General features: G+C 36.6%; 4 protein-coding genes across 8 annotated transcripts in view; 2 read left to right on the forward strand and 2 right to left on the reverse strand.

The window, feature by feature from the left end:
* Positions 1-23,638, reverse strand: part of LOC140141894 (colorectal mutant cancer protein-like) — a 532,683-nt gene extending 509,045 nt beyond the window's left edge. For both annotated transcript variants that reach the window (XM_072163768.1, XM_072163767.1), the window contains exon 1: positions 23,227-23,638. In XM_072163768.1, the coding sequence (XP_072019869.1) occupies positions 23,227-23,495 (269 nt within the window). In that variant the 5' untranslated portion in view covers positions 23,496-23,638. The remainder of the gene's footprint in view (positions 1-23,226) is intronic.
* Positions 23,639-38,775: 15,137 nt separating this feature from the next.
* LOC140141911 (uncharacterized) lies at positions 38,776-99,625 on the forward strand. Of its 4 annotated transcripts, XM_072163791.1 has the most exons (6): positions 38,776-38,964; positions 45,591-45,726; positions 56,672-56,815; positions 62,512-62,691; positions 87,444-87,626; positions 97,761-99,625. In XM_072163791.1, the coding sequence occupies exon 6, from the start codon at positions 98,003-98,005 to the stop codon at positions 99,227-99,229; it is 1,227 nt and encodes a 408-aa protein (XP_072019892.1). In that variant the 5' UTR covers positions 38,776-38,964; positions 45,591-45,726; positions 56,672-56,815; positions 62,512-62,691; positions 87,444-87,626; positions 97,761-98,002; the 3' UTR covers positions 99,230-99,625. The 4 variants fall into 4 exon arrangements, with proteins under 4 accessions (XP_072019892.1, XP_072019889.1, XP_072019891.1 ...); XM_072163788.1 differs by lacking the exon at positions 97,761-99,625 and having other exon boundaries at positions 87,444-89,786; XM_072163790.1 differs by lacking the exons at positions 87,444-87,626; positions 97,761-99,625 and adding an exon at positions 62,795-65,424.
* An 11,742-nt stretch (positions 99,626-111,367) lies between these two features.
* LOC140142359 (juxtaposed with another zinc finger protein 1-like) lies at positions 111,368-125,427 on the reverse strand. Its single transcript, XM_072164327.1, is given in 7 exon segments — positions 111,368-116,112; positions 116,115-116,307; positions 116,687-116,907; positions 120,152-120,261; positions 121,394-121,466; positions 124,098-124,193; positions 125,415-125,427. Coding segments are annotated over 7 exon segments (987 nt in total). The 3' UTR covers positions 111,368-115,831.
* Positions 125,214-133,586, forward strand: LOC140141914 (ATP synthase F(0) complex subunit C2, mitochondrial-like). Its single transcript, XM_072163794.1, is given in 6 exon segments — positions 125,214-125,225; positions 125,446-125,532; positions 128,508-128,581; positions 130,155-130,239; positions 131,729-131,884; positions 131,886-133,586. Coding segments are annotated over 5 exon segments (474 nt in total). The 5' UTR covers positions 125,214-125,225; positions 125,446-125,487; the 3' UTR covers positions 132,000-133,586.
* Positions 133,587-144,179: the final 10,593 nt, after the last annotated feature.

Raw genomic sequence — 144,179 nt, forward strand, 5'->3', positions numbered from 1 at the left:
TGTTCATACTAACATTACAGTTAAGTGTAAACATTGATAAATTATGAAAATTTTACATTATCCTAAATATTGTGAATCATATAGAACATTAATATACATATTTGCCGACAAAGAAATAAAAAAAACCTATTTTACGGGCTGATGGACTTTTCAAGTAGGGTTGGTCGCTAAGGATTTTTTTTCTTTAGGCTAAAATGACCCTATAAATAATATCATCAAAAGCTTGAAAATTTGGCGAAAAATTGATGATTTATTTTGCAAACATCTTTTGAAATGTTCTGATTTTGGCTCCAAAATGGCTGAATTTACATGATTTTAGCAAAAGGTAAAAAAATAAACCCCAAAACGCAAAATCTGGGTCGGTCACCAACGAAATGTCCACCACGCAATGAGCATTTTCACAGCCAAGCTTGTAAAAACCAGGCTGAGATTTCAGCTTTAAAAGCATCACAGCATCGCATCGTGCTGCGATGTGGAGTCTGAATCAGACTTAATAAGAGTTAATTGGGTGACTATGGCTGCAAACCCTAATAGGTAACACCCTATCACAGCATCGCATCGTGCTGCGATGTGAAGTCTGAATCAGACTTAATAAGAGTTAATTGGGTAACTATGGCTGCAAACCCTAATAGGTAAACCCTATCACAGCATCGCATCGTGCTGCGATGTGAAGTCTGAATCAGACTTAATAAGAGTTAATTGGGTAACTATGGCTGCAAACCCTAATAGGTAAACCCTATCACAGCATCGCATCGTGCTGCGATGTGAAGTCTGAATCAGACTTAAAGGGGGGTAACCCTATTGGTTTTGGATATGGATTGTCTTTAAAATTACATAATAATATCAAATATCGCCTCCTTTATGCTGCTTTGTGAAAAAGCGAGAGCATTTTCAGCGTAAATGTGAATAAATAGCCAAATTTGCAATCCAATACCTTGGTATACGTGAATTGCATTCTGGGCAGGCAATGACGAATGCTGACATGCTGTACAATGCCCGGCCCGTATTGAACGGAAAATGTTTTTTTTTCATACCGTTTCAGAAAAAAAGGAAACAAAATATATTTCCCCTTGCAATATGTACATTTCAAATGAATATAAAAAAAGTTTGGGTAAAATGGAGAGGAAAAAAAACTTCCGAGACCGGGTTTTGAACCGGGTACCTCTCGGAGTAAAAAACAAACGCAGCTAGTCAATTGAGCTATTCAGCACACCACGCTTACTCTAGCAGTTTTAATAACTATATACGGCAAACCGTCTCCTCAGCAGTTAGTGTGGTTCGCTTTTTTCACAGAATGTGTATGACGCGAAACCAAAGTAGCTGTTGCGGTGACTGATATTTCGTTCATAATTCCCTCCCAGAATTCCAAAGTATTTACCATTGTTTACAAACTGGTATACCTGTAAAAGCGATGTGATTCATGATTTCTCCGAAATACATCGACTTGGGCGTCAAATTTCAGGATAGTAATGAGAAAAATAGTATCTATTATGTGATACCAAAACCTCATCAACAATGAAAAAAATCGGGGATGATGCTGTCGATCGGGTTACGGACCTTTAATAAGAGTTAATTGGGTAACTATGGCTGCAAACCCTAATAGGTAAACCCTATCACAGCATCGCATCGTGCTGCAATGTGAAGTCTGAATCAGACTTAATAAGAGTTAATTGGGTAACTATGGCTGCAAACCCTAATAGGTAAACCCTATCACAGCATCGCATCGTGCTGCGATGTGAAGTCTGAATCAGACTTAATAAGAGTTAATTGGGTAACTATGGCTGCAAACCCTAATAGGTAAACCCTATCACAGCATCGCATCGTGCTGCGATGTGAAGTCTGAATCAGACTTAATAAGAGTTAATTGGGTAACTATGGCTGCAAACCCTAATAGGTAAACCCTATCACAGCATCGCATCGTGCTGCGATGTGAAGTCTGAATCAGACTTAATAAGAGTTAATTGGGTAACTATGGCTGCAAACCCTAATAGGTAAACCCTATCACAGCATCGCATCGTGCTGCGATGTGAAGTCTGAATCAGACTTAATAAGAGTTAATTGGGTAACTATGGCTGCAAACCCTAATAGGTAAACCCTATCACAGCATCGCATCGTGCTGCGATGTGAAGTCTGAATCAGACTTAATAAGAGTTAATTGGGTGACTATGGCTGCAAACCCTAATAGGTAACCCTGGTTTCATGATCACTTGCAATAAAAGTATAAAGCCCTCTGCAAATAGATGTGGCCATCATTCTTCCTGTGGTCAAAATAATATCATTAAAATCCACATAATGGTAAAAATTTATTACAACTTATGATCTTTAATATTCAGCAAATTATTTTGTCCATGATATCCTTAATATCTGTGCTTTGGCCCAAGTGACTTTATATTAAACATTGTACATGATATAGGTCTATAAATGGTGCACTGCCATTGGAGTTTATTGCATAGAATAAAAGTGATTATTTCTCTTGATGCTGAGGCCAGACAGAAAGAGCAAATACTATTTTCTGTAAAAAAAAAGTTTAAATAACTGGGTTAGATTTCCTTGGTATTCCTGTTTGTCTTTAGCTTTGTTCCTGTTTCTTTGTTTTTACTTGTTCCAATTATTACTTCATATTTTAATGTTTTTGATTTTGTTCTTTCAAAATTCGAATAGTTCACTTAAAGAATGAATTAATGAATGAATGAATGAATGAATGATAAACAAATAAATATATAAATTATAAATAAATAAATAAATACATAAATAAATTAATTAATGTTTCTGTTTGTCTGTTTTTTGCTTGTTCCAGTTATTGCTTCATATTTTAATGCTTTATTTTGTTCTTTCTTACAAATTGGAATGGATCACCTAAAGAATGACTGACTGACTGACTGAATGAATGAATATATGAATTATGAATATATGAATAAAATAAATAAATTAATTAATTAATATTAATTAAATTAAATCATATTTAATTTAATTAATTAATATTAATTAAATTAAATTAAATTAAATTAAATTAAATTAAATTAAATTAAATTAAATTAAATTAAATTAAATTAAATTAAATTAAATTAAATTAAATTAGTAAATTTAACAAAAAGATGTTCAAGTTATACTTAATTTCAATTTGATTTCTTTTGATAAACTAGACATACCCAACATACTGGAAGTGTGAAATATATAAACTGTGACAAAAATGGTGTTCCTGATCTAGTCTGTGATAGTCCAACACTACACAAAATTTATTCTAAAATAAAATCACAAACCATACTGCACAAAAAACAAACAGACCCAGAAACATGCACTCTACATAAGACACACCTATAAGTTTAAGGTAAAGTGGGAAAAAAACGTTGTCACCTAGACCATATAGCATCATTCAGACTACCAATGAAGGGGAAACACAAAATTCTTAACCCTTCTCCACTTGTACATTTATTGATATTGTGGATCTTTTGGATTGTTCCTGCGGTTTCTTTCATGTCCCATAGGAGTACACATAGGAAAGGAGGAAATTTGTCCTCCCTTGTAGGACTAGTCTGTGACTGAGTGTACACACAGTGTTTGTACCATCACACCCTGTGTCACCAAATTCAAATCATTTATTCCCCTAGAATCATGCATCACCAATTCATCCTAACTTTTCTAAATATTTAACCACTTTTCTCCCTAAGGAAATGATGATATTCCAAGATGAAAAATTCTAAATTTGTGGTGAAAAAATGAAAGCAAGAGAAATTGGGATCCCTGACTGACAAACCCAAAGGGGTTTGAATGATGATTTTATATATCATTCAAAGCCTAATCATCACTATTTCTGGTATGATGTCGGTGGCGGATTGACAAAGACTTCGCCCAGGGCTATGTTGTATGAACCATATTGCGATAAACGGTCTGAATCATTCAACGATTTTACTATTAAAACTCAAATGAAGGTCTTTTCTTGCAACCGATATCCCATATTAGGTACCCGGGGGAAACCAAAGAATATACAATTCACCATATTTGCATATGTGACAAAAACAGTGGGTAAAAATGGGCGTTTTGGGGAACCCCAGCATGTAACACCCATTGCACACATACGGGAGTTGAAAATGGTAGTTTTTATACAAGAAATTAGTGTTCGAATCATGATCACGTTTATCTTGTACACAGTATGTTTTCTTTTAAAAATTGAGTCCTAAACAATTGAAAATATTCCTTTATAAATGGTGAGAGTGCAAAATTCTTGTTTAGCAGTGTTCTTTTGGTGGTTAGGTGAAACTTGTTTAGGTATTAAAGGGGTGTACCGCAGGGTTCGAATTCAGTCAATTTTTTTGCATCGCAGTTTGTGCTATGCAAAACACATGTTTGCATAGCAGTATAGCACTTTTAGCTATGCATTTTGGAAAAGTGCATAGCAGTTGATGGAAATTGCATCGCATTTTGCGATGTGATACCGTCGAATTCGATCGCTGGTGTACCGTGTATTGTATGAAATTCTTTGGTCATGCATACATGTAATGTCCCCTATCATATGTGACTGTGAGTATCACCGCATCCCAGATCCAATAATTCGGAATATATCTCTTAGTATCACACCGGGTATCACATATTAATCTTTCCTACAATTAAAATGTGCTAGGTAGGTGCGAAAAATGTCTTAATTAATTGCAATACTTGAGGGCTAGATTCATTAAGAATTCATTGATAATTACACTGCGGTGTGCCAGGGATAGGTGGTCAGCTATCTCATGGTGACTCACTTAATCACTATTCCGCAAGATTGGGAATTTTTTTAACACAAAAATTCGACACTTGCACTAGATTGGTTATTTTTACACTAAAATTCAACACCTCCATGTATTTAAGGGTGTTTAAAATGGTAACTTTCGAATCAACATAAGTTGGGTTCACATTGTTGGACAATGGACATACCACCTGGTAGAATTTAGTCAGCGCAACTTGCTAGGAGTAAAGCCCGATCCTGACTCCACTTCGCACCGCGATGCGATGCTTTTTAAATTTCACAGCATCTCGCGATGAAACTAAAATGTACATTTTAATTTCATCGCGCGATGATGCGATGTTTTAAAAACATGTAGGGTCTGCATCTCCTTTTAAGGTCATTCTACCGACCTTGATTTCCCAGCAGCCAATCAGAAACATGCACGGCTGCGATATCGCAGCGCGATGCGAAAAAGTTGAACATTGTTCAACTTTTTCGCGGACCAAAATTTCCACCGCGCGATGAGAATTTTCACCGCTGAGCTCATAAAACCTGGCTCAGATTACAGATTTTATAGCATCGCAGCATCGCATCGCGCTGCGATGTGGAGTCAGGATCGGGCTTTAGTGCTAGGTGCAGCCAGGAGTAGTGGCAGCGTGAACGATGGTTAGCGTAGTAAGTTCCGCCAGACGTATGTCCGACGATTTACTCCTGACAAAAGTCAGGATTAGCAAGCTAGGTGTAATCTCTGCTAGCCGCTAAGAAATTACATTTAGCACGGTTGAAAAAGGTCATGGAAACACCGGAAGTGGTAGCCGTTGTTTACAACGACCAGAAGTGAACACTTGGTGGAACTTGTTGGTGTAGTGCTAGGAGTAGGCTAGGTGTGAACGAGTAGTGGTAGGAATAGGGAAAATATCTGTGGAATTTTTGTCGCTGTTAGCGAAAGCATATGTCGGGTGTAACTCAAAATGTTATCACAAAGTTCTATAATATGATTCCATTTTGGATGTGTTATACTTGGCAATGGCAATGGCATTGGCATAGTGCATTTTGCATAATGATAACAAAATAGCTGAAAGACCCAAGTTGAAAATGGTCCAAAATTGAGTGGCAAATACACACACATTCATGTACAGCACACCTATTACTCAATCTCAACTGAGACAATGTCAATACATTTTTGTCTGATACATCTCTATAATGCATAAATTTGAATTTCAGATTTCATGAAACATCGCTCTTAGCACTATGGAAAGAATTTGGTATCATCATGATCTATGAAAGAAGCAACTTTCTCTAATGAGATACGTAAAAATGTATGTTTTCCTGATGCGTCATCGCATCACTTGCAAAAATTTGAATTTCAGGTTGAGGACCAATATGACCCTCTATGCTAACTGGGCTACGTAGGATAGAACTTGAACTTTGAAATAATCAATGTTTTGAAGGATGCACCAGTAATTTGAAATTCAAATTTAAAGAAACTGGATAAATATGTTAAATACATTGGTGTCAAAATTATCTGGGCTCTGGAAAGAATCACAAAATCACTAAAGAGTTAAATAAACACACTCCCCATAAGAAATTCAGAATTGCTTTTTCCATCGATGCGTCACCGATTATAAATTTGAAATTCAGGTAAATAGATCCTTTCAGCTAAATTTCAGGTGAAAATTACCCTAAATGCTGAATAATTATTAATTGGTGTCAAAATGACTTACTTTATCTAATTTTCACCAATTTTGCACACATTTTCTGGTTAATTAACTGGTAGTAGTCAGATGGTAAAGTGCTTTACCTCCTTTCTCTTTGTGATGTCAGCATTATAAACAGGGAAGGGGGAGATTGCACCACACCAATAGTTGGAAATAGCACAAATGGGGCTCTCTGTACCATATGGTCATTTTCACGGTAAAGGGTGTAACTTTGGATTTTTAACATTTTGATCCGTAGTTTTCTAATAAAGCCACAGAATTCCATGATTTTTGGCCACATAAGTCATCTAGTTAGCAGCTACCTTGGGTAGCATAATCATCTTCGGGAGTTACTGCGTTCAGTTTTAGCAGGCTTAAATGTACCTAATATTGCCATTTTGAAAAACTGTAAAAAACAGTAACATTTTTGTAAAACCCTGTGTTTTCTTCAGTTAGTTCATGGATAATTTTTCTTATCCTGAAAGTACGGTCATATGTTCAGTAAACACTGCCACATTAGATTTAATTGTGAACAGCCCTGTATTTTTGAGAACCGGACTTGATATTTGTCGTTTCGAGGCTTCATTTTCCGTTAACAATTGTTAACAAACTTTGTGGGTATAGCTTTGGTTCATAATTCTTGGTTATTTCTTCACTTCTTCTTGATTCATAACAGTTGATATCTTAACTTGAAATGGGTAACAAAAATTAGTTGATTTGCAAGCTTTTAAAATTTTTTATAAAATCTTGACTTCAAAGAGCCGATTTTCCGTTAACTTTTTTGAAGCCTCCGAAACAAACTGTTCAGCAAGCTTGGGCAAATATAAATAAAAGAGCTCATCCAATCTATTTATCAAAATGTAGCAAAGTAGATCCTCAAGTCACTTGTTTTTAAATCATGGAGATATATATCACCGTTTGAAAATGGGACCCAATACAAACTTTCCGTTAACAATTGAAGCCTCCGAAACAAATGAAGCCTCCGAAACAACAGTAAACTTAATTATCATCTATGCATATCTAAATTGGTATGTTCCATATTGATATCTGCATTGTAATTGTTGCATGATATGTGCAGAATGTCATAAATTAAAAAAAAAATTGATATTATGGTTAATGCTTGAAAAATATACTGATATCCAAGAAAGCCTGTTTCGGAGGCTTCACATGCAAATAACACCATACTTAACAAATGGGTGAAAAAATTATCATGTTATAAATCTGCAATATCTGCCGCATAGAATCATTGATTCAATACACACAAGAAAATAACAGCTTAGATGATCCCAACAGTGTTGTTTTCAAAAAAACTACTTCTGCCATGTTTAACCATTGTAAACATGAAGCCTCGAAACAAAAAAAAAATGACTTGCTGTGATAATTTAATTTTTGTCACAACTGAAATTCAATACTTAGAAGCAAAGCATGAAAATTGGTAATTGTGATATTTTTTACCTATTTTTTCATGTCAACTTGTAGTAGTTAGCCAAATATTTTACTTTTATGATCACCTGTGTTGTTAACTGAAGCCTCCGAAACACAAATCGCTTGAATTGCCAATTCTAAAAAATAACTCCAATTTCTGTGAAACTTGGCTGGGAGGTTCCTTTCATCAAGTAGTATTTGTACATGAAGTTAGACATTTAAATTATTTTAGGAACCCAATTAAAACTTAAAAAATATGTTTAAGGTTGGGAAATTTCCATTGCAAATGACCCTTGATGTTAAAAATTTTCAAAATTGCAATTACAAACATAGCAAAACATGGTATAAAATTTAACTTATATCTGTTGACTTACTTTGGAATGGGATTTCACATGTATTCCAGCTTTCATGTCATAATTTTCTGAGCTTATGTAAAATACATTTCTTCTTAGATTTTAACCAAAATGTTATGGAAATGTCAAATTTTTTATCAGAAATCAAAAGGTTTAAGCCTTGAAACACTATTTTACTGGAATTTAAGTTGCTTCTATGCATGATTACAGTAAACAGAAACATATTTAAGTGGTTTGAAATTTTGACCCTAAAAATCAAAAGTTACACCCTTTACCGTGAAAATGACCATATCTAAATTGTACAGACATTGTTGTTCTACATTTTGTAATGTCCCAATGGCTTTATTAATTATTTTAATTCAGGTTGTACCTACTCCCCATTCCAGAAAAATACAGCATTTATTTTTTTGGATTAAACATAGCTCAACCCTAATCATTCATTTAGTACAAACTGTAGATAATAGTAAAAGTTCACTTTTTTACTAATTTCTTGAAAAAAAGAGCCAAAAACATGTATTTTCTGCATGTTTTCTGAAATCAAGTCATAAAAAGCAAAGACTTGAAACAAGTCTAAGCATTTAAAATCTTGAGTATATGCCGCAATTATGGTCTAATTTGTGGTCTTTTTTGTGTTACTTTAATTAAATGATTGGTCATAAGAAGTACACATGCCTTTTCCAAAAACTAGAATGCATAAATTGAAATTAGATTTTGTACGAGTCTTTAGACTTGATTGTCACAGCATGTGAAAAACACCCTAAAAAGGCATGTTTTTTGGCCCAATTTAACTTTCATTGCCAGTTAGAACTAAATGAATTAGGATTGAGCTGTGTTTTATAAGGCAGAAGTTGATAATATTATTTTTTAATCTCAAAAAATTAGTGCTGTATCTTTCTGGAATGGGGGGAGTAAAGCTTGGTTCACCGTGGCATATCAAATGGGGTGGGGGGACTCCCCCAGGTCAGCGAACAAAATTGATGGAAATTTGCTAAGTGTACCTTCCTTTGGCCTGTTTCAGCCCACAATACTAACTAACCTCTTTTGACCCATTATAGCATTAAACTTCCACATGGATTCATGCCAGTAAAGTAAATGTTGCCCAGTATGCAACTGTTCATGGAGTTGCCATACAGGGTATTTGCAGCACCACCACTCCACCTCCTATGAGTTTTGTAGTAAACAGGGAGCTGGTATAGAAAGTACATCGAAACAAGATGACAGCCTTTACACTAGGATCCACAACATGCTCATCTATCAATGCACAGTTCTTTAACCCCAATACATTTTGTACATTCATTGAATGACCTTTGAAACTTTGGGTACAAAAACTCATACTCTGCAACTTGAGGTCAATTTGTGCACTATGATTGTTTAATTGAGGTTATTGGACTATGCCATTTGGATGAGGCCATTGTGGTCCATAGTGTTAGCAGGATCTTTATCAAATGCCAATGGAGTGAAACAATTATACCAGTACCTAAAGCAATGCACGCTTGCACGTGCCACGCCCTATTGTGCACAGCTGGGAAGAAAACAAAGCTAAAACTAACTATGCCACCACAAAATGAGACATAATTGACTTTTTTCATCATTTTTTTCCACTGGATGAGTCAATGTTTCCATCATTAAGTAATTCGTAAATTGAGCGGGATCTAGACCAGGCAATGGCCTCATCCCAATGGCATAGTTCAATAACCTCAATTAAACAATCTTAGTGCAAAATTTGACCTCAAGTTGCAGAGTATGAGATTTAGTACCCACATTTTCAAAGGTCATTCAATGAATCTACAAATGTATTGGGGATAAAGAACTGTGTCCCTGATAGATGAGCATGTTGTGGATCCTAGTGAGGGAATAGAATGTACTTTTTTGGTGGAAAGATGGTTGGATCATTTGGATGAAAAATTCCAATGCTTTGTTAAAATAATCTTCCTTCTGATTCATTGAATGCATGTCTGATGGGTTGATAATAAAATCTTAAGCGATAAAAAAATATTTGCAGATGGTATTTGATGAAAAAGCAGACAAAATTATCCCATAGCTCTACTTAGCATTGCATTTTCATTATTAATGGCTACCGAACACTCTTTTTTGACAACCAGTTACACATGGTGATCTGTTCATCAAAGATTTATCAGTCACAGAAATTGGTATAAATTCATGAAACCATGTACAAAATGTGCAATATTGATTGTAGAGTTCAAAGTACTTTTGCTGCCATTTAGTCATCATTTTAAGAGGTAGGCCTATATATATATATATATGTAGGAGTTCTGCAAGGGAACAACCAAAAAGGTCAATGATGTCCATGCATTATTAAACTAGTTTTATTAGGAAGGGAGGGGCTCAAAATGTTGATGTTTCTCCTCACATATCATTACATTTATACAATATACTTTGAGAAATGACTGTTAAATTTAAAAAATATTAATTTTTAATCATTTGCCATAAAATGTGTGAAGGGCCTGAAGGATGTCATCAATCTTTTGGGTTGTTCCCTAATGTGACAGCTATATACATATTTATTGCAATTTGATCTGAAAATTTCAATATCAGAGCAATGAAAGAATAGCTCTCTGAGTGTCAATGTCAGGGTGCCTTTGCAGGTGGCATGTTTTTATCAACTTCAGTACGAAATCCGAAATCCGTAGAACCATCCATGTAGTCAAGGTAAAAAGTTGTGTCAAAAAACACTTTTTAAGATGTCATAAAGTCTGAAAATACTAAAATGTGTTCAAATAGTACCAGTTCTTAAAATAGCCCTTGACATTTCTGTTAGAAAATCATCAAAACATGCCGACTTTTTATCGCCTGGACTACCGAGGAGGCGAGCCTCGTGCAAGGCATTACTTCTCCTCTAGAGCCAATTAGCAACCAATATCCCTGGAATGTGGCCATTTTGCAACACTTTGGTCTTGGTTTTCACCTACTGGTTGCAAAAATCTTCAGGGGGTCGCTGCGTTTTGTAACATAATCACACAAATTTCGTTCAAATTGCCTTGGTGTATATTTTAGTCATTTTGCAAGAATTTTGTATGAAAGACAAACTGTAACACACATTTATTATCATCCATGATATGTTTAGCACAAAATGAGTCATTCTTTTGACAGATTTTTGTCTAAAATTATAATTGTATTGAATTTGAACAACACTGAAGCCCAAATTATACTGCCAATGCTAAGTTATTATTTTCTTTAACTGTCTATAGTTAATGCATTGTGAATACAAAATTTATTTGAACAAGATCAGCTTTTCAAATTTATATTCAAGGAAAAGCTAACAAGAATGAAACTAGATACCCACTGTGCTTTGAATGGTACATTTTGTATGAACTAAATAATTATTATGTTTAAAGGGTGACTGTGAAACTTCTAAGGTTTAAAAGTTATTTTTGATCCCTAACATTGAGGCCACAAGTTCATATTTGACCATTTGAACTGCAACACCTCCCATACTCTATGGTCTCTCACAGTGTTCACTGCACACATGAACAATTTTAAAAAAAATTTCTTTTTCCAACATGATCACACAAAAATATACTTCTGTAATGAAAATTAAATAATCTTTTCAAACCAAGTAATCATCCAGACCCAGAAAAGAAACTACATGTTTGTATGCACATTTATACAATACATCATCATACAATGTAGGCCCTACATTTGGTAAAATAATGTAACACAGCATGGAAGGTTTCAATTCACTAAAAGTCAAATAGATAATGGTTCAAAATGGTAAGGACATTTTTGGGACACCCTGTACCTATACATATAAATGAAGTTATAGACCAATGCCTGTGGTTAGACTTAATTTTTACTAAAAATAGTCTAGATCCATGCCATTTTGGATGGTTAAAAGCCACAAAAAACAATTCTTAGGTTTTTTATTTTCATTCACTACACATCATTTGACAGTGAAATTTTGCCTGTGGCTAACCAAATAGACCCTATGAGTACTCTAACATTCACTAGCTGGCAGTGACTTACTTTTTGTTGGTTTATTTACATTGCTTTAACACACTTCACAGGTTGTGAATATCAGTAACAACTTTGCCCCCTGAAGGTTATTGTTGTGTGAAAATGCAAAAAGGCTGCAAGTGCAATGGCTGCACGACCCACACGTTCATGTTGTTTTATAATAGCTGTGCTCACATTGTCGGACATAAGTTGCTAGGAGTAACGGTAGGTGCTGCAAGGAGTAGTGACAGTGTGAACGATGGTCAGCGTAAGTTCCGCCAGACGTACGTCCGACAATTTACTCCTCAGTGACAGAAGTCAGGAGTAGCGAGCTCCTGGGGGCCACTTGTATTTCAAGGTGGACACCATGCTCAGGTACAAAAACAAGTAAAAAGGGTTGTTTTTCACACCAATATCTGTGTTTTTCAGCATGGGGCAAGCACATTGCTGTAGGCCTACCTGTTTAGGGTGTCAAAAATGCCAAAAATCAGGAAAAAGGGTATACTTTTCCAAGCAAAAAAGTTTAATGGCAAAATAAAAAAGGGTGAAATAGGCTATGTTTGGCTTCTATCAGAACACATCGTAGAGTAAAACATTAAGAAACATCAAACTACTTGAATTAAACAAGAACCTGAACATGCATTTTTACTTTCTTAGTGACATTAAAAAAATGGCAAAATGCTTGTTTGGGGTATGTTTTGCATGCGCTGAGTAATACTCGCTTAGGGTGCGTTTTGAGAGTCTTGAGAGTTTTGAGAGTTTTGTGAACCCTGCTACGCCTGGCCCGGGCGCCTGGCACCTGATGTAATTTTGACCGTTTTTTTGGTTGGAACTAAGAAATTACATATTGTGTTATTGAAGAATGCCCGGAAGAATGTCACAGAAACACCAGTAGTGGTAGCCGATTTTTATGTCACCCCGAAGTGAATGCTTGGTGGTACTGGTTGGTATAGTCCTATTAGAGTTTAAGCTGTTGGATTTATTAACAAGGATCCAGCACTTTTATATTCAATTGAGGTATAAATATCAGACAGCAGCTATTACATTCACACAAGGCCACTGAATTACATAGGACTTGACCTTAGAAGTAAAGGTCAGGTACACTTACAGAACTCTATTTCAGACCTCATTAGGCTGGTATGCCTACAATCAACAGGATCTATGCTGTGAATATACATTGTGAAACAAAGCCTGATTGGTTTTACCACTTTTGTCAAAATATCATGCAATTCTATTTCAAATGTAGAATCAAAATAAATTTGCTTCCAACACATTTTACAGATTTGTAATACAATCTCCCGTTTTTTGAATATGGCTATTATTTTTTGAGATGTTTATATATTTGTACAGGAGGGTTTAGGCCCAGTAAATTTTAAAAAAACTTTCAGCTTATAATCTTTACGCTATAAAAAGGATAAAAACATCTAAATAGAGCAATTTAGGGCATTTTTTCAATAAAAACTAAAAAGCCCCTCTTCCTCCTCCTTTTCCAAAACCTGGACGAGAAACATGTTTAATTTTTTACTTTGCCTTATTTGTTCCATACATTTTGTACCTCAATTTTCAAGAGATGTTTATAAATTGACATGTATTTCAATGAATTAAATTACTTTTCTTGGGTGCTTAATTTTTCCATACCAAAAATTATCAAGTTTATATACCCCTGATTTAGCGGCAGGTTCGTTTTGCATACCTGCATACTGCATATTTTTAGAGTTTCTTAGTGGCGAGTATATAAAATATATTAAAGCTACTTTATTTGGAGAGCATGTTTTGGAGATGTTGGTACGAGCTTTGTGGTGGTGTTGTGCATGGAGAGGGTGGATGGGTGTGCACTTCCGTTTAATTTGTTGATATTTTTCATTTTGTTAGGTTAATGAGTGTGTTTTACTTCGTTAAAATAACTTGAAAATAAAAACACCCCAAGATAATGTAGTAGATGCACTCACTGTCACCTTAACAGTTTTACTGGACTTCCCCAAGGCTACATAATTATCCAAACAGACTTTAAACACTATCCATACATTGTGTATGGTTTATCCAGTACCATTTCCTATTTTTATTAATAAAAATGTATCATTGCAAACAAGCAATGTATTGTATCATTTGTTATCAACCTATAAAAAATTAAACAGGAACTAACTATACTGATGAGTCCCTTTAGAATTGAATAACAAAAAGGGGTCACCAAATGTTTACTATTTATGAATTACATGGCGCCATTGTAGGCTGAAAAAAATCAACGTTTTGGTTCTCGTACTCTCCCTCTGAGATTTGTGAGATTTGTCAGCTTTTTTTAATTTTTTAATTATTTTGGAATGCTTTAGGCCTGCTTTAGGAAGGCTTCGTACATTTTTTTGCAGTACTTTAAGGGATTTATCCCTCATAATCTCGTATTTTGAAAAAGAAAAGAAAAGGGGCCTGCTTATGCTCCTTTCTGTAGGAAAAGACTGAAACTACTAACAATGCAAATTTTACATTGAAGTAAAAACAAAAACCCTACCTCATTTATAGTTCATGAACACTCATTCATATACAAAAATTACCATACCACGTTCCTGTGTTCCCTATTAATAGGCCTATGATACTAACTTTTCCTCTGGTTAATTATACCCCTCTCCCCCTTTACCCCTTCACCAAATGTTAGGGCTCAGGTTTACTGCTAGATTTTGAATACAAACTATATTTCGAATAAATCTGGATTTCATAGTATGTCCCATCATTCAGTGTGACATTCCACCTTATACCTGTACCAGGGTAAAAAGCATAGATAGGCATTATGGGATATGATATCACTAATCTACATAAACAATGCGTATTTTGTTGTATATTTGCCAAGGAGGCAAGGACAGACATGTGCTAAATAAAATAGTTTATGTTAAGGTGATGCTGACTGAATCATTTTAGACTGATCATATACAGACACCCAGAAAATTAATTCACACTCATGACACAGAGCATTGTACAGTCATCCAATCTAATTAGCATCTCTCACAAATTTTGAGATGTCTGCCCAAGGATCAAACAAAAGTGTTTATATCATGTGTTTATATTTTGTTTACGATATATGCCCAATCATGCAACATTTGATGCTTACAACTCGCCACAAAGAAACTCTAAAAATATGCAGTATGCAGGTATGCAAAACGAACCTGCCGCTGATTTAGTATATTGAGCACTTTTTTGTAAAAGAGGCTTTGCAATAATTACGAGCCCTGGGGAGGGTAAAATTGGGGGACAAGAATTTTTTTGGTCAGCTGAAAGGGGTGAGGGGGGAACAATTTTTTGGCCAGCCAAGAGGAAAGGACAAGTGACTTTTGACCCACATTCATTTTTGCGCCTTAAAATAAAACCTTCTAAAAAAAGGTTTAGGAAAACAGCTTAAATATGCTAATTTATCTGCTCGCTGTGCTCTCAATATATATCTAGACCATTTAAGTTTGCAAATGGGATCCTAAAAAGCTTTGAGACTTTATAAACTCAACCGTCCTTCCCCCTAATAATGCATCGTCACATACTGAATACATTACACTTCTGACTTGCATTGACTCTTCACTTTTACTCTACTACTATTTGAAGATGTCGTTTAGTAGCAGTGACATGAATTGAATTTGTATCTGATGCCCTTTACCATGTTTACCCACTAAACAAACTTACTCATTGATATACAATGTACATGCATGTACACAGAGTTTTATCTACAACTTTATTTATGTGGGAAACAGCATTTTGGAAGATGTTCAAGGCAGTCCCCCCTATGCTGGGAAAAGGTGAGATGAGGTAGGGTGCAACAAAAATATGGGGAGCTCAGTGTTTACTCTCTCTTCACGCGGGTGTCGACTGCAGATTCAAAAAAAAAATTTAAATTCAAAAATTTCAGAAATGTAAATTTTCATTACCATATTTGGAATCAGCATGTAAAATGCATTAAAATGAGTACAAACAAACCTAATATTGATTCAGTAGATAGCTCTTAATATTTTGAGAAAATATTTCAAAACTTGACATTTTTCCATTGAAGCGCATGGATAGCACGTAGAGCATTAAAGACCCATTCAGTGATCCAAGAGAAGTGTAAAAAAAAATTATTATTTATAAATGGCATAAAAGTGAAGGATAAGTCATTCAAATTGTCATTCGGTATTTTTGAAATGAAAAATTTGGCAAAAAAATGAAGATAACAGCATTATATTGATGAAGTTGAAACTCAATTAAATTACACATACATTATACTGTCAGTATATAAATTACAGATTCATGTAAATGCCTTATTTTGTCTTATTTTGTCTTTTAGTACACAGCTTTCAGCTGAACCACTAGCAGGCTATGTTAGCACATAATGACAATGACAAAGGTACCAAAATTCGAATTTTGATGACTTTTATGATCATCTGGATGAGCAAATCACTGAATGGGCCTTTATTGCTCTGCGTGCTAGCCATAGGCTTCAACATAAAAAGTTTTGAGATATTTTCTCAAAATATCAAGAGCTATCGTAAAAAACTCTGAACCAATGCTGTAATTTGTAGGCTATACTCATTAATATAATAAGGTTTGAAAAAGTGAATTTATGAATCTTTTAAAAACTTCCAATTGCTTAAGTGGATAATGGGACTTGTTTTGGTCAAGGATTTGGTTAGCCATGCATGCATCTTTAAGGGTCCTTAAGAGAAGCCAAATCTTCCTGGCAAAGTTTCTTGTCATTCATAATGCTTCTGGGGTGCTGGTTGCTTAGATACAGTATTTTCATCAGCTTTCCAGCATCTTCATTGGTTTTACTCTCTTTGCTTTGGTATCATTTGGTTTTTGTCTGTCACACCGGAAGGATGGTTTTTTGTGTTCTCTGGTGTATTTTCACACAATGATATGTTCAGGGGTTTACTTTACAAACTAAGTACTGCAGTTGTGGGTCTACTACAAGTATATATTGCTTCAATGTTTGACGACTATTGGCTCTGCTTTAGTAATCTTTTAGAGTATAAAGGAGACACAGCACAACTTTGCATGGTGGAAGATGTTTTGAATGGGCAAGTACTTTTTAATTCGATTAATATAATTATGAGTAGATTCAATAATTAGATTCAATACTGATTATAAATGAAGCAAATTGTCTAGTTTCGTAGAGGCCCAAGATCTCTTACAATTGTCGAAGTTAAGTGTTTATTGTTGATGGCAAATATGCTCGGTCATCTTGAGCATCCTGTTTATCCGATAGGCTTATTTAGTGTCATACAATCACCCTGGACAAGTATATATATACCTTCAACAAGCCTTGAAATAAGCAGCTCCTGGTCCTTGCAAAATTCACATGTACCAGGAGCAATTTTCTAAATCAAATTGCTCCTGGTTCCAGTTTTTAACTGGATGCAGTAGTGCTGGTATGCTGTATTGTATATGCAGAAAAAGATTTACTATTTGAAAATTGCTCCTGCTTCTTCAGAAAATGCTCCTGGTTCTTGTGAAATCCCAGTGAACCAGGAGCAATGTTCAAAAAGAAATTGCTCCTGGTTCCAGTCCGCTTATTTCAAGGCTTGACCTTCAACAGTATCGATGTAGAAGTAAAAAATGTAAAAATTGATAAGCAATAAGGTATGCGTTTTTGAACTTGTTTGAGCATGAAAAAAAAACCCAACCCAAAACAACTAGATAGTCTAGTGGATATATCCTACTACCCCCGGGCCCACTACACCCATCCAATGTGTGTCATCAGCCCGTCAGATTCGGCCCTCAGACTGTAGTAACCCATGGATTCGATCCATGTAATATCCCACTGGTGTTGCTGCTCTTTGCTGTCTGTTTTTTGTGTTTTGTTTCAGAACTGGTATGAGCTGGATGTATACTAACATTGATTTAGACGTTGACTTTTGTGGACATCAGGAGTGTTGGGAATTAAAACCATCGGTTCTGAAGTGACAAACATTTATAAGCATCAGCTAGACTTCCCTACAAGGTTGAGTAGCTGCAGAGAGAGACTCCTGCAGCCCGCTTCTGTGTGACTGTGAGAACATTAGACAAATTGCACATTACAGGTTTTCTTCAATGCATTGGTTGCAAATAGCAAATACGCATAAGGATGATTCAGGCAAAAAATGATCATGCTAATTGCTAATATTGCATTATCAATAGCAAACAAATTTGATAAATGGCCATACAGCATTACAGACATCAAGTGTAGATCATCATGTGTAAACGAAACTGTCAACTTTGGTACCAATGTGATGGGAGCATGCTATGTGTGGGGAGGTGGAACTTTGTGATTGACATTTGCGATCATGAACTTTATTTTGATGTTAATAGAGCAAAAACTACTCTTCGAATGTGCCATTACAGTAAATGCTGTGATTGGCATTGCCATCTTAAACTTTATGTTGATGTTAACAGCGCAAAAAACTACTCGTCCAAGATGCTTCTTACAAGAGGAGGAAATTCCATAGGAAATGAAACGAAACAAAATATGGGGGTGGAGACCATTACAGACAATGACACAAAATTGCTTGTATCAAAGTTTGTGTCTCTTTGTCCCATTATCTGTCTATGAGCAATGCATCTTTCATGCCTATTTCAAATATGTTCATGAAAATTTACAATTGAATACCTGAAGGGCCCAACTCCATCAAAACTGTTATTGAGATATTAACAAAAAACTTAATCATGGGAAAAGTTTTATACACAGAATGTTTTCATCTTCAGGGGACCTTTAATACATGGACATACAGTATTACATACATTCGAAACCATATATGTCTCCATGGCAACGGTACAGGTCTTAATACAAGCTGGAGTTGGGCCCTTCTTCCACTAATATACTGCAAGTGCCAGTTCCGTAAGCAGATTTGTTATAAATAGCTACAGAAATTTGAAAATTGTCCATTAATTGCATAAGTAGAAGCATGTAATATGTTAGCAAGACAGTTTATTGTTGTGAAAAGCAGATTTCATGGATGAACAAAATTCCTCTTTAACCCAATATTAAGACTATTTAGAAAGTGGATTTTGGCTTATCTTTCACACACAAGGAAGAACAGTCTGCTGGCAATAAAATGGTGGGTCTAACTCACTTTGGTAAAAAATTGGAGTTGGGCCCTTCTTCCACTCAGGCATTCAATTCTGAAATTTTTGACTAGGTCCGTCAGGCCCGTAAAACAGGATCGGTTTTTGGCACCTGAGACTTTTGTCTTTCTGATTTCTCTCTTCTGTGTGCTTTTTAAAGTCAACAGATGACACTGAGTGGTATGGATACTACTTGAAGAAGACTTATCTAGAAACGATGAATCAGTCTTCATCAACACTCTGGACAGACATTGATCTGCTTTGTCATAATTGACCATTACCATACTACCAGTGTTCCATTTCTCATTGCTTGGATTTTACCCCGGTATTTTACAAATCAGTTACAATTGTATCAATTTCATTCTGTAGTCTGGTAGTTTATAATTTAAATGACAGTATCATGCACTGCATCTCATTCAGTTGTAATAATCTTAACAGTTACTGACTAAAAGAACAAAATTTAAGCTTACCAAAATATTTATGCTATAGAAGTGGACACTTGATCACGTTGCCTGAGGGGACACTACTACTATGCTTGAATGACTCAAATTATATGCGGTTTGGCATACTCGCATGCCTCCATTCAAAAACCTCCAGTTCAGTGGTTTTGTACACAGACATATTGCCTATTAAATGTGACTTATAATTGTTTTTTAGTTAAATGTTTCACTTTTCTCACTTTCTCACCTAGAATATTTGGTAAGTACTTGATTGGCAGAAAACTTGATGAATGGATACAAATTTATCCAACAGTTGTTCAAACATAATACGGGTGGTATATGCCACATTGGAGATATAATGAAAGACAGAGATAAAAAGACTAGTTCGCATCTGAAATTCTGACAACTGACAGAAAATTCCGTACTGCACAGGTCGGCAACCAATCACGGTGCGCCTTTGCCCTGATGTCAGACGTGAACCATTTTTTTTATCTATGTCTTTCATTATACATTAGGGCCTATACATTTTAATTCATACTATCTAAAGGAAACATACATTGTTTAATATCATGTATTTCCAGCCTAAGATCCATAATGCACAAAACAAGTTAGACCTGGTCTAACATTACTCCCTATTCCAGAAAAATACAACACTAAATTTTTTTGGATTAAAAAAATATTATCCTGTTTTGCCAAATGAAACATAGCTAAATCCTTATCCTTTAGTTAGTTATAACTGGCAATGAAAGTCACGTTTTAATGTATTTGCTATTTGAGGGAAAATGGTCCAAAAACATGCAATTTCACATGTTTTTTTACAATTGTATTCACAAAATTGTAAGACTTGGCACAAGTCTAAGCATTCAAAATCTTGAGTACAGGGTAGCTCATAATTTAAAATATTATTTTTGCTAATTGGTTATGAAAAAGATTGAAAAATGTGTTTTCCAAAAATTAGAATGCATATAACTTGAAATTGGTCTTTTGTTCAAGTCATTGGGTTTGATTGTCACAGAATACAAAAAAGGTTGAAAAACGCCCTAATAAATGCATGTTTTTTGCCCATATTTCCAAAAATTGGCCAAATATTAAAATTTTACATTCATTGCCAGTTAGGACTAATTAAAAGATTAGGATTTAGCTATGTTTTATTTGGCAAAACGTGATTAATATTTTATATTTAGTTCTGTATTTTTCTGGAATGGGGAGTAGACCTGGTCTGACTAAAGAGGTTAGGGAGGGATCGTATATTTTTTTTTTTTCCTCCTTTACATCCTACTCCTAGCAAAGTCCAAAAGTAAAACTGCAATCATCTAATATTAAAAGCTACATGATTGTATTACTAATCTCCATAGTTTATAGACCAGGTCTAGGGCTAGACAATTTAGCAGTTCAGAAGCCCAAAAGTTTCCATAATTCCAGGGTTCAGACTATCTTTAAATCATCATGAGGTGTATGACGAATGTATTCAGTGATTCAGAAGAATGTGAAAATGATGTTGTTTGATCAAAGTAATCTAAATAACTCCACATTCATATTCATACATGGTTTGCCATGTGTTTAAACTAGGAAAAATCAACAAGCATAAGCACACATGTATACATTTGTAATGTACTAATCCCACTTTTTAAAAAGCCGTTTCTTTCACCAGAGTGTTAAGATATATGTTACATGCACATTAATGAAAAAAACATTGTATGTGATGTGTAAAGCGTTCTACACAAATCTCATGAATAAATCATGATCGTGTCAGAAAAGTGCAGTGACATTACTGCTCTCCAAATTCCACCACAGATTCTCTGCTACATTTATTTTTGTATTTTTCGCTTTCCAAGCTGCTACCATGAACAACGGAGGTATATTCCTTTTGTGTATACATGCCAATGTAAGGAAACTTAGACAACAGTGCAAAATTGGCAAAATGCAAAAAATAAATTTTGTGAAAATCTCCATGGTGGTTCAGTATTTGTAAATAAGGGACAGTTCACAAACACTTGTTAGGAGGGCCTGATGCAAAAAGGGGACACTTTACAGTTTTGATCCTCGTAAGGGGGAAGGGACCTTGAAAAAAATGACCACAAATTTTCCCAGAAAATTGAGTTTATATGATTTGCTAAGGAGTTGACCCATAATTTTCATGTCAAAAAGGGGTGCCCTATGTTCGAGATCTGATGGGGGGAGCAAAAAAAAAAAAAATGTTATGACGATTTTTTTTTTGCATCAGGTCCCTAACATTAAGTGTTTGTGAATGGTCGCTAAATTGCCAAAAAAATGCTCCCTTTGCTAGTTCTCAAAGGCAAAATGTAGTACTTATCTACAGTACAGTCAGGCCCATAGCTGCGGGTGGGGGGGGGGGGGAGGGTTAAAGGGGGCAGGGGGGCGACACACCCATAAATCTGTAAAAGATAGCAAATTAGGCCAAAAATGTCAAAGATTTTATAAATACATGTATACCGTACCCCAAAAGACGAACATTCTGTGAAATTTGATAACGGATCCAAAATCAATTGCAGGGGGATATTAAAGATCTACTTTTGGCCAGAATGAAGATTTCTCTTGATAGGGTCTGCATTTTAGAAAATCTGCACACCAACCCCCCGAAAAAATAGCACATTTTGAGATTTGGTCTTCTCTGAAAGCAAAAGACAACAGGGCTCGATTTTAGAGACACAGATGGGTTTTGTATGGGGTTTCAATTTTGTGTACTGTAGTACACAAGGTGTAACATACCCCAGGATGGTGAATTATTAGGAGTGCAAACGTTATTTGACATGCCATAAAGGGGGCAAACATTTTTTTGGCAGGTTGAAAGGGGGGGGGGGACTTTTTTTACATTAAAAAAGGGGAAAGCAATTTTGGCACACATGTTTGGGTCATCATTTCTATATTAAGCCTTAAAAAGATGCAGTGTATGCAAAATTCACTGCTCACTGCACTCGCAATATATGATAAGAGAGTTTAAGGTAAAGCCAAGAATTTTACAAATGCTAAATTCCGCTTTTCTCCGCCTTGTAATTTTAGCACATTTCTGACATATTGATCGGGTATCATGGCTGCAATGGGAGATAGGACAGGCGTTGTACGGTAAATCTATGACGGATTTGACTTTATTTTGATGAATTTTGAAGATCCATTTCATTTAGTAATAGTATTTTATTTATTTATTTTCAATTCTTTTTCTAGGTCATTTTTGCTTACTTTTTTATATTTTTTCTCAGAAATACGTTTTCCGCTTTACCTCTGAATTCCGCGATTTTCGTGGAATTTCCACAACGCGGAGAATTCTTGGCTTTAGTTTAAGGTATAAATTTGGGTGCATAGCAGGCCCTAGGGCTAGGCTAAAATCCAAAGTGCATACTGTGTACGTACATATAGGGGAAAGTATTTTGGCACATCAAAAGGGGTGGTAAAGGTTTTTCGGCATATAAAAAGGGGAGCAAAGATATTTTGGCATTGCCAAAGGTGCAGGTGGAGGGCAAGCAAGTTTTGGTTGACCATTTTAAGCATTCACCCCCCCCCCTATTGCACAGCCCTTGGCTTTACAAATGTAGTAGTAGACTTAGTGTCAAATCTCATCAATTTGAATTACTAATGACACTTCTTACCTATCAATATATCCATCGCCGTCAGTATCACAAGACTGAAAAAGTCGCCTCATCTTCTCCTCTTCTGAAGCACTATTGGAATCACTTCCATCTCCTTGAGACCCACATACACTGCTACAACTTTCATCACTACTATCATCCACAACATGTCTACTACGGGCAGATGGAGGTATGCTGGCATGGTGAAATTGCCCGGCTCTATCCTGCCTATAATTCCCGTTTAATTCCGGCTGCCTGTAGCTTTTATTACCGTTTGAAACGTGTGCCATCCTCACAATTTAGTTCATCAAACGTCTCCTGACCCACAAGTGTGATTTAAGTTCCTAATATTATCCAGAATCGGTAGAATTTAGATCAGAATTCCAGAGCTAAAGTTGCATGCAATACACTGTCTCTGCACATCGGCATGAGTTTTGAAGTCTGCTAATGTTGACAGGTCAAAGGTTAAAAATGTTAGCGGTCGCATTATGCTAAAGGGGTGATTACTCATTTGTTGTCGGATTAAAATATATTTTCAACAATTGAAAACTGCCATGAACTCAATAATCTGATAAAAGTTGCATCTAAATTTTTCTGATATTGATCTTTTCACGTTACGTAAAATATATTAGCTTCATAACAGAAGATATTTTAAGTAAATTGATAAAGCACCCTCCCTTAACTATTGACGATTCCATATGAACAAAGCCAACTTTTTTACTTTATCAAAGAGGGCGGAATTCCATTTGCTGAATCAAAGCAGGCCAGCATGCAGGCCAGCAGGCCAAGCAGTTTGAACCGGGAGTCTGAATCAAAGCATGATTCATACCAGCCATATGATCAGGGAAGTGCACTTCCCTGATGTGATCAAGCGGCCCTGGAATTGGGCCGGAATAAATCAGGCCTGAATCAAACCATGGAAGTAATCGATCTATGGGTAAGTGGGGCAAATTGGTCCACCTAATGTCCCATTTTGCCCCACCAGATTTTACTCGGCTATAATCATGATAATACTAACACCCGACAACTTGCGACAAGTGATGATCACTACAAAACAAAATGTACATCATCAAGAGTCTATAGACTTACGTTTCACAAAAAATGGTGCTCGTCGGTCTCCGGCTTCATTATTTTATTTTAAGGGATCTAAAATGAGCGTTTATTGCGTTTCGCCAGTATTTTTGTGGGACATGAGAGCACCTCAGACCTATCGAATTGCATTCTGAATACGAAGCATGTCTTTCTGATATCAAATAATTTTCATTTTTGAAAATCACGATATAATTCAAATTTTATGACAAATTATAAAAATTTGATATTTTTCAAATTTTTGATATATAACAGTCCTCGAAGTAAATTATTTAAATCTAATGATATATTCTTAAAAGGTATGTAGCAGGGAGGAAAAGCCGACGGTCAATTGAAAATTTTGACCTTTCATATTGAAGATATGGATTTTTTTCCCAAAAACACCTCATTTTTTTTTGGTGTTATGGGAAAAAATCCATATCTTCAATACGAAAGGTCAAAATTTTCAATTGATCGTCGGCTTTTCATCCCACCTACATACACTTTAAGTATAAATCATCAGATTTATAAAATTGCGAATTTCAAAAATCAAAATTATTTGATATCAGAATGACATTCTTCGTATTCAGAATGCAATTCGATATGTCTGATGTGCTCTAATGTCCCAAAATAAATACTGTCCAAACGTTCATACCCCAGCCCTTAAGGCGTCCCATTTTACCCCACTTGAAACTTTTGCTGTAGTCCTAAAGCAGCCAGGGTAAAATGGGACGCCATTGATCAGTACTATGGGATTATTTTGTTGGGGGAAGTTGGGACACAGTAAATCAATGGCGTCCCATTTTACCCCAATTTGGCACATTTAACCTTTCTTATAATTTTCAAAGAAAAAAGTAACAATTTTTGTCTTAATTAATTGAAAAGGTGGCTTAGAAGTTATTTTTTAATTTGAGAAACACTAATCCGGGCCATTAATTCAGATATTTAGCCTCAAGTCGTGACCTCAGCTTAGACATGAAAACAAAATGGAATATTTATTTTGATGTGTAAAAGCTTTCGGCCCTCAGAAGTTCCTGTTTTAATGAGGAATGGTACTTTTAATTGGTTGGAAATATAAATAGACAATATATAAAAGTTCTTTTGTTGCAAAAATGGGCAAAATGTGACTATTTTAAGGTATGCCTATAAAAGTATATCCGAAATCACTGTCCGAAATTACCCGTGTCCCAATTTACCCCAGTCTACCCTACTCTTACTTCCATGATCAAACAGGGTTTGAAGTAAATCAAAGATCACTCTGACTCAGGTTATGAGTTGATCCGATAAATCAGGCCCGATGAAGAATTTGCTAGATGTGTAAACATTAATTTTAAGAAAGGCTCCTTTGAAATGAGTGATGAAAAGTTAACTAGAGTCAACAGACGCTGAATACAAGCCGCAATTTGACCCTATAACTTGACCCCTGGGTTACGGATGGGGTCAACTGCTCTTACATTGTGCTTAGGATGTCATAAGAAATATTCCTGGTCAATTTCAGCTTAATCGGAACTTATACATGGATTTTGATTTTTTAAAATTTTTTATTGACCTTTTGACCCCTTAATGACCTTTGACCTCAATGAAAAAAAACCTTATGTACACCGACAAAATGCATTGTTCCAATTTGAATTAAAAAATTCTAACATGTTTAGTTCTTGAGATAAAAATTCTTGAAGTTATTCAGCTAAAAACAGAAAGTGGCCCCTTAATGACCTTTGACCCCCAAAATAAAAATACCATGCATACATCAGGGAACACTTATTCATGTATGTTGGTTATATTATTCTGGTCTGTTTACATTTTGAGATAAAATTTTTTGAACATTTTTGATAATTTTGGTTTATGACCGGAAGTAACCCCTTAATGACCTTTGACCCCCAAACTGTAGGCATCCTAAAGACCCTGGCTAGTAGCGATGCATGTGTGCTAATGGCGACTCTCTGCTATGTAATTTGTAAAGACAGTGATCTTTTGAATATTTTTTAGACTTTGACCGGAAATGACCCCTTAATGACCTTTGACCCTTATCTGAGCACACCCTATAGACACCGACTAAAGTCGAGTCACATGATATAACCATGTCCTCATCGCATGAAATTTGTGGAAGGAGTAGCATTTTTGTGAAATCACATTTTTGACCATTATAGCTAGGTCAAAGGTCACAGCAAGGTCAAAGTCAAATGGAAGGTTTGGCCTAGCCCAGTGGTCTTTTGGGTCAAGTTTGGTTGAAATCTGTCAATCCCTTGCGAAGCTAGATGCAGTTGATTGCGGTTGCCAGAGGAAAGAAGAAAGAACTAGAGTCAATAGATTCTGAGTACAAGCCGCCGCAGTTGACCTTTGACCCCTAAACTTTGACCTTTTGGGTCATAAATATTATTATATTTTTAACATGTTTAGAATGTTGTAAGAATAATTCCTGTTGAATTTGAGCTCGATTGGACCAATTTCGAAATTTGACCTTTAACCCCTATAACTTGACCCTTGGGTCAGGGATGGGGTCAACTGCTCTTGCATTGTGCTTAGGATGTCATAAGAAAGATTCCTGGTGAATTTCAGCTTAATCGGAACTTATACATGGATTTTGATTTTTTTAAATTTTTGATTGACCTTTTGACCCCCTTAATGACCTTTGACCTCAATGAAAAAAAATTCTAATATGTTTATTTGTTGAGATAAAAATTCTTGAAGTTATTTAGCTAAAAACAGAAAGTGACCCCTTAATGACATTTGACCCCCAAAATAAAAATACCATGCATACATCAGGTAACAGTGATTCATGTATGATGGTTATATTACTCTGGTCTGTTTACATTTTGAGATAAATTTTTTTTGAATATTTCGGTTTTTGACCGGAAGTAACCCCTTAATGACCTTTGACCCCAAAACTGTAGGCATCCTAAAGACCCTGGCTAGTAGCGATGCATGTGTGCTAAAGGCGACTCTCTGCTATATAATTTGTAAAGACAGTGATTTGTTGAATATTTTTAGCTTTCAGACCGGAAATGACCCCCTTAATGACCTTTGACCTCAATTCTTTTTAGCAAGTTGTAAGCACTGCCACATGTTGATTCATATGCATGAGTCACATGATCATTGCATGTAATTTGTGGAAGGAGTAGCATTTTTTGTGAAATCACATTTTTGACCATTATAGCTAGGTCAAAGGTCACAGCAAGGTCAAAGTCAAATGGAAGGTTTGGCCTAGCCCAGTTGTGTTTTGGGTGACGTTTGGTTGAAATCTGTCAATCTCTTGCGGAGCTAGATGCAGTTGATTGGTTGCCAGAAGAAAGAAAGAAGAAGAAAGAAAGAAGAAAGAAAGAATTGGAAGAAGACAGAACAAGCCGACTTTCTGTCGTCGGCTTGTAAAGAAGAATTGAGAAGAGACAGAACAAGCCGACATCCGTCGTCGGCTTGTAATTACCTAGCCGGGACACCGGCTAGGTCTTGAAATGCTACCGGATCTTTCTTTCTTCTGGCAACAAATTTCAAAATGCTTCTTCCCTTACATGTTACATCCTACAATGACGTCACTTGCACATATGCATCGTCTATATCCAGTGTCTATAGGGTGTTCACAGATTTGGGGTCAAAGGTCATTAAGGGTCATTTCCGGTATAAAACCAAATATCTTCAAAATGCTTCTTCTTCCACAAATTACATGTGATGGTGACATGCTTAGATCATGTGACTTGACTTTGGTCGGTGTCTATAGGGTGTTCACAGATAAGGGGTCAAAGGTCATTAAGGGGGTCATTTCCGGTTTTAAGCTAAATAACTTTAAGAATTTTTATCTCCATAATTAAGCATAGTAGATTTTTTAATTTAAACTGTAACAATGCATTTTCTCGGTGTATATGAGGTTTTTTTATATTGGGGTCAAAGGTCATTAAGGAGGTCAAAACGTAAATTTGCAAAAAAATATTTAAAATTACGGAAAAGTAGCTGTATCTCAGCCTATGGAAGACGGATAAAGCCCCTACATGCTACAGTGATACACCATTAATGGTGTGAGATGTCCATAATAGCCGGTCAAAGGTCAAACTTTAAGTTAAGACTGGCATTTCCGGCCCCGGCTAGGTCCAGATCTGTAACCAGATCTAGTTTAGATTTTTTTTCTTTCTCCTTTTAAATTTGTATTTTTTTTTTTATTATCCAAGGTCTTTTTTCCGATGGTGCTGCCCGATCATGGGCACGTTCTGTGCTCAGGCATATAAACAGTATGGACTGTGGCCAGTGACGGTGGAAGCATATTTGTGCCGGTTTTACTGGGATGCGTGAAATATTTCAATGACAGAATAATGAAGTTTCGGTATCTGATCATGGTCAGTGCGCCAGAAGCGCACAAATTGGTCAATTTTATCCCATTTTGGCCCACAACATAATGTTTTGGGGCTAAAAAGGAAGATCCACAGGGCAATTATTGCTTTAAATTTTATTCCATCGTGATTTTTTTTGGAGGGGGAGGGTGTCCCTGATCAAAATAATTTGGGTGGGGGGAGAGGCGTGCCCCGCTTCCGACGCCTATGGTAGAATCGATCTACTGTTTTTAGTGCTCAGTACAAACTTGACCATACGGGGACGTGCCACAAATCATGGGTTTCGGCCTCAGGGTTGAATATTATGATCCCTTTTTCTAGGTCACTTTTGGTATATGGATTGGTCCTTTTTTCAAAATTGTCTTTTTTTTCGGTAAATAGCCAAATTTTCCTTCCAAAATATTTGAAATTTCGTCAAATTCTGGGGGAAAATTTGTAAAAACTAAGATAATTTGGGTAAAATTCGGCCGAAAATTTTGATTTTTTTGGTATATCGATGGATCCAAATTTCTCAGTGAAAAATTGGTATATCGATGGGTCCACTTGCAAATTCTCAGCGGCGCACCCTTACCGAAACCAAACTTGAGCTTAAAGCCACGATCTTATAATAGCCTATGAAATTGGTTAATTTTTTTCAAACCTGATTTTTTTTGCATATTTGTAATGTTTACACATGTCACAACGTGCACCTAAATTGAATCAGCCAAATTTGATGTGTTTGTAGGTAAACAGACCAAAGTTTGACATAAAGTCATAATTCAAGAAATTATGACTTTATGTCCTCCCATAGAACTACGTGTTAAATGCCCTAAATAACAATCAGTGTTTTTTTTTTCACTTTACCTCGTTATTTCAGCTCAAAATGGACAGAAACCATTCCCGATAATTATTATTAGTATTATTTCAGCATTTTAAGTATATAATGACAAATTTAAAATTTGAAGGAAATCGTGCATTATAAAAGCCTTTAAATGTCTTCATTGAACTTTCAGAGGCGTAAGGTCGGGATCGGGTAACTTCCCCACGTCGCGTGGGCCCGGCTCGATATAGTGACCAAAAGCTGTAGGCCTAATGTCCATCTTCCTTTAGCTCGGTTTTAGACCGTTGTCTTAAGGGGGTACTACACCCCTGGCCAATTTTGTGCCTATGTTTTTGCATTTTTCTCAAAAATTATAGTGTATTGGTGACAAGTAAGATATGAATACAATTTTTCATAGCACTAGATATATCTTTAAAAATGGAAATCACTAATAAATGCGCAATTGATACAAGCTTTGATATGTCCAATACTGAAATGCATTGCATTCGGACATCTTTATTATTGTGTTTAGCTGCCAGAAATTCTAAATGGCACAAAGGTAGGTTTGGTAAAAAATATGCATTACCTCCGAATACATGTTAAAAGCTGTGTCATTTCCACAAAGTGAGAGAATAGTAAACAATAGTTAAGCAATAGGTGCAGGGTAATACACTCTTTATTTCTACCAAGTTTCAATAGCCTGCGTTTAAATATTTCTGAGATGTCAACAATAAAAGCAAGTATTCGTAGGTAAATTTCGGTAACTGAATGTTACCTACGAATACAATTTGACATCATGACAGTATTGTGAAACACCGCAATTCATGCCAATGCCCATATTGGTACATAACGAAGGCCTGTATGTTTGCTATCAAATCATATGTCAATGAAAGTTGCGAATTCAAATACATACCCACCATGCAAAAGTGAATACGGCTTAATTGTTGAAAAATATGTACTGAAATAGACGACGGTCTGCTCATTTGAAAGAAAAATCAGATTAAAAGAAGATTAGAAGGGGATAAATACTTGGATTTGTCAACTGTCATGTGTGCTTCATTTTAAATGTTTACCGACCTTCTGGTTTCTGAGTAATTTGTGTCCATATTGATTTATTCGAAGGTAACTTTTGACGTTTTCGCTAAGGTTACCTACGAATACCATGGAAAAAACGACTGTTCTCATTGTCTCATGATCTAGACAACACAGTGATGGACCCTGGTATAAAGCTAATTGTAGTTGCCCTCAAACGAAAGGCCACAAGACGTAACTGACTCCAAGATGGACTTCTGCAAGTCTGCAATAACGGTTTTAAGCGATTTGTGTGCAATTAAGCAAATTAAAGTCACTTTAGTGCCTTTGTTTCTTACTTCAATCCTCTTTCAACCGCTGTGAACCGACATTATTAATACATGATAGGGTCTAAAGTATCAATAAACGCACATAAAGAAAATAATACATTCAAAGTGCTTTATAAAATGAAGTTTTGATTGCGATATCCACCAAAAGTCTAATTCTTACCTATACAAATACTGAAATGTTACTTACGAATACAACATAATACATGACATGTGTAATGAAGTGAATTAATAAATGGAAATTAATTGTCAAAAACTTTAAGCGGTACCCCAGGACACTATTATTACCCATATACGGATTCATTCAACAATTATTTATTATGTAAAATTGCTGATTAACTACTTGTATATCAAAATGAAGTGGTCAAAATCTTGCTAAAAGCATCAAAAAATGTTGATCTAAGGTAATAGCATTTATTCCTTTGGACGTACCATCTGAAAGAGATCTAAAAACTACCATTTTATTAATTCATTACCATAATAGCAAAATTTAAACCTCTAAACTCAATATAGATATTGTTAAATCGCTCATGTTACCTACGAATACCGGGTTTCTTCACCTTTTCATTGTATAAAGCGTTAGGTGTATGCGTATAATTCCTAATATTCTTGAAAACATATATCCTACTCGTTCTTATACAATGTGTAAATTGATTCATACTCATTTGATAAATAAAATACAGAAACTGACCTAAACTTCATTTTCAAAAATAAACTAGCATAAATTGACTAAGATCATATTGATCGCGTTATAAAAATAAAACAAATATTTTCTGGTTGAGCTAGCATTTTCCTGACACCCTGTGGTCTACATTACACGGAAAAAGCGTTAATGGGAATATTCCATTTACTCCTGGCTCTATGGGGGAGTTCGTGGCCATCTCTGTTGTACTCAGTCAACCATGATTTTATTGTTGTACAAGTCAAGGGCTTTCAGAAAAACTTGGGTGATCGATCTGAATTTGCCTAACTTTTTCTGTAGAGGGCGCTTTTCAAATATATTTGTAATTTGGCCGCCCCACATTTGTGATGGCCGCCCCACATTTTTCAACCTTGCTACGGCCCTGTTTATTCATATGTTTTCAGGGTCAAGGAACCCGAAAATAACTAATAGAATAGACTTAGAATATGAATAACTTTTCTATTGAGGGCGCTTTTTCAAAATGGTCGCCAAATTGACTACTTTTGACTTTATCTCAGCTCTAGAGGTCATAGAGACCGGACGTTGGTGTCTAAACATACGTTTTCAGGGTCAAGGACCCCCCCAAACAAAACCCTACTAGTATAGACTAATAGAATATGATTAACTTTTCTATTTAGGGCGCTTTTCAAAATGGCCGCCAAATTGACTACTTTTGACTTTATCTTAGCGTTAGAGGTTCATAGACCTGACGTTGGTATCTAAACATATGTTTTTAGGGTCAAGGAACCCAAACAATACTACTATATTAGACTTGGACGCGTTCAAGAGAGAGATGATGAAGTTCATTGAAAAGAGAGGGTCACCGTTCTCTGCAGAGTGCCTCACAGAGCTCCACAACTTCGTCACCAAGCAGGTGATGACATCAGTAATCAGAAATGATGTACTAAATGTGTCTGAAAAAGGGAAGAACAAATATCAGGCTTTCCACAGTGAAAGGATAATCAAAAAATCTGTAAAACTAAGAGACACTATTCACAGAGGGAATCTCAAAACAATGGCCTCAATCAAAGACAAACCCAAGAGAACAGTCCAGAAAGTCATCGTAGTCGTGAATATGACTGACAAATCCATCGAAGTAGCTAGAGATAGAGGTCTTGGCACTGATGATCTTCTAACATATGATGTCGGACCTTCCCCATTGCTGTTTGGCGATGACGGTTTAATGACCAAACCAGAAAAGAGCCAACTTGTTCGGGAATTAGAGGAAACTCTCAAGCCTGATGACTATTGCTACCGGCATAAAGATGATTCAGCCTTCCGGAATGATGTCATGGCAGCAATCCGCAGAGTGCCTCTATCAGGACTTACAAGTTTCCCTGATCTGCTCTCAAAGTTTGCAGAAACAACCTCTCTATCATCACCATGACAGATGCGATTACATCTTTGACATTTACCATGACGACCCATCAGTGAAAGATACAGAGAGGTTGAGGAGATGCAGCACAACTCCAGTGGTACTGAGCTCAATTGAGCTATCTCCCGGAGCTATCTACACCAATTCCAAAGGACATGTCAACGTTCTGGCCGTCAAGTCAAAATAATCTGCTGCTTGAAACACTAGTGTATGCATTCTTGCGTGATATGTCTGCTGGAAATGCATAAAGAGCCAACTGTTCTTAGCCAGCTATGCATTGACAGTGACAAATGGAAGTGCATAAAGATCCATAATGGAACAGAATATAACATGCAGCACCTGCAGTCTCAAGTTGAAGAGACATATCTCCTTATACCCATGCTGCGCATGTCCTAGAATGTGTCCGAGCTGGTCACAAAACATGCGTTGTTATATCCAACGATACTGATGTAACAGTTGCCCTGTTGTTTTATATGGTTACCTTTCTTCACGAGGGTCTTCAGGAACTGTGGGTATAAGAGCAGGGAGAGGCAACACTACGGTACCCGTTTTGTCCCTCTCCACATTCTGTATGCAAGATTGGGCCCTCAGATGTGCACAGTGCTTCCTGCGCTACATAGCCTCACAGGATGTGACATCACCAGTAAAATAGGCACAAAGAAAGCAGCCCTCAAGGCCAAACATGTGGTTCACTTGCAAGGATTTGGCGCAACAACTTCACTAGGTCCTTCTTCTATCCAGCAGGCAGAACAGTACTTGGTGCAAGTCATAGATGCTGGAAACAAGTCCAGCAATTTTCTGCAACTCAGAGCACATCAGTTTCGCTTCTCAAAGTCAGCTTTACACCAGAGTCTGCCACCAAATACATCTAAAGGTTTGGAACCTCATATCTACCGTGCATTCTTCAATGCATATGCCACCATGCATGTTCTAGATAGGCAACTCAACGTCCAAACAGCGGATCTAGATCCACAAGACTATGGTTTTCTACATAAGAATGGAAACCTTCTTCCTTCGACATCATGGAGAACATTGGAGCCATGTTGGAGTGTGATGTGTCATTGCGGCAAAAGTGCTTGTGTAACTTGTCCTTGCCGTGCAGCAATGGTAAAATGCAGTGTATTCTGCAAGTGTCAAAAGACAGATAGCTGTAGAAATCTCCACAACTGACCCGATAGACAATATATATGAACATCATTCCGGGCTATTATTGAAGATAATCAAGTTCCTTACAAATCAAATGGTAAATTGGTACGGTTTTCGTTCAATCACAACCTATGTTTAACTGCCTAATGCCTAATAATAACCGTTTTGGAGGCTCCTGAGAAACTCTGTCGACCAGATGAAACTGTCAGGTTAATAGCCATGTGAGCTTAGGTCTGATTTGAATAGTATTATATACCATATAAAATGCATTTTAAGCATGGACAAAACCATGTAGATGTTAAACTTAACATGCTTAATGAATACAACTGTAAGATATTCTTAATGCTCCCATTGGATACCTTACAAACAAACGTATAGCCACCAAAACTATGACTCTTTGCTTATAAATAACTAAGTTATAAATAACAATGTTAATTTTTGGCGGCCATTTTGAAATTCAAGATGGCTGCCTCAAAGGAGGTACCAGTGACTAAACAACTAGTCTTATTGGATTCCTTGGTAGTAAAAACATAAGTATAGACACCAAAATTGTGTCTCTACGCCCTCCAGAAACTGAGATATTGTCAAAAGTAATAATTTTGGCGGCCATTTTGAAAAACGCCCTCTATAGAAAAAGTTATGCAAATTCAGATCAATCACCCAAGTTTTTCTGAAAGCCCTTGACTTGTACAACAATAAAATCATGGTTGCCGTTGACTGAGTACAACAGAGATGGCCACGAACTCCCCAATAGAGCCTAGAGTAATTTGTTTTAGGTTGATTAGTATTGCGATAGTGAAAGCATCCTAGTGGTATTCGTAGGTAACATTAGGTTTTGATATCACATTTACTATCACACGTCCTGGATTTATTTTTCAAGATTAGTAATGGCACTTTTGGTTCCTATAAGGCCAATATGTCATCAATCAATGGGCAAAAGGAAAAAAATTGTGGAGACATTTTTATTTCGGACTTTTATTTCTGGCCCGTGGACACTTTTGGTTGGATTCGACCATAGGGGTAAGGACTACAACTACTGCACTGAAAATTTTATTTCAGCACACAACAGTTGTGCATGGAGTTAAAGTCAAAATTGAGGGAAAACCAATATTTGATCAATAATTCAATAACTGCTTGTCTTGAGTCACTGAAATTCCAGTGTAGTAAATTACTAAATAACTTTTGTTACCAGTGTGTTATTAGTTTTTGAGAAAAATGTATATATAGTCACAAATTTATCATCTTAATTTTGATTTATTTGTACTTGACCCAACTAAAACAGCAATTTTACGTGCATGCGCTTCGCTTGTTATTGTGGGGGTAGGGGAGGGAGCTGGAAGGGGCAGAGTGTCCCCTAAAAAATGACAGAGAAAAGTCCCGGAGAAAAGTGCCTCTGTGAAAATAAAATCAGGAAAGGCAAAAGAACAGAAAAGAGGAAAGGAGCTCGTTTCCATCCCAGGGCACTCCAATCATGGACAGTGTAAAATACCAATTAGGCCTAGGCCTACTACTATTTTCCCGCGTAACGCGAACATTGTCCCAATGGAGTCCCTTTTTTTTAAACTCGAAGAATACATGCACAAACTCTTTAAAACAACCCTGACAAGTATTTCCACCGACATAGGACATACCAGGTCAAGATGATGCAGACGGTGCCCCCGACCCCTCCTCCCCCTCCTGACCGAGAACGCTGGCTTTACGCAATTGTTTTTTCGTACATGATATTTGTACTTTTTTAATCAACTGATTTTACAAATAATGATATAAGTAGGGCCGGATTTACCATTGGGCCAGATGGGCCCGGGCCCCCAAAATTGACCTGTGCATAGTCCATTTTAGCCCGAAAACACCATGTTTTGAACCAAAACATGGTAATATTGCAAACATTTACCGCGCTTCGCGCGTACCCATTCCATACCAAAATTCACCTTCATCTTGGTCTAAAATTGAATTTTTCGCGAGCAAACATCCTAGTAAAATCGAAACAAAATATGCTCGTCACCCTCTAAAGCAAAACAGGCCCCCTAGGGGGGCCTATATAAAAAAATCATGAATAACTTGAAGGAAACTGATATACTTACGTCACTCAGCTATTAGACATCTTATGCCAATAAATAGCCTATTCAATTTAATCATGTTGTAAGAAAAATTGTATAGGCTTACCGTATTATATTTGACTTTGGAAATTTAAAAATATTATACTAATTATCACTCACAGTCACCACTCACCAGTAATCCTAGCAGTGCCATTTATTATTTAAGATATTATAAAATTATATAGATAGGAAGGATCATGAATATTTTTTTTTATCTTTCTGTATTTTGTTTTATTAAGAAAATAAGTCAACAATAATCAATTGAATCATAGACAAAATCACCCCATCCCATCCCCAAATTGCTTCTGCATGGGAGGAGTAGCCACATTCAAGAAGTATAACCTAACTCCTGAGAAATGCAGCTGTTAATGAAAAAGGAAACCCTAGATAGGATAATAGGCGTTTAATTCACAATTCATCATTTTCTTTACAATTCTCCCCTTTTTCCTGTCACCCTGGGTGAAAATTAGTCAATTGTGAACGATTTTTTTTTTCAACAACACCTTCCGTCTACCGACGGCCTTAGTGTACCGACGGCCATGACGAGGGGGGGACCGGCCCCTGCCCCCCCCTGCCCCCCCACTGGCTACGCCACTGAATACATGCACATACAGAAACACTATAGTCAAGTCACAATCAATATGACATAAAATAATGAATAATATTTTTTATTTGGTGCATGTATAGCCAAATAATGCTTGAACTTTTGCTGTAGAACTTTTAACACACATCATCACTCACACTACAGAAAGAAATATAAATTTTAGTGTACTTGTTTTGGATGAGTGGCATTTTTTAAAATGTGTTAAAATAATTTGATAAGAACTTATGAAAATCTGTTTAAAAAGCACGGACAACTACTATTTCTAAAAATTAATATCGGGTATAGTATAGGCCTAAAGATTTGCCAAACCAGTATTTGACAAGGTATTTCCTTTATTTCAATGTTTACAAGTATTTCCCTGTAATTCCCTGTATTAGAGATGCCACTTTTCTTTCTTTTTTTTCTGAATTCCTTCATTTAACGTAAACATTTCCGCACTTTAAATTATCATCAGCCCATTTTGCTACTTTTTATCCAAAGTTATACATGACATCAGGCTCTTTTTGGGGCGCCCTCTACGGAGGCGGCCCACAATATAGGCACGAGTTTGTGAGAAGCTTCTAATTTCACTCTTACTAGATTTACTCCGCAATTGTTTTGCTAAAATTATGCCCTTGCTCAGAAATAAAACCACAATATGCTTGGATTTTATTTTATTATTGTTTTCTGTTATGCACAGGATAAAATGGTGTGCGTATATTCTTTGTTAAAAAGACAAAATTAATGGATTTGTAAAAACACCAAATAAATCGAGACCTTTGACCTTTGTAACCACTTTGACCTTTGTAACCAGTTTACCGCCTCTTAGAACCCGATAGACGGTGACCAACACTATGGACTACAATAGCCTAATCTGAATGGCATAGTCCAATAACCTCAAATAAACAATCATAGTGCAAAATTTGACCTAACTTGCAGAGTATGAGTTTTTGTACCCAAAGTTTCAAAGTCAGGCATCTTATCAAGATCAAGATAGTGATAGTGACATAACAATTAACATGCTTATCTTACCAAGGTCTTATCTATCTGCATGGGGTAATTGGAAATTATGGTGTAGCCTATTTGTTTTAAGGATGAAGCAACTGGCTCCTTTTGCATGGAAATTAGAACAAATTACTATACAAGCTGTATCAAAAAGTTTGGTACCCAACAGTTTTGATAGTAATTGAAAAGCCTGGTTCTTCCAAATGCAATATCGGGTCCCCCTTAAAATGATAAAATGATCAGACCATAAATCTTTTGTGACTGTTTATGACATTAATCAACAAATTATGCGGATCCTAGATGTGTCGAGGCGAGGATGTTATGTTTATGAACAAAACGTTACGTTTGTATTTGCAACATTGTTAATCATTGCTACGTGTATGTTAACAAATGAAAGTTCTGTAATTTTTTTTATTCTTCAATGCTAAGTTAGTAAGTATTTTTTTGGATATCATCAAATTGTAAATCTCTAGTCAGATTTTCAGTGTGTTAACAACTATGTATCAAAGATGTTACGTTCATGTACAAAACATTAACGTTCTTATCTTGTAAACATTGTATACCCATATAGCTACTTTTGTGAAGAATGCATGTTCTGTAATTGTTTTTTATCCTTCATCTCTATTAGATTTTCAGTGTATTAGCAAAGTAGATGATGTAGGCTATATGTATCACAGACGTTATGATGTATATGTATCACAGACGTTATACATTCATAAAAACTTTTCTTTTGGTCAACATAGATATTTTGCCAGGGGGAGCTTACTTATTTGCGTCTTCTATACTATCCATCATATACCCCCCCTGCATAACGAAATTCAACAATATTCAATATCTAAAGCAATATCATCACTACAATATGCCCCAAAATTGAACTCCCCCACCCCACATAATCGCAAATTGACACGACAGCTTCATTCCAATTCAATTTATTTCATCCAAAACGGTCCTGTGATACACCTTCCCCAATCAAACACATTTCTCTTGCATTTGATCATCTTCTACTCTTCCCTAGAAAAAATCATTATGATACCAAATCCCCGGGACCAAATCTAAACACCATGCCATGGAATTCACCATATCACGTCCAAGCTCACATTGGGCGCCCCATTCCTTTTTTAAAGGAATTTTTATTCTACAAAGTTTCATCTGGTTTCATTCATTTCCTTCGGCTCTGGTGCTCCTTTACAAGAAGGAACTTTGTTATACATCGCGATGTCGACGACGTGCCGATAAAATTTGAGACGGTTTCCATCAATCAACACTAGCGGTTGCACGGTTGTTTAACTTGTTTTAAATGATGTACAAAATAACTGCTTCCAGTACCTGAGGTAAGAGGTGAAAAGGCCGCATGATAAGAGTAAGACTGAGGATAAACATGATTGATATTAGCTAGAAAAGCTTACCGATACCGTTCAGTACACGATCATGTCAGAAATTAATTTTGTTCTGGGTCTGATTATTCGGACTACGTTCACTTCAGCCCGGCGTTCAGCATGTTCATTGTGTGTTCACTAAACAGAATAAACACAAATAAAAATAGCTTTCCATTTAGTACGTGCAAAATGAAGGGTCGCGTTTTAGGCCGTAACTTTCTCATGTAAGTCGAGTTGGGGCTGTGCAACAATTATGAGCCCCGCCAAGTGGGTAAAATCGCTTGCTCCCCTCTCGGCCTGCCAAAAATCGCTTGCCCCCACTCTCTCGTCTCGGCCCGCCAAATCTTTGCCCCTCCTCTTAGTACATGTAGTTCACCACGTAAACTTGTATGGTTCAAAATTCGGACCGCTCGCCATTAAGTTTACTGCTTTCTGTGTTTTGAAATTTGTTGACGTTTTAGTGATCCCCGATTTCCGGTTGATTATTTAATTTAGCTGTGAGCCTGTGTCACATCATGTGCATGACGCTAGTGTAGTGGGTACCAGCCAAACTTCAGAAAAAAAAATCACGATCGCCGATAACGATGTGATATGGGACTATGTTCAGAACATCATACTAATTCACTTTCCCAATGGACTACCAAAACATGCCACCTTCGATGTACAGCTGTAATTTTCTCCCAAATATGTTTCACTTACCATTTCATGTTTGCTCAAGCTTGACCAGCACATGGTGAAGAATTTATAGAATCCATTTTCAACATGTATGTTCCTTCAAAATGACAATTTCATGTCAATATTCCCAGCAGCAGCTTCCTAAATGTCCAACTTTCATGAATTGATCAGAGATGTTATCATAGCATGTTCTGACCTTTATGACAATGTGCTTGGCCAAGCCTCCCAATTGCCATATCAACTACCAACCACACTCATTGGGAGATGGCTTCTTCCCAAATGCAGGATAGGATGTTTTTTCCCATCTCATTCCTTGCACTGGCTGACCTATTCTTCAATACTATCTAGTGCAGAGAATAAGAACTATGCCTCAATATGATGATAATATGCACACATGTTCCAGATAATGATGCAATATTGCACACATCATTGCACATGCATGGCATGCTATGTCTTGAAATACCCTCCACTCAAGCATGCAAGCATTAACCAATGAGGAGTTAACATGTTGGCAATTTAGAAAGGGTTGCCATTTCATGCCTTTCTGCACACATTGGGGTGCTATGGATTAAATGCTCTGTGGACACACAGTGACTTTTTATTGCTTGCACTGCCTTGGGCTGTATTGAGGTGTAATAATTGGAAATCATGATTTGGGGTTATGTTTTGGAGTATATACTAGTGCTGGTATCGGCAAGCATTTTCATTGTCGACAATCGACAAAATTAAAAAGCCGACGTCGACAACTGTCGACAATCAGACCTAATTAATAACCCCTCAAATCGTCCCACAAACCTGGCAAATTTTGCGACGTTCCGGGTGCAAAATTCGGCAACCTACATGACGGCACCACACGCTGCGGGAATACCATGAAAGCGATACGAACTGGCAATGAATGATTGACCCATTTTTAGAAAAGCAGGCAAGAGTTGTGAAAGTTATTACATTTTAATGAGATAAATATGTTAGATTTTGAGCTGAAATATAAAAAAGATACCAAACATGATCCGCAAATCTGATGATTTCCCGTCCCTTCATTCGCCTTTTTTCAGTTGCTAAATGTAAACATCATAAAGAAGTGCCGAATCACAAATTACCGATATTAATCCGCTTCATCGTGCAACTTGGTCTGAACTCCGCCCCATCTATAACAAATTACCGAGTTGCAAAACTTTTCGTGATAAAAACTCGAACGGTGGTGATGCAACTGCAAATTTCACTTTTGCAAATCTAATCATTCACCGAGTTACGCTGCATATTCACCTCATTTTTTTCAATCTTAGTGATTAAAGTCTAAAAATGAGCAAAAATACCTTTAAAAAATATCCAGGGACCTCAAAATAGTGAGCATTAGTTACTGTGTCCGCCTTACAACTACAGCGCGTCAAACAACATATCTTGCGTCTTCGGCGTATCAACACGCCACGTCAAACAAAAAAAGCGTATCATTTAGTTCGCGTCATCTCGCGACATCGCGTATCAACACGCTGCCTCTAAAGCAAATAATAAACACACAGATAAACACGGGAAAATCAAAGTTAGTGAGGAGAGTGCATGGTGCCATGGGTTGGCGATATTATTTAACGATCCGTGATGCATGGGTGACCATCAAACTTTGCGAACATGGCAAAAATACAAATTAATAGCCGTTATAATTTTTTTGAGCATTGCACCTACTTATACTGATGACATAAAAATTGTACATCTTATATTTCACTTTCACAATTTTTTAACAGTGGAAAGAACGGGAGGGTAGGGGATCGACAACACGGGGGAGGGTAACAAAGAAGAAGCGCTTAAATGAAACAACTGATCAATCGGTAACTAATTAGGGAGTTGGTAAAATTGTTCACAATAAAAACTCGGAGGGTGGTGATGCATTTGTAAAAGTGCATTTATTTACGAACCGCGAAAGACGGGTGACCGCTAGTTTCCCCAAATATGGAGAGCATGTGTATTATTCCGAGCACGTGACTGCTTTGTGAGTTGGAAAATAGAAAATACTTTTGTATGCTCGGAGGAGGCTTAACAGTTCGTTACAATAAAGAAGTCAAGTTTATTATTAACAATACCTGGTCTATAGTTTATTATTAACAATACCTGGTGTCGGAGTCCCTTGGTCAAAAAAATCCATCAAAGTATGTTTGATGCCATGGTTTATTGGTTAGCCATCAAACTATTTCCGCCTATGTATTCACGCAGTGTCAATTATAGCCCGGGGCTTACCCTTCAACACACACCGCGTGGCTAAGCGCTTCCTCTTGTCTCGTCGCTGAATATTCATAACTCAACTGTACATTCACAATTAAACCCTGTACAAAGTATGTATATCGATGTCATCGTGATTCGTCTTGACCTTTTAGTGTAATGAATATTAATTATAGCTTTACAATGTACATTCACAATTGAACGCTGTGCACGTACGTGTCTGTGACCCATGATGTCATTGTCATTGTGATGTCAGATTTTGTGTGAAAGGTCAAATCGCAAATAAACAGCGTCTGTGATTGGCTCATATTTTAGCAATTTCACATAAATACCCAATCGGTGTGCTTGTTTCAATAAATATAATGACGTCATCAGTTGATCATCAGGGACTTTCCCTGTTTGCCAATGTTGCGTGACAGCGAAAATAGCGACTGCTGAGTGAAAGAATTGGATGCTACCAGCGTGTGCGATAGATCGAAAAAGTCAGGATGAAAACGCTAAAGAAACACAGCGAGAACGTCAGGGAAATTGACAAAAGATGTAAAATTGATGTAAAGAATAAGAGATCCCGAAAATAGCTTGGTAAATTTTTGTTAGGATGTTAAACTTTTCGAGCTTTCTTAGCCAAAGTTTTTGTTTACTTTTTGTCGATACATGCAAAGCCATTGTCGACAATCGGCAAAAGTGCTTTTGTCGACAATATTGTCGACAAAGCCTTGTCGATACCAGCACTAGTATATACATTGAACATATACAGCTGAAATTTGACTATGGATATTTAAACTTTCTTGAACAAAGTGAGTACAAATTGGGGATCATATTTTTCAGACATGGAATAAGGACTTTTAATGCAAGTTGAAAGTGGTAGGTATACAGGAATTTTTATTACTGGTGTAGTTATCATGTTTTGAAATATACACTCTTTGACAGCTCTCTCCGTGCCTGTTTGAATGCCTGGTAATACCATGTACCCATACACTAGGTATGGGTACATGAGACCAGGTATAATATGGGACTTACATAGGATTACACAGAGATATTTCTTGCCAAAATTTGACCATTTCTAGGTAGCTTGGCCCTACTTTGTCTGCGTTATGAAAAAGGACAGTCTTAAGTAAGTAAATGTGCAACGCTTTTGATGTTTTGGGAGACGGGAGGGATCATAACACAAAAATGACGGAGCCTATTCTTGACTGTGTAATATTCCTTCACCACATTGCCGTATGGCAATAACCTTATACGATGGACAGTTAGTATCAGTTTGTGAATGAGGACACCGTATAAGTTCCTTGTACTATCCTCTTAGTACACATGCCAAATTTTTGGGATCCCAATTTGCAAACCTTATGGTCTATACGTCCGAATAATCAGTCTCAGGAGTCAGAACAACATATTAATTTCTGACATCTATGTGTTCTGGCATGTCTGGGTCTGAACTGTTTCCATTCGAAATCTTGGATGGCAAATTGGACAAAAGAAGCACATGGTGGTCCTACTTCACAGTTTTTTAATCCCTATTCTAGCGAGTCCAGCGAAAACAGGATTTTCCCATTTGTATCTGACCGTGTGTAAAAATACCTTCAAAGATCATTTGTTTTGAAAGCTTTCCAAAGTCTCTAAATTCAAAATAAGAAAATCTTGAAAGAAAAAACTTGTACCTTTACATCTATATTCCTATTTCGTTTGAAAAATGACGTTTAGGTAGTCTAATAGAGCATGCATCATACTACATCATAGCGTACTTTGAGACATCGAAATCTTTATGTGATGGTGGCCATTTTGAAAATTCGGGAAGGGCGAAATACTATGCACTACTTTTCTATTCAAATCACCATGACTTCATTAATTAAATGAATATTCATATAATTTAAGACGTCAAGAAGTGACCATTGTCTTTCTTTTTTAATTATCTTTACAATAATACCAAATTTGGGGGTGTTCAATATTGAATTCCATTTTCCACCGGACTCGCTACCTATTCATGTTGCGTGAATCACTTTACTGTGGACCATCCTTCAGATACTTGAGTGTTTGGTACCTCTCTGTTTGTAAACAGACGAGGAGGTGGAAACTGAATAGGAAAGTCAGAGTAATAGTACGGCAATATAGCGCAGTGAGCAGGAAAATTTGCATATTTTAAAGCATTTCCGTACTGTTATGTCGGTATCATTAATCAATATTTTTATCATAAAAATTGACACACACAACTCACGATTGTTTTTAACATTTATTTCTCTTGTTTTAACAATTTTTGTCACGTCATACAAAAATGTCAATTTCCGTGTTGTTTTTCCGATTCCATGATTTTTTTTTGTTTTTCGCAAAAAAGAAAACCTCGGACACGAGTATAAGCCCTAACACAAGACCACGGGTGTAGACTAGTCTTTGAGCTGGTAACCTTGTTAGTACTCTAAACCATTAAGCAGGCTTTGAATTTTAAGGTGAGCGAGTGCAACGCTCGCGGATGGCTCACCTTAAGTTGTTCATCCGAGTGTGATTTATAGCTCACCTTGTAAAATCTGCCAGAGCCTTAGCTTCTTCATAAGTGCGGTTTATAGCACACCTGATTGCTCACCTTAACATTTCAAGGAGTGCTATTAATTGCACGCCTAGTATTTTCAAAACTCAATGCCTGATTAAGGACAACAGCTTATGCACATCTACCTCCAACTGCATATACAATTAAGTCGCTGGTAAAGGGACATGGTTGTCAAGCGTTAAGCCTGCAAGGCCACTAAGACTAGGTTGAATTTGCATTTAAAGGCCCATAGGGTTGACCAGGCAAACTGTTCAAGGACAACCATCTATGGGGCAACCCACCACATATATGAGGGATTAAGAAAATGATTACAAGAGTTAACCATGTCTGCACATTATTGACAAGCCACAAGGTTACTGCACATTCTTAGTCAGTAGGAGTGGTCTATTACAAAGACACATAATCTGATAGGACTATCGCATGATTTTGGGTGTCGTCTATCAGGCTGTAGACGACCCCACGTCATCATGAATGTTGTTAACGCGTAACACGCTCATAGAGGTGTGCGTATGTATCGCATAATTCGCATTGTATGCGAACACGCAGTGCGGAATACTCGCATGCGCTAGCAGTACGCGCAACAAAAGATGTGAAGTTGTAAACAAGTTTCGTTTCTTTTTAGAAAAAGGGGAGTTTTTATGATGGTAGCTTAATTTTTGCTTTAAAAATAGTGATGATAGTATAAAATGTTGATGATATTAGTGGTTTAAAAAAATTCTACTCAATAGGGAAATTATATTTCTCTATGCTTCAATTCTAAAAATGAAAAGTTGACATTCAAAATGTCTCAATAAGATCACTCTTACCATCTATGCTCTGACACTTTCTGTTTGACTGTGTAGGCCATACATCAATTTTGTTTATCTTGAGAGTGAGATGTCCTTGCATGTTTGCATGTGTCCTCAAATATGTTACCCAATTAAGTAGGCTTAATATGTTTTCCAGATATTTAGAGCGGCCTTTAAGAAATACGGCTAGCGTTAAGACTCTGGCTTTGAGAGCGGGCTAGGCTTAGTAGCCTCAAGGCCACCTTAAGACTAAGGCTTACTAAGACTCCTGTCAAGAAACTCGCCCTATGAAGCAATATATTTTTTTCTGAAATTCTGGACTAAGCATCTATAAAGTTCTACAAACATTAATTTATGTTGTTTAATTTCAGATATTTGGATCCAGAGACTCACTGATTGTCAGCAGTTGGAAATTATTGATGTGGAACCAGTACTAAGACAGAAGCCATTGAGGATCGTTGTCTTGTATAGCTTGCTACTCCAGCTTCTCTAGAATCGACTTCCATGGTGGGTTTTGGGTTCACACAGTAACTCAATGAACCACATCTCTCTGAATGTTTTTTGCATTCTTTCTACCATAAAATAAATTTCACTTTGTTGCAAACAGCAAGAGAAGCAATGAAACTGTTGAAACCCTTTTCTTGCTCATTATGCAGACTCAAGTATTGTTCTTTGGACAAATTAAAAACTCATGTTAACAGACATTGGATTAAGTATGTGCAAGCTCATAGATGCAAACAGGGTGTGTTTTGTCGGAAATATTTTGCTCTTATGATCAAATGTGTTCCCCACTTCAGATCTCGGACCAAAAAGAAAGCCAACCAGTGTGAATATTGTCAGAAATGTTTTATGCACAGCGGTAGTCTGAAAAAACACATTAGAACTCACACCAAAGAGAAACGCTTTCAGTGTGGAATTTGTCAGAAATGGTTTGCTTACAGGAATAACCTTGCATACCACAAGAGAACGCACACCAAAGAAAAATCCTATCAGTGTAAATATTGTCAGAAATGTTTTATACAAAGTAATAATCTAAAAATACACATCAGGATTCACACCAAAGAGAAATCCTTTCAGTGTGAATATTGTCAGAAATGTTTTACATATAGTGGTAATCTGAAAACACACATTAGAACTCACACCAAAGAGAAACCCTTTCAGTGTGAATATTGTCAGAAATGTTTTACACATAGTGGTAATCTGAAAAAACACATTAGAACTCACACCAAAGAGAAACCCTTTCAGTGTGAATATTGTCAGAAATGTTTTACACATAGTAGTGATCTTAAAAAACACATTAAAACTCACACCAAAGAGAAACCCTTTCAGTGTGAATATTGTCAGAAATGTTTTACACAGAGTGGTGGTCTTAAAAGACACATTAGAACTCACACCAAAGAGAAACCCTTTCAGTGTGAATATTGTCAGAAATGTTTTACAGAAAATCATAGTCTAAAAGCACACATTAGGATTTCCCACACCAAAGAGAAACCCTTTCAGTGTGAATATTGTCAGATATGTTTTACACAAAATGGTACTCTAAAAACACACATTAAAACTCATACCAAAGAGCAACTACCCTTTCAGTGTGAGTATTGTCAGAAATGTTTTACACATAGTGGTGATCTTAAAAGACACATTAGAACTCACACCAAAGAGAAACCCTTTCAGTGTGAATATTGTCAGAAATGTTTTACACATAGTAGTGATCTTAAAAGACACATTAGAACTCACACCAAAGAGAAACCCTTTCAGTGTGAGTATTGTCAGAAATATTTTACACAGAGTGGTGATCTTAAAAGACACATTAGAACTCACACCAAAGAGAAACCCTTTCAGTGTGAATATTGTCAGAAATGTTTTACACAAAATGGTAGTTTAAAAACACACATTAAAACTCACACCAAAGAGCAATCAGTGTGAGTAGTGTCAGAAATTGTTTGCACAGAAAGGTGACCTCAACCAGCACATCAAATGTGACACCAAAGAGAAACCTTTTCAGTGTGAGTATTGTCAGAAATGTTCTATTTATAGGCAAACACTCGCAACACATCAGAACTCACACCAATGAGAAACCTTTTCAATGTTCATATTGTCAAATATATTTTAAAAGTAGTGGCAATCTGAAATCGCACTCTAGAATTCAGACCAAATTGAAACCCTTTCAGTGCAAGTATTGTCAGAAATGTTTTGCACGAAATGATACTCTAATAACACACATTAGGATTCACACCAAAGAGAAAGCCTCTCAATGTGAATATTGTCTTAAATGCTTTATACTTAAACCCTTACAACACATCAGAACTCACAATGAAGAGGAGCCTTATAACATGACAGAATTAAGGCAGTGATTTGTGGTAGGCGATATAAATGTGTCCAGATAACATCAGACTGTATAAAATACAGACAGGATTCAAATGTGACACGATCTGGTCCATAGAGGCCAAAGGCGGCAAATTTAAAATTGAGATTAAGGCAAAAATATCGAGTAAAAAACCCTATTAAATACATAAGAAAATAGAAATAAAAAACTTTATGCAAGACATTTGGTGTTTTCAGTATATGTGACTGTCCACGGCGAATGAGCCGTAAATTCCTCCCCAGTCAATTTTGTTTTATTTCGTTAAAAAATAAATATCATAAACTTAAAAATGGTATATCATTTGACTTCAAACGATATCCAGCAGCGGGGTTATGGTTTGATAGACTTTGCTCCTTCAACAAAATTATAGCTTTTTACGTTTTTACATGTGTCTCTTTTTCCATATTGCTGGCAATAATATCAAACAGTCATAATTGGTGGTCATTTCAAATCATCCCCAAGTCAACGAGGTTTAAGAAAGTTCTCTCATTGTTAATTGTTGGTTATGCATACCTGTACAAAATACAATGCCTGGTAACCCACCACTTGAACAGGATTAAGCAAAAGCAAACAAAGACCAGAGCTATTAAAAGTTATGTAGCCATCTAAGGTAAAGCTTATTATCCACTTCAACAATAGGATTATTGATTAGTTTTTGACTATCAAAATGAGACGGATATCGGGCCAGCTTAAGTTACCGATGAATATAACCTTCGTACACATTTTACACCGTAACTCAGAATACAATTTAGGGTATTTACGGCTCATTTGTGCTGCTGGGTCACATATAATACTAGCCTTATATTTGTTTTTTAAAGGTAATAATTTTAGTAACTCAATTTTCAAAAGTACGTCCTTTGGCCTCCATGGACCAGATTGTGTCGCAAATCATACCTTTTCTATCTGCCAATTATTTTGTTTTTTAAAACACAAAATAAATGTTGAAAAGCAATATTGTAACATTTTCATGAAGAATAGATTTCATCTTTCCACTAGGGGACATGTATCTCCAGGCGTAGAAAAAATGTGGAAAGTGGGAAGCTCCTTCCCAGGAAATTTGGAGGTTTGGTGGGAAATACATAAGAATTTGGAGGGAGATTTGTCTTTTTGAAGGGAAATTTATCATCTTCCAGGGAAATTTTCCAGCCCTGCGTATCTCCTGTAACCTTTTGGAATAATTTGTTTTGGGTCCATGTGTTAGGGAGGTAGTTTATACGTTCAACGCAAGATAAGAGGTGGTAAAATAATTTTAACCTACGATATGGGGGGGGGGGGATGGGGCAAAAAAAGGTGACATTTGTATATTCATAATTCATGACCCACCCCTTCTGAAGAAAATTACATTGCAACAAGCATGTAAAAATCAGAACTTTTAAAACATTGATAGCGCCTTCTCAAATATGGCTTGAAAATGTTTAGTTAAGTTGGAAGAAGGGGATATCATGCACCCTTGGGAATCAATCTCTAGATCAGAAAAATGTGTAGAAAATGATGAGCTATGTTAAGAAGTTGCTAAGATATCCAAAACCATAGTATAGTTTGATCTATCTGCAGCATACCGTTCTTGAGCAAAAAGGGTTACAATGGGGGGAGAGGGTCATTTGTTTCTGACACAAGGGCCAAAAACTAATCTCAAATTGTTCATTGTTTTTTTGGCCTTTTTGGCCCACACAAATATGTGGGACTTATGTTATCATCCAAATGGTTGTCATGCCTGACTGCCTTCCTGCCTGGTTGTTTGATTGTATGGCTGGCTGGCTGTAGGGGCGGAAGCAAATTCATTAATCCACTGTGCAGCTCCATACTTAATATTATTGATATACGGTATTCTTGTAATTTTAAGCTATTAGGAAAATTCAAAGAGAAGCCACTTTCCATGGCAATGGCCATATACACCCATTTGTGGACATCTTTCATACTCTGAGGGGGTGGGGGATGCAGCCTCCACTGAATGTTACTGGCTCAAGGAAGCTAAATGGATAATAGGTTAAGAAACCATGCGACAAGCATAGTTTAATTTGAATGAAAATGGCATCCTACTATTTGCGATTAGTCCCAAGTTTTGTTTTAATCAAAGCATGAAATTCACACGAGGGGGAGGGGGTGCAATAAGCTATATTCTGGGGAAATCGGTCAAGAATTGGCCTCTAAATCTGTAAAAAACAGAAAAAGATTGGGTATGAGGTTGACTCGCAAAATCACGCCAATGTCAAATCTCGCAGTTATTAGGCAAATCCAAACAAATGTGTTTTTGGTGTGCGCCACACGTGTATCTACGCAAGTGATTCCGCGCATGTGCATGTGCTAGGAAACACACAGGGGAGCCAATAGGCCGACTTGCGTGCCAGAGGCCAGTGAACGGATTATACGGAATTTCCCGGGGTTTTGGCCAACGTCAAGTCTTATACCAGTCCTGCCCAACACCCGGCTCCCCCGGGACACATTTTGAGTCACATGAGGTCAAGTCCCGGACCATCCCCGGGTCCCCAGGGGCCGGGGTTGCATTTGATATGTGCATAAACAGAATAAACACAAATAAAAATAGCTTTCCATTTAGTACATGCAAAATGAAGGGTCATGTTTTAGGCCGTAACTTTCTCATGTAAGTCAAGTTGGGGCTGTGCAACAATTATGAGCCCCGCCAAGTGGGTAAAATCGCTTGCTCCCCTCTCGGCCTGCCAAAATCGCTTGCCCCCCTCTCGTCTCGGCCGCCAAAGAATCTTTGCCCCTCCTCTTAGTCTTAGCATGCTTAGAACACATGCCAAATTTTTGGGATCCCAATTTGCAAACCTTATGGTCTAGATACGCTGCGAGCGCAGTTAGTCCGAATAATCAGTCCCAGAACAACATATTAATTTCTGATATCTATGATCGTGTTCTTCTGGGTCTGAACTATTTCCATGCGAAATCTTGGATGGCAAATTGGACAAAAGAAGCACATGGTGGTCCTACTTCACAGTTTTTTAATCCCCTATTCATGTTGCATGAATCACTTTATTGTGGGCCATCCTCCAGATACTTGAGTGTTTGGGCAAGCGGAACAGTTTTGACAGGCCCTTTGCTCTGGTACCTCTCTGTTTGTAAACAGAAGAGGAGATCGAAATTGTCCTCCTCACCAAATAGGAAAGTCAGAGTAATAGTACGGCAATATAGCGCATTGCAGTGAGCAGGAAAATTTGCATATTTTAAAGCATTTCCATACTGTTTTCATAGCGTTTTATTTAAATGGTGGCCCATGAATGTGTGCCAAAAATCGCTCACCCCCTCTCAGCTGGCCAAAAATTGCTTGCCCCCTCTTTCGCTGGCCAAAAATGTCTTCACCCCAATATTACCCTCCCCTTACCTCTTCGGGAAACATGTTTGAAATGGAAATGCTTCTTCCTTATTATTTCAGGCTTATGAGTATTATCATACTGCGTACAGAGTAGATGAGTGTATTTTTGAAGTACAGTCATCAGTAACGGGATGATCGACTTGATCGTGCTTTTTTCGAATATCCTGTGCCGTGACGTTCTTTAACGCTTTAACACTGCATTAATGAGAGAAATACATGCATGTACACAGGACCTACACACCCATCAAATGTGTGTCATCGGCGATGGCCCTCAGACACACACACATACAGGCATAGAGTTCTGCAGTAGGATATTTTATTTTGTTGAACTTTTTGCTGTTTACTTCCATGACAGAAGTAAATTCTATCTTCTGACAACTCAAATACAAAGGATAACAGTTGGCAATCTTGATGTTATACAATCAAGTTTCACTAAGGGCAAATTTCCCGACGCGTGGCATAGCAGTTGGCTAGTCTAGCCACAAGGCTTCATAAAACTGAAAACATGTTTCCAGGCATTGAGTTTTGAAAATACTAGGCATGCAATTAATAGCACTCCTTGAAATGTTAAGGTGAGCAATCAGGTGTGCTATAAACCGCACTTGTGAAGAAGCTAAGGCTCTGGCAGATTTTACAAGGTGAGCTATAAAGCACACTCGGATGAACAACTTAAGGTGAGCCATCCGCGAGCGTTGCACTCGCTCACCTTAAAATTCAAAGCCTGTGTTTCCCGAAGTACGGCTAGTCGGCTACCATAGCCTCGAGGCTTTGTTAGGCTGTGGGCCAGGCTTCGGTAAAATTTGCGTTTCTCGAAATCAGTCTTTTGTAGCCATAGTCTACGCAAGCCTGTTTAGGTCAGGCTTACAGCAGCTTTTATTGGCCCTGCCTCAGAGCAGGTCTTAGGTCGTAAGCCAAGGTCTATTCCAATCAGTCGATACATGTAGCATGATGGTTGTCAATTTATTTTATTAACTGCATATACAATTAAGTCACTGGTAAAAGGGACATGGTTGTCAAGCGTTAAGCCTGCAAGGCCACTAAGACTAGGTTGAATTTGCATTTAAAGGCCCATAGGGTTGACCAGGCAAACTGTTCAAGGACAACCATCTATGGGGCAACCCACCACATATATGAGGGATTAAGAAAATGATTACAAGAGTTAAAATGTCTGCACATTATTGACAAGCCACAAGGTTATTGCACATTCTTAGTCAGTGGGAGTGGTCTATTACAAAGACACATAATCTGATTGGAATATCGCATGATTTTGGGTGTCGTCTAGCAGGCTGTAGACCACCCCACATCATCATGAATGTTGTTAACGCGTAACACGCTCATAGAGGTGCATGTAAGTATCGCGTTGTATGCGTAGACGCAGTGCGGAATACTCGAACGAGCTAGCAGTAGGCGCAACAAAAGATGTGAAGTTGTAAACAAGTTTCGTTCATTTTTGAAAAAGGGGAGTTTTTATGATGGTAACTTGATTTTTGCTTTAAAAATAGTTTACACTGATTAAAATAATATTTAACTGACTAAGAATGAGAATAAACGATAGGAATGTTTATTTTGCCTATCCTCTATCGTAATACTCAAAATATTGGACCTGCCTGTCATCTATCACACGGTAGAGGATAGGCAAAATAAAAGTTCCAACCGTTTACTCTCTGACTAGTGCACAGTAACAGATTTAGATTCTCTGTTCAATGGGTCTCTGCTATAGTATGAATTTTATCTAGAGTTCTAAATGATCAAAATATGATGATACATGTAGTATAAAATGTTGATGATATCAGTGGTTTAAAAAAGAATTCTACTCAATAGGGAAATTATATATTTCTCTATGCTTCAGTTCTAAAAATGAAAAGTTGACATTCAAAATGTCTCAATAAGATAACTCTTACCATCTACATGTATGCTCTGACACTTTCTGTTTGACTGTATAGGCCATACATCAATTTTGTTTATCTTGAGAGTGAGATGTCCTTGCATGTGTCCTCAAATAGTATGTTACCCAATTAAGTAGGCTTAAAATATAATCAAGTCAGTTTTCACCTCTTACCACTGAATTTTACACAGCTCCCAACTTAATATGTTTTCCAGATATTTAGAGTGGCCTTTAAGAAATACGGCTAAAGTTAAGACTCACCCTGGCTGAAATTTGATACACTTTTGATACACCACTTTTGATACGTATGAAAAATGTATGAAATAAAAGGCTTTGAATTGGAACCCTCATTTCATACACTTTTATGTATCAAAACTGTATCAAATTAACATTGCATACACATTTTATACATATCAAAAGTGTATCAAATGCCAAGATAATGTATCAAAAAGTATCAAATGAAATGTATCCTTTCATTTCATACATATTTGATACATAATTATATCAAAAGTGTATCAAATAAGTAACTGTATCAAATCAGGGTTCCAATTTAAACTGTATCAAATTAGCGTTCACATTTTTATCCTTTCATTTCATACACATTTCATACATAATTTATATCAAAAGTGTATCGAATATGTTACTGTATCAAATGAGGGTTCCAATTTAAACTGTATCAAATTTATGTTCAAATTTTTATCCTTTCATTTCATACATATTTCAAACATAATCATATCAAAAATGTATGAAATATGTAACTGTATCAAATCAGCGTTCCAATTTAAACTGTATCAAATTAGCGTTCAAATTTTATCCTTTCATTTCATACACATTTCATACATAATTATATCAAAAGTGTATGAAATATGTAACTGTATCAAATCAGGGTTCCAATTTAAACTGTATCAAATTAGCGTTGACATTTTTATCCTTTCATTTCATACACATTTCATACATAATTTATATCAAAAGTGTATCGAATATGTTACTGTATCAAATGAGGGTTCCAATTTAAACTATATCAAATTTGCGTTCAAATTTTTATCCTTTCATTTCATATATCAAATGCCAAGATAATGTATCAAAAAAGTATCAAATGAAATGTATCCTTTCATTTCATACATATTTGATACATAATTATATCAAAAGTGTATCAAATAAGTAACTGTATCAAATCAGGGTTCCAATTTAAACTGTATCAAATTAGCGTTCAAATTTTTATCCTTTCATTTCATACACATTTCATACATAATTTATATCAAAAGTGTATCGAATATGTTACTGTATCAAATGAGGGTTCCAATTTAAACTGTATCAAATTTATGTTCAAATTTTTATCCTTTCATTTCATACATATTTCAAACATAATTATATCAAAAATGTATGAAATATGTAACTGTATCAAATCAGCGTTCCAATTTAAACTGTATCAAATTAGCGTTCAAATTTTATCCTTTCATTTCATACACATTTCATACATAATTATATCAAAAGTGTATGAAATATGTAACTGTATATCAAATCAGGGTTCCAATTTAAACTGTATCAAATTAGCGTTGAAATTTTTATCCTTTCATTTCATACACATTTCATACATAATTTATATCAAAAGTGTATCGAATATGTTACTGTATCAAATCAGGGTTCCAATTTAAACTGTATCAAATTAGCGTTCAAATTTTTATCCTTTCATTTCATACACATTTCATACATAATTTATATCAAAAGTGTATCGAATATGTTACTGTATCAAATGAGGGTTCCAATTTAAACTGTATCAAATTAGCGTTGAAATTTTTATCCTTTCATTTCATACACATTTCATACATAATTATATCAAAAGTGTATGAAATATGTAACTGTATCAAATCAGCGTTCTAATTTAAACTGTATCAAATTAGCGTTCAAATTTTATCCTTTCATTTCATACACATTTCATACATAATTATATCAAAAGTGTATGAAATATGTAACTGTATCAAATCAGGGTTCCAATTTAAACTGTATCAAATTAGCGTTGAAATTTTTATCCTTTCATTTCATACATAATTTATATCAAAAGTGTATCGAATATGTTACTGTATCAAATCAGCGTTCCAATTTAAACTGTGTCAAATTAGCGTTGAAATTTTGATCCTTTCATTTCATACACATTTCATACATAATTATATCAAAAGTGTATCAAATATGTCACTGTATCAAATCAGCGTTCCAATTCTAATGCTGGCCAGCTGGACCGCCCTATTTTTGATACATGCCATTTGATACACCTTTGATATAGTTTTTTGATACAGTTTTTTATACACTTTTGATAGTTTTTTGATACACTTTTGATAGTTTTTTGATACACTTTTGATACAGTTTTTTATACACTTTTGATACAGTTTTGATACACTTTTGATACAGTTTTTTATACACTTTTGATACAGTTTTTCAAATTTCAAAATTGGTCCAATCAAGCTCAAATTCAACAAAGAATTATCCGTACATGATCTAAACATATTTGCAAACATTAATGACCCCAAAGTGAAGGGGTCAAAGGTCAAATTTTGAAATTAGTCTAATCAAGCTCAAATTCAACACTGCCCTCTACTACTAATGCTGACCTCTAGCACTTTCCCCCATTACGGAGCAGCTCAATGCACTTTCCCCTATCAACGTTCAAAATTACAACGCAATAGGATAAATGTGTGAGAAAGTCTTGCAAAAAAGAAGCAAAACGCAACCAAAATGGAACATACATACATCAGAAGGCCTGCTTGGAATGCAGTGCTTGTCACTGAAGTTGTTACCCTCAATAAAGAGACAAAAAGGCTACCAATAACATCTACTATACAGGCATGTGCTATATTCATGCTTAATACATATACATTGAGGCCCTATATATAATATATAGTAAGCTTACCTTATCAGAACAAAGTCAGATATTTCCTCTTTAATCACAGTCCCTGATTACAACTACATTGTAACCTAATGTGCAGTCTACAAGCATGTTTGTATTGTCATCATGATAAATAAAACACCATAATTTGCTCTAAAATACAGTACATTTCCAAATGCAAATCCTGGTGTTAACTGCATACATGCCACATGGGCAAATTTGAAAATGATGAGTCATTATCTAGACATGTGATCAGTTATTGATACAGTTTTGATACACTACAAAAGGTCAGTTTATGAAAGCCCAATTTGATACACTTTTGATATACCTCTAGCCACCCAAAATAAACTAAGTCCAATTTAATACGCTTTTGATACACTAAAAAACAGGCAAAGTCCAATTTGATACACTTTTGATATACCTCTAGACACCAAAAATTAACTAAGTTCAATTTGATACACTTTACATACACTAAAAAACAGGCAAAGTCCAATTTGATACACTTTTGATATACATCTAGCACCAAAAAGTTCACTTTGATACACTTTACATACACTGAAAAACTGCAAAGTTCAATTTGATACACTTTTGATACACCACAAGCATGGCCAAAATTAACTAAGTTCAAATTTGATACACTTTTGATACATTTTTGATACAGTTAGGTGGTATTTGATACAGTTTTGATACCTTATATTTTCAGTTGATACATTTTCAATACACCCTTTGTATATCAAAACTGTATTAAATTGCTGTTTGATACAGTTTTAATACACTTTGATACACTTTTGATACACTTCTTGCTGTATAGAATTTCTGCTAGGGCAGGCTTTGAGAGCGTGCTAGGCTTAGTAGCCTCAAGGCCACCTTAAGACTAAGGCTTACTAAGACTCCTGTCAAGAAACTTGCCCTATGAAGCAATATAATTTTTTGTTGTTGAAATTCTGGACTAAGCATCTACAAACATTAATTTATGTTGTTTAATTTCAGATATTTGGATCCAGAGACTCAGTGATTGTCAGCAGTTGGAAATTATTGATGTGGAACCAGTAGTCCAGTACTAAGACAGAAGCCATTGAGGATTGTTGTCTTGTATAGCTTGCTACTCCAGCTTCTCTAGAATCGACTTCCATGGTGGGTTTTGGGTTCACACAGTAACTCAATGAACCAGATCTCTCTGAATGTTTTTTGCATTCTTTCTACCTTAAATAAATTTCACTTTGTTGCAAACAGCAAGAGAAGCAATGAAACTGTTGAAACCCCTTTCTTGCTCAGTATGCAGACTCAAGTATTGCTCTTTGGACAAATTAAAAACTCATGTTAACAGACATTGGATTAAGTATGTGCAAGCTCATAGATGCAAACAGGGTGTGTTTTGTCGGAAATGTTTTGCTCTTATGATCAAATGTGTTTCCCACTTCAGATCTCGGACCAAAAAGAAAGCCAACCAGTGCGAATATTGTCAGAAATGTTTTATGCACAGTGGTAGTCTGAAAACACACATTAGAACTCACACCAAAGAGAAACGTTTTCAGTGTGGAATTTGTCAGAAATGGTTTGCTTACAGGAGTGACCTTGCATACCACAAGAGAACTCACAACAAAGACAAATCCTTTCAGTGTAAATATTGTCAGAAATGTTTTACACAAAATGGTAATCTAAAAATACACATTAGGATTCACACCAAAGAGAAACCCTTTCAGTGTGAATATTGTCAGAAATGTTTTACACATAGTGGTAATCTGAAAAAACACATTAGAACTCACACCAAAGAGAAGCCCTTTCAGTGTGAATATTGTCAGAAATGTTTTACACAAAATGGTACTCTAAAAATGCACATTAAAACTCACACCAAAGAGCAACTACCCTATCAGTGTGAGTATTGTCAGAAATGTTTTGCACAGAATGGTGGTCTTAAAAGACACATTAGAACTCACACCAAAGAGAAACCCTTTCAGTGTGAATTTTGTCAGAAATGTTTTACACATAGTGGTAATCTTAAAAGACACATTAGAACTCACACCAAAGAGAAACCCTTTCAGTGTGAATATTGTCAGATATGTTTTACACAAAATGGTACTCTAAAAACACACATTAAAACTCATACCAAAGAACAACTACCCTATCAGTGTGAGTATTGTCAGAAATGTTTTGCACAGAATGATGGTCTTAAAAAACACATTAGAACTCACACCAAAGAGAACCCCTTTCAGTGTGAATATTGTCAGAAATGTTTTACACATAGTGGTGATCTTAAAAGACACATTAGAACTCACACCAAAGAGAAACCCTTTCAGTGTGAATATTGTCAGAAATGTTTTACACAAAATGGTAGTTTAAAAACACACATTAGAACTCACACCAAAGAGAAACCCTTTCAGTGTGAATATTGTCAGAAATGTTTTACACAAAATGGTAGTTTAAAAACGCACATTAAAACTCACACCAAAGAGCAATCAGTGTGAGTATTGTCAGAAATGGTTTGCACAGAAAGGTAACCTCACCAGCACATCAGAACTCACACCAATGAGAAACCTTTTCAGTGGAATATTGTCAGAAATGTTTTACTTATAGGCAAACCCTCGCAACACATCAGAACTCACACAAATGAGAAACCTTTTCAGTGTGAGTATTGTCAAATATAATTTACAAGTAGTGGCAATCTGAAATCACTAGAATTCACACCAAATAGAAACCCTTTCAGTGCAAGTATTGTCAGAAATGTTTTGCACGAAATGATAGTCTAATAACAGACATTAGGATTCACACCAAAGAGAAACCCTCTCAATGTGAATATTGTCATGTTTCACACTTACCCTTACCACATATCAGAACTCACAACGAAGAGGAGCCTTATAACGTGACAGAATTAAGGCAGTGATTTGTGGTAGGTGATATAAATATGTCCAGATAACATCAGACTGTATAAAATACAGACAGGATTCAAATGTGACATGATCTGGTCCATGGAGGCCAAAGACGGCAAATTTGAAATTGAGATTAAGGCAAAAATATCGAGTAAAAAAAACACCCTATTAAATACATAAGAAAATGGAAATAAAAAACTTAATAAACTATGAAAGACATTTGGTGTTTTCAGTATATAATATTAGCCTTATATTTGTTTTTCAAAGGTAATAATTTTAGTAACTCAATTTTCAAAAGTACGTCCTTTGGCCGCCATGGACCAGATCGTGTCACAAATCATGCCTTTTATATCTGCCAATTATTTTGTTTTTTAAAACACAAAATAAATGTTGAAAAGCAATATTGTAACATTTTCATGAAGAATAGATTTCATCTTTCCAACTAGGGAACATGTATCTCCTGTAAATGTTTTGGATTACATGTAATATGTTTTGGGTCCATGTGTTTGGAAGGTAGTTTATATGTTCAACCCAAGATAAGAAGTAGTAAAATAATTTCAACCTACGAAAGGGGGGGGGGGGGGGGTCAAAAAAAGGTGACATCTGTCACTGTCACATATTAGTAATTCATGACCCACCTCTTCTGAAGAAAATTACATTACAAGCATGTAAAAATCAGACTTTTTAAAAACATTGATGGTGTCCTTCTCAGATGTTATAATATGGCATTAAATCGTTTAGTTTAGTTTAGTTTGAAGAAGGCGATATCATGCACCCTTGGAAATCAATTTCTACTTGACATCTCTAGACCAGAAAAAATGTGTAGAAAATGATGAGCTGTGTTAAAAAATTGCTCCGATTTTGTCCAAAACCATGCCAAAGTATTCTGGTCATACCGATTCAGAAAAGGTATAGTTTGACCTATCTGCAGCATACCGTTCTTGAGTTAGAAGCAAAAAGGTCACAAGGGGGTGGTCAGTTTTTGGATGATACAAGGGCCAAAAACTAATCTCAAATTGTTCACTGTTTTTTGCCCTTTTTGTCCACCACAAATATGTGCTGCTTACAATGTATGTTATTATCCAAATGGTTGCCTGTCTACTTGTTTGATTGTATGGCAGGCTCTACTGGCGAGAGCAAATTCATTAATCCACTGTGCAGCTCCAACACAATATCCGATCATTTTTTTTTTTGGTATGGACCGTATGGTGATAGGATATGTTGCCCAGATGTACAGTATAGTTTTGTGTCATGTTATTTGCATATTTGTGAATACTTATGAGCTTATTTGCATATTTTCTGATTATCTTCTGATATTCTAGAAGAAACTGAACTAAACACATCAAAAGAAATAAGTCCCCCTCTGGACATGTCGTCATAACATTGTAAGGTTTCGTTTTGTACCAATTAAACTAACTTTGAAATAATTATATGACTGTTTACTAAGTGCTGTGTGAAAATGAGAGATTTCCATGACTTCAGGGCTGAAATTGAAGGCAAAAACTGCCCTTTTCAAAGGTCACAAAGTAGGCCTATGCTTGTCACAAAAGTTGATTCATGGCCTGTTACTAATGGAAAACCCCATGTGTTTGAGTGCAGTTTAAAATCCTCACCATCGATTCTTGATCATTCAGCCATGCAAATCCCCTTGGTGCAGAGTTCAGCATAGTGAGTTGTAAGATGGCCAGTTCCATTCCTTGTCCCAATACGCCTTGCTGTTAACAAGCATACGCCTACTTTGTGACTTTTGGAAAGGGCAGTTTTTGTCTTCAATTTGGGTTCATTCAGCCATGAAGTCATGGACATCTTTCATTTTCACAAAACACTTAGTAAACAATCATATAATTATTTCTAAATAAGTTTTATTGGTACAAAGTTTTACTTTACGATGTTATGACGACATTTTCAGAGGGGGACTTATTTCTTTTGATGTGTTTACTTGTTCAGGGTACTTTTTCAAATTTTTGGTAATTACGATTCCAAAAAGGGTACATTTTTTAATTTTTACGAGCCAAAAATCTTGTTTGGGGGTAAATTCTATATTAAATTCCCTTATTAAGGGGTAAATTTGCTGGTAGGATAAAATTCGTTGGGGGGGGGGGGGGAGGTGTTTCAAAAAAATTATACATACTCCTTATTCTAGAATAATACTGGGATTCATTATTATTAAATGCATGTTTTTGGTCCTCTTTTCAAAAAAATTATTGCATGAAATTTTAACTTTCATTTCCAGTTAGGTCAAACAAACTGATATAAGATTGAGCTGTATTTCATATGGCAAAACAATAATATATTTGCAGGCACAACTTCTAATTTGGTCCTGGATTTGGTCTTATAGCACAAATTTACAGATGGCTCTATCATACCCTGAATGTTTGCACAGTGCTTTCATGTTTTATTTGAATGAAAAACGATAACACTATGTGAATGTTAATTATTATGCTTGATACACTTAATTTCACCAGAATACATTCAAAACTAGAGTCAATAGAATCTGGGTACACAGCGAATAGCTATCTGGCAACCATATTTTGACCTTTTGACCCCAAAGTAAACATTGACCTTTGTGGTCATAAATATTTTTAACATGTTTACAATGTCGTAAGAATCGTTCCTGTTGAATTTGAGCTCGATTGGGCCTATTTTAAACTTTTTTTTGCAAATGTGACGATTTGACCTCCTTAATGACCTTTGGCCCCAATATAAGAAAAACCTTTATACACCGAGAAAATGCACTGTTACAGTTTAGATAAAAAAAATCTACTATGCTTAGTTATGGAGAGTTTTTTAGCTTCAAACCGGAAATGACGTATAAATGACCTTTGACCAAAAAAATAAAAATACCGTGTATACATCGAGTAACACTAATGCATATATGAAGTTTATGTCACTCTGGTCTGGTTACCTTTTGAGATAAAAAAAAAAGAACATATTTGATGATTTTTGGGTTTTGACTGGAAGCGACCCCTTAATGACCTTTGACCCCGAAACTGTAGACACCCCAAAGACCCTGGTTGGTAGCAATGCATGTGTGCTAATGACAATACTCTGCTATGTAATTTGTAAAAACAGTGATTTTTTGAATATTTTTAGCTTTCAGACCGGAAATGATCCCCTTAATGACCTTTAACCCCTTATTTGTGAACACCCTATAGACACCGACCAGAGTCAAGTCACATGACCTAAGCATGTCACCATCACATGTTATTTGTGGAAGAAGATACATTTTTGCCATTGTGAGCAGGTCAGAGGTCAAATGGAGTTCAATGTCATGTCACATGTGTGGACATGGTCAGTAGTGTTTGTGACCAAGTATGGTCAAAATTGGTCAAAGCATAACAGAGCTAGGGCGAAACGTGGCAAGTCATGCAAAATGTCACGAGTTGCCAGAAGAAACAAAGAATTGGCAAAAGACAGTACACAGCGAATTTGCAAATTCGCTGTGTAAGAATCAGCAGTAAAGTAGGTAATTTGGCACCAACCAGATCTGATGTGGTGTCTTAATTCAAAACAATAAGTTTTGTTTTATTTTTTGTTATATCTGCATGTTGTACCTGATACACATGTAAAGAGGGGGGGCAAGTAATTTTTGGGAAGCCGAGAGGGTGTAAAAAAAAATCTAAAAGGTGTAGGAAAACAATACGGAATTGCTAAAATATGCAAATTTTCCTGCTCGCTGCACTCACAACATGTATCTAGACCATTTGCAAATTGGGGTCCCAAAAATTTGGCATGTGCAAAGGGGGGGAGGGACAACCGGGGCAAAGATTTTTTGGCAGGCCAAGAGTTGGGGGGGTGATTTTGGTGGGCCGAGAGGGAGGCTCATAATTATTGCACAGCCCCTAATACGCTCCCCATCTGTAACAAAAGCATTCAGGGCAAGATAAGATACTGTTAAGGGCATATACATGTATAGGAGAAATGTAACATATCCCTCCCTTTTTGTTTCTGTATATATTTCAGATATTTACTCTACTGCTATATCTGCAATTGGAGACTTCAGAAAAGTACTGAGGAAAAATAGAACCAAGACTAAGACGGAAGCCAGTGAGGATTGTGATCTTGGGCTTGCTGCTCCAACAAACTAGATCTTCCAAAATCGACTTGCATGGCAGTGTTGAGATGCATATACAGTAACTTGATGTACGTCAATAAATATTGTTGCATTTATCTAAAGTTGCATTTGTAATACATGCATGGCAATGAAACTTTTGAAGTTGAAACCATTTTCTTGTACATTTTGCAGAATTGAGCATTATTCTTTGGACAAATTGAAAACCCACATCAATAGACATCTGATTAAATATGAGCAGGCTTGTCGATGCAAATGTGAGTCTTGTCAGAAAAGATTGTCCAAAAATGGTAAGCTGCAAGGGCTTTTAAATAACCATATTCAACTATGGTACCGGCATGAAAACTGTGTGAACATCAAAGAAAACCCCTATCAGTGTGTGTACTGCCAGAAATGTTTTGCTCTTAAAAGTACCCTTGTGTATCACATCAGTATTCACAAAGAGAAGCCTTACCAATGTGAATATTGTCAGAAGTGTTTTTGTCACAAGTCTATTCTTACAAATCACACCAGAACTCACACCGGAGAGAAGCCCTTTGAGTGTGAGTACTGTAATAAATGTTTCACACATAGTGGTAATCTTGAATTACACATCAGAACTCACACTAAAGAGAAACCCTTTCAGTGTGAGTACTGTTGTAAATGGTTTGCACAGAATGGCTATCTTAAAATACACATCAGAACTCACACCAAAGAGAAACCTTATCAGTGTGAATATTGTCATAAGTGCTTTAGTGACAAGTCTGTTCTTACAAGACACAAAAGAACTCACACTAAGGAGTGTGAGTACTGTCAGAAATGTTTTAAAGACAGAAGGGACCTTCTGTGCCACATCAGAATTCACTCCAAAGAGAAACCGTATAAGTGTGAATATTGTCAGAAGAGTTTTAGTCAAAAGTCTAATCTTACAGAACACATCAGAACTCACACTGGAGAGAAACCCTTTCAGTGTGAGTACTGTCATAAATGTTTTACACGGAGTGGTACTCTGACAAGACACATCAGAACTCACACCAAACATTATCAGTGTGAATATTGCCAAAAGTGTTTTAGTGTCAAGTCTGTTCTTACACAACACATCAAAACTCACATCAAAGTGAAATCCTTTACGTGTGAGTACTGTCATAAATGTTTTACACAGAGGGATCATCTTCAATCACATATCAGAACTCACACCAAAGAGAAACCCTTTCAGTGTGAGTACTGTCATAAATGTTTTGCACATAGTGGTAACCTTAAAAAACATATCAGAACTCACACCAAAGAGAAACCTTATAGGTGTGAATATTGTCAGAAGTGTTTTAGTGCCAGGTCTGTTCTTACAAGGCACATCAATACTCACACAAAAGAGAAATCCTTTATCTGCTCGTACTGTCATAAATGTTTTACACAGAGTGATGGTCTTAAAATACATATCAGAACTCACACTAAAGAGAAACCCTTTCAGTGTGAGTACTGTCACAAATGGTTTGCACGGAGTGGTCATCTTAAAATACATATCAGAACTCACACCAAAGAGAAACCTTATCAGTGTGATTATTGTCAGAAGTGTTTTAGTGACAAGTCAAGTCTTAGATACCACATCAGAAGTCACACCAAATAGAAACCGTATCGATGTCAATATTGTCAGAAATATTTCACAAAGAAATATGTTCTCAAAGATCTTGTCAGAATTCATTCAGAGAGAGAAATGTTCCCTTTAGTGTGAGTACTGTTACGAGTCGTAGTTGACTCAAGGCCAAAATCACCTTTTACCCGAACTCACACGAATGCACAACACAAATACACTGTTTGATTAAGCTAACAAAATCTATGTCTTTAATGATTGGTATAATATATGACAACAAATGCACATACACAATAATCAAATATAACCACTCTTTATCTATTTAGTACTTAGCGAGCATTCTTCTTCTTGGTGATCATAAAGTTCTTGCAATGTTCTGGATGACTGATGTAATATATCCTTATTCACTTGTACTGCGAAAATCAGCGAAGTCCAGTGTACGCTTGAGTTTATAAATATCCTTGCGTATGAAATCCTCGCACAAAAATGGCATTGCTTTCTCCAAACCGTTATCTCCTTGCGCTGCTTTCTCCAAACTTGGTGCTATTTCCACCTTTAACACAATATCTTCAGGATGCAGGACTGCGATGCAGTTGTCCCCGCTTATTTTAACAGCTGTGTTGTATCAAAAACCATAGATCATCATATTTGGATAATCTATGCATGAACCAGATTTCAGCGAGTCGACAGAAGAATTTATATTCCTTTCTTGGATGAAATATGTTCTTTGACGTATTCTAGATCTTCTCCGACAACACTGGCAGGTAGTAGTGCATTGACTACTTAAATTAATTCTGGTTCGCAATTTCCTTTCTTTGAAGGAATTGGACTGTAAGCATATTAGCTAGCTAGCCCAGATCAACACTACAAACTGTCACAATAATTGTGTTTACATTTTCTTATATATCAAGCAGTGGGCAATCCCAAATATTAATAGCCAAATGTGATCTTGGAAACTCCCAAGCCTTAATTATAACATTAACCTTTCACATGACATAATTTCCTGAGGGGAATCCCGTGATGTCATCTTCACTTTTCAACCTCAGGGGGTTTTCCAAATATTCCAAATTAGATATGAATCATTCAACTTGTTTTGCTCAATTTGAGAGGGGAATTCCCCCAAAATGTCATCACTCATGTAACTTTGTAAACAAAGATAAATCATCAAACTAAATTACCCAGGGCACATCACAGTACTGTCAGGAAGTCCTTTCTACTAGTGATTTAAACATTAGGGGCTGTGCAATAATTATGAGCCGGGGGGGGGTAAATTTTCCGAATGGCTCGCCAAAAATCGCTTGCCCCCCCCCTCTCGGCCCGCCAAAAATCTCTTGCCCCCCCCTCTCGGCTCACCAAAAAATCTTTGCCCCCCCCCCTTTGAACATGCCAAATTTTGGGATCCCAATTTGCAAACCTTAAATGGTCTAGATGTATGTTGCAAGCGCAGCGAGCCGGAAAATTTGCATATTTAAGCGTTTCCGTACTGTTTTCCTAAGCCTTTTTAGAGTGTTTGATTAAAAAGGCGCCGCATGAATGTGTGGCAAAAATCGCTTGCCCCCCTCACAGCTTGCCAAAAATTGCTTGCCTACCCCTTTCGGCTCGCCAAAAATTTCTTGCCCCTCCCCCCAATTTTACCCTCCCCCAGGGCTCATAATTATTGCACATCCCCTTAAAGCCAGAACATGCATCAAATGAGGAACCTCATCGGATAAATTTTAGAAAATGATTTGCCACCTTAAACATTCAATTCTTTCAAATTGGACTTTATTTTGTCCACTATATATTTCAAACTTCAAATAATTTTACTTTGTGTAGCAAATATGATTTTGAATTTCCAATTCATTATCCAAATAAATACAATGTTTTAGGACAGACTTGTTGCAGTCTAAAAAGTTTTTTTATTGAATTATCAGTATTGTAACATGGTAGACTTGGAACAAATCTTAATTTATTTTTATTCTAAGAAAAAAACATAGATTCTAAAAGTAAGCATTAAAATGAGCAGAAATTTGCATAAATTTGGATTGGTAATGATTAGTAATATTAAATCCTACAAGTGTATCACAGATGGCAGATATCAAAAATTGTTTAAATGATTTTAATTAGCATTTTTATAGAGAAAAACTGGCATCATTTTCAGTGATGTGCTTCTTATGTTAATTTCCTGAATACGATATCTGGCGATTTGCACGATGGTCGAATTCAGCACCTTTGAAGAGCTAGCGTTTGAACTTGAAAATCAGTGTACTGTGAAAGCCGAATAGATTTCATGATGGAATTTGAATGTCTGTGATACTAGTGATGTGAGTAATTATGATTGTGTGTTTGTGGGGGGGGGTATAGACCTGTATGTTAAGCTTATAGATTTCATGCACGGGAAAATGCAATGCTGTTGATAATGCACTTGTCACTAGAAACCCTGACCCTGTGATACTAGTGATGTGAGTAATTATGATTGTGTGTGTGTGCTGAGGGGGGGGGGTACATAGGCCTGTATATTCAGTATTTAAGCTTATAGATTTCATGCACGTGAAAATGCAAGGCTGTTGATAATGCACTTGTCAATTGAAAGCCTGACCCTGTGATACTAGTGATGTGAGTAATTATGATTGTGGGGGGGGGGTGCATAGGCCCGTATGTTCAGTAGTTAAGCTTATAGATTTCATGCACGTGAAAATGAAGACTGTTGATAATGCACTTGTCAATTGAAAGCCTGACCCTGTGATACTAGTGATGTGAGTAATTATGATTGTGTGTGTGTGCTGAGGGGGGGGTACATATGCCTGTATATTCAGTATTTAAGCTTATAGATTTCATGCACGTGAAAATGCAAGGCTGTTGATAATGCACTTGTCAATTGAAAGCCGGACCCTGTGATACTAGTGATGTGAGTAATTATGATTGGGGGGTGCATATAGGCCCGTATGTTCAGTAGTTAAGCTTATAGATTTCATGCACGTGAAAATGAAGACTGTTGATAATGCACTTGTCAATTGAAACCCTGAGTCCCTGACCCACTCCAACCCCTGGCTGCAGTGCAGAGTACCCGGAAAAATAGCCGGGCAGTTTATTATAACAGACGGGCATTGACACAAAATTTGTCCCTGTAGGGCCGGCCATGTGTTGTTTCCGTCGGTCCGGGACTTGGCCGGGAGTTTTAACATTTTGAAATTTAGCCCTGGTATAAGTCCCAGCCACCCATCCCGTGGTACCCTGGCCATAAGGGGGGGCTGGAAATTCACAGCTGCATATAGCCATATCTTTGATAACATGGACAAGTATAGTGATGATGTACATTATACAAATGATGAGATATCCTCTAAATAGGCACAATTTCACGGCTTTACCAGGCGCGTAATGTTGCGAGTAAATTAAACGCCATTTTGTGTGTAGGAAGTTGCAATTAAAAAACTGCGATAATTTCAAATGACTGCAATTTGCAATGAAAAGCAAACCACCAAAAATTTCTCATTTGTAGATGTACACACATTGGTATGCATATAGCCTCTGGCATTGGCCAATTTGTCCTTGTACTATAAAAAGACCATGCACATTCTTCATATGAATCACAGGCCTATATTCACATAGCCATACATGTACCTGTACAGATGTACACACACCCACACAAACAACTGTATTTTATCCAAGGTAATTGCAGACCCTCCTACATACGGTACCCTATAACCCTAAACCCTAAACATGGGCCATAACACTAACCGTAATTCTAATCCTAACCCTAATCCTAACCCTAATCCTAATCCTAACCCTAACCTAACCCTAATCCAAACCTTAACCCTAACATACCCTTAACAGGCAAACCCTAATCCTATATCAATTCCTAACCTTAGTCCAAATCCTAATCATATAGCCTTGGAAGGGGGGTGCTCCTTTGGAATGGATAATAAATTGGACATTCAAAATCATACTTGTTACACAAAGTGAATTTAATTTCAAGTTTAAAATTAATCTGGACTTAGTAAAGTCCAAAATGAAAATCATCTCTGTTGTAATATGTAATCTGACAAGCAAAATGGATAGCAATTATCCATGCTGGTCAGCACTGGATGGATAAGAGCTATCCAAGCCTTGGGCCAAACACATGTAAACTGAGAGGCAAAATGGATAGCAATTATCCATGCTGGTCACTCAGCACTATGGATAAGAGCTATCCAATCTCCATTTCACTAGGGCTATCCATGCATGCATTGGTCAAACATGGATAACTGCTATCCAAGCCTTGAGCCATACACCTTAGAACATTCAATTCTTTCAAATTGGACTTTATTTTGTCCACTATATATTTCAAACTTCAAATAATTTTACTTTGTGTAGCAAATATGATTTTGAATTTCCAATTCATTATCCAAATAAATACAATGTTTTAGGACAGACTTGTTGCAGTCTAAAAAGTTTTTTTATTGAATTATCAGTATTGTAACATGGTAGACTTGGAACAAATCTTAATTTATTTTTATTCTAAGAAAAAAACATAGATTCTAAAAGTAAGCATTAAAATGAGCAGAAATTTGCATAAATTTGGATTGGTAATGATTAGTAATATTAAATCCTACAAGTGTATCACAGATGGCAGATATCAAAAATTGTTTAAATGATTTTAATTAGCATTTTTATAGAGAAAAACTGGCATCATTTTCAGTGATGTGCGCCCTTATGTTAATTTCCTGAATACGATATCTGGCGATTTGCACGATGGTCGAATTCAGCACCTTTGAAGAGCTAGCGTTTGAACTTGAAAATCAGTGTACTGTGAAAGCCGAATAGATTTCATGATGGAATTTGAATGTCTGTGATACTAGTGATGTGAGTAATTATGATTGTGTGTTTGTGGGGGGGTATAGACCTGTATGTTAAGCTTATAGATTTCATGCACGTGAAAATGCAATGCTGTTGATAATGCACTTGTCACTAGAAACCCTGACCCTGTGATACTAGTGATGTGAGTAATTATGATTGTGTGTGTGTGCTGAGGGGGGGGGCATAGGCCTGTATATTCAGTATTTAAGCTTATAGATTTCATGCACGTGAAAATGCAAGGCTGTTGATAATGCACTTGTCAATTGAAAGCCTGACCCTGTGATACTAGTGATGTGAGTAATTATGATTGTGGGGGGGGTGCATAGGCCCGTATGTTCAGTAGTTAAGCTTATAGATTTCATGCACGTGAAAATGAAGACTGTTGATAATGCACTTGTCAATTGAAAGCCTGACCCTGTGATACTAGTGATGTGAGTAATTATGATTGTGTGTGTGTGCTGAGGGGGGGTACATATGCCTGTATATTCAGTATTTAAGCTTATAGATTTCATGCACGTGAAAATGCAAGGCTGTTGATAATGCACTTGTCAATTGAAAGCCTGACCCTGTGATACTAGTGATGTGAGTAATTATGATTGGGGGGTGCATAGGCCCGTATGTTCAGTAGTTAAGCTTATAGATTTCATGCACGTGAAAATGAAGACTGTTGATAATGCACTTGTCAATTGAAACCCTGAGTCCCTGACCCACTCCAACCCCTGGCTGCAGTGCAGAGTACCCGGAAAAAATAGCCGGGCAGTTTATTATAACAGACGGGCATTGACACAAAATTTGTCCCTGTAGGGCCGGCCATGTGTTGTTTCCCGTCGGTCCGGGACTTGGCCGGGAGTTTTAACATTTTGAAATTTAGCCCTGGTATAAGTCCCAGCCACCCATCCCGTGGTACCCTGGCCATAAGGGGGGGGGCTGGAAATTCACAGCTGCATATAGCCATATCTTTGATAACATGGACAAGTATAGTGATGATGTACATTATACAAATGATGAGATATCCTCTAAATAGGCACAATTTCACGGCTTTACCAGACGCGTAATGTTGCGAGTAAATTAAACGCCATTTTGTGTGTAGGAAGTTGCAATTAAAAAACTGCGATAATTTCAAATGACTGCAATTTGCAATGAAAAGCAAACCACCAAAAATTTCTCATTTGTAGATGTACACACATTGGTATGCATATAGCCTCTGGCATTGGCCAATTTGTCCTTGTACTATAAAAAGACCATGCACATTCTTCATATGAATCACAGGCCTATATTCACATAGCCATACATGTACCTGTACAGATGTACACACACCCACACAAACAACTGTATTTTATCCAAGGTAATTGCAGACCCTCCTACATACGGTACCCTATAACCCTAAACCCTAAACATGGGCCATAACACTAACCGTAATTCTAATCCTAACCCTAATCCTAACCCTAATCCTAATCCTAACCCTAACCTAACCCTAATCCAAACCTTAACCCTAACATACCCTTAACAGGCAAACCCTAATCCTATATCAATTCCTAACCTTAGTCCAAATCCTAATCATATAGCCTTGGAAGGGGGGGGGGTGCTCCTTTTGGAATGGATAATAAATTGGACATTCAAAATCATACTTGTTACACAAAGTGAATTTAATTTCAAGTTTAAAATTAATCTGGACTTAGTAAAGTCCAAAATGAAAATCATCTCTGTTGTAATATGTAATCTGACAAGCAAAATGGATAGCAATTATCCATGCTGGTCAGCACTGGGATGGATAAGAGCTATCCAAGCCTTGGGCCAAACACATGTAAACTGAGAGGCAAAATGGATAGCAATTATCCATGCTGGTCACTCAGCACTATGGATAAGAGCTATCCAATCTCCATTTCACTAGGGCTATCCATGCATGCATTGGTCAAACATGGATAACTGCTATCCAAGCCTTGAGCCATACACCTTAGAACATTCAATTCTTTCAAATTGGACTTTATTTTGTCCACTATATATTTCAAACTTCAAATAATTTTACTTTGTGTAGCAAATATGATTTTGAATTTCCAATTCATTATCCAAATAAATACAATGTTTTAGGACAGACTTGTTGCAGTCTAAAAAGTTTTTTTTATTGAATTATCAGTATTGTAACATGGTAGACTTGGAACAAATCTTAATTTATTTTTATTCTAAGAAAAAACATAGATTCTAAAAGTAAGCATTAAAATGAGCAGAAATTTGCATAAATTTGGATTGGTAATGATTAGTAATATTAAATCCTACAAGTGTATCACAGATGGCAGATATCAAAAATTGTTTAAATGATTTTAATTAGCATTCTTATAGAGAAAAACTGGCATCATTTTCAGTGATGTGCGCCCTTATGTTAATTTCCTGAATACGATATCTGGCGATTTGCACGATGGTCGAATTCAGCACCTTTGAAGAGCTAGCGTTTGAACTTGAAAATCAGTGTACTGTGAAAGCCGAATAGATTTCATGATGGAATTTGAATGTCTGTGATACTAGTGATGTGAGTAATTATGATTGTGTGTTTGTGGGGGGGTATAGACCTGTATGTTAAGCTTATAGATTTCATGCACGTGAAAATGCAATGCTGTTGATAATGCACTTGTCACTAGAAACCCTGACCCTGTGATACTAGTGATGTGAGTAATTATGATTGTGTGTGTGTGCTGAGGGGGGGGTACATAGGCCTGTATATTCAGTATTTAAGCTTATAGATTTCATGCACGTGAAAATGCAAGGCTGTTGATAATGCACTTGTCAATTGAAAGCCTGACCCTGTGATACTAGTGAGGTGAGTAATTATGATTGTGGGGGGTGCATAGGCCCGTATGTTCAGTAGTTAAGCTTATAGATTTCATGCACGTGAAAATGAAGACTGTTGATAATGCACTTGTCAATTGAAAGCCTGACCCTGTGATACTAGTGATGTGAGTAATTATGATTGTGTGTGTGTGCTGAGGGGGGGTACATATGCCTGTATATTCAGTATTTAAGCTTATAGATTTCATGCACGTGAAAATGCAAGGCTGTTGATAATGCACTTGTCAATTGAAAGCCTGACCCTGTGATACTAGTGATGTGAGTAATTATGATTGGGGGGTGCATAGGCCCGTATGTTCAGTAGTTAAGCTTATAGATTTCATGCACGTGAAAATGAAGACTGTTGATAATGCACTTGTCAATTGAAACCCTGAGTCCCTGACCCACTCCAACCCCTGGCTGCAGTGCAGAGTACCCGGAAAAAATAGCCGGGCAGTTTATTATAACAGACGGGCATTGACACAAAATTTGTCCCTGTAGGGCCGGCCATGTGTTGTTTCCCGTCGGTCCGGGACTTGGCCGGAGTTTTAACATTTTTGAAATTTAGCCCTGGTATAAGTCCAGCCACCCATCCCGTGGTACCCTGGCCATAAGGGGGGGGCTGGAAATTCACAGCTGCATATAGCCATATCTTTGATAACATGGACAAGTATAGTGATGATGTACATTATACAAATGATGAGATATCCTCTAAATAGGCACAATTTCACGGCTTTACCAGACGCGTAATGTTGCGAATAAATTAAACGCCATTTTGTGTGTAGGAAGTTGCAATTAAAAAAACTGCGATAATTTCAAATGACTGCAATTTGCAATGAAAAGCAAACCACCAAAAATTTCTCATTTGTAGATGTACACACATTGGTATGCATATAGCCTCTGGCATTGGCCAATTTGTCCTTGTACTATAAAAAGACCATGCACATTCTTCATATGAATCACAGGCCTATATTCACATAGCCATACATGTACCTGTACAGATGTACACACACCCACACAAACAACTGTATTTTATCCAAGGTAATTGCAGACCCCTCCTACATACGGTACCCTATAACCCTAAACCCTAAACATGGGCCATAACACTAACCGTAATTCTAATCCTAACCCTAATCCTAACCCTAATCCTAATCCTAACCCTAACCTAACCCTAATCCAAACCTTAACCCTAACATACCCTTAACAGGCAAACCCTAATCCTATATCAATTCCTAACCTTAGTCCAAATCCTAATCATATAGCCTTGGAAGGGGGGTGCTCCTTTTGGAATGGATAATAAATTGGACATTCAAAATCATACTTGTTACACAAAGTGAATTTAATTTCAAGTTTAAAATTAATCTGGACTTAGTAAAGTCCAAAATGAAAATCATCTCTGTTGTAATATGTAATCTGACAAGCAAAATGGATAGCAATTATCCATGCTGGTCAGCACTGGGATGGATAAGAGCTATCCAAGCCTTGGGCCAAACACATGTAAACTGAGAGGCAAAATGGATAGCAATTATCCATGCTGGTCACTCAGCACTATGGATAAGAGCTATCCAATCTCCATTTCACTAGGGCTATCCATGCATGCATTGGTCAAACATGGATAACTGCTATCCAAGCCTTGAGCCATACACCTTAGAACATTCAATTCTTTCAAATTGGACTTTATTTTGTCCACTATATATTTCAAACTTCAAATAATTTTACTTTGTGTAGCAAATATGATTTTGAATTTCCAATTCATTATCCAAATAAATACAATGTTTTAGGACAGACTTGTTGCAGTCTAAAAAGTTTTTTTATTGAATTATCAGTATTGTAACATGGTAGACTTGGAACAAATCTTAATTTATTTTTATTCTAAGAAAAAACATAGATTCTAAAAGTAAGCATTAAAATGAGCAGAAATTTGCATAAATTTGGATTGGTAATGATTAGTAATATTAAATCCTACAAGTGTATCACAGATGGCAGATATCAAAAATTGTTTAAATGATTTTAATTAGCATTTTATAGAGAAAAACTGGCATCATTTTCAGTGATGTGCGCCCTTATGTTAATTTCCTGAATACGATATCTGGCGATTTGCACGATGGTCGAATTCAGCACCTTTGAAGAGCTAGCGTTTGAACTTGAAAATCAGTGTACTGTGAAAGCCGAATAGATTTCATGATGGAATTTGAATGTCTGTGATACTAGTGATGTGCGTAATTATGATTGTGTGTTTGTGGGGGGGTATAGACCTGTATGTTAAGCTTATAGATTTCATGCACGTGAAAATGCAATGCTGTTGATAATGCACTTGTCACTAGAAACCCTGACCCTGTGATACTAGTGATGTGAGTAATTATGATTGTGTGTGTGTGCTGAGGGGGGGGTACATAGGCCTGTATATTCAGTATTTAAGCTTATAGATTTCATGCACGTGAAAATGCAAGGCTGTTGATAATGCACTTGTCAATTGAAAGCCTGACCCTGTGATACTAGTGATGTGAGTAATTATGATTGTGGGGGGTGCATAGGCCCGTATGTTCAGTAGTTAAGCTTATAGATTTCATGCACGTGAAAATGAAGACTGTTGATAATGCACTTGTCAATTGAAAGCCTGACCCTGTGATACTAGTGATGTGAGTAATTATGATTGTGTGTGTGTGCTGAGGGGGGGGGTACATATGCCTGTATATTCAGTATTTAAGCTTATAGATTTCATGCACGTGAAAATGCAAGGCTGTTGATAATGCACTTGTCAATTGAAAGCCTGACCCTGTGATACTAGTGATGTGAGTAATTATGATTGGGGGGGTGCATAGGCCCGTATGTTCAGTAGTTAAGCTTATAGATTTCATGCACGTGAAAATGAAGACTGTTGATAATGCACTTGTCAATTGAAACCCTGAGTCCCTGACCCACTCCAACCCCTGGCTGCAGTGCAGAGTACCCGGAAAAATAGCCGGGCAGTTTATTATAACAGACGGGCATTGACACAAAATTTGTCCCTGTAGGGCCGGCCATGTGTTGTTTCCCGTCGGTCCGGGACTTGGCCGGGAGTTTTAACATTTTTGAAATTTAGCCCTGGTATAAGTCCCAGCCACCCATCCCCGTGGTACCCTGGCCATAAGGGGGGGGCTGAAATTCACAGCTGCATATAGCCATATCTTTGATAACATGGACAAGTATAGTGATGATGTACATTATACAAATGATGAGATATCCTCTAAATAGGCACAATTTCACGGCTTTACCAGACGCGTAATGTTGCGAGTAAATTAAACGCCATTTTGTGTGTAGGAAGTTGCAATTAAAAAAACTGCGATAATTTCAAATGACTGCAATTTGCAATGAAAAGCAAACCACCAAAAATTTCTCATTTGTAGATGTACACACATTGGTATGCATATAGCCTCTGGCATTGGCCAATTTGTCCTTGTACTATAAAAGACCATGCACATTCTTCATATGAATCACAGGCCTATATTCACATAGCCATACATGTACCTGTACAGATGTACACACACCCACACAAACAACTGTATTTTATCCAAGGTAATTGCAGACCCCTCCTACATACGGTACCCTATAACCCTAAACCCTAAACATGGGCCATAACACTAACCGTAATTCTAATCCTAACCCTAATCCTAACCCTAATCCTAATCCTAACCCTAACCTAACCCTAATCCAAACCTTAACCCTAACATACCCTTAACAGGCAAACCCTAATCCTATATCAATTCCTAACCTTAGTCCAAATCCTAATCATATAGCCTTGGAAGGGGGGTGCTCCTTTTGGAATGGATAATAAATTGGACATTCAAAATCATACTTGTTACACAAAGTGAATTTAATTTCAAGTTTAAAATTAATCTGGACTTAGTAAAGTCCAAAATGAAAATCATCTCTGTTGTAATATGTAATCTGACAAGCAAAATGGATAGCAATTATCCATGCTGGTCAGCACTGGATGGATAAGAGCTATCCAAGCCTTGGGCCAAACACATGTAAACTGAGAGGCAAAATGGATAGCAATTATCCATGCTGGTCACTCAGCACTATGGATAAGAGCTATCCAATCTCCATTTCACTAGGGCTATCCATGCATGCATTGGTCAAACATGGATAACTGCTATCCAAGCCTTGAGCCATACACCTTAGAACATTCAATTCTTTCAAATTGGACTTTATTTTGTCCACTATATATTTCAAACTTCAAATAATTTTACTTTGTGTAGCAAATATGATTTTGAATTTCCAATTCATTATCCAAATAAATACAATGTTTTAGGACAGACTTGTTGCAGTCTAAAAAGTTTTTTTTATTGAATTATCAGTATTGTAACATGGTAGACTTGGAACAAATCTTAATTTATTTTTATTCTAAGAAAAAACATAGATTCTAAAAGTAAGCATTAAAATGAGCAGAAATTTGCATAAATTTGGATTGGTAATGATTAGTAATATTAAATCCTACAAGTGTATCACAGATGGCAGATATCAAAAATTGTTTAAATGATTTTAATTAGCATTTTTATAGAGAAAAACTGGCATCATTTTCAGTGATGTGCGCCTTATGTTAATTTCCTGAATACGATATCTGGCGATTTGCACGATGGTCGAATTCAGCACCTTTGAAGAGCTAGCGTTTGAACTTGAAAATCAGTGTACTGTGAAAGCCGAATAGATTTCATGATGGAATTTGAATGTCTGTGATACTAGTGATGTGAGTAATTATGATTGTGTGTTTGTGGGGGGGTATAGACCTGTATGTTAAGCTTATAGATTTCATGCACGTGAAAATGCAATGCTGTTGATAATGCACTTGTCACTAGAAACCCTGACCCTGTGATACTAGTGATGTGAGTAATTATGATTGTGTGTGTGTGCTGAGGGGGGGGGGGTACATAGGCCTGTATATTCAGTATTTAAGCTTATAGATTTCATGCACGTGAAAATGCAAGGCTGTTGATAATGCACTTGTCAATTGAAAGCCTGACCCTGTGATACTAGTGATGTGAGTAATTATGATTGTGGGGGGGGGTGCATAGGCCCGTATGTTCAGTAGTTAAGCTTATAGATTTCATGCACGTGAAAATGAAGACTGTTGATAATGCACTTGTCAATTGAAAGCCTGACCCTGTGATACTAGTGATGTGAGTAATTATGATTGTGTGTGTGTGCTGAGGGGGGGGTACATATGCCTGTATATTCAGTATTTAAGCTTATAGATTTCATGCACGTGAAAATGCAAGGCTGTTGATAATGCACTTGTCAATTGAAAGCCTGACCCTGTGATACTAGTGATGTGAGTAATTATGATTGGGGGGTGCATAGGCCCGTATGTTCAGTAGTTAAGCTTATAGATTTCATGCACGTGAAAATGAAGACTGTTGATAATGCACTTGTCAATTGAAACCCTGAGTCCCTGACCCACTCCAACCCCTGGCTGCAGTGCAGAGTACCCGGAAAAAATAGCCGGGCAGTTTATTATAACAGACGGGCATTGACACAAAATTTGTCCCTGTAGGGCCGGCCATGTGTTGTTTCCCGTCGGTCCGGGACTTGGCCGGGAGTTTTAACATTTTTGAAATTTAGCCCTGGTATAAGTCCCAGCCACCCATCCCCGTGGTACCCTGGCCATAAGGGGGGGGCTGAAATTCACAGCTGCATATAGCCATATCTTTGATAACATGGACAAGTATAGTGATGATGTACATTATACAAATGATGAGATATCCTCTAAATAGGCACAATTTCACGGCTTTACCAGACGCGTAATGTTGCGAGTAAATTAAACGCCATTTTGTGTGTAGGAAGTTGCAATTAAAAAAACTGCGATAATTTCAAATGACTGCAATTTGCAATGAAAAGCAAACCACCAAAAATTTCTCATTTGTAGATGTACACACATTGGTATGCATATAGCCTCTGGCATTGGCCAATTTGTCCTTGTACTATAAAAAGACCATGCACATTCTTCATATGAATCACAGGCCTATATTCACATAGCCATACATGTACCTGTACAGATGTACACACACCCACACAAACAACTGTATTTTATCCAAGGTAATTGCAGACCCCTCCTACATACGGTACCCTATAACCCTAAACCCTAAACATGGGCCATAACACTAACCGTAATTCTAATCCTAACCCTAATCCTAACCCTAATCCTAATCCTAACCCTAACCTAACCCTAATCCAAACCTTAACCCTAACATACCCTTAACAGGCAAACCCTAATCCTATATCAATTCCTAACCTTAGTCCAAATCCTAATCATATAGCCTTGGAAGGGGGGGGGTGCTCCTTTTGGAATGGATAATAAATTGGACATTCAAAATCATACTTGTTACACAAAGTGAATTTAATTTCAAGTTTAAAATTAATCTGGACTTAGTAAAGTCCAAAATGAAAATCATCTCTGTTGTAATATGTAATCTGACAAGCAAAATGGATAGCAATTATCCATGCTGGTCAGCACTGGGATGGATAAGAGCTATCCAAGCCTTGGGCCAAACACATGTAAACTGAGAGGCAAAATGGATAGCAATTATCCATGCTGGTCACTCAGCACTATGGATAAGAGCTATCCAATCTCCATTTCACTAGGGCTATCCATGCATGCATTGGTCAAACATGGATAACTGCTATCCAAGCCTTGAGCCATACACCTTAGAACATTCAATTCTTTCAAATTGGACTTTATTTTGTCCACTATATATTTCAAACTTCAAATAATTTTACTTTGTGTAGCAAATATGATTTTGAATTTCCAATTCATTATCCAAATAAATACAATGTTTTAGGACAGACTTGTTGCAGTCTAAAAAGTTTTTTTATTGAATTATCAGTATTGTAACATGGTAGACTTGGAACAAATCTTAATTTATTTTTATTCTAAGAAAAAACATAGATTCTAAAAGTAAGCATTAAAATGAGCAGAAATTTGCATAAATTTGGATTGGTAATGATTAGTAATATTAAATCCTACAAGTGTATCACAGATGGCAGATATCAAAAATTGTTTAAATGATTTTAATTAGCATTTTTATAGAGAAAAACTGGCATCATTTTCAGTGATGTGCGCCCTTATGTTAATTTCCTGAATACGATATCTGGCGATTTGCACGATGGTCGAATTCAGCACCTTTGAAGAGCTAGCGTTTGAACTTGAAAATCAGTGTACTGTGAAAGCCGAATAGATTTCATGATGGAATTTGAATGTCTGTGATACTAGTGATGTGAGTAATTATGATTGTGTGTTTGTGGGGGGGTATAGACCTGTATGTTAAGCTTATAGATTTCATGCACGTGAAAATGCAATGCTGTTGATAATGCACTTGTCACTAGAAACCCTGACCCTGTGATACTAGTGATGTGAGTAATTATGATTGTGTGTGTGTGCTGAGGGGGGGGGGTACATAGGCCTGTATATTCAGTATTTAAGCTTATAGATTTCATGCACGTGAAAATGCAAGGCTGTTGATAATGCACTTGTCAATTGAAAGCCTGACCCTGTGATACTAGTGATGTGAGTAATTATGATTGTGGGGGGGGTGCATAGGCCCGTATGTTCAGTAGTTAAGCTTATAGATTTCATGCACGTGAAAATGAAGACTGTTGATAATGCACTTGTCAATTGAAAGCCTGACCCTGTGATACTAGTGATGTGAGTAATTATGATTGTGTGTGTGTGCTGAGGGGGGGGGGTACATATGCCTGTATATTCAGTATTTAAGCTTATAGATTTCATGCACGTGAAAATGCAAGGCTGTTGATAATGCACTTGTCAATTGAAAGCCTGACCCTGTGATACTAGTGATGTGAGTAATTATGATTGGGGGGTGCATAGGCCCGTATGTTCAGTAGTTAAGCTTATAGATTTCATGCACGTGAAAATGAAGACTGTTGATAATGCACTTGTCAATTGAAACCCTGAGTCCCTGACCCACTCCAACCCCTGGCTGCAGTGCAGAGTACCGGAAAAAATAGCCGGGCAGTTTATTATAACAGACGGGCATTGACACAAAATTTGTCCCTGTAGGGCCGGCCATGTGTTGTTTCCCGTCGGTCCGGGACTTGGCGGGGAGTTTTAACATTTTTGAAATTTAGCCCTGGTATAAGTCCCAGCCACCCATCCCGTGGTACCCTGGCCATAAGGGGGGGCTGAAATTCACAACTGCATATAGCCATATCTTTGATAACATGGACAAGTATAGTGATGATGTACATTATACAAATGATGAGATATCCTCTAAATAGGCACAATTTCACGGCTTTACCAGACGCGTAATGTTGCGAGTAAATTAAACGCCATTTTGTGTGTAGGAAGTTGCAATTAAAAAACTGCGATAATTTCAAATGACTGCAATTTGCAATGAAAAGCAAACCACCAAAAATTTCTCATTTGTAGATGTACACACATTGGTATGCATATAGCCTCTGGCATTGGCCAATTTGTCCTTGTACTATAAAAAGACCATGCACATTCTTCATATGAATCACAGGCCTATATTCACATAGCCATACATGTACCTGTACAGATGTACACACACCCACACAAACAACTGTATTTTATCCAAGGTAATTGCAGACCCCTCCTGCATCCGGTACCCTATAACCCTAAACCCTAAACATGGGCCATAACACTAACCGTAATTCTAATCCTAACCCTAATCCTAACCCTAATCCTAATCCTAACCCTAACCTAACCCTAATCCAAACCTTAACCCTAACATACCCTTAACAGGCAAACCCTAATCCTATATCAATTCCTAACCTTAGTCCAAATCCTAATCATATAGCCTTGGAAGGGGGTGCTCCTTTTGGAATGGATAATAAATTGGACATTCAAAATCATACTTGTTACACAAAGTGAATTTAATTTCAAGTTTAAAATTAATCTGGACTTAGTAAAGTCCAAAATGAAAATCATCTCTGTTGTAATATGTAATCTGACAAGCAAAATGGATAGCAATTATCCATGCTGGTCAGCACTGGGATGGATAAGAGCTATCAAGCCTTGGGCCAAACACATGTAAACTGAGAGGCAAAATGGATAGCAATTATCCATGCTGGTCACTCAGCACTATGGATAAGAGCTATCCAATCTCCATTTCACTAGGGCTATCCATGCATGCATTGGTCAAACATGGATAACTGCTATCCAAGCCTTGAGCCATACACCTTAGAACATTCAATTCTTTCAAATTGGACTTTATTTTGTCCACTATATATTTCAAACTTCAAATAATTTTACTTTGTGTAGCAAATATGATTTTGAATTTCCAATTCATTATCCAAATAAATACAATGTTTTAGGACAGACTTGTTGCAGTCTAAAAAGTTTTTTTATTGAATTATCAGTATTGTAACATGGTAGACTTGGAACAAATCTTAATTTATTTTTATTCTAAGAAAAAACATAGATTCTAAAAGTAAGCATTAAAATGAGCAGAAATTTGCATAAATTTGGATTGGTAATGATTAGTAATATTAAATCCTACAAGTGTATCACAGATGGCAGATATCAAAAATTGTTTAAATGATTTTAATTAGCATTTTTATAGAGAAAAACTGGCATCATTTTCAGTGATGTGCGCCCTTATGTTAATTTCCTGAATACGATATCTGGCGATTTGCACGATGGTCGAATTCAGCACCTTTGAAGAGCTAGCGTTTGAACTTGAAAATCAGTGTACTGTGAAAGCGAATAGATTTCATGATGGAATTTGAATGTCTGTGATACTAGTGATGTGAGTAATTATGATTGTGTGTTTGTGGGGGGGTATAGACCTGTATGTTAAGCTTATAGATTTCATGCGTGAAAATGCAATGCTGTTGATAATGCACTTGTCACTAGAAACCCTGACCCTGTGATACTAGTGATGTGAGTAATTATGATTGTGTGTGTGTGCTGAGGGGGGGGGGCACATAGGCCTGTATATTCAGTATTTAAGCTTATAGATTTCATGCACGTGAAAATGCAAGGCTGTTGATAATGCACTTGTCAATTGAAAGCCTGACCCTGTGATACTAGTGATGTGAGTAATTATGATTGTGGGGGGGTGCATAGGCCCGTATGTTCAGTAGTTAAGCTTATAGATTTCATGCACGTGAAAATGAAGACTGTTGATAATGCACTTGTCAATTGAAAGCCTGACCCTGTGATACTAGTGATGTGAGTAATTATGATTGTGTGTGTGTGCTGAGGGGGGGTACATATGCCTGTATATTCAGTATTTAAGCTTATAGATTTCATGCACGTGAAAATGCAAGGCTGTTGATAATGCACTTGTCAATTGAAAGCCTGACCCTGTGATACTAGTGATGTGAGTAATTATGATTGGGGGGTGCATAGGCCCGTATGTTCAGTAGTTAAGCTTATAGATTTCATGCACGTGAAAATGAAGACTGTTGATAATGCACTTGTCAATTGAAACCCTGAGTCCCTGACCCACTCCAACCCCTGGCTGCAGTGCAGAGTACCCGGAAAAAATAGCCGGGCAGTTTATTATAACAGGCGGGCATTGACACAAAATTTGGCCCTGTAGGGCCGGCCATGTGTTGTTTCCCGTCGGTCCGGGACTTGGCCGGGAGTTTTAACATTTTTGAAATTTAGCCCTGGTATAAGTCCCAGCCACCCATCCCGTGGTACCCTGGCCATAAGGGGGGGCTGAAATTCACAGCTGCATATAGCCATATCTTTGATAACATGGACAAGTATAGTGATGATGTACATTATACAAATGATGAGATATCCTCTAAATAGGCACAATTTCACGGCTTTACCAGACGCGTAATGTTGCGAGTAAAATTAAACGCCATTTTGTGTGTAAGAAGAAGAAAAAAAAAAAACTGCGATAATTTCAAATGACTGCAATTTGCAATGAAAAGCAAACCACCAAAAATTTCTCATTTGTAGATGTACACACATTGGTATGCATATAGCCTCTGGCATTGGCCAATTTGTCCTTGTACTATAAAAAGACCATGCACATTCTTCATATGAATCACAGGCCTATATTCACATAGCCATACATGTACCTGTACAGATGTACACACACCCACACAAACAACTGTATTTTATCCAAGGTAATTGCAGACCCCCCTACATACGGTACCCTATAACCCTAAACCCTAAACATGGGCCATAACACTAACCGTAATTCTAATCCTAACCCTAATCCTAACCCTAATCCTAATCCTAACCCTAACCTAACCCTAATCCAAACCTTAACCCTAACATACCCTTAACAGGCAAACCCTAATCCTATATCAATTCCTAACCTTAGTCCAAATCCTAATCATATAGCCTTGGAAGGGGGGTGCTCCTTTTGGAATGGATAATAAATTGGACATTCAAAATCATACTTGTTACACAAAGTGAATTTAATTTCAAGTTTAAAATTAATCTGGACTTAGTAAAGTCCAAAATGAAAATCATCTCTGTTCTTAGTAGTTTTGCATAAGCACAATGATTCAATTAGCACTCCTTTTATAACTTATAAGGGGTTAGGTTTCTGCACTATTTTGTCTGCACTGCACCAACACCAAACAATCAATGATTGTATATAGGCCAATTTAATATTGTGTGTCTCTTTCCTAAAATGGATTACTTTTGTGTTGCTATTATTTTTGCCTTATTTGTATGCATTTTCAAAAAATACCAAACTCAGAATTTAAATTTTCATGTGTCATATAACTATTCTGGCAAAATAGAATTATTTTCAGTATTGTGGTTGATTCCAGCTAAAATATGACATAATCATATTTTAACTCCTGACTTGTCAAAAGAAAAGAATAATCGGGAATCTTCCATAGGAACCTTTTCTTGTTGTTAATCAGTTAAGGTTTAGATACATTCACACATTTTATCTTAAGCATGTGAATCAAAGGGGAAGAAAATACCCTGGGATTCTTCAGGTGGAAGATCCATGGGAATCTTTTTAGGCAGAATAACCATAGGAATTTTGAGGTGGAAGATCCACAGGAATCAGGAGGTGGAAGATTCATAGAAATTCTTCTGGTGGTGGAAGATCCATAGGATTCTTCTGATGGAAGATCCATAGGAATCTTCAGGTGGAAAATCTTAAGAGATCTATAGGATAGGAAGAAATGTTTTCTTGTTATAACATGTAGGAAGCAAAATTGCAGCTAATGACACCTATTTTCTAGACCTAGGATACATGTGATGTAATTCCATTTGTCGTTCCCATCAACTTGCCTGAATTAATAATGAGTATTGACAGTCCTATCAGTATAGTAGGAGGTTACAGAATGTTTCTGCATGTCTCAATTTCATCAAAGGGAAATTCCTGGGCCAACCTGGACTTCTCCGTAGTCCAATTGCCCATTTTAGGCTCATTTTGCTTACTCTGGTTATTACATAAAACACTGATTTGTATTTAATTTGTGTGCAATTGATTCACATCTGATCTTTTCAGTCACCGCACCAGGGTCTTAGCTAGAAATTGAGGGTTGCCCGTCATTTGAATAAAATTGCCTGTCCTAATTTGACCTTTAAAACATTTACCAGACATCTATAGCCCATTGGGGGTTCAAAAAGTTCAAATATGTGTTTATATGGCCTTGTTATACAAATTGGGTCTACTAAAAAGTTCAATTAGCTTCTCAAAACATACAATTTATAATATAGCATCTGTCAAAGGCATTAAATTTGCCTGTCCCAGGAGCAAACTGCCCGTCTAAAATGACGGCCAGACGGGTAGCTAGCTAAGACCCTGCAACGCACTCCCTCTGTTTGTTAGCTTTCCGAGTGGACTACTTACTTTGACTTGCGGTTAACATTTTTAACACAGGCCTCTATGTAAAGCTAGGCCAATTTCTGGCCTAACTAAAATTGGCCATGATGTAATGCATCTTTCAATGTATCTGGCTTGTGATTGGTCGCCAAGATCTCGTTATGGTTTAAATCCTCCGGGCACATGCCATTACCATTAACTAATACTATACATGCTACACAACTAGCTATGGCATATGCGGTGCTTTTCTGTTAGCTTGTGTTGGCGCGCAAGTTGGTGGATGGACGTACATCTAGCGTGTATTATACTACCATGCTTAGTGCATGGACTGTAGAATGGTTAAATTGGATTGATAAACTCGTATGATTGAGAGTGTGTTCTAGAGAGCAAAGTCTCGGGGTAAAGTTCTGCTTAAAAGCCAAAGTACAGAGTCGGATTTTTTACTCGGGCTTTCGTGATCAATAAACTGGTAGATTCCAAAATCAGAATTGTTCAGTATTACAGTGAGCCATTATGCAAGATATGTTGCATTCAATATCTTAAGTATATATACTTTTACTGTCACTAATTATATAAACTCGATCTCTGTGACCATTTTACTATAATTAAATACACATCAGTATAATTTTGAGTTCCAACAGGATATGCGTTCATCATGATTAATAATAACATTAATAGGATCTATAATATGATACTAAAATCTCATCAACAATGAAGTAATCATGGGGATGAGGCTATTGATCGAGTCACTAGGCCTTATATTCATACAAGTTACACACAAATCCATGATAATTTCACCTGCTATAATATTTATAGTAAAAGTAAATATTTATGTAAAAGTTTTAATCAGACATTGCTGCAAACTTTTAGAAATTATAGTTGTCTAATTTGTTGAAAGAATGTTTGGTGATAAATAAAATGATATGAATTGAACTAAAAGTAAAGAATAAAATTATCATTAGGTATTTTTGAATTAAACACAGCAGTATTGACAAACCTGAAGCCCCATTCAAATATGTGATTGGACACCATGAATCGAGCCGTAAACTCGGCCCCCGGTCAATTTTGTTTTATTTCATGTTTAGAAAATATATATCATAAGCTTTAAAATGGTATATCATTTGACTTCAAACGATATCCAGAAGCGGGGTTATGGTTTGTTGAACTCTGTTCCTTCAACAAAATTGTACCTTTTTTCCCTTCTACATGTATGTGTGTCTCTTTTACCACATTTCTGGTAATAAATATCAAACAGTCATAATTGGCGGTCATTTCAAATCATCCCCAAGTCATCGCGGTTCAGGAATGTCCTCCCATTGTTAATTGTTGGTTATACATACCTAGACAAAATACAATGCTTTGTTATCCACCACTTGAACAGGATTTAGCCAAAGCAAACAAAGACTCCATAGAAATAGGTAGAAGCCTCTTCAGCAATAGGATTATTGATTGGTTTAAACAGTGTTTGATAAGATACTTGTCGCACCGAATTGAGACACCTATGAATACGACCTTCACGCATTTTTGCACTGTAACTCACAATACAATGAGTTTATGGCTCATTCGTAGTGTCCAATCACATATATGTAGCTAATTTCTCAAAAAATCATAAAATGCAGATTCATGTAAAATGTCTTATTTTGTCTGTTAACAATCTGCTTTTGATTACCTATACTCACTAGCAGGCTATGTTAGCGCATCTATGATGCTAACGAATGTGCCAAAATCGGAATTTTGATGATTTTTACGATCCTCTGGATGAGCAAACCACTGAATAGGCCTTTCTAATAGATTTCTAAAGGGCTGAGAAATTAAGTACTTTTCATAAATGAAGAGAAATTAAGTTTCTTTATTTCATGAGCATTTAAGACCTTGTTGATTTAAGATTTAAGAAATTTCCAAGAAAAGTGGCAAACTTTTCCATATGTTCATAATCTTTGCTATTATCACTCAAACTTTATTCTGATTAGAATATAAGCCTGAAACATTTATAGTGTTGGTCCAGCCTATAATGTAAAGTCTCTTAATATTTTTACAGGAACACATTCTAGTCAATTTTAAGCTCCAATTAAGTATTAGGATCCGGGATTAGGATTCACTTCACAAGATCGATTGTCATTGTATCAACGATAAATTCTTTAATTCATTACATGTATCAGAAATGTTTGTAATAGATGTAGGATAAATGTACTGTTTAAACTTGAAATTGAAGGAATATAATCAAATGTACTTTTGCAATAAAAGTTTGAACTTAAAATTCACATTTGACTGTTAAATTATTTATAGTGAACCTTGTACAGGATTATACACCCCTGAACCCAGTAGTAGTAGGTCGGAAAAATATATATTTTTAATGACACACTACTGTATATGCCTAGGCAATGAGCATTGGGTCATGTGGAAAGATAAAGCAATACTTCAGACCGTCAATATGCTTGACACACCATAGAAATAGATTCACTTAGGGGGTGACTAAAATACTACAGGCATAAGACGCAAAGTTTATTGGACTTATTGATTACGAGGATTGCATTAGGTCCCAGATCACGAAGATATGGGATAGCAGCTTGCTGCACAGAATAATGGTCAATTTGGCACATTCTCTTTGAGACCCCACTACATTCCCAAGATGTATACTTAGCCATGAAAAAGGTAATTGTTGAACTGGGGAATAAATTAGCTGCCCATTGATGTGCAACAAGATATGAACATGTCACAAATAATCTGAGATATAGATACTTCAAAAAAAAAAAAAAAAAAAAAACTTTTCAAACTTTTGTTCAGGAGTTTTATAACAGAAACATAACATACCCCTCCCTTTTTATTTATAATTGTAATATTTCAGATATTTACTCCACTGATAAATCTGCATTTGGAAACTTCAGAAAAGTATACCTGGAAAAAGTAGAACCAAGGCTAATTAAGACAGAAGCCAGTGAGGATTGTGGTCTTGTGCTTGCTGCTCCATCAAAGGATATCTTCCAGAATCGACTTCCATGGCAGTTTTAGGTGCATACAGTAACTTGATGTACGTCAATGAATATTGTTGCATTTATCTAAAGTTGCATTTGTAATACATGTTGCAAACATCAACATGGCAATGAAACTTTTGAAGTTGAAACCATTTTCTTGTACATTTTGCAGAATCAAGCATTATTCTTTGGACAAATTGAAAGCTCACATCAATAGACATCTGATTAAATATGAACAGGCTCGTAGATGCAAATGTGAGTTTTGTCAAAAAAGATTGTCCAAAAATGGTAAGCTGCAAGGGCTTTTGAATAACCATGTTCAGCTATGGTACTGGCGTGAAAACTGCTTGAATATCAAGGAGAAACCCTATCAGTGTGTGAACTGCCGGAAATGTTTTGCTCTTAAAATTACCCTTGTGTATCACATCAGGACTCACACCAAAGAGAAACCCTTTGAGTGTGAGTACTGTCATAAATGTTTTACACAGAGTAATCATCTTAAATTACACATCAGAATTCACACCAAAGAGAAATCTTTTCAATGTGAATACTGTCAGAAATGTTTCAATGACAGAAGGGATCTTGTGGGCCACATCAGAATTCACACCATAGGGAAACCGTATATGTGTGAATATTGTCAGAAGAGTTTTAGTCAAAAGTGTAATCTTACAAAACACATGAGAACTCACACTGGAGAAAAACCCTTTCAGTGTGAGTACTGTCATAAATGTTATACACAGAGAGATCTTTTTACAAGACACATCAGAACTCACACCAAAGAGAAACCTTATCAGTGTGAATATTGTCAAAAGTGTTATAGTGTCAAGTCTGCTCTAACACAACACATCAATACTCACACCAAAGTGAAATCCTTTACGTGCGAGTACTGTTATAAATGTTTTACACGGAGTGATCAACTTAAAGCACATATTAGAACTCACACCAAAGAGAAACCCTTTCAGTGTGAGTACTGTCATAAATGTTTTGCACGTAGTTTTAACCTTAAAACACATATCAGAACTCACACCAAAGAAAAACCTTATCAGTGTGAATATTGTCAAATGTGTTATAGTGTCAAGTGTGCTCTTACACAACACATCAATACTCACACCAAAGTGAAATCCTTTACGTGCAAGTACTGTCATAAATGTTTTACACGGAGTGATCACCTTAAAGCACATATCAGAACTCACACCAAAGAGAAACCCTTTCAGTGCGAGTACTGTCATAAATGTTTTGCACATAGTGGTAACCTTAAAACACATATTAGAATTCACACCAAAGAGAAACCTTACAGGTGTGAATATTGTCAGAAGTGTTTTGGTGCCAAGTCTGTTCTTACAAGGCACATCAATATTCACACCAAAGAGAAATCCTTTATCTGTGAGTACTGTCATAAATGTTTTACACAGAGTGGTTGTCTTAAAACACATATCAGAACTCACACCAAAGAGAAACCCTTTCAGTGTGAGTACTGTCATAAATGTTTTGCACGGAATAATTATCTTAAATCACATATCAAAAATCACACCAAAGAGAAACCTTATCAGTGTGAATATTGTCAGAAGTGTTTTATTGACAAGTCACGTCTTAGAAAACACATCAGAACTCACACCAAAGGGAAACCGTATCGATGTCAATATTGTCAGAAATATTTCACTAAGAAATATGTTCTCAAAGATCACATCAGAATTCATTCAGAGAGAGAAATGTTCCCTTTAGTGTGAGTACTGTCAGAGTCCTTTCTACTACTGTGATTTAAACATTAAAAACAGAACATGCATCAAATGAACCTCATTGGATAAATTTTAGAAAATGATTTGCCACCTTAGTAGTTTTGCATAAGCACCATGATTCAATTAGCACTCCTTTTATAACTTATAAGGGGTTAGGTTTCTGCACTATTTTGTCTGCACTGCACCACCACCAAACAATCAATGATTGTATAGGCCAATTTAATATCAAGATCTCTTTCCTAAAATGGATTATACTTTTGTGTTGCTATTATCTTTGCCTCATTTGTATGCATTTTCAAAAAATACCAAACTCTTTAAATTTTCATGTGTCATATAACTATTCTGGCAAAATAGAATTATTTTCAGTATTGTGGTTGATTCCAGCTAAAATGTGACATAATCATGTTTTAACTCCTGACTTGTCAAAAGAAATAAATAATCGGGAATCTTCCATCAGATTAAAAGGAACCTTTTCTTGTTGTTAATAGGAGTATTTTGTGATCCTAGCATCCTCTTTTTATGACATTTTTCAGTACATATCTACGAAAAAAGCATATTCCCAAAATGTCAGTTGATTCCGATATTATGCTTATGAGTTATGCATGATTATGTGTATTACACTGCTCCATAGACAATACGTTGTTGTAATTTCGTTCTGGTGCACCAGAACGAAATTCAAATTTCACGATATCTTTGCTAAACGAATTAATTTGCAAGAAATATTTTGTACATAAACATTATGTAGACAGAGGTTTCCAGTGATATGAAAATCTCAACTTTTTTTTAGAAAAGTGGGGGGATGAGGCTGTGGATCACGAAATGCCCCTTTAAGGTATAGATACATTCACACATTTTATCTTAAGCATGTGAATCAAAGGGGAATAAAATACCCTGGGATTCCTCAGGTGGAAGATCCATGGGAATCTTTTTAGGCAGAATAACCATAGGAATTTTGAGGTGGAAGATCCACAGGAATCAGGAGGTGGAAGATTCATAGAAATTCTTCTGGTGGTGGAAGATCCATAGGATTCTTCTGATGGAAGATCCATAGGAATCTTCAGGTGGAAAATCTTAAGAGATCTATAGGATAGGAAGAAATGTTTTCTTGTTATATAACATCATGTAGGAAGCAAAATTGCAGCTAATGACACCTATTTTCTAGACCTAGGATACATGTGATGTAATTCCATTTGTCATTCCCATCAACTTGCCTGAATTAATAATGAGTATTGACAGTCCTATCAGTATAGTAGGAGAATGTTTCTGCATGTCTCAATTTCATCAAAGGGGAATTCCTGGGCCAACCTGGACTTCTCCGTAGTCCAATTGCCCATATTAGGCTCATTTTGCTTACTCTGGTTATTACATTTAAGCATAAAACTCTGATTTGTATTTAATTTGCGTGCAATTGATAGATTTTCACATCTGATCTTTTCAGTCACCGCACTCCCTCTGTTTGTTAGCTTTCCGAGTGGACTTCTTACTTTGACTTGCGGTTAACATTTTTAACACGGGCCTAACAATTTCTGGCCTAACTAAAATTGGCCATGATGTAATGCATCTTTCAATGTATCTGGCTTGTGATTGGTCGCCAAGATCTCGTTATGGTTTAAATCCTCCGGGCACATGCCATTACCATTATATACATGGTACACAACTAGCTATGGCATATGCGGTGCTTTTGTATTAGCTTGTTGGCGCGAAAGTTGGTGGATTGACGTACAACTAGCGTGTATTATATACTACCATGCTTAGTGCATGGACTGTAGAATGGTTAAATTGGATTGATAAACACGTATGATTGAGAGTGTGTTCTAGAGAGCAAAGTCGCGGGGTAAAGTTCGGCTTAAAAGCCAAAGTACAGAGCCGGAATTCTTACTCGGCCTTTCGTGATCAATAAACTGGTAGATTCCAAAATCAGAATTGTTCAGTATTAAAGTGAGCCATTATGCAAGATATGTTGCATTCAATATCTTAAGTATATACTTTTTTTTGTTTTATTTCATGTTTAGAAAATATATACATGTATATCATAAGCTTTAAAATGGTATATCATTTGACTTCAAACGATATCCAGAAGCAGGGTTATGGTTTGTTGAACTCTGTTCCTTCAACAAAATTGTACCTTTTTTCGGTTCTACGTGTGTCTCTTTTTCCACATTTCTGGTAATAAATATCAAACAGTCATAATTGGCGGTCATTTCAAATCATCCCCAAGTCATTGAGGTTCAGGAATGTCCTCTCATTGTTAATTGTTGGTTATACATACCTAGACAAAATTAAATACAATGCTTTAATTGTTATCCACCACTTGAACAGGGTTTAGCCAAAGCAAACAAAGACGAGATCTATTTCCATAGAAATAGGTAGAAGCTTATTATCCTCTTCAGCAATAGGATTATGGATTGGTTTAAACAGTGTTTGATAAGATACTTGTCGCACCGAATTGAGACACCTATGAATACGACCTTCACGCATTTTTACACTGCAACTCAGAATACAATTTGCAGAGTTTACGGCTCATTCGTAGTGTCCAATCACACATATAGCTAATTTCTCTAAAAATCATTAAATGCAGATTCATGTAAAATGTCTTATTTTGTCTGTTAACAATCTGCTTTTGATTACCTACTCACTAGCAGGCTATGTGCCAAAATCGGAATTTTGATGATTTTTACGATCCTTTGGATGAGCAAATCACTGAATAGGCCTTTAAGATTTCTAAAGGGCTGAGAAATTACGTACTTTTCATAAATGAGAGAAATTAAGTTTCTTTATTTCATGAGCATTTAAGACCTTGTTGATTTAAGAAATTTCCAAGAAAAGTGTGGCAAACTTTTCCATATGTTCATAATCTTTGCTATTTAATATCACTCAAACTTATTCTGATTAGAATATAAGCCTGAAACATTTATAGTGTTGGTCCAGCCTATAATGTAAAGTCTCTTAATATTTTTACAGGAACACATTCTAGTCAATTTTAAGCTCCAATTAAGTAGGATCCGGGATTAGGATTCACTTTACAAGACGGATTGACATTGTATCAACGATAAATTCTTTAATTTATTATGATGTACATGAATCAGAAATGTAATTGTAATAGATGTAGAATAAATGTACTGTTTAAACTTGAAATTGAAGGAATATAATCAAATGTACTTTTGCTCTTTGCAATAAAAGTTTGAACTTAAAATTCACATTTGACTGTTAAATTATTTATAGTGAACCTTGTACAGGATTATACACCCCTGAACCCAGTAGTAGTACATGTAGGTCGAAATTACACTACTGTATATGCCTAGGCAATGAGTATTGGTCATGTGGAAAGATAAAGCAATAATACTTCAGACCGTCAATATGCTTGACACACCATAGAAATAGATTCAATTAGGGGGTGACTAAAATACTACAGGCATAAGACGCAAAGTTTATTGGACTTATAACTAGGTAGTCGTTGATTACAAGGATTGCATTAGGTCCCAGATCGCGAAGATACGGGATAGCAGCTTGCTGCACAGAATAATGGTCAATTTGGCACATTCTCTTTGAGACCCCACTCAGGGTTTTCTTTAAGCATTTTGCTGAAGGGGTATTTACAAATTTTTTTGACCCTTTCAATTGTAAATGTTTCCTCTGAAGGAGTCAAAAACAATGCCCAAGGGGTATTTTTATAATATTATTTTTGAAGACATTTAGGGACCGTTCATAAATACTTTAGGGGGGAACCAAAAAGTTTTGGTTACTAAAGGAGGGGGTCAAAAAGTTTTAAACAAGAAAATACCAAAAGAACATACCAAGAGAACAAGAGCACTACGCGCGCATATGTACCAATAAAGCCCTTTTTTACCACAATTATGGCACAAAATAGTGTAAAATACATTTTTGGCGCTTACTGCCTCATTACCGGTATCCCATTAGGCCAAGTCAAAATAAAAATATGTTTCTTGTCCGGGCTTTTAAAAATTAGGAGGATGATGGGCTTTTTATTTTCTATTTTTTATTGGAAAACGACGCTAAATACCTGTATTTGACACCATATTTTGGGTATTCAACATACAGATTGATATCTGAGAAAAAGGAGGAGGGCGCGGACGAGAAACATGTATTTTTTTTACTCTGCCTTAAAGCCTTTTTGGAATCTCAAAGACTTTTACATGTATTCTACATTCGCTATAAGAAAAGGGAATATGTATGTCATTGTATGTATCCCACTGATAATACCGGGTCAAAATGATGCAACCAGCATTTTTTTTGTATTTGTCCCGAAATTTATTTTCACCCCCCCTTATTCTTAAACTTAATTATTCTGATTAGAATATAAGCCTGAAACATTTATAGTGTTGGTCCAGCCTATAATGTAAAGTCTCTTAATATTTTTACAGGAACACATTCTAGTCAATTTTAAGCTCCAATTAAGTAGGATCCGGGATTAGGATTCACTTTACAAGACGGATTGACATTGTATCAACGATAAATTCTTTAATTTATTATGATATGTACATGAATCAGAAATGTAATTGTAATAGATGTAGAATAAATGTACTGTTTAAACTTGAAATTGAAGGAATATAATCAAATGTACTTTTGCTCTTTGCAATAAAAGTTTGAACTTAAAATTCACATTTGACTGTTAAATTATTTATAGTGAACCTTGTACAGGATTATACACCCCTGAACCCAGTAGTAGTACATGTAGGTCGGAATTACACTACTGTATATGCCTAGGCAATGAGTATTGGTCATGTGGAAAGATAAAGCAATAATACTTCAGACCGTCAATATGCTTGACACACCATAGAAATAGATTCAATTAGGGGGTGACTAAAATACTACAGGTATATGACGCAAAGTTTATTGGACTTATAACTAGGTAGTCGTTGATTACAAGGATTGCATTAGGTCCCAGATCGCGAAGATACGGGATAGCAGCTTGCTGCACAGAATAATGGTCAATTTGGCACATTCTCTTTGAGACCCCACTCAGGGTTTTCTTTAAGCATTTTGCTGAAGGGGTATTTATAAATTTTTTTGACCCTTTCAATTGTAAATGTTTCCTCTGAAGGAGTCAAAAACAATGCCCAAGGGGTATTTTTATAATATTATTTTTGAAGACATTTAGGGACCGTTCATAAATACTTTAGGGGGGAACCAAAAAGTTTTGGTTACTAAAGGAGGGGGGTCAAAAAAGTTTTAAACAAGAAAATACCAAAAGAACATACCAAGAGAACAAGAGCACTACGCGCGCATATGTACCAATAAAGCCCTTTTTTACCTTGATTATGGCCAAAAATAGTGTAAAATACATTTTTGGCGCGCTACGCGCGCTCATTACCGGTATCCCATTAGGCCAAGTCAAAATAAAAAAATGTTTCTTGTCCGGGCTTTTAAAAATTAGGAGGATGATGGGCTTTTTATTTTCTATTTTTTATTGGAAAACGACGCTAAATACCTGTATTTGACACCATATTTTGGGTATTCAACATACAGATTGATATCTGAGAAAAAAAGGAGGAGGCGCGGACGAGAAACATGTATTTTTTTACTCTGCCTTAAAGCCTTTTTGAATCTCAAAGACTTTTACATGTATTCTACATTAAGCTATAAGAAAAGGGAATATGTATGTCATTGTATGTATCCCACTGATAATACCGGGTCAAATGATGCAACCAGCATTTTTTTTGTATTTTTCCCAAAATTTATTCCCCCCCCCCCTGACCAAGAAAGCTGGCTACACCCCTGATAAACAAGTCTTAAGTATTAAAAATCTTGAGTATGTGCCCAGATGTTGCTCTCAATTTCCAGTAGCATAGCGACGGGGGCAGGTGGGGGCATGTGCCCTGGGCGCAGAGCACCGAATTGACCAATTCAGCTTCGATTCTGCGCCTCTCTAAGCGATGGAAGTCAAAATTTTCACGCGCTTCGCACACATTTCAGGACAAAGTCAATTGAAAGATCAACTTCATTATAACCAAAATTAATTAGTGATGCCCTATTTGTGCGCCGCGCGCAATAATTTTTTCAAGAATCGGGAGCGACACCTATCCTTAGCCCTGAGTGTCACAAGCCCTAGCTACCCCACTTTCAATTTCCCTTTTTTGTGTTACTTTTATGTATTCAATTATTGGTTATAAGAATGAAACATAATTGTATTTTCTAAAAATTAGAATGCATAAGTTGAATTAAACTTCATACAAGTCACAGCATGTGAAAAACACCTTCAACTTTCATGTTTTTAGAAAACAGACCTATTATAAATAAATGTAGGCCTATAATTGCCGGGTATAATTGTGACTGAGTTGCACAAATGGAGTAGCCCCCCCCCCCCAGACTGTTTTTAACCTCTTGGAAAGGGGGGTCAAAAAGTTTTGTATGTCTAAAGAGGGGGGTCAAAAAGTTTTAGGTTCTCTGGAAGGGGGTCAAAAAAGTTTTGACTCCAAAAATTTCCAATGCCCAGCCCCCCCACCAAAGTATTTATGAACGGTCCCTTAAAGCAATATTATAACATTTTCAAACAAAATAGATTAGCATTTCTTTGCCATAATATGTTAGCTTTTACTGTCAGATATATCCCCTTTTATTTTTTTTTCTTATAACTACGGCAAAGCAAAGAAAATTGAATTTACTACCAGCGCACATAAATGCCAATACGCACCACTCCTTCGGTCATGTTGTGGTACGACCCTTTGTTATGTATATCACCGTCCCGCAGCCGTGACGTACTGTGTGTTATGAACATCGTGTATGCGTTCGACTAATAATTCCATTGTAATAATAAAGCGCTGAATCAGCCTTTAATTCAAAATCACGGATTTTGACAAAACTACAGCACTTAGAGTCTTGATTTTTGCAGGGTATATTGGTTTAATAAAGTACAATTTAATCGTGTAAAAAAGGAATTTTAAAAATTCAGTGAGGGCGTCTTCCTCAGCAAATGTTATAATATGGCTTTAAGTTAATAATATTTGTGTTTTTGGAGCCATAGGCGTAGACCGGGGGGGATGTCCCCCAATATTTTACCAGGGGGATGGTCCATACAATCATCCCCAATGTTGACGCCTGTATGTGGGTTTCTGACTAAATTAACCTCATATTTGGCCATTTTAGCCACAAAAGTGCACATTTTTGCGTGCTTCGCGCGAATTTATTCCACTTTTGCACCATATTTCAACAGTTTAGTTTCAAAATGGCAAAATTATTTGTACCATAGGCCCTAAACTTATCTTTCTCCAAAAGGTGCTGGATTCACTATAATACTTCAAGACATTTTTCACCCCCCCACCCCCCAGTCAAAAAGAATCACGCCACTGTTTGGAACAGTGCGAATTAGAAACAGTCAGAAGGGTGGGGGCAATTTTAGAAGAAAATAATAATATTTAAAAATACCACCTGAGAAGTAAGAAACTTTTGCAAAATGAAGACCTATTTGAAGCAAGTGGATCATTTTGGCACTATTAATGTGTAATTAAATTTAAAAAAACCGAACATTTGTGAAATGAGCAGTCCATGGAGTCTTTCGTGGACGGCAAGTTTTCCTATTATGGTAGGCCTATAAAACTGTGTTAAACATAAATTGGCAAATGTCGAAAGCAGAAGTGAAAGTGGCCATTTGTTTACGCAGGGTGATGTTCCCCCTTTAGAACTTGGAAAATTTTGCAAAATGAAGACCTACTTGAAGCGATTTGGTGGACCATTTTGGCACTATTACTGTGTAAATTTAAGTTTGAACAGTTGAAAATCCGAAAATTGTGAAATGACGGTCCATAAAGCCTTTCGTTGTCACGTTTTCCCCATTAGACCTATAAATTGTGTTAAATATAGCAGAAGCGAAAATGGTCACTTGTTTATCCACTACGCATGGGGGTGTCTGAGGGGATGTTCCCCCATGAGAGGGAAAATGTTGTAAAATTAAAGTCCAATTGAAGACATATTTGGTGCATCATTTAAACAGAAAAAGGACCCGAACCCAATTTGCAAGATATCAAACTGACACTATACAATAAGAGACTCGCAATCACATACATGGATCGATGCTGACAAAATGTAATGGGCCCTACATATCGGGAGTAGGTCCTAAATCAAATGCCAAAAGCCGAGAATAAATGCACAATATCGGGTGTTTCTCTATTCAAATCTTGCAATATCTGAACGCGTACATTTTCAAGATTTTGTACGCATTGGACTTTGGGACTATGGATTTGAAGGAGTCAGAAAAGTGCTTGAACGCGTAAATATGCGTGTTTTGTGCGTTAAAGAAAACCCTGACCCCACTACATTCCCAAGGCATATACTTAGCCATGAAAAAGGTAATTGTTGAACTGGGGAATAAATTATTTTTTAGCTGCCCATTGATATGCAACAAGATATGAACATTTCACAAATAATCTGAGATATATTTGAAAAAAAACAGAAACATAACATACCCCTCCCTTTTTATTTATAATTGTAATATTTCAGATATTTGCTCCAGTGCATTTGGAAACTTCAGAAAAGTACCTGGAAAAAGTAGAACCAAGGCTAATTAAGACAGAAGCCAGTGAGGATTGTGGTTTTGTGCTTGCTGCTCCATCAAAGGATATCTTCCAGAATCGTCTTCCATGGCAGTTTTGAGGTGCATACAGTAACTTGATGTATGTCAATGAATATTGTTGCAATTATCTAAAGTTACATTTGTAATACATGTTGCAAACAGCAGCAACATGGCAATGAAACTTTTGAAGTTGAAACCATTTTCTTGTACATTTTGCAGAATCAAGCATTATTCTTTGAACAAATTGAAAACCCACATCAATAGACATCTGATTAAATATGAGCAGGCTTGTCGATGCAAATGTGAGTCTTGTCAGAAAAGATTGTCCAAAAATGGTAAGCTGCAAGGGCTTTTGAATAACCATATTCAGTTATGGTATCGACGTGAAAACTGCTTGAATATCAAGGAGAAACCCTATCAGTGTATGAACTGCCGGAAATGTTTTGCTCTTAAAATTACCCTTATGTATCACATCAGGACTCACACCAAAGAGAAACCCTTTGAGTGTGAATACTGTCAGAAGAGCTTTAGTCAAAAGTCTAATCTTACAAAACACATCAGAACTCACACTGGAGAGAAATCCTTTCAGTGTGAGTACTGTCATATATTTTATACACGGAGTGATTTGTTTACAAGACACATCAGAACTCACACCAAAGAGAAACCTTATCAGTGTGAATATTGTCAAAAGTGTTTTAGTGTCAAGTCTGCTCTTACACAACACATCAATACTCACACCAAAGTGAAATCCTTTATGTGCGAGTACTCTCATAAATGTTTTACACGGAGTGATCACCTTAAAGCACATATCAGAACTCACACCAAAGAGAAACCCTTTCAGTGTGAGTACTGTCATAAATGTTTTACACGTAGTGGTAACCTTAAAATGCATATCAGAACTCACACCAAAGAGAAACCTTATAGGTGTGAATATTGTCAGAAATGTTTTAGTGCCAAGTCTGTTCTTACAAGACACATCGATATTCACACCAAAGAGAAACCCTTTCAGTGCGAGTACTGTCATAAATGTTTTACACAGAGTGGTAACCTTAAAACACATATCAGAACTCACACCAAAGAGAAACCTTATCAGTGTGAATATTGTCAGAAGTGTTTTAGTTACAAGTCGGGTCTTAGAAAACACATCAGAACTCACATCAAAGATAAACCATATAAGTGTGAATTTTGTCAGAAGTGTTTTAGTCAAAAGTATAATCTTACAAAACACATTAGAACTCACACCAAAGAGAAACCGTATCAATGTCATTATTGTCAGAAATATTTCACAAAGAAATATGTTTTCAAAGATCACATCAGAATTCATTCAGAGAGAGAAATGCTTACCTTTAGTGTGAGTACTGTCAGAAAGTCCTTTCTATATTTATTTAAACATTAAAAACAGAACATGCATCAAATGAGGAACCTTGTCGGATAAATTTTAGAAAATGATTTGCCACCTTAGAAGTTTTTATAAGCACCGTGATTTAATTAGCACTATTTTGTCTCACTACACTGCACCACCACCAAACAATCAATCAGTGGCGTAGCTGGGATCTTTCCAGGGGGGGGGGCAAGCCTGTATGGGGCGGGGGCCCAAATCCACCAAACAAAAATTTTGCCGCCCCTTCCTCAACAGCCTGAAAAAGGAATACAAGGGAAGGGCTAGTGCCCTAAAAGCAACTCATTTTGATATATAGTTCCATTTTTTTAACATTCTATCCGCACCTTTCTTTCTCTTTCCCCTTTTTTCAATCTCTCTCACTCCTTTATAATTTTGCCCTGCGCTAGGGGGGCGGGGGCCAAAATAGGCATTGCCGGGGGGGCAATTGCCACTGCAATCAATGATTGTATAGGCCAATTTAATATTGTGTGTCTCTTTCATAAAATGGATTACTTTTGTGTTACTATTATTTTTGCCTTATTTGTATGCATTTTCAAAAATACCAAACTCAGAATTTTAATTTTCATCTGTCATAACTATTCTGGCAAAATAGAATTATTTTCAATATTATGGTTGATTCCAGCTAAAATGTGACAATCATAATTCCTGACTAAAAGGAACCCCTTTCCTGTTGTTAATCAGTGAAGGTTTAGATACATTCACACATTTTTATCTTAAGGTAGCACGATTGGATATAGATTTTTTTTTCTAATTTAAATATGTAAAAGTCCATGTTCTCCTGATTACAAAACTGAAAGGTTTTTTTAATCAGACATTCGGTTCTCGAGATATGGCCTGCCAAATTTTCTTTATTTTTGGCATGCAGTGTTGCCAGGTAATTTCGATATGCATGAATTATGCAAAGTAAAGTTTTCACATAGAATTAAAAGAGGTATGGTACTGAAACATGGGTAGTATACATGAAATGCAACCTACAGTTGCGTTAGGTCCCTAATCAACATTTCTAAGTAGTGGCCCTAATTAATTATGCAAATTGAAATTTGCCAAATGCAACCGTAATTTTGTAGCACATTGTGTGTACTACCCATGTACCATGCCTCAGTACCATAGCTCTTTTAATTCTATCTGAAAACTTTACTTAGCATAATTCATGCATATATAATTGAAAATTATAAAAATTATAAAAAAGAAAATTGTTGCCAATTTGTTGGTTTCCTTGGATATCCTCAGGTGGAAGATCCATAGGAATCTTTAGGCAGAAGAACCATGGATTTTTAGGTGGAAGATCCATAGGAATCTTCAGGTGGAAGATCTATAAGAATCTTCAGGTGGAAGATCCATATGAATCTTCAGGTGGAAGATCCATATGAAGATCCATAGGAATATTCAGGTGGGAGATCCATAGGAATCTTATAAGGTGGAAGATCCATAGGAACTTCAGGTGGGAGATCCATAGGAATCTTTGGGTGGGAGACAGAAGCCATTGATGATATTTGGTCTTGTATTTGCCACTCTTCCATAGGACATGTTCTGCAGATTTATATTGTAACTTGATCTACATCTTTGAATATTAATCTCCGATGTAATTCATGTTGCATGCAAACAGCATCATGGAACATTTGAAACCATTTTGTAAAATCAAATATATTCTTGTTTGGACACATTGAAAATCCATGTTAAAGCCACGTGTGATTTGATTCTCAGCGACGCCCTCAATTTTACTCGGATTTCTACTTTTTGCATAATTATAATGACCAGTGGTATACTAAAATACCACGTAAATGACTATAGGCCCCCAAAAAATTGTTTGTTTGTCCACATCCGACCGACCGTGTACTCTGGTCCTGACCGTGTCTTTTTTTTTTTTTAATTTGCGTTGAATGTGCTAGTAAAACAGTGGTTAGTATAAATTTAAAGAAAGAAAATGTAAAGAAAATGAACAGTATAACATGCAGAACCATCTCAAGAGTTAAACCAGTAAAGTGCTGTGTGTTTTGACTTACATGTATTTACCAATCTTCAAATTGTCACTTTCAAGTGCAATATCTGTAAAAAAAAAACTTGTTTCATAAGCCTCTATGGACAAACAAACTTCTTTTTTTTTTGGCCTATAAAGCTTGAAGTGCTTTATAATAACAGTAAAATTTAATTTTTTGTATTAAAACCGGGTGGACCCGGTTTTATTCAGAGTTCAATGATCGAGTACTTGCTAACGTGGATGTCAGCTTGTATGTACACACGTCGAGCGCGATGTTCCGTGCAGTTACATGTAATACAATCGGCGAGCGGATAGTACACGCATTGTAGGCATTGGGATGAATCGCAATTTTCTTCGTTATACCTCATTTGTTTGGCTCGAAATTAAAAGGGGATAATGTGATCAGTGAAAACAAACATTTAAATAAGAATCTATTCTTTATTCAAATCACACATTATTGCTTTAACAGACATCTGATTAAATTTATGCAGGCTCATGATTAGATGCAAATGTGAAATGTCAGAAATGCTTCTCCAAATATGGTGAGCTGCAAGAGCTTTTGAATAATCACAGGCAAAAAGACCACTTATAATGACGATCCTGTCTCAACCAAACATGCCAAATTTTTGGGATCCCAATTTGAAAACCTTCAATGGTCTAGATACATGTTGCGAGCACGAAAATTGGCATGTTTACTGTTTTACTTAGCCTTTTTAGAGCATTTTTGGCCCCCACATATATGTGGGGCTTATGTTATCATCCAGATGGTTGTTTGTTTGTTCCCTTGTTTGATTCTTTCTTTGTTTGTTTGTTTGTTTGTTTATGTGCAAAATTCTTTCTTGTGTAAATGTGACATGCCATGACCAAAAATCACATTTTTGACCAAAAATCACATTTTTGACCAAAAATCAAATTTTGACAAAAAATCACAATTTTTACCAAAATCACATTTTGAGCAGAAATCACAACTTTAAAACAAAGTTACGTTTTTGACCAAAAAATGTTTTCTACTAACAATCGTTTTCTACTAACAAAGATTCTGAAGACATAATAATGATAAAATTGGACGGATACTTCACATGATACCTGCATTTATCAATCTCACTAGAGTTTTCAAATATCACGCTCGACTTCGTCTCGCCTGATATTTGAAAACTCTAGCTCGACCGATAAATTCAGGTATCACACTCAATCCATCCAATTTTATATCAAACTTGGTACGGTGATAGGATATGGTGGCCTGATGTGCTGAATAGTTTTGTGTCATTTTATTTGCATATTTTTGAATATTAATGAGCTCATTTGCATATTTTGCCTTCATTTCCATTAATCCACTCTCCAGCTTAAACGCAATCACCGATCAACTTCACACTTGGTATTGTGACAGTATATGGTGGCCTCATGTGGTGTATAGTTTTGTGGGGGCCACCTTAATTATGAACCGCGTAATTCTAGTATTTTAAAGGCACCCCATGAATATGTGTCAAAAATCACATGCCCCCTCTGACTTGCCAAAAATTACTTGACCCCCGCCCTGTTTCGGCTCGCCAAAAATTTCTTGCCCCCCGGCTCATAATTATTATTGCACAGCCCCTAAATAAAATGCTCTAAAAAGGCTTAGGAAAACAATATGGAAATGCTTTAATATGCAACTTTTCCTGCTCGCTGCAGTTGAATTATTATAGGTTAGAAAATTGGATCCTGTCAGATTTTTTGGAGACCAAGAGGGGAGCAAGCAATTTTGTCAAACCGATGGGGGGGCAATTTTGGCATGCCTGTTGGAAATTTTAGGCCACCAGGGGTTCATAATAATTGCATAGCCTCTAAATGCTATCACTGTAATGATAAAGTACCAGATCATGTTTGTAGACTACGATAAATGTACTGTTTATACACTTGAAGGACAAAATTTGAGATGTGCATGATATCTTTGCAATAAAAGTTTGAATTGGAACATTTGATATCTAAATTGACTTATTTTGAGTGAATGTAGTCGACGATGGACATTGGTTGTCCAGTAATTTGGAATCTCCTGGACGTAAAGTACATAATTGGGCTATTCCATTTAAAATCCACACTACCCATGGAGGATTTTGAACATGAGGGAGGAGCGATTGCCGGGGGCGATTGATAAGTTCACAGCCTTAGGTAGGAGATCTCCGCATAGCGTCACAGGGGCATATGTTCCCCCCCAATCGATTGCAAAATTTAGGAAAATCCCATAGGAAAATTGCAAAAAAATGGCTTGTGTCCCCCAATCAGACCCAGTGGCCACCAATCAGACCCAGTGCCCCCAATCATGGTTGGCACCCTAGACTAAATCCTCCAGTCTCAAATACTACGCATGGCCGTTGCACTGTGCTGTATACGAGCAGCCGCCATGTTTGTCCGTCATTTTGCGAGTGAGAGGCCGAGGGACTCGGGCTAGTTGGCGCCCCTCCATATGATGACCCATGCTACGCCACTGTAGGAGACTGATATTCTGTGCAGTTACAATTTATTGCATGATTACACAAGTAATTATCTTTGTTTTTCTGTCAAAGATAATAATACCTTGAGTCAGTTTCAAGTTTTTTTTTTTATTAAGAAGAACAGCTTACTGTCAAGGCTTTATTTCGTAACAGACAAACAAGAAAAGATATTTACTTCAAATTTTCTGTGTAATCATTCAATAAGTTGAACTGCAAAGAACAGCTCTGCATCTCCTTCAACCTTTAAGCTGCAAACTTATAATCACCCCTTGTATCTCCTATAGGGGAGTATGGATTTCAAATGGAATGGATGCATTTAGGTAACCATGGTAACTCCATTTGAATTTCATACACCTGATGAGAAAGATTCAACCGGAATTGTCCACAGAGGGAGGCCAAGTTTCAAATAGTTGGGTAAAGGGGTGTGAGCCCTCATCTTTCCTTCAGCAAAACTGTGATTTTGGTATTTTGTGGTTATAACCATAACCAAAAGTATATGGTATATGCCTGTGGGGCATTGTTATACACATTTTTGCTCATATAAAAAACCCTAGAGCAATTATTATACAACTCAAAATTTTGAAACATAAATAATTATGTTCAATACTAGGCCTCAATGTAATATGGAAGATAGAACATGAAAAAATTAGAACCCTCTTTATTGTACCAATTCATTTGAAATTCATACTTCCCTGGAAGATATTTCCAAATTCTGCCTCGGGGGAGTACAGCCATTAAATGAATATAGGCCCATTATAATCATATTTTCATAGGGGTAGATCATATTTTTGTCATAAACTCACAACTTCTTGAACAACAAATACATAAACCTCCTGCAACACATTTATTATTTTGTCAATATACAGGAACTAAAAAGTAAACAAAATATACTTGCTAATGCAATGCCTGGAACAACAGTGAATAGAAATGTCTTCTTCAGATAGCATTGAATACATTGGACACAAACCTCCAAAATTTGCCTGAAAACTTTTTGTACTCTATATAAAATTATTGTAGCTAGCCTACACCATACAAAATGCTCTTGAATTCACTGTAAAGTAACAGGGAAAAATCATTCTACAGGCTCGAGTGACCTTAATTTTGTACTTTATTGTTCTCACCGATAACAAACAAAGCCCCCTAATGCAAAATTCAGGTCGGTCAGCCCTTAGAACAGGACTTTTTTCCTTCCACCGCCTTATATAATAACTGGCACTTGCAGTTTATTAGTGGAAGAAGGGCCTAACTCCAGCTCGTATTAAGACCTGTACCGTTGCCATGGAAACATATATATCGAATGTATGTAATATTGTATGTTCATGTATTAAAGGTCCCCTGAAGACGAAAACATTCTGTCTATAAAACTTTTCCAAATATTAAGTTTTTTCTTAATATCTCAAAACAGTTTTGATGGAGTTGGGCCCTTCTTCCACTCAAGTATTCAATTGTGTGTCACCTTCAGTGGCGTAGCCAAGGGAGGCAAAGGGCACAGCTGCCCCACCCTGTGAGAAGTCCTTCCCCCCCTTGTGGGATGCTGAACGGCCTGATATTAATGATTTTTAGGCTTTTTTAAACCATTTTTGTCAACGTTTTCCCTCCTTGGAAGTTGCCTTACCCCCCTCCCCCTTTGCCCACCCTCTGAAAAAGTACTGGCTATGCCACTGGTCACCTTTGGTATAATATTTGTTGGGACAAAGTAATATGTGACTCCTCGCCACAACTGAGCCCGGATGTCGCCAGTGCCACTATTGAGATATGCTCCATCGAACTTAACAATAAACAATAGGAAACAACGGATTTATTGACTGTTTTATTGATTTTCACTACTTAAATGTCAAGTACTATAGACATGATATACATCATTTTAAAGCTAATTTCAAGCAGAATATTTTGGTTGAATATCTCAAAAATGATGATTGGCTACATCCGGGCTCAGTTGTGGCGAGGAGTCACATATGAACATCTACTTTGAGGTACACAATATTGTTGATTGTACTTGAAACAATGGCAATCCATATACCATACTCAAGTTTGTTCGGCTTATAATAGGCGAAGAATTTTCGACTTTTATATATGCGCGTCAATAAAGTCCCAACTCATCCTCACGTAAATTCACATCAGTGTACACTAGTCGCGCATGATGTAATGCACAATAAACGTAAGCACTGCACCCAACTGCGTGTACGCCATTCTATATCAATACATGGTGGTATGAGTCTTATTTTTTCTGCCTCATATATAAAGCCAAACAAACTTTAGCAGCCAAAAGAAGGGCATCAATTAGGGTCTCCTGCTTCACACTTGCAACAGTCAGAGAGCTGTGCCAGTCCTTCATACTGCACTTTTGGAACGCATCACGTAATTAAGTGACCAGGGCAACAAACTTTAACAGTGCACAGCAAAGCATGATGCAGTATATTAGCACTGTTACACATTCTACGCAAATTAAAGCATTACGTTTGATTATGCGTTCAATATTTCCACAATACTCGCTGCCACTTCCGCTTTGGCTAAGCCTATGCGCTCCACCTTGAGGTAAACAACTTAAAATATTTGGGCAAAAAAGTGATATTTTCTCACTAAATAGCACTATTTTGTGGTAATAGAATAGAAATAAAGGGTGCAGCATTATCCTTTATACGCAAATAATGTGCATGTCCTCGGCAGTAAAAACGTGTAAATAATGGGTTCGGCTGCGCCTCGCCCATTATTTACATTTTTACTGCCTAGGACACATTTTGGTGTAAAGGACAATGCATTACCCTATATTTCTTAAATATAGTGAAAGTGGCACAGTGAGTTAAATGGAACATCTTGCACATGACAACAAAATGGAGTTGGAAGGTGAACTATGTTAGTTATAACATGGTATAAGTAACATTACATAAAACCAATACCTGTGGACAAATAAGCCATTAATAGTTGTACCATTTATTTTGAGACAAGCTGTTCATACTGTCCGTATATCAAAAACATTCTAGATCATATCTGTGGTCTAACATTTCAGTGTCACAATTAATATCTACACACTGTACTCATCTGTGTTCACTACTATCTCTACTTGTACAAGAAATACATATAAATATATAGAATTATCAATCAATCCACTAAATAATAATTATACATCTATTGACAGAAAGATTCTGTGTAAATATATTTGGTCAAAGACATCTTATTAACCCCTGAGCACTACCTGCATTGCCTCTGATTGGTCAATTACATGATATCTTCATTTTAATCACCAATCAGAATACAGCTTTGCAAATAATTCACCCTAATTTTTATTCCGTGGAGAAATTATTCTAACAATGTTGCTGATTGGTCCAATTGATAATGAAAATTTCTTTTTGACCAATCGGTAGGTAGTTCTCATGGGGTTAAGACAATAATTTATTCATCAATATCTAATTTGGAATAGACAATTACTGTTAAAGTGGAAATTTTCATGTGACATTAATATTTGTCCCAAGAAGTTTCTAGTATTAACCCTAACAGGACCAGGTACTACAAAATACTACTTGATATATGCGCTGTTCGTGCATGCATCCAACATGGTGTGATGACGCAATCGCCCCAGCGAAGCCCAACACCCATGACAAAGTGTAGCCGACCCAGTGCTTGGCATGCAAGGGGTCACGTCTCAGGTTCAAATCCCACCCAGAGCCAACAACTTCTTTCTTTGTTTTCTCTTTATTCCTTCCTTCATTCCCTTCCCGTCGCCAAAAAGCCCTTAGGCGGTTAGGGTTAGGAAAACATTTTGAGCCAAGTTAAATCAAGCAAAACTCTTGAAACAAATGAATAACATGAAAGTTACCACACTAACAGTAATGTACATGTACTGGTACTATTCTCCCATGCAAGGTGCCCTGGTGGAGGGACATTATTAGGAACTATTTAGATATTTTATGAATTTTAGATATTTTATGAATTTACCTTTCCAAAATAACCATTTCTCTGCCTTTTCAATTTGTGGTAGAGAAACCCCAATGCATAGCAGGATATAAAATAACATCATTCCCTAAATGCAAAAACCAAAAAGATTGAAGAAGCCCTTTGTTTTGCAACAAAGATGACCCCTCCCTCCCTATCTGAATTGAAGTTATTTTGACACACTTTGGATTTTATTTCAGATGGGGATAACAAAGATGACCCCTCCTGGATCCCTCCCTCCCTCTTATTTTGTTTCAAATGGGGGAGACAGGTCAGCTTTGCAACTAGCTTGGTTATGTTTGTAGGAAATGTAACTTAGATTTTAAGCCTAGAAATTATAAATATTAAACATAAGGTTTTTTTTTATCTTAAAATGTATTTCATAGTAGCCTGGGTAAATATACTAACTTGATCAAAAATATCAACAGCAGCAAACATAATTATTTATGTATAAAACATTTAACAGCAGGGTAAAAACATGTGGAGATAAATTAAACTAAAACATATTGATTAATAATTGGCTCCAGAGCCACAATACTGTTTTAAAATCAATTTTAAACAGGCATTGCAGGGTTAAAGTTGAACACAAGTTCAATGTTGCCCAAGAATGTTACGGTGGAACATAAGTTAAATAGCACACACTTTGCAGTTAACAATATTTCTATTTGACTGAACACATAGTTTACTACATTAATTCTACTATTTCAACAAAATCGGTAACAGAACCAACCATATACATATTATTATTACTATTCAAATGATTCAGACACACATATTTCAGTATTGAGTAGCATGCGAAATAAGACAGCCAAAATGTCAGCTAAAAATAAAATCATTGCTGGCCTACTTGATTACTCAGCTGTGAGCCCCACCCCTGATTAATCAGCTGTGAGTCCCCATCCCCCCATATCTTTCTAGTTTGTGGCCAAATTGTGAGAAATTCAAGTGGATTTGATAAATTTCAACTATTTTCTTCTGTAAATTAACATACAACTGGCATCAATGTCCAGTTACATTGAACAAAAGATGCAGCTGGAATAGGGTTGACAATGAAATCTTCCATGTCAAGTGTGTGTACTGGAAATCTTAATACTATGTTCAGCAAGACAATTTCATGTAATGAAACTGACAGAGATTAATGGATATGTTAAAATTTGAAGTTTTGAGTCTATAAATATTGATGAGGGCTCCTTAAGAATAACAGACCTAAGGACCTACATGGCTAGTGAAATTTTGGCTCATTTCGCACACTGGTAAAGAGGTAATATGTTGGTTTACTGGATGGCTGAGGTGTGGGGGAGTGCAGGAGATGTATGTATGTCTGTGTATATCTTGTATGTTGGGACTTAATCAAAAATAAGGAAAGTTTAGCTTTTATAGTTAGCTGTATAAAACATGCTGTGTACACAACATGTGATTGTTTAAACAGGACGAGGCTCAAGAAAAATGCTCAAGCCTAACGAATAAAGAAAGAAATAGAGGTGACGATACAGAACAAGGAAAAGAAGGCCACTCCCAACACATCATGTGAATAATTTCACTGTCAGCCTTTGGGTCAAGAGAAAGGAGATTTATAATCCAATCCCTACTGCCACAGAGCTATGTGTCACAAAGCATTAAATGTTAACTTTGAGGTTGAGAATCAGAAAGCTGTAATTCACAAAGGTTTCCTTTATGAATTACGGCTTTTTGGTTCTCACCCTTCGACTTGTTGATTATATCTGAATAACATATTGAAATTTGAAAACACACTTCACTACAACAGTTCTTATTATAATACAAACGTAAGCTACCAATATATAAACTTTCATAAGAAACATTTGGAGATAAATATCAAGACTAATACATTATATAAATATAAACAACTATGACAACAACGATAATACTGTACAATAAACAATGCTATAACCATTCCAGACCGCTACAAATAGTTACTATACAATATAAATACTATTTTACTCATTTTGTTTGCCCCACTGAGTAATAATGAAATACTTTTGTTTAAAAACCTTAGTATAGCACACATTGTTACATTATAAAATGAATAACACAGGAGATGAGATTATACAATTCAAGTGGCTAATTTTGTTTTGATACCTGTTGGAAAATGATCGCAGATATTGTAAAATCAAGATTGCCTCATCTTGGTTTAAATTCTGGATTACTTATACTAGTACATATACAGTAAAACCTCATTATAATGAAATCTGATACAAGAAAAACCCTGTTATAAAGAAGTATTTTTCCAGAACCAAGATACAAAATTCTTTTGTTATTTATTGTTTTTACAACCCTGATATAACGAAATTTGGATGTAAAGAACTAATTTCTCTGTCCCTGACAACTTCGTTATAATGAGTTTCCACTGTATAAAGGTCTAATTCACACAAGGGAAATTGCTTCAATCCATGAATATTAAAATGAGATTTGCCTAATGTGACCGCATGTATCTTCATTAACTAAATGTGTTTCGAGTACTTGGTTATATTTTAACCAATAACATACTTGTATGCATTATATACATTGGTTCCCTTCAAGTTCAATGCCCACAAACTGCCTTTATACGCTTGCACTATGGACCATAAGAGCCTCATCCCAATGGCATAGTCCAATAACCTCAATTTCACAACCATAGTGCGAAATTTGACCTCAAGTTGCAGAGTATGAGTTTTGTACCCAAATCTTCAAAAGGTCATTCAATGAATGTACAAATGTATTGGGGTTTAAGAACTGTTCCCCTGATAGATGAGCATGTTGTGGATCCTAGTGTTGCATGTACGCATTGCATGATTAATTTTATGTGCACGATTCAATACTACAGGCAGCAAAATACGTCACTGCTGAACCTGAGCTGAACCAAATTATAACGAACAAAACTATCTTCATTCGATCATCATTATGTGTCATGTGAATGCACCATTGATGAACTAATGAAGAGAAACTAACCTTCACCGAATGAAGGCATTTTCTGGTGTGAACGCGGTTATATAACATTGAATCTTTCTCACTGTTAAAATGATTAATTTGGAACATAAATGCTGGAAGTCTCAGCATGTGGAACTTGTAATACAGCTCTATTATGGCAAAACAATTTTGTCATGAACCAGCATTATCGAAAGCTCTCACAATAGGAAAAAAGTACCTGAATTAGGCACATTTTGCTACCCCTGCTTTCAAAGACGATTAATAAAACTACACTGAAAATAACTGACAGGGCTAGAAACTTGACAAGAATGCATGAATCGATTCTCACAAAGAATCGCCTGAATAGATTTATGAGAATCCAAGTGGATTCTTGTAAAAAAATGGTGTGATACTACTAGTATACATTAGGGGCTGTGCAATAATTATGAGCCCTGGGGAGGTAAAATTGGGGGGGGGCAAGAAATTTTGGCGAGCCAAAAGGGGGGCAAGCAATTTTGGCCAGCCGAGAGGGGGGGGGCAAGCGATTTTTGGCACACATTCATGGGCGCCTTTTAAATAAAACACTATAAAAGGCTTAGGAAAACAGTACGGACACGCTATAATATGCAAGTTTTCCTGCTCGCTGCGCCCGCAACATATATCTAGACCATTTAAGGTTTGAAAATTGGGATCCCCAAAATTTGGCGTGTTCAAAGATTTTTTGGCGGGCCGAGAGGGGGGGCAAGCGATTTTTGGCAGGCCGAGAGGGGGGGGCAAGCGATTTTTGGCGGGCCGTTCGAAAATTTTACCCCCCCGGGGGGAAAATAATTATTGCACAGCCCCTTATGTAAATGGTAAAGAATCAAAAGATTCTTGTAGTAGTGAGAATCTAAATGGATTCTTGCAGCAAAGTTCTAGCCCTGTCACCTATGGAGATATCTACACACACATTATATACAGGACAATTGAAAAGATATTTTTCTTTTTAAAAAACAATTTTTAAAAAGTTACAGAAAAGGAGAATGTACACATTTCTAATCCAATATGTTTTTTTCTGCAACTTCCACAATAAAAGAAAGACAAAAAAATTGCAATATTATGGAGCACCACATCAGCCAATCATGAAATCAAAATAGGATTATTTCACATTTTGGATGATTCATACATATTAAAAGACAGCAATTGAGTTATTTCATTTGAAATCCACACCACAAATCTAGATGATTTTGAGGTTTATGATAAAATCCACGGAAAAGAAAAAGTCTTGGAATTAAAATAATGAAAATTGTTCTAACTATTCAGTTGAATTTGGAGGGAATCTCAAAATCTTCAGGTGTTGTGGGTTTCAAATGCAAAAGCCCAATAGACTTCAATGGCACCCAAATCATATGACCCATCAATAGTACTGAAGCACTCCAGGAATCATTGTAGTGTCTTGATTCCAATGCTGGTGTTGATCTTGGTTGACAAGCAACAATCATCAAAATTGATGATGTCATGTAGTAAAGAGGTTTTATCACAAAAAAAAAACGCTTTGAAGCTGAATAACAACATACCGATATATGTGATGTGATCAGGCAAAATCTGAAGGGAAATGTTTAAAAGTGACATTATTCCAAAAGAAGCTTGGATTTAGCGTTTTGTTATGCAAAATTACGTAGCCATATCTTACACCAAAGATATTGTTACTATAAGTTGACCATGTATTTACAATACATGTATTTTGGGTGTACTGAAAAAGACTCAATTTAAGTATTCTAACTTTAAACTTGATTTCTCTGTTTCTTTCTTTTTAATATACCGGTGTTCAAATTGTTGTAACTTTGTAACCAAAGGTCGTATTGACATGAAAATGAAAATGTGAGAATCCCAAAATTGAACTGGGCCTACTTCAGACTGATTTTGCTTGATTGCATCGCATATAAATCACACTGAAATCTCAGAATGTGGATCAAAACGACAACTTATACTGGTTTTATACTTTCTGCTGCTTGCTGCTGAGACATGATGCTTCATCATGCCACTTGCTTTCGTCTGCAAGGCGGCAGTCACTAAGCGGTACACTGCTGAGCGGTAACAGCATTAACCTGAAAGTCAATGTTATTGGCCAAAAATCACATCCTGTTCTCATGTCACAGTGGCACCACTCTTGAGTTGACTTGAAGTCATGCAACTCAAAGCGATTTAATATTTCACTATGGTTGTACAAAACACAGTTTTCAATTTCATATATAAGTAACAATAATATTTGTACAGATTACAAACACCAACATAAAGAGCATGTTGAGAGATTTACATGTAAACCAAATAACTTAGTTTAAAGGGAAGTTTGTGAACACATACAGGGGTTATCAAAACCTGATTTGACTGCATAATTATGAAGATGAGGCATCTGTGAAAAAAAACTAACAAAAAATATGGAGCAATGGCAAATCTGTGTACATTAAACAAATATCAGTAGAATTAGCATGGAGAAGATGGGGTTCTAGGGACAATAAAACCATTATTTTTTACCCAATGCTGCACAAATGCTGGATGTACACTGTTTTTATCTCACTTACAAGACAATCCAGTAATTTGGATTTCCCATAGTGGTACACATGGAACTAAATATGAGTCAATCTTCTCTGGTCTAATTCTTTTGATATTATATGCATACAATGGTACTATTATTTATACAGTTCTACATGTTCTATACAACAACTTTCCAGAATCATTCAATATGTAGTACTGTTATTGCACTTGGTCAAAAAAACATCACAAATATTTCTCATCCAGCTCCCGAGTATTTTTCGTAACTCCACTGGTTAGTGCAGCAGTCATAATCCAGTAATCTTGTCATCGTTCATAAAAAATTCAGGATAAGATAGTGTAGAGGCAGGTTATGACATGGTACAATCAATTCACACTGGGATACTTTGTATAAGTATGCATAATATGTATATTAAATTGTATGCATATTCATATGCATATTCATATGTAAATTTTTGCAGATGACACTATCATAATGGTTTTCTTGACATGATGGGTATCCTTCATTTGTGATGTGTTAAATCAATTTACTATTTTACATTAATATGGAGTAATTAGATCTACAATTAGAGGAATGGGGAGTATGTTCACCCCGTTGTCCACTTTTGCACGCTTCGTTTTGGGATTCATGTACTTCAAATTTCTAGAAAAAAAGATCAATTGAATATGGGTTTCACTATAATGATTTGCTGGTTGTTAATATATTTTTATTTCAGTTTGATCTAAATACTTCAAGCAATCAAGTGCATGATATAGAATTGGTCAGATCAGAATTAACTTGGTAAATATTCAAAGAAGTTGGTTACATATTATAGCATTCAGAATTTCTCTCATCTGATTTGCAAACTTGTGACATATTCATGGAAATAAGGAACTTTTTGAAAAGATAGAGCAATGTATATTAACTCCTCAAATACCTATGGTGGAAACAAATAAATCACAATATGCTATGCAAAGGGAGGGGGGCAACACATGCAGGTACTAGTAGGTAAAGTTCAATGGCCAAAATTACAAATTCCAGAGACCACTAGAGGTGTATCCCCTTCTTTGTCCCTTTAGTTTTGGCAGGTTAACACTTCTGTGCGCTTTGGAATTGGTCAATTTTGGCTATAGTCTGTATACCTTCCTCGAGTCAGTAATTTAGATATTGTTTTTTATTGTATCTCGAAATATAATGATGAGAAGTACATAAAAGTTTACATTTTTATAAAGGAAATGAAGCAAGAAATCCAACTATTATAACAGATTTCTGCAAAAATGAACAGTTTTTGAGAAAATCTCACAATCTGATTTTACTTTACAGACTTGGGAAGGTATATGGACTGTATCAAACTATGCCTATTTCTGTGTCTACATTTGTTGTTTGTTGTCCCCCTCTGCATAGCATCATGTGTTTCACTTGTTTCCCCACATCAAGTTAATATACCCTACTCTTTCTTTTCCATTGTTCGCATCATGGTATCCTGCTGTTGATCCTTGATGGGTTTTCTTGTCCTCTTCTGTTGGATTTACCATTAGCTATTTTTAACTTTTTGAAACAATACGGAGTAAATGACAAATACATAACTTTATATATATTAATGCACATTCCCTAACAGCCTTTAAAAACATGTAAGGTACCACTACCTTGCTTGGAAAATACTATAATTAAAAAATGTTACATATGCGTTCATTATGTATCTTTATATATTACACAATAAACTGAGTTGCACAAATAGATATTAATCTTTTATTTTATCACTTCAGAGTTGTAAAGATGTAGATCCTTATCAGAAATAAATAGATAAATATATATGAAATAAATAGAATGGATCAAACTTTTCATGCTGAATAAATAATATTGCAATGTGGTCAGGTTTGAATAACCTTTAGGTACATGAGATACTTGATAATAAAGAAAGCCTGGTAATCAGACCGTTTAGCAAGGTAATGGTATCTTATAGTCCAATCACATTAACTTGGTAACTGACCTTATTAGTTGAGGTCAACATACAAATACAATGTCAAATTACATACACAACCCTTTTGTGTGTAACATGGTCATCTGCTAGACGTTTTGATATGAAAGATTTGAATTACAAAAACATTATAGACAAGTTATCAAACATGTATGATATATTATAAATATGCATTGCAGGGTTAGACTTTTGGTGAGAATTCATTCTCGCAAAGATTCTCATAAACTGATTTGTGTGAATCAAAGTTGATTCTCGCAAAATTTTGTAGTTTACACAGAAGTTGATTTGCAAGAATCAAATAATTCCTGCAAATTCATTCTGCAAGAATCAAGATTGATTCTCATACTGTGAAACAAAATTCTAACCCTGCATTGTGTAACTTGATTCAGTTTTAAGTCTGAAGTAAACTCATCAGTGTTAAACCCTGCATATTTCATGATACCCCCGCTACTTGAGTTGATAAATTTGATAAATCAATGCCTTTGCACTGATTGCTGACACTCTCCCATGTGGAGTTTATTAATGCATTTAGAGCTATCATAAATTAACATCCCACCTTGTAAATTCATTGTCTTTAAACTTATCATTGTCCTGATACTACATCAAAACAGGGGCACACTCATGAGTTAATTCTACTTGACACTGTACAGAGTACACACATGCTGTGAAAGTCACTTGGTCTAAATACATGACAAGAAATAAATATATTGCTTTATATTTTACCGCAAGAGAAAACGCACGATAATAGTTACGTAATTTCAAAAAATCTTGAGTTGATATCAAGTTAATGTGAATGGACATATGTTACAAAAATAGTATGCTACTATGATAACAAAGCACTTATACTACCATTTTCAGCTCCTCGTGCCGTTGTCACAACAACTGCACCAGTGACCTGACCATTCCCATTTATTGTAGCGCCCTCAATCTGCGACGGTAAAGTCACTATTGTGAAACCTGCCGTTGGAGTTGTAGGCGTTAACGGCGCAACAGGTGTAAGGGGAGTGCCAGGTTCAACTAAAACGTTACTTATACTGTTGGGCACCGTAGCGATTGGTTCTACAATCACATTTGCACTTTGTACTGTGATTCCCATTGGGCTCTCTGCGAGACTAGTGGTGCAGGGATACTTGTGGTTGTTAATCTTGTTATAGTTGTAGACGGAGTTGTGACTTGGCTTGGCTTTGGTGACTGGGCGGGTGTTATCGATGTAGGAGGGTGCTGATGATTGACATGCTGACGCAAACCTTGTGCTGTCTTGTAGCTCTTCCCACATCGGCACTTGAAGTTTTTCTTTATCTGTGGTAAATATTGTAACACAATGGTTTATAGCTAATTAGTGTTTTTAAATACCAGTATTTTTGCAATAATGCAAATTTTCAAAGTTACAAGTTCAAAGGAAGAACTGGGGTACCTGATTTCTATGAAATTTGTCTGTCTAAAAATCACAGCAGAAAAATTGCAGTAAAGAACAATAAATGCAGCATTTTTGTCTTAACTGAAAAATGCATGTGAAACATTGTAGAATATAAATATTGATCTATAAGCAAACTATATATTTTATGCATTACTCTCATTTTCTAGATTCATATTTGCATTCAAGTATTCTAAATGCTCTACATCAAGAAGGAAGTTTTTCAAAATGATCTAACATTACTACTTGTTTACTTACGTCTACCTTGTTCTCTTTGCGATGTCCATTTTTAGCATGGTACTTGATGCCGTTCACATTCTTATAGCTTTTCTTGCACCCTGGTACTGGGCAGACAAATGGTTTGTCATCGCCCATATGGGTACCCATTGTCCTGAGAATAAGATCGGAGCTGTACTCTTCTTGAGTTGTCCATGAGTTATCACTGTCTGACTCGCTGGCTATCTCTTCTTCATCAAACTCACTCCCTATGAAGTGACACATAAATGAAACATTTCATAAGATATGTAGTTTTGTGGTCTTACTTTATATTTAATAATATGGGGATACGCATCTTGTGCGGGATGCGTATTACCTACTTGTCTTACTTTGCAGATGTATATAAACACCCATGTTTTCAAATCTTGATGAAAACCACAAACAGTTGCTTATCAGTGCCGGCAGTCCCAGTGGGCAGTTCCACAAGGCTTGAGGGGTGCCTTAAACTCAAGAACTGTAAGTCCTATGGAAATATGAATGTAATTACTGGCATCCTTAATTCGCTCCTAGAGTCCTATCCTATAAGATTAATATATTAATATTTGTAAAGTACACTGCAATTGTTTTAAATAAATGGCTAAAACTGGTAAATATGGCTCTCTAGAAGCTACGTTCTTCCAGTTTCCAATACCAGGAGTCATGTCATTCCACTTGTCTTTGGTATACTGTATCCCCTCCATGACAGACACACACCACACAGAGTCCAGAATATCCTGTCCTTACCTCTTTGCATACCATACTTCGCCACTAATTCACCCAATTATTTGCTTTAACGTGTGCCCCTCCTTGGTTCACTCCAGGGTTGTTTGATTTAAATCACGCTGATTTAACGCGATTTAAATCACTTGATTTTTTTTTTAATCACTGATTTAAATCAACTTTTTCCATTTTTTACCATTTTTGATAAATATAAGTTAATTTCTTACTTAAATTGACTGTTTTACTTCATTCTTAATGCTTCTACAACTTTTGGATACAATTAAAATACCTCTATGATGTCACTTTATCTATTGCTAAAAATGATATTATGAAGGTAGGACTCAAAGCCTGGGCCACAAGATGGTTGCTTGAGTTATTTGATGTCTCTGTCATGAATGGCAACTTGACAAACTGAGAATAGGTTATAGGGCCTAATCCAGTCTCACTCCTGCCACCAACCTTTTTCACCTGATGGCCTGCCTTAATTTTGCCATCAAATTTGTATGACATATAAATAATTGCACACATTCAGGCCTCGAAATAAGAAGAAAAATCCAAGGGTCCTCTGGACCCTTGCCTTTGAAATTTCAAGGGTTCTCACCAATTTTCAAGGGTCCGATGCCTTTAAAGTTTCAAGAGAGAGAATTAACTACGGCGATCACGATATGTCTAGATAGTAGAAAATCTAAAACACGGGTTGAAAACTTGATGGGAAACTAAAATGAAGTTGCTGGACCTATTATGTGAACCAGATTTTCCAGTGGAACAACAAAACTAGGATTTTCTGCTATTTGCTTGGTTCAATTATTACGGGTCACACGGACCCGTACCGTATGAATTTTGCGGGTCCGCGCCTATTTCCACGGATATTTGACGCAAGGACGCGCCTTATTTCGAGCGCTGCACACATTTGACAAATGATTAGGTGATACCACTGAACTGACTCATAATTCAAGCACATCTGATCACCTTTAACCAATTATGGATGGAACTTGTCTTGGTCCCCATTCTAAGTATATACATGTAGCAGGTGTCGACCTGATTATGTCAACTGTTATCAATTTTTTGTGCAACCATTATGGGACCCAATCTTTCTTGTTTGGTTCTTTACACATTAATGCCTTTTTGTATATGCATGTCATCAGACCTAATCTAAACTACGCAAAAAAAGTTTCTTTATGGTTAGGAAATTTACCCACTATTAAAATCTAGCAACCAATTTTGTATGTTTGCTCAATAATCGCATGCGGGTGATTGTCCTGCGCATTTTGACACCTCAATCACTACTCTACGACACTCCTGAGAAAAGATATGAATGTTTAAGTAACACGAGGTCGAAAATGAAAATTGCAAAGAGGCTTATTCAGCGGTTTTAGAGCTGATTCACTGATCCAAGACGGTTTCATTATTCCCGCCTTTTAAATTTAAATGTAAAGCATTTTCCTTGATGCATGTTGGATAATCCTTTGCTTATTATGCAGATGAATGATCAAAGACAAAGGTGAGTGGGTACTAAGACATTTACGTTTTGAGAGATGGATTTGGAAAAGGGATTCAAAACCGGTCATGATTACAGCTGCATTCCTGGAAGCAGAAGGAATTGAGACACTAGAACATAACATAACATAGAGTGGCCCTCCAGAAGCTGTGATCTTAATCCCTTGGAGAACCTTTGGGATCAGCACAAGAAACGAGTCAACAAGAAGATAAAGGCAGATATAACTCTGGTGGGATTATGCATCGTTATCAACGAGTGGAACGGGGTTGAGCAGGTAACATTCGACGCCTCATTAGGAGCATGAGACGCCACGTGGCTGCTGTAAGGGAAGCCAATGGTGGACACACAAAGTATTGAAAGACGGGTAAAGAAAGAGATTAATCTCAAGTGAAGTTGGAAACGGCAGTATGATGCCTGAAATGTACTCAGCAATTAAACAAAAAATGTTATCTGCATTTTTGTGTTCTTTTATGCTGAAAACTTGAATAGGCCTCTTTGCAATTTTCATTTTTCGACCTCATGTTACTTAAACATTCATATCTTTTCTCAGGAGTGTCGTAGAGTAGTGTTTGAGGTGTCAAAATGCGCAGGACAATCACCCGCATGCGATTACTGAGCAAACGTATACAAAATTATTCGCTAGCTAGATTTTAATAGTGGGTAAATTTCCTAACCATAAAGAAACTTTTTTTGCGTAGTGTACTTTAGAAACCCTTATTAATTTATCATCACTGTTATCTGGCCTATTCCCCCTCTGACCCAACAGCTATATAAATCTTCAATGTTGTGGCTCACTCCAAAAACCGCTGTCCCCCAAGAACCATGCCGCCCAAGGAAAGCAGTGATTCAAAACATTTGTAGTAATGTTGTGAAGGAAGAAGCTTTCAAATGACACCAAAGTCATTAAATTAACCTGCGATAAAGTAATATTTCTGGAACTTGAGAACCAAGCATGGTAGACCTGTGGTGTTTTCAGTATACTAGCAGATCACCCGCTTTACGCGGTTCGAAATGCATAGAGTTTGGACTTTATTTGTTAGTAAGTTTTACTTGAAATCTTTGAATAAAAGTCCCCCGTATAATTGTACATCAACAACTAAAAAAATGTGACTAAAATAAGACAACTGTAAAATCTCCTCCCTGCAGTATATTGTTTGTGGTAATCATTATACTCAATTTTCAAAAATGCCTCCTTTGGCTCCATGGAGCAGATCACGTCACATACATGCATTTGAAAGGATAACATGACAACGCACCTGTTGGTGTGATACTTCTTGAGGTATTAAACCCTGGTGTTGTGTGAGGCTTTATAGGTCTCTTCTTTGGTATATCTTGGTGTTGGTGTCTTGCTGCATCAGTTACGAATCTGGTGTGGAAATATGAAAAATATGTGTAACATATTAAAGACCAATCAATTTGGATTGGGGAAGGTTTTCTGGTCATTTACATGTAGATGTAGCATTAGCAAACTGATGCAAAAACAACAATAAGTTGGTCTGGCTATGGTTCTGGTAACTACAAGGGTGTAGTGTGGCTGCCACAATGTAATTTTCATGTTTTATCTTGGATTTTGTTTCCCAAGACAACCACTTGTACATTAAGTTTACCAGTCCTCTGTCAGCATTGGGTAATTTGAAATATAAATTATGGACTATCAAAGTTCACATAGAGGTCAAAATTCAAAATTGCTGAAAGTATTTGAAGACCTCGTCGAATCATTCTTTTGGTCATAGGGTTTCGGAAATACAGTTTTAATAAGAGTTATAAGCAGGAAGGTCGAAGGTCTCATTTTGGACTGTACACTGCTCGTCAAAACTTCAAAATTGCAGTCATCAAAAAAGTCTTAAATTGCTGAGCAGATAAAGAATAGTTTGCAGTGCCAACTGTGGAGGATGTTTCATTTTGATTGACATCAATCAATTTAAGTATATTAAAAATTCAATGAGCATTTTCTTTTTTCACCACTGTTACCAAGAGAACATTTACATTCTGGCTATACATGGCAAACTACAAAAGGCTGACCTTTCACATTACTGCTTGTAAGCTTGGTATGTACGTCACATGTAAAATGATGGCTATGTTGACAGTGATTGTTGCTTGTATTCAATATACCATTAAAATTGTTGGACATTTTTAAAGGTAGGAGGTCAGATTTTTTCGCATTGTGTTTTGTACCTCACATTGAGGCCTGTAGCAAAATAATTCCTTTCTGAAGTTTTGAGGTAAATTGCACTAGCTATTAAAATATTAGTTTTAACATTTGTGTTTCACAATAGCCTATAGATCTAGATAGAACAGTATGGTATACCACAATTGGGGATGAGGCTATCACTTTTTCGATCATAACATCTTTAACAGAATATATTTTAGGCCTAAAGTTTCACTGGGATTATTAGAAATAAATGGACTTTTTTCAGATGCCACAATCTCTATTTAGATAGGAAAAAATGGGTGGGGGATGAGGCTGTTGATCGGGTCACCCATCTTTAATACCTTACCTGATTACGTAGCTTGCTGCAACAGCTGACGGCTGTTGGAGCTCTTGCTTTTCAATGAACTGTGGATCAGTATCTGGGGGGAAAGAAAACAAAACAATTCAGCATACATGTATGTGGTCACATTGTGGTGTGAATGTGATCAAGCAAAATCAGTCTGAAGTCAGTCATAAATTTTCAGTTTCTTATTGGACTGTAACAAGCCATCCCATTGAAATTGAATGATTAGATATGAACAGTTAAAGAGTTTCCAAAACAGTGGGAAACAAAAGGAAATATTTCCTTTGTTTGGCTATCTCAAGATCAATATTTCCGACTTCTGACTGATTTTGCTTGATCACATCACATATGAAGTACATTGCACTCATTAAGAATTAAAATAATTGTTGTCAGTAAAGGTTTAGGCCTGAAGTACAAATGTATGTATATTTCAGATTGATCCCTGGAGTTTGCTGTTTTGAACAATAAAGTAGTGTAGCCTTGTGATCATCATTCATCCCACATGGTGATATACCACATCCTGTACTGTTTCCTCACGGCCATTGTGATGCACTGAATAAAATGTAAAATATTCTGTTAGTTTAGGAGTATAATTTTGATTTCAGATACACTGTAATTTGAATCTTGTTTGTATTCACGTGATGAGTTGTTTTTCTATTGCAAGCAATAAATCAATAAAAGCTTGGTTTCGAGAATAAAAAAAACACCCAATAAAAAAAAACCAAGCTTGGAAATTTATACTAAAATGCAGCAAAAAGCCAAATGTTGCACAACCCCCCGCAAAAAAATTTCCACTCAGCAACAATATATCGTTAGAAATCATGCAGAACTAGAAGCCCAAGTTGTTTATTCACCCGAAGTGAGCTGCCATCGGTGTGTCACCTATCACAAATAATTGTTGTAGCACTTAAAAATCTTTTCACTTGACAATTTGCGGATAGTCATTGGTCGGGTAACTGGAAACACATATTTTTGTCCAGCCTGAAAATATTTTGTTTTGAGTTGGTCAATTTTAGGTTGGTTTGTCACTTTGTCAGGAAGATGGAATCCTGCAAATACTTTTGTTACAGAGCTCAAAATATATTGGAGTCTTAGCCAGATATCAGAAACCACCTGCCCAATCTATACCAAAATTTGACCCTCAAATATTATAAAACAACTTGTCTATACCCATGGAAGGGTTACTGGGTTCAAATATGTCCTGATTTTGCCTTCACATGTCACTTTGAATTAGTATATGTGACGTGTCATGTCAAAAGGAGACACTTTTGGGCAGGATAGTAAATGGAGAAATAGCCAAAAATCTGCCCGGGGTAATTTTTTCACAATTTGGGTTTGTTGCAAATTTGTGATGTTATTAATGCTTCAGACTGGAGTATACTGGCATCTTGTATTTTTTGAGACATTTTCCAAGGTAATTCCTACTCTTAACATTGTCAATAATATTTTTAAAGACCGATATCTCAATTTCCAATTTTATAAATTTTACCATAACTTACGAACTCAATATCTTCACTTACATGTAGGAATGTTCGATTTCATTGGAAGTGTCTCCTTTTGACATGACACGTCACATAATGCCCTTATTCATCTGTTAGCTGTTTTAGAGCTATCACATCTATAAAATCCATTAAATCTACCCGTCTAAAATTAGATTAGCCTGTCTTAAGGGGTACTACACTCGATAAATTTAGTGTCAATTTTGCATTTTTCTCAAAACTAATAACACAGTGGTAACAAAGTTATGTATATTATAGGGGCAAGGAATCAATTACTACACTGAATTTCAGTGACCCAAGACAAGCGGTTTGTTATTTATGATCAGAAATAAGGTACCGCTAGGATGTACCTCGTTTCCTATCATATAAACTGAACCGCTTGTCTTGAGTCACTGAAATTTCAGTGTAGTAATTGAATTCCTTGCCCCAATAATATACACAACTTTTGTTACCAGTGTGTAATTATTTTTTGAGAAAAATGCAAAAATAGTCACAATTTACCACATGGGTGTAGTACCCCTTAAAGACGGCAGACGATGGCTAAGCCTAAGACATTGGTTGGCATAGTCCTGCTAATCATGAGTCATGACTATGGGTCATCTTTTCTTTTACACAGACTACATGACGTTATCTCGATAACAACACAATGAAACAGGCACTTCTGTTGGGCGATTGGAAATTACGATTACAAATACAATATAATTACCATACTATTAAAAAAATAGGCAAAATATCCCATTCTTGATCATGTGTGTGTGGTCTTTACGTAGTACGCTTGAAGCTTGACGCAATTATCGGTGTGTACCCAAGTTGGCTGTCATGATCAAGAATTAGATTCTTTGCCTAGCTAGGGCTAGGCTAGGCTTTAGTAATACTAATAGTATAATTAATATTAATTAATAATATAATTTAATGATATTTTTGTTCAGCCCGCATCATTTCAATTTCGCCATTTTCTGCAAATTTTTCAGCAAATCTGCGCCAGCAATGGTTAAGTGCCATTCTAAAACCTGATTTATGGCCTGACCCACAAATCTATTGTCTTCTATTGTCTATACAATACACTATACACCCCGCTATAGTCCTACATGTAGCTCTATTGTCCATCTGTCCATTCAAGCAGATAGCTGTCAATCGATAAATTTGACCTTGCCCATTGAGCTTCAAATTACAAGAAAATACTCGCAAAATATCTACATTAGACATACCTATGTGTGTCTCTTCAATATGCTCTATTAACTGTGCAAGTGAAGTAAAACTCAATCCGCATCCACTGAATTTACAAGCATTGTTGAAGAAAAAATCTCATAGACACCATTGTTTACATTTTTGAGTGCATTGCAGTCGCCTAATGGAACTGCATAGGATTCCCGGCTTGCTCCGAGCTCCGGTCATCTGGGTTCACAAATCCCGATCTTTAAATCACGTGATTTGGAAAGACAAGTACCACTAAATCTTTATGTATTACTATAGGTATCAAATACCTATTTAAATTTCAGGCTTCATAAAAATTCCATTATTCGTGAGTTACGTGTGTCATCATGGCTTGAAATTTGTGCAAAATACCTGACATTTCTGACATTTTATTAGAGGAATGGTCTCTCCTTCAAGGATGAGCGAGATAATTGACTAGCCTTGGTCATAAGTTTGTTTTAATGTAAGAATTTTTTGCTTCGTGTATTGTATTAATAAAAAGTAATATATTACCTAAATGTGTAATAAAATATTAAACAAAAGAAAATGTAATCATAATGCAGTTTAAAAAAACGAAAGTGACCAAACAGAGTTATAATTTACAAAATAAATAATTGGGGATTATTTCACTCCTGGAGAAAAGTGACCTTTTCCACAGCGCATGCGCTCTGGCTCATCAACCCGTCAGTGATGCCAACGCCGCGCCTTAGGCGCACAATTGGGCTACTTGGCGATCACTTTCACTTCAAAAAAGCATGCCGCTACTTGTCTTAAAAATTGGGCTACTTTGGCTTGAAATCTCAGGCCGCGGCACTAATTTGATGTATTTTCCTTCAATTTAGCCGATTTATAAAGGTTTTGAGTCTTTGAAGCTCCAAATTGAAATTACAATGGGTTTTGTGACCATTTATTGATCGGTCAGTAACTTCCTAAGTACCGGAAGTTTCAAAGTCAAAAGTGCTTTTCCGCCCAATTGGTTTTTACGTTCTAAATTCAGGTAAAGCCCAAATATCCGGTATTGGGCGCTTTTTTGGACGCTTAAAAAATTGGGCTACTTGCGAATCCTTTACCGCGGCCTGGCGAGTCAATGCGCCGCGCCTTGACGCTGAAAAGTTTTGGCAACACTGCAACCCGTGCATTTGGTAAGTGGGAGTGAGACGTGACTAAATTTTATCTGCAAGATATCTCTGTAATCCTGAATTAATCCTCAGTTTGTATCTATGAAACTTAAAGATCTACTTAAAAAGATCAAGTATATTCATCTTTTTTGCATCTACAATTGTGAATTTGATCATTTTTTATCACTTATTTTTACCTTCATTACAACTAACCGGCATCCGCCATTTTCCGGTCTCTCCACAGCTTGGCATCGTCTGGAAAGTAGCAGTAAAAAGTACCAACACAATGTATTCCTGCACAAAATTATGTACACCAGCAACACAGGCCGTGGTAAGTGCAATTCTATGAATTAGCAGCAGCTCGAAAGCATGTTTTCACTGTGTAAAATAATTCTCTACTCGCGTAAAACATGAAAAGGCAACACACATGTGATGCATGTTCATGTGTTTAATAGTATAAACTTTTATAAATTACTGCATGTGAGTGTAGCAATAGCATGGGTTAATTTTTCACGATTTGATAAATTCTGGACAGTTTAGTGGACCAAATTTCGCATTGCCAAATATATGAATAAGCATGTAAGAAAGTAATAAATATTTTTTTGCACAGTTACAAATTTGCAGCCGACTGTTTGACCATGAAAAACAGCACAAAAACTAAAGTTTAACCCCATGAAAATGTCCCGCTCTACATTAGGTCGAATTAAAAAGATACATGGGTTTTGGGTTTAAAAATAAGGAGGAGGGCTTTTTTGTTGGGAAAAATGGTGGACCCCACACCCCGAGCTCTAAAACAAGTAACAACACGTACAACGCAAAAAGACAGTGCAGTGCATTTATAAATTTCTACTCTGCAACAGCCAGCCCTCGAATTAAGGATCTGAAGGGGCTCGGCAACTTTTTTAGGGCAAGTTGAAAATTGCCTTGGATTTTCACTGAAAAGGCAAGGCAGCACAGCAGTTTGTAATGTATTATTTCAAGAGGGCATCATGGTAACTGTTGAAAATTTGAGAAGGGCACCAAGGCAATTTCTCAAAAGTGAAGAAAACACACACAAACATAGATAGATGATTTTATAATTAAGGGGCAGGGCTGGGGCACCGACAGCAACTTCATTAGAGGGCACAGCAAGTGACTGCCTTGGGTAAAGGACATATTTTGAGGGCATTACGGCAGTGGGGAAGGGCACCCATGCCACGGCAAAATGCCATGGGTGCCGTGGGTTAATTCAAGGGCTGGCAACAGCAGATCGCTTCGGCAGCCAATCGGAGACGAGTGCATTCCAATGCAGTAAATACGCAATGCACTCTTAAAATACGCCTCGCAGAGGTTTACTGTAAAAATATTTAATAGATCAATAAGATATGACCAGTGTTCGATTTACCAGAAAAAAGGTACTTGCATTTGTGCAGGTAACATAAAAAATCTACCTGCACAAAATGAAGTAACTTGCACAAATTTAACCATATAAAATAAGACGCTTTGTGCCGTGAAACTAATCATCTTTTTACAGATGAAAAGTAAAGGACATTTTGTAAGGGATATTTATATTACTTGGAGGCACATTGTATGTTTGCCAACTGTGTAATTTACGACTAAAATTCTACATGCACTTGTGCAGGTACATTTGAAAAGTTACCTGCACAGAATCAAAGTCACCTGCATATGTGCAGGTGGTAAATCGAACACTGGATATGACATACCTGAAAATTTGAGCCAACTCTTGTTTCGTGTTCTGGACACAAATTTGTCATAAATATATTGGCGATGTCCAGTATTTATGGACACTTTTTACATACAGGTACGTTTGATCGTGATAGGGTAGATTCGATAGCTGTACAAATTGTACAAAATATCAATTTGATACTGACCTAAAATTGTGTACAAAAATATTTTGGTCCACACGTTGTGCATGTATCCAGTTGTTCGACGTATACCTTTTCCACTGCTTGGATTTTCTGGGAATTATGTTTTAGTGTGAGCTTTTGGGAGATGCAGGGTCAGAAATTTGCAACAAAGTGCAAGAATCCTTTTAGATTCTCCCAGTGGAATTTTGCAAGAACCATGGACTTTCGCAATTTTATTGGTGAGATTCTTTGCGAGAATGGATTCTCTCCAAATTCCAAATTTCTGACCCTGTTTTCTGATCCCAATTTTGTGCCTATTTTTGCATTTTTCTCAACAATTATAACACATTGGGGACAAGTAAGATATGTATATTATAGGGGCAAGGACTACAACTACTGCACTGGAAATTTTATTTCAGCACAGACAACAGTTGTAGAGTTAGTCAAAAATGAGGGAAACCAATATTTGATCAATAAATCAAGAATTACTTGCTTTGAGTTGCTGAATTTTCAGTACAGTAGTTGTAGACTGTGTAGTCCTTGCCCCTATAATATACATGTATATTTTACTTGTCACCAATGTGCTGTAATTTTTGAGAAAAATGCAAAAATAGGCACAAAATTGGCCAGGGGTGTAGTACCCCCTTAAGATTCTGTTGCAATTAGTGGTGGGTGATTTTTATTTTGGGGGCCCTAACTTTGTTTAGAAGCAAATTGTGTTTTCAAAGTTTGCTATCCATCTCAGGTGGATTGTTACCTCAAGTGGTAACATGGCAAAAAAGATCAAATTCCATTGAGCTGTGTTGACCTTGACCTATTTTGTATGTTGCCTATGTAACAAAACATCCAAAACAATGCAACCTTTCTCATTTTGATTTATTTTTGCAAAAGGAACAATCTGAGACCAGTTGGATATTTCAATTGTAAATGCCAGTGGGACCAAAATTTGACCGTTGACCTTTTTGCCTATAACTCGAGAACTATATGTCGGGAGACTGGTTGAATTATAGGTTTTTTAAATTTTTTTAATCCTTATGCATGTGCAGCACAGCTGTTTCATAATGGAAAACCACAACCTTCTTGACTGCAAAATTGACAGAAAATGGGGGTCTGATCATCGTATAACCACCATTGAAAACAGCGTATTTCGTCAATGCATTGGCTCATTTACATACATTAATATAAGTTGGACAAGACGGTCGGCCGACCGATTGCGGTTTGTAAAACTGCCAATGGCTGCGAGTGCTCACTTCGCTCTACAGTAGTTCAAAATGTAAACTATCAGTGCAGAAATTTAGGTGATTTTGTTGGCCGTATAAAGTGGCTGGGGCCGCTCAGATAAGCTGTATAAGAGACTGTTGAACAAGACAACTGAAATCAAGGACCACCCCAGTTTACAGAGTCATGTGTATTTTAGGAGGTGATTAATTCTTTTTGACAACATTGGTTTCTTTTTCAGTTGGCCAGAACGCTTGCAAGACCGTTAAGTGCAACAGCCAGCAGCGTAAACAGTCAAGAAAAAATTAGCACAATGTAAGTATTCCAATAATATTTATTCATGCAAGCATAAAAAAATAGATAAAAAAATAATGAAAAAAAAATATTGTTTTCCCTGTAGATTTATAAAATTTACATGTTAATTAACACTTCCTATGGGCAAGTCTGATCTGTGCGAACTCTAGCCTTGACCAAGGCTTCATCCAATACTTAGCTTGCTATGTTTACCATAATATTTCAGATTTGTGTTCAGGACAAAAGGATAGGCAAGGACAGGAAGTGGGGTAAATGTGGTAGGGACATGGCAGTGCAGTGTGCCTAGGGGTAATGGTATGATAGGCTGGGATGGTCAAAACTTGTTAGCTATAATATAAATATATTTAATTCTAATATCAATGGTATACCAGCAGTGTCCGAAATAAGGAAAATATGGAGATTGTCCCGAGGACAATTAAAGCATGAATTCTGCTTGTCCTCAAAACATTTTGGTTGTCCCCAAAATATGTTATGTTTTTGAGTGCAAAGAATCCAAATAGTGGTTGTCCAGGGGATAAGTACATTGAACTCAATATGGTGACTCCCCAGTGATTTTTGGACAAGAGGATAAGTGCTTATTTCGAACACTGTATTACCAGTACCACTAAAGATGAACTTGTTAGGTCATGGAATAACAAAATAGTATTATAGTGCTCAGGGTTCGCAGGTGGAAAAAAACGGCAAAAACAGTTTTTGCTGGCGGCAAAAAGTGATTTAAAGTTCAGATTTTTTCTCTCAAAATGAATTATTAAATTCAAAAATTAATTTACTGAGTATAACAAGGGCAGATTTTGTAATTATTATAAGTAACACATTGCTCTTGATGCTCACTGGTACATTTAACTGAAATGTGGCATATTAAATTCAAAACTTTCATTTTAAGGCCCTGATGAGACAAAAAATATGTTGAATATGATTTGTTAAAAGTTGTGTTCACTTCTTATGAGCTTCCTGTGTACTTGTTAATATTTGAGTGATTATGTATGAGTTTTTGCCAGTTTTTTTTTTGCCGGTTTAATCTACCTGGCAAAAACAGGTTTTTGCCGGCAAAAACCGAACCCTTGAGAAGACCAACACATAATTTTCATTCACTAAGGATGACCAACAAATTGGTGCGACATCCACTCTGCGTACAATGCAATAATTCAAATCTTTATGAAGATATTTCAGTTTGTTCAAAATATCTGCCATCAGCTTCCATGTAATATTATGAGTTGCGACTTATGCTGGGATCTCAGTAGGACGTGTTTTATTAAACTCTATGCCTACATACCGAAAAATCTGTATTGTTTGTATTAAACACTCCCCCTCTAATAAATGCCTCCTTTCCCATTTTTCAATGAAACATGCAAAAATTGCTGTGCCATATTGCGAGTTGGTTTAAAACTTGCATCAATCATGTTGATGACAAAAGCTAAATTGCATGTACAAAACGTACGACTCAGAACTTCCAACCAGTTCATTACCTGATTTTAGAATTTCACTAATTTCATCAGATTCTTGTTTAAAATGTAATTTTGTTGTATTTACCATGAAAACATCGCTTAAAGTGCCAATGTTTTTTAAATTTCAGTACACCAAGGCGTAATTTGGCAACTTATAATGGTCTAGGATTCACTTCACCAAGTCAACCACAAGTAGCAGCACTAGTAAATCAGGTACATATCTTAAAAATTACCCTCTCCTAAAAATGAGGCCAGCAATTTAAGTCATCTTTGATGTAGTTTACAAATTACAATGAATATTTCGCAGCCTCACACCTGTAATGACTTAATTAACTTGTAATTATGCCTCCAACGGAGGTATGTTTATCTGGTTGTCCGTCCATCCTCTGAGCTTGCGAGTGCAATTTCTCGGAAGTGGTAAGGCGCATAGTGATGCAAACTGGTGGAGGGGTGGCAAAATTTGTGTAATCGCAAGGTCATTGTGAGGTCATTTGGGGTCATCCAGGGTCAAATCGCCAGATATTGTTGCAGGTTCATGAAATTTGGTGGGAACGACTACTGTAGGAAGAAAAAATTGTCAAGGTCATTTTGGGGTCATCCGATGATCCGAGGTCAAATTGCCATGGATTGTCGTTTGTCGCAGGTTGATGAAATTTTGTGGGGAGGACCACTGAAACAAGGCAAAAATGTCTAGGTCATTCGGGGTCATCTTGGGTCAAATCGCCATAGACTGCTGCAGGTTCATGAAATTTGGTGGGAAGTATAAACTGGGAACCAGGGGTAGCGTTAACCCCTGATCGGGGGTGAATGACCCCCTAAATTTAAAAAATATTAATTTTTCACCCTCCATATACTGGGAATGTGCAAGCTCGGGGGTGAACTCTGACCCTCTACTTTTGGACCTTACTCCTACCCCTGACTACACTGCAAAATATTTTTCACCCCTGAGATTTAATTTTCACCCCATGTATTTGGATTTTCTGCAAGCTCGGGAGTGAAAAACACGGAAAACAACTCCCGACTTTCGGCCTTAATGCTGCCCCTGCTGGGAACAGCCACCGTAGTGAGGCAAAAATGTGAAGGTCATTTTGGGGTCAAGTGAAATTGCACCGGTTAAAATGATTGGCGTAAAGGTGGAGGCATTGCGGTCGACGCAAAATTCTAGTTCTCTATAGATCGATGCAGTGTATTTCGCACAAGTTGGAAGGGAATAATTTTACCCATCTGTGTCCTTTTTCAAAGTAATAATTATTGTTATAAAATAGGTACAGCATTCTTAAGGTTGTACATTTTCAAGCTGAGGGGTCCAAAAGTAAAGACTTATTGGAACTTTTTTATTATTTTTCAAAATTCAATATAGAGAATGCAATGGATTTTTGATGCAGTTGCACCTGTAAGATTAGTATCTTTGAAAAGAGCGGTAGTGTATGACTATTCAATCTGCAGACATACACAGGTTATGAATGCAACCTGCTTGTAGTGCAGGGCGATATAGTCACAAATTGGATGCATCTATTGCTATGCTAGTTTATCACTTCTACAGCGAATTGCCCTGGCAATTTTGCGCCCATTTTTTTGGATCGGATTGCATTTTGTTACTTCCTGTAAATTGTCATTACAATGTATGTTTTCTGTGCTACTCACTAGATTGACGGCGCATTATAAATATATTTTAATTTGTGACATGCATTGTTTTCCACAGATTGCAAGCCGTGGTCTACAAACCTCAGCAATCCAACAAGCTGATGTAGAGGCTGCAGCTAAATTTATTGGCGCTGGTGCCGCCACTGTAGGTATGGCAGGATCTGGAGCTGGTATTGGAACAGTGTTTGGAAGCTTGATCATTGGCTACGCCCAGTAACCCAGCGCTCAAACAGCAGCTTTTCACCTATGCCATCCTGGGGTTCGCCTTGTCCGAGGCCATGGGTCTTTTCTGTCTTATGGTTGCTTTCCTCATCCTGTTTGCTTTGTAAGGATTGGCAAATATGGACCGAAATAGCAAATATTATAAATAATATAGGAGGCATGTGTGTTGCTATTGAATGATATAAAAAGTATGGAGTAATTTTACGATGTGTGTTCCCCGTGGATTTGCTCGAACAAGGCCCTATCCCATCCGATAGGGACTGCCTTGCAAATGCATGACAGACCCTACCAAGTTGTATACTATTATAGATTTCTTTTATTTGTCAAGATTTAATTGAGTTTCTGGTTGTCATGAGATTTATGTCTGTGTACATGTTAAGTTATGTACCTCCGTCACAGACTTATCAATTGACCAAACTTAACCAAAAAAAATTGATTACTTCAAGAATTACTCTATCTATTTAAGGACCTAATGTGACTTTGCTGTATGAAAAAACACCGACGTATTGTTTGGCGTGTTCCAAAAAAAAATCACAATCAAGATTTTTGTATTGAAGTGGGGAGTGACAATACATGTATTATGATTATCGTAGAACCCTTCCAAGTTTGTCTAATGCAGTAGCAAGTCATGTCATCATCAGGAAAATTTCTTTGATCATTTATTGTGATCAAGTTACAGATACACACAATTATGTGTTTGATATATCTCATTAATATGATGGGCTATGGAAAATGTTGACACTTGTGTGTGTAGCAAAGAAACTTTAAAAGGTTAAAATTCGGTCTAGTTGAGAGAAATTCCCTGTTGATGACATGACATTGGATTATTTGCCAGGGTACACTTTCACCTGGACTTAGTGGGCAAATCTGCTATTGTCCAAAATTGCAAGTATTTAATATTTGAATGAACTAGTTGACCCAAAGATTTCTGAAGATTAAATGAGACCTTCAGAGTTCCTTGAGTGAAATTAAAATGTCAATGTGCTATCAAATTTACAATCTTACAAATGTTGATAAGAAAAATATTTGAATACTGTATTCAGCAGTTAAAAAATTGATCATCTTTAAAACCTTCCAATTACAAGCTAGCTTGTTTGGTTTGAAGCTAATAAAGACTATCACCATGTATTTTTTCAAAAAACAGGGTAGATAGCAAGAGACTCTTCCAGCCCATACATGCTAAACTTTGTTATCCAGCTTAGCATTCCTTGCTAAGACGAGCTTTAAATCAAGTTTTGAACTGTATGACCTCTTAGTGGACCATTATGTGTGTTTGCTTTATATTCCACTAGCTTAGGGTGGCACTCGGATTTCATTGTGTACTAACTTGCTACCAGTATTTACCTCAAAAAGTTGAAGACACTCTAAGCATAATGGAATATTAAGTAATTGCCAGCTATATATTACAGATGTCACATAGTATGTCTAGCCCTACTCGCTTCCATTATCTCAATTTTCATCAGTGATATATTTTAATTGGCTTTCCTGCAAAAAAATGTTTGTTCTGGATGATGTCAGTATATAAAAAATACTAATTTCAAACCTTTTCAGGCATGTGTAAGATGGTTCTAAAATGTGTCCTTTGGATGAGAGTTGACATTGTGGAAGATTTTGCTTGTAATAGAGCTACTGGAATTGTGATCTAGTTTGTAGGGTCGGGGAGATTAAATTGATTTGATTGTATTTCCCACAAATGTGTTTTTCTTGTATGTTTCTTTCAGTGTGTTACTTTGTTTTTGATGGCGTTGATCTTACTATATATTATTGAGCTGCTGGTGCAATTTTTAATATGCCATGTCCCAAAACGTTAATGAAAAATGTACAGTGGAACCTGAACTACACTAGCACAAAATATGGTAACACAAAAAACCTGATATTACAAAGTGATTTTGAAGTCCACTGGCATTGGTTTTGTATGTTAAAAGTATCTGATGACACAAACTGAAACCTGTGGCCTGGTAGATTATGTGTAACTTACAGAGCTTCTATACTATATTTTGATTTTCTTGTTACTGAAGCAATCCAATCTCATTTAAAATCATTAAAATTGTAAAATGAATATCCAATATTTTCAAAATATTTTTTTTAATTGGCAGAATGGTCGACTGCAGATCCGTCGGATAACGCTTTTTCAATGGGAAATGAACTTGGCTGATGTCACGATGAGGTTAGCATTTATTCCGTATTGAAAAGTGTGTCCCGACGGATCTGCAGTCGACCTTTCTGTTTCGATATAAAAAGGATGATTTATTTACGCGCATTTTGATACCCTGTTAACGTTTGTCCCATTTTGTTCGATATTAGCAACACGGCAGTGTTTTAAAAGAAAAAATACCCGAATTTAAAAGTTGAAGCTACAGTGTATTTGTAATGATTTGAAGTCGGCGCGAATATAATGGAGGGTTTATACGCCACAATGGTTGCGTAATAACCATTGGTCGCTGTAAACTTTTAAATTTTGGTATTTTTCTATAAAAGCAGTGTTGTTAATATTGAACGACATTAGACAAATGGGATATCAAAATGTGCGTGAATAAATCTATGTTGAAATATTGTGAAAACAATTATTAGTTCTGAAGCTAACAGCTACGTTACTTTTTGTGCAGACTAAAAAGCACATTTTATGCTTCCAAATCTATCAACGTCGACTTTCCACTACGGCCGACCTCCCTTCAGAATATATGTGATGTGTCATGTCAAAGGAGACACTTTTGGGCAGGATCGTAAATGGAGAAATAGCCAAAATCTGCCCTGGAGGCGATTTTTTTTTCACAATTTGGGTTTGTTGCGAATTTGGGATGTTATTAATGTTTAAAATATTGTCTGATAGTTTCAGACCAGAATATACCTGGCATGTTGTATTTTTGGAGATATTTTTCAAGGTAATTCCTACTCTCAACATTTTCAATAATATTTTTAAAGGCCGATATCTCAATTTCCAATTTTGTAATACCATAGCTACTTTAACTCAATATCTTCGCTTAGGAATATCCGATTCCATTGGGGAAAACGGTGTTGTGGAGCAAAATATCTCTATAGTTAAGATAGGTAAAAATCTCAAAATTGATAACCTGCCCAAAAGTGTCTCCTTTTGACATGACACGTCACATATCATGACTTCCAATCTATCAACATCGACTTTCCAATTCCAGCAGCTCCTTTCAGAATATATATCATGACATCTTATCAACATCGACTTCCCAATACCAGCACCTCCCTTCAGAATATAGCTTATTTTGACTTCAAATCCATCGTCAACTTTCCAGTACCAGCCAGGGAGGTAAATAAGGATGATTTACTGGGTGGGCAATTTAATTTATTTTTGCCCTCAAATTAGGGAAAATAATTTATTGGATGGGCAGCAGTATAGTTAATGGCATCCAGGCGTTTGGATATTTGGCAAGCCGCACTATAGACCTGTTTTTGCGTAGAATTTGGCTTTGATGTAAAATGTGGACTTTACCCTTCCCCTAAATGCATCTTATGCCAATATCAGCATATTGATGTAGCAACAACCAAGAACAATTGTATACCGTAGTGTATTTCACTTTGGCCATTTAAAAATCTTATACTAATTATTACTCCCGATTATAAAAAAGCAGTAAAATTAGATGGGAAGGGGAATATTTTTATTTGGTATCATAGTGAAACGGGGTTCGTAAGTTTTTGCCGCAAGTGGAATTTACTGGGTGGGCAAAATAATTTACTGTTGCCCACCCAGCTAACATGTTATTTACCTCCCTGGTACCAGCACCTCCCTTCAGAATATATCTGTACTTTATAAACACCTCAAATAAAGAAAGTCCGCAGTCATGTAACCCGTCCTACACCAAAACATGATCTTGTTATGACAATTTGATGAGGCTGTGTGCAGAATCTTGTTAGCTGCAATTTGATACCAAATTTGCTACCGAAAACTCTAAATTCACAGAGATTGATACCAGTATATGAAATTTGGTGCATTTTCAAAAGTTGCAAATTAAAAACGGACCACGCGGACCTGTAGAGGTGAATGGCAGAGCGCGACCATTGACATAGCCCGAAACAACCGCTAGGTCATATCGATCGCATCGTGCCCTAGTAAATTTATTCATCAGTAAAGCACTGTAGCAATCCATGCGTTTTAAGTAAACAATTGAATAAAGCGCGCACTTGGGATAGTCGACAGGCCCATCGTGGGCAAGCAAGCTTGACCACATTGCCACGCTAAGCAATTTCGACTGCGTGCTTCGTTTTGATTTGCAACTTTTGAATTTGCACCAAATGCCATAAACTGGTAGGCCTATCAATCTTTGTCGCTTTTGAGTGTTTGGTAGCAAATTTGGTATCAAATTGGAGCTAACAAGATTATGCACACGACCGTATCAATCAAATTGTCATAACAAGATCAGGTTTTGGTGTAGGACGGGTTACGTGACTGCGGACTTTCTTTATTTGAGCAGTTTATATCAACGTCAACTTTCCAATACCAGCACTCCAGCTCCTTTCATATCAACGTCACTTTCCAATACCAGCAGCACCTTTCATAATATATAATATAATCCTGACTTTAAATCTGGCAACGTCGACTTTCCAATACCAGCACCTCCCTTCAGAATATAAAGGGTTCACAAAAATAACTCCCCCCCCATAAAATTACAAGACATTTCTTTGCATAACTTGACTAGTCCGACGAGTAGGACCTGTTTTTTTTCTTAGTTACCAACTATACTCTAACTCTGATCGCTCAAGAAAGATTAACCACAAAAATCCACTAACCGCTCCTGCGGCGCGGTCACTGGACTTCCGCGATTCGTCTTTCTTGTGCCATGTGAGATAGTGATCATAGTGTGAAATGTGTATAGTCTGGTAACTTAGAAAAAAAGGTCCTACTCGTCGGACTAAACTTGACATACATTTCATTGATTTGAAAAATCTAAAAACCTGTGAATCAAGGAATCATTTTCCTACCCTCCCAAAGTTCTGTCCTTAAAAATTCTTTTTGTTTTGGCCAAAAATAATCACATTTTCCAAAAATGATGCTTTCAGAAAAAGTTGCACTTTTCCACATTCTATACATTGTCTCTGAACTCTTAGTCACCCATGCAACCATCACGAAATGCAAAATAATGATTTGTTGAAGCTAATTTTGACATAAATGAGGATGTTGAAAAGTGCAACTTTTTCTGAAAGCATCATTTTTAGAAAACGTGATTATTTTGGCCAAAACAAAAGATTTTCAGACGAAAGAACGTTGGGAGGGTAGAAAAACAATTCCTTTATTCACAGGTTTTTAAATTTGTCAAATCCACGAAATGTATGTCAAGTTATGCAAAAAATGTTTTGTAATTTTAGGGGGGAGTTATTTTTTGTGAACCCTTTATTTTGACTTCAAATCTATCAATGTCGACTTTCCAATACCAGCACCTCCCTTCAGAATGTATTTTGACTTCAAATCTATCAATGTCGACTTTCCAATACCAGCACCTCCCTTCAGAATGTATTTTGACTTCAAATCTATCAATGTCGACTTTCCAATACCAGCACCTCCCTTCAGAATGTTTTTTGACTTCAAATCTATCAACGTCGACTTTCCAATACCAGCACCTCCCTTCAGAATATATTTTGACTTCAAATCTATCAACGTCAACTTTCCAATACCAGCACCTCCCTTCAGAATATATTTTGACTTCAAATCTATCAATGTCGACTTTCCAATACCAGCACCTCCTTCAGAATGTATTTTGATTTCAAATCTATCAATGTCGACTTTCCAATACCAGCACCTCCCTTCAGAATGTATTTTGACTTCAAATCTATCAACGTCGACTTTCCAATACCAGCACCTCCCTTCAGAATATATTTTGACTTATAAATTTATCAATGTCGACTTTCCAATACCAGCACCTCCCTTCAGAAAATATTTTGACTTATAAATCTATCAATGTCGACTTTCCAATACCAGCACCTCCCTTCAGAATGTATTTTGACTTCAAATCTATCAATGTCGACTTTCCAATACCAGCACCTCCCTTCAGAATGTATTTTGACTTCAAATCTATCAATGTCGACTTTCCAATACCAGCACCTCCCTTCAGAATGTATTTTGACTTCAAATCTATCAACGTCGACTTTCCAATACCAGCACCTCCCTTCAGAATATATTTTGACTTCAAATCTATCAATGTCGACTTTCCAATACCAGCATCTCCCTTCAGAATATATTTTGACTTCAAATCTATCAACGTCGACTTTCCAATACCAAAACCTCCCTTCAGAATATATTTTGACTTATAAATCTATCAATGTCGACTTTCCAATACCAGCACCTCCCTTCAGAATATATTTTGACTTCAAATCTATCAATGTCGACTTTCCAATACCAGCACCTTCCTTCAGAATATATTTTGACTTCAAATCTATCAATGTCGACTTTCCAATACCAGCACCTCCCTTCAGAATATATTTTGACTTATAAATTTATCAATGTCGACTTTCCAATACCAGCACCTCCCTTCAGAAAATATTTTGACTTATAAATCTATCAATGTCGACTTTCCAATACCAGCACCTCCCTTCAGAATGTATTTTGACTTCAAATCTATCAATGTCGACTTTCCAATACCAGCAACTCCCTTCAGAATGTATTTTGACTTCAAATCTATCAATGTCGACTTTCCAATACCAGCACCTCCCTTCAGAATATATTTTGACTTCAAATCTATCAACGTCGACTTTCCAATACCAGCACCTCCCTTCAGAATATATTTTGACTTATAAATCTATCAATGTCGACTTTCCAATACCAGCACCTCCCTTCAGAATATATTTTGACTTCAAATCTATCAATGTCGACTTTCCAATACCAGCACCTCCCTTCAGAATATATTTATTATTTTGACTTCAAATCTATCAATGTCGACTTTCCAATACCAGCACCTCCCTTCAGAATATATTTATTATTTTGACTTCAAATCTATCAATGTCGACTTTCCAATACCAGCACCTCCCTTCAGAATATATTTTGACTTATAAATTTATCAATGTCGACTTTCCAATACCAGCACCTCCCTTCAGAAAATATTTTGACTTATAAATCTATCAATGTCGACTTTCCAATACCAGCACCTCCCTTCAGAATGTATTTTGACTTCAAATCTATCAATGTCGACTTTCCATTCCAATACAAGCATCTCCCCGCCAAACATATCTGACCAGTTACATGCAGTAGCACTTCTCGGAATGGATCTTGAGTTCAAATCTATCAAACTTACCAATATCAGCACCACCTCTTAGAATCCGAAGGGAGTGAGCTCCACGAATTAATTAGTGACGGGGTGTGGGGACAGCGAATGAAAACTATCTAGAGTGTTTTGGTGAGAGATTAGACGCAAAAAGGGGTCATTGGATGAATGGGAGGGGGGTCATATTTTCTATGAGAAATTGGGCAAGTTGTCCTAAATTCAGAACATTTGGGAAAACATTACACATTTCTGTTCATTTTAAAGCTAAGAAAAAGGGGGTCATTCGGTGAGAGGTTATCTAAAATCCGTTCAGAACTATTTAAGAAGGGGGTAGTTGGGTGACAGCATATAAAAGAAGTAGGTCATTGGTGGGAGAGAGTTGAAAAATCCATGTCAAATTATTTTCAGTGAGTGCTTTGCCCCGGCTCAGAATAGATGTTACAGAGATGCGATATTCCATACGTGGAACGTTTATAATGTGCGTTTTTTATCGCTTGGCTGCAGAGATACTCAACCAATGATTTTGGATACGGAGTTCGGCCCTCTTGTAACCCAACTGCTTGCGACCAAAACCTGGTAAAACGAGAGGGCGGCAGACAGGTTGTTAACCATTGAAATCGCAATGCTCCTTCGCCTCCAAAGAAGGCTATGTTGTTGTTAAAAGTTTGTTATAGTACTACACCCTGCCCAATTTTGTGCCTATTTTTGCATTTTTCTCAAAATTATAGCGCATTGGTGACAAGTAAGATATGTATATTATAGGGCAAGAACTACAACTACTGCAATGAAATTTTTAATTCAGCACAGACAACAGTTGTGGAGTTACAGTCAAAATGAGGGAAAACCAATATTTGATCAATAAATCAATAACTACTTGCCTTGAGTTGCTGAATTCTTAGTGCAGTAGTTGTAGTCCTTGCCCCTATAATATACATATCTTACTTGTCACCAATGTGCTATAATGTATGAGAAAAATGCAAAAATAGGCACAACATTTGTCAGGGGTGCAGTACCCCCTTAACATAGTGTGTCAGATTGTTGGAAGTGTCGAAATTCTAGAATTCTGCTAATTCCAAGTTTTTGATAGGGTGCGTCAGAATCTTGCAATAATTGTCAAAATTCCAGAATTTTGATAATTCCAAGAATCTGATGCAGCACCCTGAAGGAGTTTCTGCCCGGGGGGGACACTTCAATATGAAATGGATATAGGTGTAGGGCTGGCACTTTCGCACCAAGGGGCATTCGGTGAGAGCAGAATGTAAACAATAAGGGTCATTGGGTGAGAGCATGATTTTTGGCATTCGGTGAGAGCAAAATGTAAAAAATATGGGGTCATTGGGGAGAACATTACCTTTTTTTTTATTTGATCTTTGGGTGAGAGCCGAAAGAGCGCCACAGAAACCGCGAAAATCGCATTTCTAGTTCTAAATAGCTTCAAATTTCATTGTTTTTTCAAAATAAGTAACAAAATCAGTGATAAATGAAAGTTGCTGTTCAAATTGAACTTGTAAGGGTCTTTGGGTGACAGATCATATGGAAAAATAGGGGTCTTCGGGTGACAGAGCATGTGTTCGTAAAAAATATGGGGTCTTTGGGTGACAGCGATGCTGAAAAGGGGTCTTAACAGCATACGCGTCACCTCCAAGTTGGAGTGCCCCCAGGGGCCCCTGCGCTCTCTATATTGGCCTATACCGAGTAGGGCTCATTTGAATTTAACACACTGCTTCAGTGATCCCAGCGCACTCAGTAAAAAGATTTAAATGGTTTATTATTTGCTTAAAAGTAAAGTCATTCAAACTGTCATTATTCCTGAAATGAAAAATTTGGCAAAAAGCGAAGAAAACAGCAGTATACGAAGTTGGAGCCCCGTTTAAAAACATGTAGCTAATTCATATAGGCCTATTGCCAGTAGGTCCTATATAAATTACAGATTCATTGTAAATGCGTTATTTTGTCTTAAATACACGGGTTTGGGCTGAACCACTAGCAGGCTATGTTAACAACACATCTATGAAAATGACAAAGGTACCAAAATCTTGATAATTTTTACGATCGTCGGGCCGGATGAGCAAATCACTGAATGGGCCTTTAATTGTTTTTCAGTGATTCTTGAATATTATTCTTGCAAAACAACTAACATTTCCGTTGTTCAGTGCAAAACAACTAACATTTCCGTCAGTGTTGTTATCCACTTTAAATAATGCTCCCGTGTTATATATCAGGCGATAGAGACACGGCTGGGTTTTAAAAGAAACTTTTTATTCTCTATAACAAATAAAATACATATAAATATTAAAATAACAAACCAATTTGTTCAAGAACTTAATAATATTGATTCGCAAACCAGCGGCGCGGCCAGCTTTCTTGGTTCGGAGGGGGGGGGGGCAAAATAAAAATTTAGTGGGCAAAAATGTCCAAAGACGATCCATTATACCGGGTTAGAGATACTGTACATTCGAACTTCAACAAAAGGGGTTCATTGGTACACGTGTGCGCAAAAAATTTGACACTTTATATATTTTGCCTCGATCGGGGTGACATTTGGAAATTCTTTCATTTTTTGGTAGGGGGCACTTTCTCTTTCATTTTGCATCAGGGTTGGCACTCCCCTCGCTGGTACTGTCGCAATAAGCTATAGTCAAATAAAAAAAATTGACTTCAAATGTATCAACGTTGACTTTCCAATAGGGCCTGCCTCCCTTCAGAATATATCCCGACTTCAAATCTATCAACGTGGACTTTCCAATACCAGCATATCCCATATCTTGACTTCAAATCTGTCAATGTCGACTTTCCAATACCAGTTCCTCCCCTCAGAATATATCTTGACTTCAAATCTATCAACGTGGACTTTCCAACACCAGCACCTCCTTCATAATATATCTTGACTTCAAATCTATCAACGTGGACTTTCCAATACCAGCACCTCCCTTCATAATATATCTTGACTTCAAATCTATCAACGTGGACTTTCCAATACCAGCACCTCCCTTCATAATATATCTTGACTTCAAATCTATCAACGTGGACTTTCCAATACACCTCCCTCAGAATATAATCTTGACTTCAAATCTATCAACGTAATATAATCTTGATATACTTTCCAATACCAGCACCTCTTGATAATATATCTTGACTTCAAATCTATCAACGTGGACTTTCCAATACCAGCACCTCCCTTCATAATATATCTTGACTTCAAATCTATCAACGTGGACTTTCCAATACCAGCACCTCCCTTCATAATATATCTTGACTTCAAATCTATCAACGTGGACTTTCCAATACCAGCACCTCCCCTCAGAATATATCTTGACTTCAAATCTATCAACGTGGACTTTCCACTACCAGCACCTCCCTTCATAATGTATCTTGACTTCAAATCTATCAACGTCGACTTTTCAATATCAGCATATCCCCTCAGAATACAGTAAGCCAAAAAAAAAAGGGTGCCAGTTAGGCCTATATTCATCCCTGTATATCCTAATCATGTCAAAATAAAACAGGCAGCCAATACCTGTACTCTTTAGCTCTTATCTAAGACCTTAATTGTTGAAATTGGTTGACAATTAAAGAAACGGTGCGCTAAAATCTAAGGAAGAAACGAAATCAAAAGTTGCACTTTGGTTTTTGGATCGTCGTGTCTTTATTTCTTGAACGATTTCAATTAAGGGATGGGGTAAGAACGGTTGGACAGTAGTTATTGTGGGACATTGGAGCACATCAGACATATCGAATTGCATTCTGAATACGAAAAATGTCCTTCTGATATCAAATAAAGTTGATTTTGGGAAATTCGCAATAATACACATTTTATGGCAAATGATTAAAAATTGATATTTTGATATTTACCAGTAGGCCTACTCGAAGTAAACTTTATTAATCTGATGACATATTCTTAAAGTGTATGTAGGTCAGTAGGTGGGATGAAAAGCCGACGATCAATTGAAAATTTTGACCTTTGACCCAAAACACACAAAAACAAATTAGGTCTTTTTGGGAAAAAAATCCATATCTTCAATATGAACGGTCAACATTTTCAATTGATCGTCGGCTTTTCCTCCCAACTACATACACTTTAAGAATATGTCATTAGATTTATAAAATTTACTTCGAGGACTGTTATATATCAAAATGCGAAAAGTATCACATTTTAATAATTTGTCATAAAATTTGTATTATATCGTAAATTTCAAAATATTAAATTCATTTGATATCAGAAAGACATTCTTCGTATTCAGAATGCAATTCGATATGTCTGATGTGCTCTCATGTCCCACAAAAAATAATGTCGAAACGCTCATTCCAGATCCCTTAATGAGGTCTTAAATTCGAGCTAAAAGATGCAGCTATTGGATGCTGGTTCGAATTGACATATCCTATCTGTCTTTGTTTAGGCTATAGGGGTGAACATAACTGGTACCTTAATTCTTTGGCTTACTGTATATCTTGACTTCAAATCTATCAATGTCGACTTTCCCAGTATATCCCCTCAGAATATATCCCGACTTCAAATCTCACAACGTCGACTTTCCAATACCAGCATCTCCCTTCAGAATATAATGACTTCAAATGCAGCATCAACGTCGACTTTCTAATACCGGCACCTCACTATAGCAATTTTTCTTTTAAAAAAAGACGGATCTTGCATGTGAATGTAAAGTGTGCTTGCTGAGGCTTGTGGAACAATGTCTATAGATATAGGCATTGCCTGTGCTTTAATAGCGCACTATAAATCACTGTGCTTTTTTTAATGTCCCTTTACACGCTTTTTTCACGCTCTGGGGCAAATAACATGGCATTTGACTTGTTTTGACGTGAAATATGATTTATAGACAAATTATAGCAATAAAATGTTAATTCTTTTCGAAACTGATACGTTATAGGCCAACGTACACATACAATAGCTTAAAAAATGAAACGTTCCAAATCATTGATTTCGTTAAATTCACAATGAACAACAGGTATAATGGCCGTAGCATATATCCAATAAGTGGGTTCGTTCTTGTCGATGGACTCATAAGGTTCTGTCTCCGCTTTGCACCACTGCCTGAGGTTCCAGGT

The sequence above is a fragment of the Amphiura filiformis genome, chromosome 20 (assembly GCF_039555335.1).
Source record: "Amphiura filiformis chromosome 20, Afil_fr2py, whole genome shotgun sequence".
NCBI lineage: Eukaryota > Metazoa > Echinodermata > Ophiuroidea > Amphilepidida > Amphiuridae > Amphiura > Amphiura filiformis.

Excerpts from the sequence above, each read along its gene's own strand:
- LOC140141911 (XM_072163788.1), top strand. The coding sequence starts at position 87,693 with ATGGCAATGAAACTTTTGAAGTTGAAACCATTTTCTTGTACATTTTGC.